This window comes from Notamacropus eugenii, chromosome 4 (assembly GCF_028372415.1).
Source record: "Notamacropus eugenii isolate mMacEug1 chromosome 4, mMacEug1.pri_v2, whole genome shotgun sequence".
Lineage (NCBI taxonomy): Eukaryota > Metazoa > Chordata > Mammalia > Diprotodontia > Macropodidae > Notamacropus > Notamacropus eugenii.
In genome coordinates, this window is record NC_092875.1 from 119,780,688 (window position 1) to 119,924,866 (window position 144,179).

At 38.1% G+C, this 144,179-nt stretch overlaps 1 protein-coding gene and 1 long non-coding RNA gene across 5 annotated transcripts; both read left to right on the forward strand.

Moving 5' to 3' along the window:
- Nucleotides 1–1,106: 1,106 nt before the first annotated feature.
- On the forward strand, nucleotides 1,107–5,465 carry LOC140500525 (uncharacterized). Its single transcript, XR_011965771.1, has 3 exons — nucleotides 1,107–1,286; nucleotides 3,377–3,474; nucleotides 5,117–5,465. It is a non-coding gene; the product is annotated as an uncharacterized lncRNA (long non-coding RNA).
- A 4,383-nt stretch (nucleotides 5,466–9,848) lies between these two features.
- On the forward strand, nucleotides 9,849–64,797 carry TMEM65 (transmembrane protein 65). 4 transcript variants are annotated; one of them, XM_072603140.1, is made up of 8 exons: nucleotides 9,849–10,146; nucleotides 16,142–16,210; nucleotides 44,023–44,067; nucleotides 48,860–48,927; nucleotides 52,394–52,448; nucleotides 56,258–56,300; nucleotides 61,604–61,709; nucleotides 62,730–64,797. In XM_072603140.1, exons 1-8 carry the CDS (start codon nucleotides 9,849–9,851, stop codon nucleotides 62,829–62,831), a joined length of 786 nt encoding a protein of 261 aa, XP_072459241.1. In that variant the 3' UTR covers nucleotides 62,832–64,797. The 4 variants fall into 4 exon arrangements, with proteins under 4 accessions (XP_072459241.1, XP_072459240.1, XP_072459242.1 ...); XM_072603139.1 differs by lacking the exon at nucleotides 16,142–16,210 and adding an exon at nucleotides 24,851–24,931; XM_072603141.1 differs by lacking the exon at nucleotides 16,142–16,210.
- The last annotated feature ends 79,382 nt before the right edge of the window (nucleotides 64,798–144,179 follow it).

The following is a 144,179-nucleotide window of genomic DNA, read 5'->3' on the forward strand; positions in this document are numbered from 1 at the left end:
CTTTTAAAAATTTTAATCTCCTTACTGATACCTTTTTTCATCATATTTATTTTTGAATACTTCTCTTCCCTGCTATTCTACCCAGCAAACCATCATTTGTGACAAAGAATAAAAAAAGGAAGAAGAAAAAAAGGTCATTAGGAGTAGCCAATCATGAGCCAAGTCTGATAGAATGTGACATATTTTCTTCTTGTCACTCCCTTTCTCTACTCGCCCTCATGTCTGCAATGAAGGGAGAGAGGTACATTTTCTCAGTTGCCAGGTTTGATCTCATCTTCCAAATTTCATTCTTGTGCTGGAATTCCCTATAATGTTTTAATCTATGAGATCCTACCTAGATTTCCTCTGAATCCTTTGGTCTTACCTTTCCCAAAATCTAGGGTGCATGTCAGACTACAACTGAATTTTCTCTCATTCTGTCCGCCCATGTGACAGTTTCCTCACTCCCTAATAAGTTTTTCCCAAGGGGCTTCTACTTTATTCCTCCTTCTCCAGGGAAGTATAGGAAACTATACCTATTTGTGTATGGGAGAATGGTTTTGCTATTTGGTTACCTAGTTTGTTATTTATATTGATAAACTATCTTAAATACTTTTTAAAAATGTATATATGTGTTTCTTTTACGATTTGATAATAATTTTATATTGGATGGGACTTTGGCCTTGATTTGTACGACTGACTACTCAAAACAGCCACAACAGTCCTAGGAAAGTAGCAAAGAATTCTTAATAGGTCTTAGAAATATGAGTACCAGTTGTTACAAAAGAATGAACCTTCTAAGATGAAGAAATGGGCTACTTTGAGGGGGAGGTAGTCAATTTCCCTTCACTGGAGGCATTTAAGGCAAGCTTATATCATAGAAGGGATTCATGCATTAGGCAGTGATTTGGATTAGATAACTGCCAAATTCCTTTCCCAATTCATTGTTTCTAAGTGTATCTTAGGTTGGATGCCAGAAGATAAATCACCCAGAAAACACAAAAGAGCTGTTGTACTACAAACCTCGCAGGGTTTTTGTAAGTGTATCTTCTTCCTGCCCACCCCTCTGGACAGTCTGTAACACTGTGTACATGTAGGGAGATGTGACTCTTGATCGGCTGAGAGACTTCTGGGAGACAGAAGCATGTGAGGAGAAATGGCAAGTCGAATGGCAAACAAGAGACCCAAGGAATTTCCAGTTTGTGGGGAAAAACTGCCATTACAACATGTCCTATGATTCCCAGCACCTGGATCCCTCCAGACACCATTAAGAGGGACCTCACTGAGTGAGATGCTCCTCTCCCAAGGTGAGTTGAGATTTCATCTCACTTGAGGGTCTCTGAGCTCCCTAACTCTTATGTATTCAATTGTCTAAACCAATCTATTTGGTTTTCCTGGTTGATCTGATAAATGTGTTTGCTTAATCTCTTTAATTATCTTTTGTGAATTAAAGGTATAGTGGGAGGAAAATTAGCTTTAGAATCTATTATGATTAGAACTATTTAGGCTTATTATGATGTGCTTTTTAATAGAACCAGTGTGGCCTAGTGTAAACACCACCAAATCTGGTGTCAAGGAACCTGTATTTTAATTCTGCTGCAGCCATCTACTACCAAAGTGACCATGGGTTAGAAATTTAACCTCTCTAGGACTCAGTTCTCATCAACCAAGGGAGGGGGGATTGGCCCAAACAATATCAAAGGTAACTGCCAGCTCTAAGTCTGTGATTCCACCATCCCAAGTGCTATGTTAGTTAGTACATGTCCAAATTTGTTCAATGAAGTGACTCATGAAAGACATAAGGGTGTAAGTTGTGAGCTGTGTTTGGAAAGTTAAAAGGAGAGAAATCATTCTAGTCATGGAGAATGACAAAGGTGAGAGATGGAAAATATTAGAAGTAAAAGTATGTTCAGGAGATGATAAGGCTCACATAGTAGATTTGGTTGGCTGGAGTAGAAACTGGATTAAGTATATAAGGTACAAGATGGTCTTTTGTGAATTTCAGAGGTCCTCTCCTGTGTTGAGTTGGATTATTCTACCTTTTGAGGTTTCCATGATCCCTGTTAGTACTGGCTTTTTTTCTTATTTGTCTTTGAATAGGAAGGGAAAATTGGCTAAACAATTACTAGGTAATATAGGTGGAACATGAACGTCTTGACTGAGAGTGAGTTTGCCTTTGGAAGAATGGACTAATGAGCTTGAGCTAGAGACCCAGTGTATGAATTCCTATCCTGTAAATTCTATGAAAGTGGGGATCCTGTTTTGTCTAAACTTGCTGTCCAGATAACTTTATCAGGTGAGAACACTTACATTGGATCAAGGAAAGGCATTAAGCTAGATAGGACAGGAAGGAATGAAAATGACTGAATAAATAATAATAGCTAGCATTTACATAATAGTGCTTTAAGGTTTCCATTATAACTTAACATATGTTATCTCACTTGATCCTCATAATTACCATGTGAGGTGTTATTATTAACTCCATATCATAGATGAGGAAACTGACGTTGAGACAGATTAGGTGACTTACCAAGGGTCACAAAATATAAAACAAGATTTGAATTCAGTTCTTTTTAACTCCAAGTCCAGCACTCTATCTGCTGTGCCATCTAATTGCCTTTATGAAATGAAGTGATGTTATGTGGGAAGTATTGAGATTTGCTCAATCATGCCCTGTGGGTTTTTGATAAAATAGCCACAAACCAGTTTAGAAGCCTACATTCCAGTGGCTGGCCAGACCAAAGAGAACAACTTCAGCCAAGTAAAGTTTCTGTCTCCTTCCTGCCCTCTTGATCAGAGCATGACCTTGTGACTTTAAGGGTCAGAAGATTATAGACTTCCCTTAGGCACCCTAGCAGTATCCCTAGAACTTCAGTGGCTGATGGCAACTAGACATACAAAGGAAAGTCAGTTTCAATACCCTAAAAAAAGCCCTGCAGAAAGTTAGACTATACAGAAGATTCCACAAAAGGAGACAAAAGAGTTCCATACACCCAGGAGCTATGAATCACCTCTTTGCCACACATGCTCTCTAAATTCAAGTGTACTTGTTTCTGGACTCTAGATATGTGCATGCATTTTACAGATGGGGAAATTTGGGTCCAAAAACATAAACTGATTTGCATGAGGTCATCTTACTTGACTTTCCCCCAAATGTTATCTTTTCCCAAGCCTAAAGAATGGTTTAAAGCAGCAGCAAGGAATAGCAATAGTTTTCCTTAGGTTACAGGCAGAACAATGGATTTGGGGTGGAGAAAGTTTTGAGTCTTGGGCTTTGGCATTTAATAGCTATGTGACTTGGTGCTTAATAGCTATGTTTGGCTCTCTAGACTTTAATCTCTCCAAGACGACATTTTCTCACCTGTAAAATAGGATTTTTCTATTTTTATTTTTTTAGGGCAGTTAGGTGGTGAAGTGGACAGAGTGCTGGTCCTGGAGTCAGGAAGGCTTGAGTTGAATTCCTGCCTCAGGCACTTACCAGCTGTATGACCCTAGGTGAGTCACTGACCCCTGTTTGTCTCAGTTTCCTCAACTGTAAAATGATCTGGAGAAGGAAATGGCAAACAGCTCCAGTATCTTTGCCAAGAAAACCCCAAATGGAGTCATGAAGAGTCCCACACAACTGAAATGACTAAGCAACAACAAAACAGAATTAATTCTTGGAAATGGTAGGCACTTAGGAAGCACCAAATAAAACACCACAAAAAAAAAATGAAACAGATTACATTTGGACAGGAAAAGACTTGCTGTTAATGTGAGATAGCTGAATCTGCTATCTGTGTATAGTTGTACCATTGATTTTTAAAGATAAGATCAGAACTAGTAAAAAAATTGTGAAAAAGATACGTGATACCATGGAAAAAACCTAAATTTTGCATTATTAAAAAAACTGACAATAAAAAAATGGGAAATGGACAAAAAAAATCACATTGGAAGCAATTATAATTTTATATAACGGTTTAACCAATTTACATAAATTAATTGCCACAACAAAGAGACTAAAAGAGCCCAGAAAGAGCCTTAGTCAGAAAACATCTGACTTGCTTACCAAATGGAGATGGTTGCCAAAGGCAACACCAGATTAGAAAATAAACTTGTATGCAAAATCTTATAAAGAAAGATGATGGATGATTATGAGCAATACTATCTCATAAGTAAAGAAAAAGGCAGCAGAAGCTAAAACCAGTTTAAATAAAACTTGGCAAGATAGTCATTTAAGCAAAATCATCCCAAGGGCATTTAAGGACAAAAGTGTAAGAAGGATAATGAACCGAAGAAAAAATGGGAAAGATTTGTAAAAATCTTCTCCATCAAAATCAGAGGAAGCACAGTTCCAGGACCCTGTTTTCACAATCTCTGATATGCTACCAGGTGAAGTAAAAACTCCACCAAAGCAAATTAAGATGGAAAAGAGTAGCTAGATTTGACCAAGTGTATGAAGAGGAGATATGGGCTGGGTGCAAGATAAATTTGGAGGAATTGTGAGGGACCAAAAAGCAAGGTATCTGAAGGTATACACACCAAGCAACATCAGACCTTATTAATATCAAAAACCTGACCAAGAGAATACCATTGACCTGTTCTCTCATCTATTATAAAATATTTACAAGAAGTATCTATATATCAATTGAAGGCATCCTTGAGGAGGGTATTAAGGTATTTATTAAGGAACAAGCACACTTTTACAAGAGATAGTCAACAATAGGTCACATCTTTGTCATTTCACAATTGACTGGAAGACACAGAGAATGTGTTCCACTATGTTTGTTGTTTGTTAATAATGAAAAATCAGAAGACAAATAAATCTGTTGCACAGTTAGTGTCCTGGGTAGGCCTCTGGTGCTTCAGCAGTGTCATTCTAAGTCTCAAATGTGGTAACCTGATCCATGCAAAGGGATACAATGGTTCAGTCCAGAAAAGTAAAACACTACAGGTTTTTTTTTTAAACAAGGCATCTCTTATCCCTTTAAGAAGAACATTCAAGAATTCTTGAAAGATATAACAACAGAAATAATCTTATTTGACAAATCTCTGATCAGAAATATCAGGTGATGCACAAAACAAGAAAATAGATGCTCCCCAAAGATGTTCTCCACTGTAATGGATCATGAGGTCTTACAGATGCTTTTGTTTACAGATGACACTGTGCTGACTGCACCAATCCCAGGAAAACTTCACAGGCTTCTGGAATAGATCTGTAATCACTCAACAGAATTTGGTTTGACCATTCACATAGGAGAAAACAAACCCAACAAGTGGACAAGGAACATCTTTCCCAGAATGTACTACTTCCTCCTATACAGCAAGCTGGCCTAGCTCAAGCAGTGGAACACTCTGAGGGAGTGACACAAGGCAGCATGTGCCAGTCAAGTCAAACCACTACCATCACCTTGACCACCATTTCAATCAGGACCTTAAGACCCTGAATCCAAGAGATTTGGGAACAGCAGCACACCCTAAACCCCCAGACCTGATTTTAGCCCAGCCCCTATAGTCATCATTGAGGGGGAGGAATCATTGTTTAGAAGGGGCCATCTTTCTCGGTAGCACCAGGGACAAGTGCTAACCAACCATTATCAGCAGGCAGATAAGCACAGGAGCCCTAATAGTGGAAATAACTGTATGATCTGGCTAATATGTTTTGCATGGAAGACTTCACATGTGTAATTACTATCAAGTTGCTTGCTTTCTCATGCAGCAGGGAAGGATGGGAGGGGAGGAGGGGGAGAAATTGGAACTCAAAATTTTAAAAAATCAATGTTAAATTTTTTAACATGTAATTAGGAAATATTTAATGAAATAAAGTATATCAAAAAAGAAAACCAACTGTATGATTAGAAAAGAAGATGGCTAAGCTGGTCTCATGGAGGAAGATGAGGGATGATAGGCAGACAGAGAAAGAGTTCCACTGGTATTCTTACAATGTAAAGAGAATGTGAGGAAGGCCTCCAGAATGTTGATGAACATTCTCTGGTGGACTGATGCATATGGAGGAGTCATACTAGATTGGCAGACATGAATTGATTCCAAGGTAAATCTTTGGAGGTTACTTCTAAACCAATGAGATTATATGTCTACTTGAGGGTTTAATCCTTGGACTATCTACTAAACATGCCTTTCCTGATTCCCCTGAGCTGTAAGTGCTCCCCTCCCCACTTAGAATTCAAGTACTCTGAGGACAAGTACTGTTTCATTCTTTTGTTTGGTTCTCCAGTACCCAGTATAGGGGCTGGCACATAGTAGGTGCTTAAAATTATCCCTGAACTGAATTCTTGTCAATAAAGTGCATTGCAAACCTTAAAGCACTTTAGGAATGTGAGCTATTTACATTTATCATTAATTATTATCCCCAAAGATCCAGTATTTGGTGGTGTGGTGAATAGAGTGCTGGGCATGGAATCAGGAGGAAAGACCTGAGTTCAGATTTGGCCACATATCCTTACTAGCTGAAAGTCACTTACAGCTGGGCAAATCACTTAACCTGTCTGCTTCAGTTTCTTCAACTATAAAATGGAGATAATAATAGCATCTAGTTCTCAAAGTTGTTGTGAGGATAAAATGAGATAACTTTGCACATAATAGGTACTTCATGAATGCTTGTTCCCTTCCCCTTATTAAAGGAGGCTTGGACTTATTAGCCTCAAGAAAAACCTGGGTTCAAATCTTGCCTCTGACAATGAGACCAGGGAAAGTCATCCAATCTCTTTGAGCCTGTTTCCTCAGCTGTAAAATGAGAATATTACTACTAATATTATTATTATAGTATCTATATAATAGTACCTATCTAATGGTGTTGTGAAAATCAAATGAGGTAAGAAAGTGCTTTGCAAATCTTAAAGTGCTATAAAATTTTCAAGGTTTTTATTGTTGTTATGGGGGTTGATCAAGTGAGTCTCTGAACCATCTGATGAATTCCCTTTTTTAGCCCTAAATTAAGAGAATGAGATTCAAAGGCAATATGGCCTTGGTAGGAAGGGGGCATTTCCCATGGGGTTAGATGTTTGCCCTAGGGGCAGCTAGGTGGTGCAGTGGATAGAATACCAGTGCAGGAGTCAGGAGGACCTGAGTTCAAATCTCACCTAAGACATTTGACACTCACTAGCTGTGTTACCTTGGGCAAGTCACTTAACCCCAATTGCCTCATCTTGGGTAATCTCCAGTCATCCTGATGAATATCTGGTCCCTGGATTCAGATGGCTCTGGAGGAGAAGTGAGGCTGGTGACCTGCACAGCCCTCCCTCACTCAAAACAAAGTCAAGTGCAAGTCATGTCATCATTTCTCTGGTGGCATGGTCTTCTTCTGCAACAAAGGATGAACATACAGATGTTTGCCCTAGATTCTGACTAAGAGACGTGAGCCCTAGCATGCTAAACGGGATATTTTTGGAGCATCTTAAAGGTTGGGAAGTGCTTTATATTTCAGTTCAGTGTTACAAATCCCCATAAATACTACTGGCATTATACATGCCACTCCCTCCACCCCAACACAGGTGAGGAAACTGGAGCTCAAAGAGGTTTACTTAATTTCCCCACTAGACTTGTACAAGGTCACACAATTCATTGTGGCAGAGACAACAGATTGGAATCTAGGTCTTCCTGACTGGATCCATATTGCTATGTTGACCCTAAGCATAAGTAAGGACAAGTATTAAAATGGCTAATGTATAATAGATTCAATGACACAACCCCAAACATAAGAACTCTGGGAAGCAAAATTGTAAAAGGTTAAAGGGAAAACAATAACTTGGTGCAGTTATCAAGAATGAGGCTGAAGCATGTCAATAGTCCTGCATTTGGGCCTAGGCTGATAAGCAGCTTATAAAAGGAATGACAGCTGAGTACCAGACTTTTTACTCACATATCCAGGACACAATGATCATTATCAGAAACACGATTTTAAACACATAGGGCTGTCAGGGTCGAAACTAGGCAAAACTATAGGATAAGCATTTTTGTTTAGGGCCCATTCAAAACTCTCTTTATGTATTCCTTCCCCTTTTCCTGGTGCTGTCTTTTCCCTTCAATCCCATGATGTTCAGGCTGTTCACTCCTAGGATTATAAATTTGGAGCTAGAAGGGTCCTCAGACACCATTTGTCTAAACTTCTCGTTTCACGGATGAAGAAACTGAAGACCAGGGAAGTTAAGAGACCTGTCCAAGGTCTCTGCCCAGAACTCTTACTTACCGGTTCTTCTTTAAGCCTATTTCCTTTCCCCAGAAAGAAGGGCTCCCAAATTATCCCCTTCTCCTGTCTCTACCCCCTTCCCAATATTGCCATTCCCACTGTACATCTCCTGAAGAAACTAATTTACATTAAAGTTCAAATATCTCAACCCTCCCAGGGGTATATGAAATTTTAAACCCCGGTTTGTTAACTGAAAGCAATCTATCTTGAACAGTGGAATTTCAGAGGGGATATTTTTGGACAAAGGAACTTCGACACTTGTCCTGTCCTCTGACCTATTAACAACTTTCAGGGAAATGTTAGAAAATATGTATTTCCCTTTTTCCTTAGCTTTGGAAAGTCGGAGTCATAAGGCTGACAGACAATTATCAGCCATAGGAAGAAAAAGCCTGTTTGTAAGAGTTTGCTTGTTTGTGGGCCCATCCTATGTCCTGCAGCGGTCTGTAGAGCAAAGCAAGGCTTTGGGGAGCTGAATGGAGGATTCCTGTTCCCAAACATTCCTCCCGGAAGGGGAGGGGGTTGTGTGGGCCGTGCCTCGCCCTCTTTTGGAAGCGTCCCGGGTGGCAGGGAATGGTTAGACCTGCCCAGCCTCGCCTTGCTGACTTTGCAACGAACCGGGCTGCCAAGCCGGGGTGGGTGTCCAGGATGGGGTTGGTGAGGCACCACAGGCTTGTCCAGGGCTCTACGGGTGCGGTGCAAATGCCACGATCCCCGGGACAGCGCCTGCACAGCCCGATCCTGCACTGAGGGGCTGGGGTGGTGGTGCGGGGCGGAGACCAGGCTGCACGCGGCCCCCCGGCAGGGGCACTTCAGGACGATCCCCATTTTTAGGCATCCTCCCCCTCATTACCCCCCCACCCCCCCGCCGAGCACGAGGTCAGCTGCTCAAGCCGGGTCGGGCAAAAGGCCCAAAGCCCTTTCTCCCCATTCCAGCCGCCCCAGGAGGGGAGGGCGTCCGTCCGCAGCCCAGTCTCCTTGAGCTCCCGGGGGCCAGACAGGCGCCTTGGGCCCCTTGGCCTGGGCCGCGCGCGTGCCCCTCCAGGGAGGGGGGGAAGGACGGAGAGAGGCAAAGAGCGTGCGCGACCGGCGAAGAGGGCGAGCGAAGCCCGGAGGAGACGGGGCTAGAGCGGCGGCGCGGCGCCTGCGCGGTAACGCCCTCCTCCGCTGCCCGCCCCTCTACTCCACCATCCCAGTCCGGCCGCGGAGGGCGGCGGCGGCGGAGGCCCGGCGGAGTCGGTGCGGGTCCCTGGAAGACGTGGAGCCGCGTTCCTGAACGCTGAAGTCCGGGAGGACGAAGAGGAGGAGCCGAGGCGGCGGGAGGGCGCTGTGCGGCTGACTCATCCCTCTCCGCGGCAGAGGAGACGGACAGACCGACAGACACGTATACACACAAAACCCGCCCGCCCGGCTCTTGCTCTGCCCGCGCGTGCCCGGGCTCCGGCTCCGCCAGGGTCTGCTCGCCGCTGCGCCCGCCCGCAGAGAAAGTTGAGCCCGCTGGAGGAGCCGCGGGGGGGACTAGGAGTGGGCAACCGCCGCCCGCCGGCCCCGGGGAGTGGATGGTGCCCGGCGCCCCGGCCGCCTGTCCGGAGGGCATCGGGGCGGGGTCGGGCTGAGCCCGGGTCGGAGTTCCTCCCCCGCGGCTCCCTCCCTCGGTCTCCCTCCTGACCCGCTCCCGTCCCCCAGCATGTCCCGGCTGCTGCTGCCCCTGCTGAGGAACCGGACTGCGCACAGCCTGCGGCCCCTGGCCGGCTGCCGCCCGCGCGGCGCTGCGGGGGCCCCGGCGCTGCTCCTCCGGCCGCCCCCCGCCTCGGCCGCCACGCTGCGCCCCTCCCGGGGGCTGGGCACCCACCCCAAGCGGGAGCCCATCGAGGCGCTCAACACGGCGCAGGGAGCCCGCGACTTCATCTACAGCCTGCACTCCACCGAGAGGAGCTGCCTGCTCAAGGAGCTGCACCGCTTCGAGTCCATAGCCATAGCCCAAGGTAAGGGGTCGAAGCCGAGGGTCGGGGCGGCGCGGGCCCCGCTTCGTCAGCTCGCCTTGGCCAGACGCTTCGCCTGCTTCGCGCAGCTCCGGGGGCCGCGGGCGCCCGGCGGTCAGGTGCCCCCTGCCCCTCCCAGGCGAGTTAGATAAGTGTGAAACCTGCCAGGCTGGGAGGGGCGTGACCATCGGGATGCTCCCAGCCCAGCCTCGGAAGCCTCTGCTTTCCGTAGCCCGGGGAAGGCTGGGGCTGCGACGTTTTTTGGGAGGGGGATACTTTTCCCTCTCACCTCCCCAAACTCTGAACTTCAACCCCTTCCTCTTATTAGTGTAGGGTGTGGCAAGTCAACCTCTTCCAGTTTGTGCTACTAAGTGCCTATACTTTTAGGATGACACTTAGCCCTTTTCGAGAAATAGGGCATTGACCTAGCATTTAGAGAGCCGCTTGTTTTCTTTCAATGAAACTTTGTATCCATTTAAGCGGCTCAAAGAAATGTTTCCTTTGAATGGATAGAAAGTAGCTGGTATGGGTTTGGTTATGCACACATTTAGCACCTATGTAAGAACCAGTTTTCGGAAAGGGAAAAAAAAGTCCGTAAATCGGAAGTTTCTTTTGGTGTTACTACTAGTGCCTAGAAAAACCAAAGCCGTCCACATAAATCAGTACATTGAAATAAATGACCCAAACTTGTGACTCAAGGTAATAATTTTCTTTAAAATGGTGGCAGCATGCAGCGTTTATTTCGTAGTTTGAACTTAGGAAAAAAAATGCCGGAAGCTGAAATGACAGTGATGGACAGCAGAGGCTGAGATGAATCTTTTTTTTTTTTTAATGTTACTTAAACAAGAGAGAAACAAGTGTTAATCCAAGACTATTAAATACTGATATCAACTAAAATGAAAGGTTTATCTTTTCCCTAGTAAAAATAGCTCGTTTTTATTTAAGTAGCTCATACTTTAAGACACATTGATTTGGGATGTGGACTTGGCTGAAAGCATTATAAAAAGTATGACCTTGGCTTATTTGCAAAATGTTGTCTACCTTAACCAGGTGATACTAAATTGTTTTTACATGGTTTATCTGTGCTGCTTCTCCCGGAATTCATTGTTGTGGTTTTTACCTGCTTTTTTAGAGCGGGAATTGATAGTGGCTTGGGATCCCAGATGCTGTTTTCATTCACCTGCATTGCACGATGGGTAACAACCTAAACTTAAATTATTAAACAATTAGAGCCACATAATGCTATGTGAGACCATTTAATTGTGTGAATGTGTGCATCTGGAATTTGCATATTACTATAGAGAGACGCACACAGACTGAGCATTTTCAGTCATCAGCACATCAAATGTTTACTATAAATCCCAATAGTTATGGTCACGCTGTGGAATGCTATTTTTGTGAATTTCCTCCATAAATTCACATGAGGCCATGGTTCCTTCCTGACTTATAAGCAGCCACTCTATAACATTTATTCTGTGTGTGGATAGATAGATAGATAGATAGATAGATAGATAGATAGATAGATAGATAGATAGATAGATAGATTTGCTTTGGAAATTAAGCCTGTTTTGAGATTGATGTAAGATTCTTTGGATATGATTATATGGCAAATCTTGAAAAACACTTTCTGCACAATTGAAAATTTTATTTCTGTATTAAGAGTTTGTAGGGAAACTTACACATTTGAATGTGAAGACAGAAAGTATTACATTCATCCCCCATGGTGCCTTGCTTGTAGTGATGCTCAGTAACTGTTTTAATAGGACTGAAAAGTATACATAATGTTATCAACTTTTAATAAATGAAGTTCTTTTGCATAAAGAGCCTAAAACTTGCAGAGAGTAAAGCGTTGAGTTAACATCTATTTTATATGACAGAAATGAATGCCATTCTGTGGATTTTTACTGAAATTAGTGATCAACATTGGACTTATGGAGAAATATTGGTAAGAATATATGAAATACGCTGTTAGACAATGAAGTGCAATAAACTTTTGAAGAATCTGAGCAACTAAATAGTGCTGTTTAATCATAAAACTTTGCAGATGTTTGTAATAAACAACTGAAGCACTACATCATCTATAAGTGCCATCTGAATTTTTAAAAATTCATTTATTATGTTTAGTATAGTTTGTTTGATATTTCTGTTGTATTTTAATCCAAATTTATAAAATGGTATAGCATATTTAAATAGGACATTCAGTTTATCATATTCCCTAACTTCTTATTGCAAGAGAGTTTATATCTAAAATATGTACAGCTTATCCTGAATTACCTAATTAACACTAAAAAATGTTCTCTTTTTCTTTTATTTTTGACTTAACAATCAGAACACTGAAAGGTTGATCCTGGTTCTAAATGTATAAATCCACACCCCTCCCCCAAGTATGCTAAATATTGTAAGCTTGACTCCTAAAGATATAGGTTCATGTTCAGGATGGGCCCTTCATGAGGTTAGAGATCCTCTATGCCCTTGAAAATGAGACTTATATAGCTAAATGATATACAGTAGAAGTGATGAAGAAGCATTATAGAAAATAGAAATCACCACTGGTCAAGCTTGGCTATATGGTCTTCTAGAGAAGTTTGATTGTTTCTACTTAGTTATTTCATCTGTGTATCAGGCATCCTATTGAGATTAATCTTAAGAATCAATTTTCTTGTAAAGCAAAATTTTTTTTTGTATTTTGTATTTCTTTATGTAGTTCAAATTTATTTACATGCTGTGACTTAAATAGTAAACAGTTTAAAAATCTGGGAATGTAATTTATTTATCCAAAATTTTTACAGTACTATTTAACATATATTTCCTCTTCAAGGAGATTTTCCCATTTTTTGCAATCTCATGAATATTGTGATATGTTAAGGCATATTACTTAGTATAATTTGGATATATGCCTATTTGGTTTTAGAGCATAATTTTGTAAATAGCTACTGCTTTTTTAGTCAAAAAGCAAGGAATTGTATCCAAGTGATAATTTGTAGTAAAAAGAAAATCTCTTCAAGTAAACATTTTTCCAAAAACTTTCATTTAATTCAGCATAATAGTTGAAGATCAAAACCAGTGAAAAATTATCAGAAAATATAAAGCATTCTTTAACGAGGTGAAGATAATAGGCAGTGATGTCTGTTGCACAACCACATGCTTTGTGATCATATGTGACACTAAATTACAGACTTTTGGATAGGTGCCAAATTGGGATCAGTGCTCTAGAACCAGTGTAGATAACATACTGAGGTACAAAAATGCCAGACTTTTGGACCCTCGGAAGAATAGAGAGTGGCCAAGAAGATATCAGGATGATTTGAAAATGATTTTCATCTTTCCTTTTGATACTTCTCCCTGTGGTCCTGAGGTAGATCCAGAAGGTAGTGTTTTTCCAAAAGCCAGTTTTGATTTGACCTTTTTTTGATTTGTCTTCCTGGCAGCATTGTAGTTTGCATTATATCATACCAGCCTCAGAAGACATCTAGTTCAATCTTTGCCTAAACATAAGCCTTCTCTACAGCATCCCTGATGTTATCATCTAGCGTTTTTCTTGAAGATCTCTAGTACTAGTTAGTTGATAGCAGTTACAATTTAAATGAGAGTTTTACAAGGTGATCTCTTCATTGCTTGATCATCCTGAGATATTCCTAATCTAAGCTTTATGATTTTAGTTACTAAGTTGACCCATTTCAGCCAGAAATAAACTATTTCTTTTCTGAGCTACACTGCTGGCTCTGTTTTTGGCAGTTTGAGGTTTTGATTGCACAGCTGACATTATTGGAATAGCATTTAGATATTTATCTGGTAGTATTCAAACTGTTGATAATATTCATACTGCTAATTAGAATTGTTTCTTTAGATGCTTCTGTAAATTTTATCAAGACTCAGGTATCATAGTATGGCAATTCATTTTTCCAGTTTATCCTTTGTATAGCTTGTTTGTATATAATTTTTTGCATGATGTCTCCCTGTGAGCTCCTTGAGAATAGGGACTCTCTTTTACCTTTCTTTGTATCCCTGCTGTTTGGCTCAGTTCCTGGCACATAGTAGATGGTTATAAATATTTATTGATTATTCATTTACAGTTTTTTGAAAAAATTCTAAAATGTTACACAGATTTGATTTACAGTTGTTCATAAATGGTTTTATTTATGAGTTTGTCAATCCAGTAAGAATGTCTTCATAGTTTTTTTTTCTATACAGGGCTTCTGTATAGGTGAATGGGCATGTTTGGCATTAGTTTTCTAATTTTCCCTTTCAACCCATACTTAAACATTTTTTTACTTAAATAGGGGTTTAGACAACTGATAACCTACAAAGAGATTACAAGCATAGGGGTACCATGATCGAGTTATGACAGTTTCTTGGTTGATAGGGTAACAAACTTTGGGGAGAGATCTAGGTGTGAGCATTTTTCAGACATTTCCATTGGGCATTTCTTCAAATGCTTTCCCATTCATTGTAATCTTTTATCCTCACAAAACGCTTATGAGATAGATAGGTCCCTGAGACCCAAAGTTAAATGACTTGCACAAATTATGTCTAGCCCCTGATATTATACCATAATGTCTTTTACTTTCTGCTGTTGTGTATGGAAGTATAGGAAAGAGTATGGTTCTACCAAGTAAGGTGACTGCTTCCTTGAAAAATGCCCCTGGCTCCCTGTATTTCTATCACCCAAGATCCTTTTTCATATTTAATTCTATGATCTGTTCTATTTTTATGGCCTTCTCAGATCCCATCTGACCACATAACAAGAATGTCTCTTTGGGCCTCTAAAACCAACCTCTATAGTCTCCTATCACTACTAATATCAGCCACTTTTCCTTGATACTAGTCACATAGGTACCCAGCTAAAGACTGGATATGTTAATGGAAAAAAGAGACAGTCTCTCCTCTCAAGGGACTCATACGGTATCTAGAACTAGGAGGCAGAGGTGAAGCTGAACCTTATATACTAGAGATACTTTGAAATAATTAACAAGGATGTATTAATTACCAGTTATGGTTCAGGCACCATGCTAGTTGCTGGGGACAAAAGTACAAAGAATGAAACAGTCATTACTTGCAAGAAGCTTACATTTTAATGGAAAGAGACAAGTATATATATATATATAAATATATAGAATACAAATATAAAGTTAATTCAAGTAGTTGAATACAAGGTAGTGTGGGAGGTAGGGCACTAGCTTTTGGGGTGGGGAGGGAGAGGATTTGGAAAAGTTTCACTTCATGCACAAGATGGTGCTTAAACTGCTTCTTAAACAAAGAGGTGGAGGTTAGGAACCAATGTACTCCAAACATGGGAGAAGGTCAGTGGTGCTTTTTTTTGGGAAGGGGAATGATAGAGGTGGGATTTTAGGTGTCACAGTGGCTTTTTCAAATATTGTCTCTACTGAAGGGGAAGGGTCCTAGAGTAATACATACTTCCATTTGCCAACTCAACTGTAGTCTTAGCTTGTCCTTTCTATTGTCCTATCTAGGATACTTTGGATACTAATTATTTACTACATATTAAAATAATTGACCTTATAAACCATAAAATACTTGATCTCATTTCATCTTTCATGAAAAGAAACTCCTGCTGAAAGGGTTAATTTACCCTGTAGGAGGAGGAGTAAAAAAAAGGGAGGCAAGGAGGAAGGGTGCCTTTAGTGGCAGTTTTTTCCTAAGGCCAGTGGTGAATTTGGGTCACTGGAAGGATGATGGGGCCTTATTATCTTATCCCATTCATCCCTATCCTTTCTTTGATTCTATCCTTAACCCCCCTTTTGGGTTAGTTTTCCTTGTCGACATTAGCGTATTCTGAGAGGCTTGAGTACCATGCTATGTTTTTGTGTTCACATTCCATTGCCTGCCTACTTTTACTGTTATTATTATTTGTCTCCAGGTGAAAGAATCTAGAGAAAAAATGATAGATTTTAGTTTGATATAAAGAAAAACTTCCTAACAATCAGTTTCCAAAAGTAAAATGATTTTTCAGGAAGTAATGACTTCTTCCTTGATGCAGGCCTTCAAGACAATGCTGGGATGATTGTTCTTCAGAGATATTGTAAAGAGGATTCCTGTTCAGATACAGGTTGGTCTAGAAGAACTCAGAGATCCTTTCCATCTTTGATTCTCTGAAATATCTGATAATTTGCCTTAATTTGCAAAGCAGAATCATTTTATATTACAAATCAACTTATCGCCAATCTTTGGAAAAAAACCAAACCTCATTATTATTTGATTAGAATGACTGCTTGAGAAAACTTGTTTTTAAAAATGAGTTTTAAAAATCAAACTACTTAGTCTGATGAAATTTTTCACTTTGCACAAACTAAATAAGAAAATTTTGTTCTTTGAATAGAACTATGTGTCTCCTGTGAATGTGTTTCCTCTTTTTCTTTCTCTTTATAAATATTTGGTTTGTATTATTCTTTGATGGCAAAACTTCTTAGCTAAAGTTTATTGATGGAATTAGTTAGGGTTATAAAGTGTTTTTAAATAAGTCGATAGGTAACTTCACAGAATTTTAAGGTTTCAAAGGGAACTTTTGAAATCACTGTCTTAACTATACTTGACTAGGAATCTTTACATCAATCCCTGACTAGTGGGTATCCAACTTTTGCTTGAAAGCAAAACTTAAGGGCATTTCACTACTTCCCAAAACAGCCTCTTCTACTTTTGAAACTTGGATACTCTTATTTTTAATCAGCTGCTCATGAATATACTTTAATATTCCAGGGATCTATAATTTTGTTGGCATGGCTACTCTTTCTATGTAGATTGTAAATATTTTCTGACTTAGTGAATTGCCTTTCAGTGTTAATTGTGTCTGAGAAATTATCACTCTAAAACCAACTTGGTAATGAGCCCTGAATTTACCTGGACTGATTCTTGGACAACAGACATACTAGTTATCTATTCAAAAGCTTTTCTGCCTGATTGATGCTGTGTATTGGTCTGACTAGCAAGCTGAATAGTGCTCAGGTTTGAATAATAAGATGCTGAAAATAACCAAAGGAGAAAGAGAGTTGTAAGACTAGAGATGTTTATTGAAGAAGACACAGGCCAGAATCAGTAGCCCTGAAATCCATTCCTGGTAGCTTTTAGTTGGCAACCCCATTTTTTAACATAATTGGCCTGGGACCTCACCTTCCTGTGCTCTGGGATATGCTGCCAGTTCCACAGATAACAAATATTCATGGTAATATGTGAGATACTGCCCAAACACTGAACTGGTCAATTCTCCCATTTTGTCCACCCTTTTTACAGTCTTACTGGGGAAAGAAGTATTCATAAGAATAGCATCAGCTAGTCCAGATCACTTATGATGGTTGATTGGTCAGTCTTCAAAGGGTTTTTAATCTGATTAGCAACCCATGCTGTCTCCATATTAAGTCTGGTTCTGGAATTTACAGATAGGGACAGACTGACTTAATGAGGTCAATGAGGAAAGGTGGGTATGTTCCCTTGTTTATTTTGCACACCTGTGTGGTAAGTTAAATCACAATATTCTGTTACTAATTAACAGAGCTTAGCCTCTTTCTAAGAAAGATAAATTTGCTATTATTATGCTGTTTATCGTCCCCCAACAAGAATCAACTGGGCATAAATACCAATGAATTTGTTCCCAGGTTGACTATGAGTTTTGAGTCTTTGTGCAGAATATCTTTGTGGTAAAGAATGAGGGTTGTGCATTTGGTGTGCAGTATCCTTCTCTCCAAGAAGGTGTGGTGGTGTAAGAGAGAGAAGCTAGTTCAGAGATTTGAACATAAAAGCAAGGCATGAACATGTGACTAATACAAGGTAACGGAGTTGCTAACGTTTGCTGTAATTAGAGAACTTGTGTTTCATTGACTTAAGAACCTTTAGGAACCCAGCTTCTCTTCTACCCAATGGATGAGGCATCAGAGTAGTATGTTTAGTGAAAATTAAACTCAAACATACACGTATGTAATGAATTCTTGCTAGCTAGCATTCATGTAGTTCTTTAAGATTTGTAAAAAAACTCTTTACTTATATTATCTCACTTGGTTTTCACAAAAGCCCTGTGAGGTAGGTACTGATGTTACCCCCATTTTACAGATATGGAAACTGAGGCTGAGAGGGAAGACGACATGTTCGGGGTTACACAACTAGTAAGGATCTGAGGTAACATTTGTACTCAGGCTTCCTTGAGTTCAACTCTAACACTATCCACAATATCACCTATTTGCCCAAGACCCTTTGAAGCAGATGAGCATAGTTGGACTCTTTTTCTAACTCACTTTTAAGCCTTATGGAAGTTTTTGGAGATGTGGTGGCACATTTCATTGTTTGACCTTTATACAGTGAATGTGAGAAGTCATTGTATTGTGCTGACTTCTACACCAATGTTTTTAAACAGCATTTCCTGCTTGTTAAGATGGCCTAGGGCCTTTTGCCATTTAATGGTATACCTATGGATATTTTTACCTGAAAAATAATAGTTTTTCATTGCTTAGGAAGGACTTTTGGAAATGTTTCCTTAGGGAAGCTGCATGAAATGGATGCCAAGATCATTTAACTATGCCATGGGGAGAAGGGATTATTTTGCATAGAAATTGATGAGAGCTAGTTGGAAATTACAGGGTAGTTTTTAATCTAAATCCGTAGTCCAGGAACTAGATTTAATGTCTATAGAATTTGAGTTCTGGCTTTCTATGACCTTATTATGTAGTATTCCAAACTCAGAGTAGATTTAGTTTTACGTTTAGATACACATACATTATTCATTTTAAAGCAGGGATCTGTTTTGATATGTTTTTAGATATATTTTGTAGCTGTATAATAAGAACTCAGGAGTACCTTTTGTATTTCATCTAGAATCAGCAAATTTGGTAGTGATACATTGGCTATAGCAGAAGGACACTGGACTAGGAATCGAGAACTTGATTTTAGTATCAACTGTGGCATTAACTGGTCATCTTGGATAAGTAATTTTACATCTCTGGGCCTTAATTTCCACTTCTGTAAAATTTAAGGTCAGATTAGATGATTTCTAAGGTCCTTCCAGATCTTTGATTTTTCTATGATGTTGTGAACAAAAATATTTGTACTTAATTTTTGGTGCAAATGGAATGATTTCTTTCACTATAGCTAAAGGGCATTCAGTAGGTGGCAGTTTGAGCAGGGGTTAGAGATGAAGGAGCCCTTATAAGAAACCTGCTGGTGCAGAGCGTGTGTGTGTGTGTGTGTGTGTGTGTGTGTGTGTGTTGTTTGTAAAATGGACATCTTGACTATACAATTTTTTAAAAATGGAATTTGATTACATTTGGCATGTAGAAGAATATGATGACATTATGAGAACTCTCTTTGTGCCTCTATCTAGGTTGAAGTTCCATAAATTTCTATGTATTTAAGCTAGGTTTTTTTTGTTCTTGGATTCAAAGTTGAACGTTTAGCCTAGACATTGGTCCTTTCAATTGTATCCCACTTTTGTGGTTCATTTAGGATAGAATAAATCAATTTATCTGGTGTTTTTAAGTGCTTACTATGTGTCAAGTACAGTGGGAAGTGCTGGGGATGCAAAGAAAGGCTAAAAGAGCCCCTCCTCTTACATTCCAATGGGCAGAAACAACATGCAAACACAACTGTGTACATACAAGATCTATATAGAGCAAATTGAAGACAGTCTCAGAGGGATGGTAGTAGCATTTGAAGAGAAACTAGAAAAACCCTTTTGTAGAAGGTTGAATTTGAGTGGATATTCCAGGAAGCCAGGAGGCTGAGATGAGGAGGGGTAGCTCTCTCGACTTGGAGGACTGCCAGGGAAAAGGAGGAAGTTGGGAAATGAAGGGTCTTATGCAGGGAACAGCAGGAAGATCAGTGTTGCTGGATTGTAGAGTGTGTGGAAAGGAGGAAATTATGAAAAGGCTAGACAGGTTGGCAAGGGTCAGATTATGTAGTGCTTTAAAAGCCAAACAGGGGATTGTATATTTGATCTTGGAGGTAATTGAGAGCAATTGAAGTTTATTGAATAGAGAAATGGCATGGTCAGACCCAGGGAAGATCCTCTTGTGAGCTGAGAGGCGGATGGAGGCAGGAGGACCAATCAGAAGGCTGCTGGCATAGTTTAGGCACGAGGTGAAGGTGGTCAGTGCTGTGTCAGAGGAGAGGATATGTATATGTGTATATGAATATGTATATGAGAGATGTTACAAAGGCAGAAATGACAGGACTTGGCAATAGATTGAATATGTATGTTGGATGAGAGTTGACCTGGGTGACTGGAGAATGGTGTTGTCCTCCACAGCAATGTGGAGGTTAGGAAGAGGGAAAAGTTTTTTCTTTTTGGAGGGAGTAATGAGTTTTTTGAGGAAATAATCAGTCTTGGATATGTGGAGTTTAGTTGCTTATGGATCATCCAATCTGAGATATCCACTATATGGGTTAGAGTCCAGCCCTTTCATTAAAAGAGTTTGTTCTGTAAAATGTGGATTCAGTCAAAAGGCTATACTTAAGCATTTAGATGGTCACATGTGACCTTAAGGCTGCAGGTTCCCCAGCCCTGGGCTAGACAGATAGATCTGAGAAGCATCTATGTAGAGTTGAGAATCCATAGGAACTGATGAGATCACCTAACCACAGTGTATAAGAGAAGAGAAGAGGGCTCAGGACAGAACTTTAGAGAATGCCCACAGTTAGGAATCTGAGGAAGAAGAAGAAGGGAGCCAGCCATACTGTTTGTTAGTCAACAAGTGTTATTTGAGGTCTTCTTTACTGGTTTTTCTGCCTCCTTTCACTTCTAGAAATGAATGTTTCTTAAACCTCTGTCTTTAGCCCTCATTTCTTTGTTCTTTTCCCTTGGCAGTCCTATGGCTTTAGTTATCATTTCTTTGTGGAGAATGTCTAGATTTTCCACATATACATATATTAAACCCCATTTCATCACCTAAGTTTCAGTGCTGCTGGACATATTGCCCTGCATTTCTAGCCAGTACCTCAGCCTTGGCTTTTGCCTAGACTTCATTGGAAGCAGGAAGGTCAAAGAAGAGATAGAAGCATTGTTTAGGAGAGTAGAAATGATAATAATAGATGATAAAAAGAAAGAATAATTACTTATGACCTGGCTCAGTTTTTTTGCCCAAGGAAAACAATCTTTGGATTGAGAAAGATAGTGAATGGTAATCGGAGAGCTAAAACCAAGGATAAATGTGGAGATGGTAAGAGAGTGCCTAGTGCTGTTAATGAACTAAAGGTTCCAGATCTCAGTACTGAAAGAATTGGTTGCTGTGATTGGTGATCTGCTGAGTGATTTATGAAAACTCATGGAGAATAACAGAAATCCTGCAGGATAGTACTTTACATCTAGCAGGTGCTTAATATGTGGTTTTGAGAAATGACCAGACACTGATAAATATTCCAATTTGAGCGAAAATGTTAAGGCTTTCATGCTGTAGACTGGTGAGCTTATCTTGCTTTGATTCCTGCAAACAGAATATATTATTGGAGGGATCATTTCTGGAGAAAGAGGGTGTGTGTGTGTTTTGCTTTGTTATAAATAATTTAACTCTTTGGTTCATATATTTTAGCATTGTTTAACTAGACAGCAAACTTATTCAAGGCAGGTACCCTTTGTTATATTTCTATATTTTTAGAACTCCACTGTGATTCTCAGTGTCTTTTGGTTATCTTTGTCTCTTTCCTTTTCTCTCATCAGTCATTTCCAAATCATTTAGTAAGTCTTGTTGATTCCACCTCCATGACATCTATTGCATCTTATTCCCTTCCTGTCTTTATTCACTGCTAGCACAATGGTATAGGCTGTCATTACCACTTCCTTGGACTGTTGTAATAGTCCTTACAGGTCCTCCCAACTCTCAACTTCTTTACCCCTTTTCTCTCACAGTCCATTTTTATACCACTGTCACAATAATTTTCCTTATTCATAGTCCTGTGGATCTAACTGGTCATGTCATTTTACCACATTGTCACCAAGAAAAGTTTAGACATTTCCCCCTGGCATTCAAGGTTCCTTAGAATCTGGTGCCAACCCACTTTTAAAAAAAGTTTTCCCACTTAATAATATTTTATTTTTTCCAATTACATGTATAATAATTTTCAGTATTCACTTTCATAAGATTTTGAGTTCCAGATTTTTTTTCCTCCCCTCAACATTTCTCAAGATAGCAAACAATCTTATATAGATTAATTGTGTGCAATGATATTAATCATATTTTCACATTAGGCATGTTGTGACAGGATAATCAGAACAAAAAGGAAAAACCACTAGAAAGAAAAAAAAAGTTGAAAATAGTATTCTTTGATCTGCATTCAGACTCTGTATTCTTTCTTTGGATGTAGAGAGCATCAACCCACTTTCCAGGTTTTTTTCAAATTATTCCTCTGAATGCCCTTTAATTGCAGTTCCACTGGACTATTCTTTACCCCCTGAGTACACATAAATGTACTTATTTGTGTCTCCATGCTTTTGTGCACTCTGTTACCTATACTTGGATTGCCCTCATTCCCACATTTTTACTTGTTGAATTCCTGGACAAAAAAACCTGTTACTTCTTTGATATCTTCCCATGTTTTCTCTGCCTGCCTGCCTCCCTCTTTCATTCCCTTCAATTCAAAAACCTTTATTACATTTCTGCTATGTGGAAAGCACTGTGTGTGCATTAGGTACAAAAATTTAAATAAAAATGAAATAGTCTTAGTTTTCAACTGAGAAGATACAATATATAAGCCAAAAAATAAGTATAAGATAATTTGAGTGAGGAAAGACTAATAACTGTAGGAACTAGGAATGTTTTCATGAGAGAGCTTGAACCTAAGATGAAACATAAAAAAAGATAAGAATTCGGAAAGTGGGAATAAGGAAAGAACATCTTCCAGGAATGCACAAAGAGAGGGGAGATGGAATGGTTATTACAAATCTCCTTCAAATTCTGCATAATTTAGGGCATATCTGATTTCACTGATATGGGTATTACTCATAATAGAGCTGTTGTCATGTCTGACTCTTAGTGATCTCTTTTGGGATGTTCTTGGAAAAGATAATGGAGTGGTTTGCCATTTCCTTCTCTAGCTCATTTTGCAGATGAAGAAATTGAGACTAACGGGATCAGGTGACTTGCCCAGGGTTGCACAGCTAGTAGGTGTCTGAGATCAGATTTGAACTCAGGTCTTCTTGACTCCAGACCTGGTGCTCTATCCACTGTACCATTGTGTCACTCACTGCTGCCCCTCATCTAGACATGCTGATACCTTATTTATTTATAATGCAGTAAAAGAATAGGAAAAAAATCCTGAATGGTATTATTATCTAGGAAAGGTGATAGAGGACATAACTAAGTTATACACACCAATTTCTCAGTCTTATGAAATCTGTAAAAGATACTGACCTATGTGAAATTATGGTAAGAGAAGAAAGAGGTTGGCATTTACAAATGACTGAACAGAAGCCTGCAGTGTCTCAGTTGCATGATTGACTGAAAGGTATAGAAAATATACAGTTCTGCTTGATTTTTTGTCATTTTACTCATTAAAAATATACAGCCTTAAAGCCTTTCTCAAATACAAGGAGTCTCTTCTGCATGTTAAGGTTATATATAAAATTCCTTAATAAATGCTGCCAGAGAAAGAACTGTGCAACTATTCCCAGATCATTTATATCGTGAGTTCTTACCCTGGGGCCTGTGAACATACTTTTTAAAAATAATTTTGCTAATTGTATTTCAGTCTACTTGGTTTCCTTTGTCATCCTGTGTATTTTATTTGATACATTTAAACATTTATTATGAGAAGGAATGCACAGACTCCACCAGATTGCCAAAGGGGTCCAAGGACACAGAAAAGTTAAGAACCCTTGGTTAAGGTGTTATGCACAAGTGATCACCACAGTTGTAGAGGATGCTTTGAACAGAATTCCAATGCAAGTCATATGCCCAATAAATGGTGAAGTCTGCCACATTTCTGTTTGCAGGTGACAATTTTCCTGATTGCGATGAGCCCCAGAACAGTATTGGGCTTTGTTAGTAAGACTGGGTCTCCTCAGTAGATCAGTATGTAACAACCCATACAGAAAAAAACCAAATGGATCACAAATCTCTTGTCTGCACTATGATGTACGCTTGGATGACTAGTCTATTGAATTAGTTCATAAGACTTCATTAGCACTTTTTTTTTTGCTTTACTTTTAGGGCATTTGTCATGTAATATTGCATATCATAGCTGTATTTGTCAGTTTCTTGCGTCCTGTTAGACTCTGATCTCCTTGAGGACAGAGGCTTTGTTGTATCTAAACTTTACGTCTGCCCCAAGGCCTGGATCACCTACGGGCATGGTGTAGTTGTGGGTTGTATCCCTGATGCTCCTCATATCATTGGTTGAAGAGGTATACAAACCAATTTAGCGGTACAAATTTAGCTGTTTAGCAGGATTTGATTCCTGAGCCTTGAGGGTGTTGTTACTTTTTGACAGCACTGTTTATCAGACACTTTGGTTTACTGAGCTGAATTTAGATGGAATTGATCTTTGTGTTAAGGGGGGGGAAGGACGGGAATTCCATTCCTTTTTTACCATTTCCCAAATATGAACGTTATGTGGACAAAAATATGCATACTGTCTTTTTTAAAAGGCAGTATTTCCTTTTCTGAGTGTATTTGGTGTATCACATTTGTTATTTTGCTGCTAACAAATGGCAGTTCAGAGTAAAGGCAAATATTATGCAACATACAAAAACTATTTGTTTTGAAAATGTTTTTAGCACACAGATATCCCAAGCTTGAGCTTGCTCTCATGAAGAAAGTGAAGCAGGCGACATCAACTGAGTCCCCTAATAGTTTTGGTATAGTAAATCTTTTGCTATTTAAGTTTGGCAAATGTTTGTGTATGGCAAAGCACAAGTCTAACAATTTTGTGCTTGTTTGGAAAAGAATGCTTTGGTAATGGTGAAAAAGTTTGCATTTTGGCTTGTTTCCATTTTTAGATGTTTGATATTTAAAATGTGTGTATATTGAGCTTTCTTCTCAATTATCTAACTCTTCTATTTTGTGGATGATTGAAAAGCATAGTGCTTTTGCTTTGCATGTTTCAGTAATCTAAAGAGTCTCCTTAGCTAAACAAATCCTCAAAACTACAAAAATTAGGTACACTTGCACTGTTAAAATAGCAAAAGTTTTCAGGAAGAGCAACATTCATAAAAGCAATATCAAGAAGTTGTTTATACACCTGTTATCAATGTAATGGGAAAAATAGAGACTGAAAGAATTATGTTAAGGGTATAATGAAAAATAATTAGTGTGGTTTCATGAACAAAAAGGGACAATTTAGCAGAGTAAACAAAATGCATAAAAAACTTTTAATAGTTCAAGGAGTTAAACATTCAGAAAACTAAACTAATGCAAATTTAAGAAGGACCTAGGGGCCTAAAGATAAAGCTGAGCCTTGAAGAAAAAAAATTGGCCAGGTAAAATTGAGATTAAAATGGAAAGTGCAACTTATAACTTCTTTGCTTAAGTATTTTTCTCTAATGGATAATTTTTTTTTTTTACAACAGATATATAATCTCTTGGAAACCTATTTGTATGATAAGGACTAATAAATATTTTTAATTTTTTTTTATTCCTTCCTAATCAATTCTCCCGCTCTTCACTCTAAACTTTTTCTTCTCAAACCTCTGTTACTATCTTCCCATTCTCTCAGCAAAAGACCTAGCCTCATACTGTAAGACTAGAGGCCATTTGCTTTGAGCCTTCTTTTCACCTAAAAACTCCTTTGTGTTCTCCATTTCCTCCTCCTTTATTGCATTCTCTGAGATTACTCTTCTCTTTCCATCTTCAGTACCTCTAAACCATTCCCTTCTCTTTCCTCTGCTAGACTGCTTCTTCGAAAATCACTTCCTCCAGGTAATCTTTTAGCTTTTCTTACTTACTACTTCTTCCAGGTTGCAGTCTGGAAACTGTACAGGTTTCCTTACTCTTAAATAAGGAAGTGAAAAATCCCCTTTCATTTGACCTCCTGCTAGTCCTTTCACAACCAGAATCTCTGGAGAAAGCTGTCTATACTCCTTGCCTTTCAGTTCTTCTCTTTTTCACTGAGCCCTTTGCATTCTGGCTGCTGACCTAATTTTTCAACTCAAATTGCTATCTTCAAAATTACCATTGATTTCTTAATTGCCAGATCTGAGGACTTCTTAAAATCTATATCCTTCTGAACTTCTTTGAAATAGTTGATGTTGTTTATCACCCTTATCTCCTGGATATGGTCTTCTCTCTGGATTTTTGTGATACCATTCTGTCTTGGTTCTCCTTCTGCCTATATGACCTCTCCACAGTTTCTTTGCTAGATCATTATACAGATACTGCCTCACAAAAATGGATGACCTCCCAACCTTTGTCTTGGGTCCTCTTTTCTCTCTTTAGGCTCTCTAGGTGATCTTATCAACAACACTCAGTGGTTCTTGCCCTAGTCTCTCTCCTGAGCTTTAGCCCTGCAATACCTTAACTGAATGTCCAATAGACATCTAAATCTCAGCAGTGCCCATTGTTCCCAACATAGTCCATCGTTATACTTCAAACCCTGCTCCCTTCTAAACTTCTTTATTTATATTGAGGGTTCCAACACCTTTTTAGTATTTAGGTTTGGAACTTTGGAGGCCTCTTTGACTCTTTACACTTCTTCATCCATATTTCTAAGAATGCCAAAGCTTGATAATTCTATTTCTACATCTCTAGCAAATGTTCCCTTTCTACTGATACCACAATCACCGTAGTTCAGACCCTTATTTCCTCTTTCCTGGACTTTGATCATGTCCTTTCTGCTTGGTCTCCCTATTTCAAGTCTCTTACCACTCAGTTCCACTCAACTCACAGGAACCAAAATGATATTTCTAAAAAACCATAGGTGTGACTAGTGGGCAGCTAGGTGGCACAGTGGATACAGTGCTGAACCTGCCATCAGGAAGACTCACCTTCCTGAGTTCAAATGTGGCCCTAGACACTTACTAGCTGTGTGACTCTGGGCAAGACACTTAACTCTGTTTGCCTCCATTTCCTCATCTGTAAAATGAGTTGGAGAAGGAAATAGCAAACCACGCCAGTATCTTTGCCAAGAAAATCCCAAAAGGGGTCAGAGAATCAGACACAACTAACCAACAGCATGACTATGACATTCCCTTCTCAGTGAATTCTATTGACTCTCTGTTATTTCTAAGATAAAATACAAACTACGTTGGCATTTAAAGCCTTTTTCAACCTAGCTTGTTGTTATTATGGTACTGTCGTTTACATACTTTGTGGTTCTGCCAGACCGACTCATTTCCCAGAGTTCCGATCTGGCCTAGCTGTGTGACCCTGGGCAAATCATTTCACCATTTGTCTCAGTTTCCTCATTCATAAAATGAACTGGAGAAGGAAATGGCAGACCACTGCAATGTCTTTGCCAAGAAAACCCCAAGTGGGGCCATGAAGAGTTGGACATGTTTGAAATGACAGAACCACAACAAAACTGGCCTAATTGATTTTTTTCACAGATAACATTCCCTCTCCTGTGTTTGTCTTTGTACAAATTATCCATCCTGTGTGCCTGAATTTACCCCCTCATTCATCTCCATCTTTTAGATTCTCCAAGCTCTTGCTTTCAAACTCAGCTCAGTTGTCACCTCCTTCATGGGCCCTTGCCTGACTTCTCCCCATCTTGTGTTGTTAGTTTCTCCCCTGTAAAAGAAAAAAAAATACAACTTTTCTGTTCATTTTGTGTTTGTGTTGTTTCCCTGATAGAATGTAAGCTCTGTGAGGACAGGGACTGTTTTGTTTTTATCTTTGTATCTCAGATGCCTCACACTACCTAATAAATTTTTTTTTTTTTGATTGATTGTAGGCCAGTAGAAGTTTGTAGGCCTTGGTTAAAAAACAAAGTAGAAACTATCTACAGGCTTTTTTTTTTAAAGAATCTTTCTTAAGTGAAAAGGTAAAGTCTATTTGCAAAACTAGAGATACATAAAGTATAGTAGATTTCTTAATATTCTGTTTAATTTTTGCATGTAACACACTGTAGTTTTTCTAGTACCAATGTAAATACTAAATAATTTTTGCAATCATATATAAATTAAGTAGGAAGTAGGAGTTGTATTTAGGTGCTAATGACTCCTTTTTAAGGCATTTGAATTGTTTTGTGATGAATTAGACGTCATATTTCTGTGGAGTCAGAATGTAGGAATCTTCATTGTTTACAGTTTTACCTTATTCAGTTTACCTTATTCAGATGATTAAATTGTAGCAAAGTCTTTGCAATAGATAAAATAGATTTTTTTTTCAAAAAAACCTTTGAATAAATCTACACTTATAATATCAGGTGTTGAGATCCTTTATTTTATAATTTAAGCAAAACAAAATATGCTTATGTTAGAAATATTTAAAGGAAACGAATTCATTGATCACAAAGTTTTGAACTCTGATTCTTCCTGCTTATGTAGCAGTTTCCATCCATTACTTTGTATCTTCATTAAACTTTATATCTAGACAGTGTTGTTTTGGGATGTACGTTGTCCAGTCTGTCCAGTACAACGCAACAAATACTTATTAAGGGCCTGGCACTGTGATAAATGCTAGAGATACAATAATCAGAAGACAGTTCCTGCCCTCAAGGAGCTCACAGTCTGGGGGAGACAACCCAGAAGAGTGGAGGATACAGGGGAGAGGGCCAGAAGTAGCTGGAGAGGGGGCAGCAGAAGCATCTTATGTGGTGGAGTTGGACCCAGGCAGAGCAGCAGGTACAGAGAAGAGAGAGACTTTTATCACTTAAGACATTATATCAATGAATTACAAATTTTCATCTTTTGGACCAGTTACTTGTACTTAAGGAAGCTTCCCAGTTACCATAGGATGTGTAGCTATTAATTCTTTTTTTTGGAAAGAGAGGATAAACTCCAAAATTAGTCCACTATTAGTATAATGTGATGTTTGTATATTTCTTAAAAAATTGAACTATCGCTATTTTAGTTTCCTAGCTTTGTTCTTGAGACGAAAATATTAAAAGAGCAGTGATAGAGTTTTTCTCTTCGTCTGTCTCACCTCTAATTCCTCTATTTTAATCAAGCTGTGTGATTCTTTCTCATTCTTAATCGTATACTGTTCTCATGCACCTGGAACAGCCAGATATCCTCATTCTTCCATCCCAAGAACTGCAAAGATATTTTGCTTAAATTATTCCTGACTTAATTTAGAAAGAGTATTGTAAAAAGTATGACTGTTTCTTCCTGTTTTAGAATTGAACATAATATCCTCAGCCCTGCCCCCATTATTTAATTTTGATAATTTTTGTTTAATATATTCTTAATGAATAGAGTGGGAGTTTGAATAATTTGAATAATCAAGATGGTAATTTATTGAGCTCTGTGACCTCCATTAATGCCACTTAATTAAAGTCTATCTCTTTTCCATATCTCATGCCGCACCTTTTCCCAACCAGGCATAGAACAATGGTCTGACAAGTATATTGGTTGTTCTCAGAGTCCCTAGAACTGTGTCTGATACAGAAAAACGGTAGTGTGGTGAATTGGGCTCATGAGGGTAGGAATGCATAGTGCTGTCAAACCACCCCCTCAAAAGCTTTGGAGGAGATTAGGTGCAGTAGCAAACAATGCTGTTGTGGCTCCTTCTCTCAGCTACCCCTTACACTTTATTAAACATCTTTTATGAGCTAACCCCTGGGGGCACCATGTGCAATTCCCTTCTCCACCCCCTGCCAGATTCATTAACATGTTGGTGATTGGGAGTAGACCAATGGTTGTTGCCCTTTTTCGAAGAGGGCCAAAATGATATCACCATGATAAAGTGAAGTTTCAGTGTGTCCTGCTTGTGGCCGATCAGACCAATACGAGCTCCAAATGCTCTACCACAGGTTGGGCACAGATAATCTGTATGAATTTTAGGGGTAGGTACTCCAAATTTACACATCCTACATTTTCTTTCCGCTGTCTTAGTTCTGCCTTGCTCATAGAGCACAGCATCCTTTCTGATGTGGGCATGCTATGCTGAGCAGTGCTGTGCCAGTGTCTCCCATGTTGCACAGTCAAATCCAAAGTTCTTGAGACATACCTTGAGAGTGGCCTTATATCGTTTCTTCTGACCACCATGTGATTGCCTGCCCCATGTGAGTTCTCCTATAGTCTCTGGCAAGCATGCATTTTGCATTTGAACAACGTGGCCAGCCCATCAGAGTTGTGCTCTCTGAGATGAATATTTCCTTTTTGTTAAAATAGGAGTAGAGATTTGAAATGGTATGAAATAGATGTGAATCTTTTAGTCACTAATTTAGGTACCTAGGTTATAACTCAAAGTCCCATTAGGTTGCCTCCTGTTCTGAACTCTGCTTCTGCACATAGATCTCTAGTTCTAATTAAACTTTTTTGAATTTTGGCACCCCAGGGAAACCTAAGTCCCTGACTTCCTGATCTGTCTAGCCTTTGATTTGTAATTCCTTGGCTTCTTCAGTTTTTTTCCAGGAGGGTAGGGATTGTTTTGCCTCTGTTCACTACCTGCCTGTCTAAGCCACCTGCGAGGAATTCAGTATTTGCCAACGTAGGTGGTGAGGAAGTCTCTGCAGTATGAAGTTGCTTGCTCATTTACTGTAAGGTTAAAGTGAACGTGGATAATGAGGTGCCAGAATATTTGTTTAAAAATTACTAAAACAGACTTGGAGAAGTATTTTCACTAGCATTTCTTATATTTGTAATGCATTTTTGAGAGAGGTTTTTATTTTTATTATTTTTCTGCCTTTTAAAATTTCTCACTTCGTTTATGCATGTTTTCTTGCCATTTTAATTTTTATTTGTTAAAGCTTGGTTGTATAAGCTATTTCTGCATGTCCATATTTTTACTTGGAAGCCCATTCAATTTTATAGCTCTTGATTTGTGTTTTACATAATGTGTAACATGCTTTTTCATTTTACCCTTTAAGATCCTTTTGTTATTGTGGCTTAGATGGGTCAAAGAATATACACAGTTTGGTAACTTTCTGGAGTCCCTAACAGCTCCCTAAAATGAGCTGGAGAAGGAAATGGCAAATTACTCTAGTATCTTTCCAAGAAAACCTCAAAAGGGGTCATGAAGAGTTGTGCACAACTGAAAAGTGACTAAACAATTGCCTCACTACATCCCACTTACCACAATGGCTCTTCCTAACCTTTTCATCCCTGCTCAATTCTCCTATTGCCCCCCCAGCCACCTCAATTTCATCTTGAGAACTTTGCTTCTTCATACTTCTCTGAAAAGAAACTGAGATCATTTGCTGTGAACTTACCCTTTTCCCTTCCTCATCTCACATCATTTAGATACTTTGTGCCAAATTTTCTCCTTCACCCTATCTCCATTCCGAGGTTGCCCTTCCCTTTGACAAGACAAACCTTTCTACCTACGTAAGTGATCCCATTCCATCCTGTCTCTTCCAGTAGATTGCCTCCTATCATCCCTACTCTCACTTATCTTCAATCTCTCCCTGGGTCTTCTCTACTGGGTGCTTCTCTACCAACTACAAACTTGCCCTCTACCAACTACAAACCTTCAAGAAACCCTTACCTCATCACTGCTAGCTGTCATCCTATGTCTCTTCTCCCTTCTCTGGCTAAATTTCTAGAAAAGGCTGTCAATAATTGATGTTTCTACTTCCTTTCCTCTTATTCCTCTCATTAACTCTCTGCAGTCTGATTTCTAACCTCATCACTCAACTGAAACAACTCTCTCCAAAGTTACCAGTGAGCTCTTAATCAACAAATCTAATGACCTTTTCTCAGTGCCCATCCTTCTTAACTTCTCTGCAGTCACTGACACTTTCAGTTACCCTCTTCTTCTTAATTCTCTCCTCTCTAGGTTTTCTTGAAACTATTCTCTCTTTGTTCTGTCTTTACTTGTATGAGTGTTCTTTCCCAGTTTTTTTTTTTCTGGATCTTCATCCAGACCACACCTATTAACTGTGAATGTTTTCCCCAAAGCTTTGTCCTGTGCACACTCATCTCTTCTCCCTCTATACCATTTCACTTCATTATCTCTTCAGCTCCAACAGTTTTAGTTTTCATCTCTGTGCACATGATCCTCAGACATATTTGTCTAGCCCTGACTTCTCTGCTGATCTCCAGTCTCCCATCCACCTGCTTTTTGGACATTTTAATCTGGATATCTCAGAGACGTCTTCAATTGAGCATCTCCAAAACTGAACTTATTTCTTCGCTTGAACCTTCCCTTATTCTGAATTTCTCCATTACTAAAGAGGATACTACTGCCATGTTCACAGTCACCTTGGTTTGTTACCCAAATTTTAACCTTGACTCCTCACTCTTGCCCTCTTTATTCAATCAGTTGCCAAGTTCTGTCATTTCTATCTTGAAAATATCTTTCCTGTGTCTTCCCTTCTCTTATCTGATATTTCCACTACTCTGGTATAGGCCCTTATCACCTTGTACCTGAACTATTGAAATAGTTCACTGATTGGTCTCCTTGCCTCAAGTCTTTCCCTACTACAATCCATCCTCCATTGAGCTATCAAAATTGATCTTTCTAAAATCCAAGTTTGACTATGTCACCACCCTATTTAATTAACTGCAGTGACTTCCTATTGCCTCTAAGATCAAGTATAACATCCTCTGCTTGGCTTTTAAAGCCTGACACCTTCCCATTTTTCCACTTTTCTTATCTTTTATACCTCTCTATCTACTCTGTGATCCACTGGCCTCTTGGCTGTGCCTTGTACTAGATACTCCTGTCTCCTGAATGAACAAGAATTTTCACTGGCTGTTTACTGTGCCTAGACTTTTCTCCCTCATCTTCATCTCCTAATTTTTCAGACTTCCTTCACATCTCAGTTAAAATCCCACCTCTGCAAGAAGCCTTTCCTAGTTCCCCTTAATGTTAGTGCCTTTTCATTGTTGTTTCTTATTTATTCTGTGTAAATATCTTGTTTATAGTTATTTACTTGTCATCTCCCTTGTTAGCCTGTGAGCTCCTTGAGAGCAGGTGTGTCTTTACATTTCTTTGAGTGTATGGCATAGTGCCTTGTACATAGGAGGTGTGCTTAATGAATGTTGACTGACTACTGAGGGATTTGTTTTTCACATTTAGTTTTTTTTTAATTTGCCCAGTTATGTTGGGGACAGTGAAGGGTACAGATTAATAAAAATATTTATTTGAAAATTTTTAAAATCGATAAAAAAGGGAAACTTCCAAGGTGTATACTGGGTTCATTATTCATTTAACCTAGCCCAGTCTCTTGAACTGGTGAAACCTTTATGCTTGGTGTTAGCTCAGTCTTTTTTAATTTGATTGTATTTGGCCTTCAGGGAGATTATTTTAGTAACCAGAGAATATTTCAGTTTGCTTTGGTGTAGCACCAATGCAATATTCATAGCGCCTATGGCAGCCCTGAATGTCCTGGTGCAATTCTGAATCGCGAAATACCACAGACACTCCACATGGAAGACAGAACCAAAACATTTATTCAGACACCAGAAAACCAAGTCCATCATAGTAACAAAGAAATCTGTACACAGTAACAACAGAGAGGACAACACTAGCCCCAAGCCTTCCCCCTGCTAGGCCTCCCACAAACCAGCTCCATTAAACAAATCACAAACAAGCTTTCTAGCCAGCAGCCTGTATCCTTCCTAATTCTGATTGCTGTCATGACTTAACTTCCTCTCAGCTCTGCTGTAACTCCTTCTCTTATAGTTGCATGTTCACCAAACTCCTCCCACCACAGGCTCCATGTGACTCCAGCAGGCCATGTGGACCTATTAATGGATGTGAAAGATTTCCCTGTTTAAATTACCATTACATTTGGCTATCCCATTCAAAGTAGAACCACTAAATTTGATGGATTAGATCACTTTTATGTTGTTAAACCAGCTAATTAACATCTCACCAGGCAGTGGATGTTAATAGCAAAATCTCTGGCCACAGCATGGCAAGGAACCATGGCACCTCTTGTTGTCTCCTCAAAACTTGAATTGCTTTGTATTTTTCTATCATTCTCTTTCCTTTTCTTGTCTGTAAGAGTATATATATGTATGTATACACACACACACAAACATATATATATATGTTATAGCCTATTGGGGGGAGGAAGGGAAAAAGGAGCAAAGTAAAAAGGGAGAGAACAGCAACAGAGAACAAAAGAAAACTTACAAGGAAGCTAAGATGGACAGCTCCCCACTCAATGCACAGTAGTTATTACATAGGCTTTCTTGAAGTGTGTTGCTGTATATTTTGAATTCTCTTACATTCTGCTGTGCACGTCATTGCTTTTTTTTCTTATTTTGTATTTGTTTCAATATTTAAGTTTAGAGTATGTTTCTTTTTCTTTTCTTATTATGTATTTCATTTTTAGTATTTAAATCTAAAATTAAAAAAAAATTTTTTTAAAGATATATTTGAATTTTAAGTTTTTTTCCTCCATATCTCTTTAGGACTGGTGATAGAAATCTTAAAATAGTTGATTGTAGGAACAGGTACTGCAAAGCATGTCCGGAAGAATTCTAATGTTCCGAATAATGTGAATAAAGGTTCTTTGAGAATTTTTATTCTCATAACATAATATCACATAGCTTAGAGGATCAGACCTCTTTGTTGAGAAAGTTCCCATTACCAATGCTAGTTAATATCTTCTCTTTAATTTAGAGTCTTAAAGAGCTGTCCTCTGAGTGATTAAAGTGACTTGCCCAGAGTCACATTGCCACTGTGTCTCAGCAGCATGATTTAATCTGTATATCCTTAGTTCTAATGAGAGCTTTTCTACTATATCACAATAATAACCTCATTAACAAAACACTTAATGATAGCTAATATTTCAGCTTAAACACTTGCAAACTGATTTCTTCACATGAACCCTGTAGGTGGGTTATGAAATTCTAATCTTTATTTTATAGATGGAGAAACTAAGTTCCTAAGTATGTGAATTGCCTCCTGTAATAGCTAGTCTGCTACCAAAGTCTCTGAACTTTGTTCAGTTTTCTTTCTGTTAGTTTACTGTTATATAATCAAAAACATTTCAGCATTAAAACCACTACATTTTCTTCATTATGCACCAAAATTTCATTATTACTTTTACTACTTCCTTATTTCTCTAGAGTATTCTACTCATCTTGGACCTGGAGACCAGTATTTACGGATTGTCCTTAATATTTCAAAACCCCAAATATGTGACCATATTAGTTGGGGAATACTTCTCAATATAATGAAATATTTTGAAATTCAGTATTTTTGAATGCTGAATAAAAATAAACTTTTAGAGTTTGAAGGGCACTCTGGGGTCATCTTATCCAATCTATATCTAACCAGGAATCCTTTCTGAAACACAAAAATGGTCATTCATTGACTGCTTAGAGATCTCCATGTGTGATCTAGGTTGGGGTGGAAGCCCATTCTACTTTAAGATGACTATAAGAATTAGGAAGTTTTTCCTTAAATTGAGCTTAAATTGCTTTCACTGAATTATCCCTTCTTTGCTCCTTGTTCTGCCCACCCTGGTCATTCAACATTTGTGTTCTGAATTCGCTACATTTTGCTGTCTCACATCCCTCTTTTTTGTCCACAAGAATAGCATGAAGAAGTTTACCAAATGCTTTCCTGAAATCCAGTGTGGACATAGTGAAATATAATATTTCATTCTATCCATTGATCTACTAAATAACCTCGGTATAACATTATTTATTTTGATGAGTCCATGCAGGTTTTTAGTCATTACAACTTCTCTGAGTGTTCACAAACTATTCCCTTTATTAATGTATTCTAGAATTTTGAATTGAATATTCTAGAATTTAGAATTAAAGTAAAATTTCCTGGTTTTCAGTTTGAAGACTACTTGTCTTTTTTTTGTACTGAATATGGTGACTTTATTGATGGTACACAATCTAGGCTTCTCTCCCCTACTTCAGAGGTACTTTGGGGCAAAGATGTGAATGGGACAAAGGATCCCCAGTATAGGAACATAGATTAGTGATGTGGGCTCCCCAGTGGTGGAACTTCTTTTTTTGGCTAGGGGTGAAGATCTATAGCTTTTCACTTTATTCCTTGGAGGCTACGTAGACCATGAGGTTCAGTACACAGTTGCTATAACCGTACTCATTGTCATATCAGGAAATGAGTTTGACAAAATGACAAAATTGTAATATATTTCCTTTTCTAGTACTGAAGCATTTTTACTGTTCCCCTGAGTATTTGAAGAACCATACATAGAGGCCCAGCAATCACATCTACAGGTTATTTTAGTTCTCCAGGATATACTGTACCTGTTTTATTGTCTCCTTTTTAATCTTTGTCTTTTATTCCCTTTTAACCATTCTCTTCCCTCTCTGTCTCCTTCCCCATCCTGTTCCAAATATTTCCTCAGCAGGAAAATAAAAAAAACAACAACAATCCAGTAACAATATAAGAGTTGAATAGTTTAACCTTCTCACTCTCCTACCCCTGTAATTCTATCCACTTTGGGTACTGGTCCTATGACTTTGATCTTCTTCTTGACCATAATGTGCCTAAAACAAACAAATAAACGAAACCAAATCATCTTCTTTATTGACTTTGGCATTTGTTTCCCCCATTGGATCATCCTGGGTTTTAGTGCTCTTGGGCTTTTTTATATGACTGTGCTGTTCTTGTATATGTGACTTCAGTTACTTGCCCTTGCTTCTGTGTTGTATACATGTCTTTTTAAAAGTTGAGTTGGTTAATAAGTTTCCAGTGAAGTTACAGGTCTCTTTAAGTAGCTTCCTTTTTTCTTCCTCATTGAAATAGCTTTTTCTTGTATAGGATTTTATTCTTGAGTAACTCTCCTGAATAGCCACTCACTCTAAAATATATATGTCCTTTGGCTCCTACCTACCCTTTTTGTGGGTCTTTTTGAAATCTGATTTCTAGTATGTCAGATTTTGCACAGATTCTCTTCTCACAAACTCAGTAGTGGAGTAGTGACTTGCCTCCCAGGTTCCTATTATTTCTAGTTCATCAGTCAATTTCTTTTTGTTAATCAGAATCATGTTCAGAATAGTAGTTTCTTGTCTTTTCTTCTGTCTTTTTAGGAATGAAGTTATAATTAAGTCAAATTCAGAATTTCTTAGCCCATCTTCTTTTAGGGATGGAAAAGGAAGGTGAACAAGCATTTTAAAGCATCTCCCATGTTGCCAGGCTTTGTCTTTTCACTTTACAAGTATCTCATTTGATCCTCACAACAACCCTGGGAGGTAGTTTCTTTTATTATCCTCATTTTACAGTTGAGGAAACTGATGCAGACAGACTTTAAGTGACTTGCCCAGGGTCACATAGCTGGTGAGTGTCTAAGGCTAGATTCTAACTCAGTTCTTCTGGACTTGAGTCCTAGTACTCTACTATGCCACCTTGCTGCCTAAGTAGAGAGAGAAAAATGCTTCGGCAGATCTCTAGATAATTGAAGTTTTCTAGCACTGCCATTTCTTGCTTCCCTGCTGTGTTTATTTTGTTTTCCAAACTTCTCATTGATTTCTTCTCTCCAGAGGAGAGGAGATGAGGATATTCAATTCAAAAATACTATACAAAGTCCTGGGGATGCAAAAATGAAATTTGTTCCCTGCTCTCAGGTTGCTTACATCCTACTTTTGGGCATTGGGAGGAGATTGTTTGGTACATGGAGATAAGCATGATACCAGATAGTATGTGATAGAGGCAAAGGAAGAGATCTTGGCAAAATGCTTTAAATTTAAGAATGAGTAGAACATATTTAGCTGTGGGATCAGGATAGATTTTCTATTCAAGGCAATCCCTTTAAACCTGAGCCTTTAAGACTAGCTGAGCCTTTAAGAGAAAGTGAGCCTTTAAATGATAATCTGAAAGGGAAAAATGAGGAAGGAGTACTTTTTTGTTATAGGGACATGGAATATATGAAGGAGATGATGTGAATTTTGAAAACACCTATAACTTCAATTTGGAAAGAGTATGAAATACAAAAAGAAGAATAATGTGAAGTAAAATTGGAAAGTTAGGCTGGCATTTCTAGTCCAATTCCCTCATTTTCTCTATTCATTGTTGAAGTCTTTAAATGCCAGGATAAAGAGTTTGCCTATTGGAACTATTTCCTGGTGTGCTGACAAAGGCTTTTGAACAGGTTGTCTTTTAGGAAGATTATTTTGGCTGGTACAAAAAAAAATGATGTGGATATGGGGAAAGGTTGAAGACAGGAAATAGGATGCTATTGTAGTAGTCTGAAGAGTAATAATGAAGGCCAGAACTGGAGTGATGACAGTATGAGTAGGGAGAAAGGAATGGATGTAGAGTGATTGTGGAAAGACAGTCAGGATTTAGCATCAGTAGGATGTGGGGGATGAGAGGAAAGGAAGAGTCAGTAATAATGGCAAGGTGACCTTATGGCATCAACCCAGCTAGAGGAATACACAGCTAGAGGTGGGAATGCCAGACTGAAGGGCAGAGAGAGAATAGAAGTGGACATGTAGATTTAAGATATCTTTTTTCCTTCCTTGTGTGTGGTTCTGTTTGCTACATAATTACTTTTCAAATGTAGCTACATTACTGCTTTAAAGTATTTATTTAGAAGTGATACAGAAATGTGTAAAAGTGATTGCACTGAAAATTAGATGATGAGGAATACACAGTCTTGGGTGGAAGAAAGATGATTGTAAAGGACCGATTAAGTGGACTGGAGGATAATCAGGATGATGAAGCTATAGAAGCCCAGGGTAGTGAAGTTATAGAAGCCCAGTTATAGGTTTACTGGCTTGGGATTGTTGTGTTTGTCCTTCATTCTCAAAGAGGACCATGGCATCAAGATGATGAAGTGACTTGATTTGAGTGAGGGAGGGCTGTGCAAGGTCACACTTTCTTATTACCACTTTCTTCTCCTGAGCCGCTGACTTGAGGTGACTTAACTTGTGAGTGGTAGAGCTAAGTCTTTTGTCTCTAAGTCCTTTGCTCTTTCCACTCTATCTTAGAAATGGTAATGTACACTATTATTTAAAGAGTTGCAATCTAGAAAAGATAATTAAATTATTTTGTGTATCTCCAAAGGGTAAAACTAGGACAAATGGGGAGAAATTAGAGAGGGGAAGGTTTTGACAGCTAATTGCTTATATTTTACATGGTGATACCCAGTTACAAAGTATTTTGCCTAAAATAGCCCCATGAGATGGTAAATAATAGTTAATAATCTTGTTTTAGAGAGAAGGGAATTGAGGCTCTGACATGTAGTCATTCTTAAGCAAGCCTCTGAGCTGGTAAAATTGTAGAGCTAGCAATCAAATCTAGGTATTCTTATTTATTACCATGACCACCACGACCACCACTACCACCTCCACCTCTACCACCTCCACTAACACTACAGCTAGCCAGCATTTATATAGCTCTTTAAAGGTTTGCAGAGTATATTGTTAGCTCATTTTCTCCTCATAACAACCTTTGGAGATAGGTGCCATTATTATTACCATTTTGTGGAAGTGGAAACTAAGGTCCAAAAAAGGTTAGTGATTTGCCCGGGATCACATAGTTAAGGAGTGGCTGAGGCAAGATTTCAATTTGGGTTTTCTTGATTCCAAGTTCAGCACTCCAGGCAGGGTTCCATCTAGTGGCCTAAGCAAAGGTTGTCTGAATATGTCAGGGATATTGCTGAAGACAATGCAGCATAGGAAGGAACTTCAGGCTAGCTGACCCCTGAAGTTCTGTTCAATCCCAAAAGTTGAAAAGGAATTTAGAGGTCATTTAGTTCAATGCCTTCATTTTACAGATAATAAAACTGAGGCTCAAGTGATTTGGCCAGAGTCACATAGTTGGCAGTAAACAGCTGAGCCAAGATTCTGTAATTCCAAATCTAGCGTTCTTTTTCAATATCTCACTACTTCTCTCTATTGAATACAAAGCATTATTTAATAAAGTGTGTCTTTTAAGTAGATTATCAGCTCTCTAATTTCAAATGCTAATTTCTGCATCTGTAGAGGGAGTTTCCACATCTGGTATTCTCTACACTAATGAAACCACAAATCTGGCCCCCAAAAGTTTCTCTTTGAATATAATATAGTTCTAATGTGACATTGTTACTGAATTACCTGCATATTTTTCTCTGTACCTCCTTATTTGGAAAAGTAAATTAAGAAATATATTTTTTATTAAATCTTTTGTCCTCCACCCCTTCCTCTTCTTTCCTTTAACACATGGTTCCTTTTCTGCTTTGAAACAGCAACTGAACTGCCAGCAAAAAGGCTTATTTAAGCAGAATTTTTTTTCTGGGACATGGAGGAACTTAAATTGAAGCCACATGCCTTTGAAGAAAGTTGGGGTAGAAAGTTGTAAATATTTGTTCCCCTAACCTGGCCTGGCAGCTTCTCACCTTATCTTGTTCTTTTTCTCACCTTCTGTGGACGTTTGCCCTTCCTCCCTACCTCATTTCTTTCCTGTGTCCTCCCTGTCCCTCTCCTTCCCCTAACCTTCTTCATGCTGTAGGGTGAATGTAAGCTTCTTCAGGGCTGGGGTTGTTTTGTTTTCACTTTAGTATCTCTAGTGTGTAACACCTTGGGGCAGCTAGGTGGTGCAATGGATAGAGCACCAGTGCAGGAGTCAGGAGGACCTGAGTTCAAATCTCACCTCAGACACTTGACACTCACTAGCTGTGTGACCTTGGGCAAGTCACTTAACCCCAGTTGCCTCATCCTGGGCTGTCTCCAGTCATCCTGATGAATATCTGGTCACTGGATCCAGATGGCTCTGGAGGAGAAGTGAGGCTGGTGCCAGCACAGCCCTCCCTCACTCAAAACAAAGTCAAGTGCAAGGCATGTCATTATTTCTCTGATGGCGTGGTCTTTTTTGGCAATGAAGGATGAGCACAGTGTAGCACCTTACCTGGCCTATAGTAGGCACTCTACCAGGGCTTCTTAAATTGAATGAATAGGAAGCTTAAATACTATTCTCATGGGATTGCCTGAGTCTTCTTCCCTGAGACCAAAGGCTCTTGAAACTTGAAAGAAAAGAAATCATTACCTTTCAATCACTTACATATCATATTTCTCGTTTGTTTCTTTTTGTTGTTGTTGAAGTTCTGCCACTGATTACCATAGATAAACCTACTCTTTAGAAAACAGAGGAGAGAGTTCATGAATGTTCTTCAGGGTAGAGGTGGACCAGGATCCCTATTCACATACAACTTATTTCCTTATATCTGGTCCTCTCTTCCCCTCCCCCCACAGTAGAAATACCAAGGAGAAATTATGTAAGTATAGTATTAGTATTAGTATAAAAAGATTATAGACAGGAAATATAAAGAAGTGCTAGATCCAAAATCCTCAATATATAATATTTTTTAGAATTTAATGCCTCTAAATTTAGTATTTGTTTATTATCTTCTTTACTCCTATTTTTAAAAAATCACCCTAGTTTTTCTTGGATCCATTTCAGTGTAGATCCTGTCTGTGATTGGTATATCTTTAGACATAGTATAAAATTCTAGTACATGTTTAATCTCTAAGTAACACTTATTTCTGTTATGAGTTATATGTTTTCCAGTTTTTGAAATGGAAAATAAAATCAGTTAGGGTTGGTTATCAACTAGGAATTAAGTCAAATATTCTGAAGGTTTTCTCTCTCTTTTGTTAAGATAAACAAAACATTCAATATACACAGGATGGTTTATAGCATTCAGATCTTCAAAACTTACCATGTAAATTGTTATTTTAAATAATTATATTTGTGCATTCATCCCTAATATCTTGCTTTGAATGCCTCATTAGGCCTGTAGATAAGTTCTTGAAGGCTGTGCTATAAACTCTGGTAGATTCTGTCAAACAAAAAGGCTTCTGGAATATATCAGTGACAGGTCTACATGGTTTGTAGAGGCTTTGCACCTGATTGACTGCAGGGTGTTGAAATTTTTGGTCTCAAAGACTGTTTACCAAGTTATAGCAGTTTTGCAATTGATAGGACCCACACTGATGAAATCACAAATCCTTGAAATATCTATGCATTTATTCTAACTAAATTTCTTCCACTTACTAGAACTCATCATTCTACTTGCTTACTATTTTTCAGCAAGTCCTTTAGACAAGAGACAGAATCCATTCTAAATCATGACTTTGTTTCATCTGTATGCCAGTTCACCTTTGCTCTATCTACCTTCCTTGCAGTATTTATTTTCTCCCCCCATCTCCATCTTTGGTTTTCCCTTTGCCTTTATTTTTCAGATCCTTATGTGTAGTGGGAAGAAAGAACAATTATTAGAGTGACATCCTCTCTTTGCTAGTGCACATTTATTCATAAACCTGTCCTTTACACCTTCATTTCACACAGTCTAGCACACATGAATGTGTTTGTTCACAATTCAGGCAGTTTGAAGAGATGGAACCCCCGGGCTCCGCGTAGTCTCATTCCATTGGGCAGGCCGTGCTTATTGAATTTTAGGTATTCCAAGAAGTTCCAGTCAACTGACAAGGACCTCTCCTCACAGTGTCAGAACTGTGGTGATGATGAGAGTAATGCAACTAAGAGATAGTGCTGGTATGTAACCACTTATTTTGCATGTTTCTTTCACCAGAAAGCTATGTGGACTGCAGGGATAAATTATATTTTGAAAAACATATCAGAAGAAATGTTTGCATGTCTTAAAAAGAAGTAAGTTGTGGTGAACTGGTAAAAGATAGCATGTGGGGAATAAAACGTCGTTTAATTCCAAGTTCTGTGACGTCCAATGCATTTCTAACATTAAAAATTATATTTCTAGTTTGGTTTCCCACTAATTTGGTAGCAAGTTGACTATTGATGAATTTCTTTGTACCTTCCTTTGCATAGTGATATTTTTATCATTCTTAGTGAGGCATGAAGCCATAATGTTATATTGCTGCCTTATTGTCTTGTAATATGGGTCTATCCTATTTATTTAATTTTTACTTGAATCTTTAAAACCTGTCCTTATCTGAAATTAAATGACTCCATTAGAAAAATATCAATCCAACTAGTGTTTCTCTGTTTATGATTTTTTTTATTACATTGTAATAGATCTGCTTTAAAGCAGAGTTAAATCTTGAAAAGAAAATCATCATTTTAATACAGTTCTCTCATGTTTGGTTGAAGCTCATTCTTCTTGTTGTTGGTAGATGGATCGTATGGTTTTTCTCTACCGTTTTGTAACAGTTTCTTTTGATCTTATAGCTGGTGAGATCATTAATTCTTTCAGAGCAGACAGGTTGCTGTTTTTGCTCATTAAACATTTGTTCCAGCTTTTATCAGAAGGAATTTTGTATAATTTTCAAATATGTTGTTATAATATTTGTGCCGTTACTATGTTATATTGGCTCATCTTAATTAGCATTTACAACTTTTTTAGCTCTTTGAATAAAACTATTTTATTCTTTATTGTCCATAAACTAATTCTTTTGATTTTATCAAGGTAAAAAAAAAATAAGACATAGGGCACAGATCTAGGAATATTACTGCTAGTTATAAATTATTTTAAAATGTATTCCATGGTTGTTTTTAAGGTTACCTCAAAGATAGGTTTTCTTTTTTCATACTGTAATTTTTTAGAAATGTATGAAAAATTGCAGGATAGCTTTTAATGTACACATATATTTTGTAAATCATTAATATCTCCACATCTGATGTAAGTGTGAATAATTTGTGGTGTGTCTAACACTGATTTATAAACATAGTTTTTTTATATTGTAGGTAGCCTCAATAATTAACCAGAAGTCATAGAGCAAGGTAGATCTAGGATTATTTTTATTTATTAGCCCTGTGAATTATCAGTGTCATTCTGTTAATAATAATTATAATAATATTTGCAACTGACCAAGTGAAATGAAGCATAAAAGTATTCAAATTTTTCCTCTTTTGAAAATTCCAGTATTAAAAAGAAAGTGTTTCATACAACATTGAAATCAGAAATGTATGAAATAGTAACTAATTGCATCATGTGCTTTTTCCCCCATAGAAAAGTTGGAGGCTCCACCACCTACCCAGGCACAGCTGAAATATGGTAATAGTTCTATAAATGTTAAATATGTATCTTTTAGATTTTAATGGTTTTATTCTTCAGTCATAGAAGAGATTTTAGTAAATTAAATATATGCTATGTATATCACAGCAGGATATATAGTTATTGTACTGATATACAAGGTTTGTAATCCTTGTTAAGAAATATCACAATACTATGGAGCATTTTATTGATACAGCTTGAGTTTAAAATACTGTAAGTATAATAACTATCTCTTAGAGGGGAAAAAATTGCTTTGGTGGTAGAGAGTTTTTTAGTTCCCTAGGAAAAGCATTTACTTGTTCTTTTGGTTAACACATCCACCTTTTAATGAGTTAGGAATCATAGGACTTGAGCATTTGAACTATAATTATAGGCAGACTGTTCTTTGATAGGAAGTGCTTTCCCCAAGCACTAGTAAAGAGAATGTTGAAGTGAGCTTGGAGCCCTAGGGAAAGCCTCCTTGTACAAGCTTCTCTCACAGCTGTGACTAATATAGAAATACTTTTACATGGTAGCACATGTATAAACTTTATCAAACTGCCTACTATTTTCAGAAGAGGGAGGAAGAGGGAGGGAGGGAGAAAAATTTGTAACTCAAAATCTTGTAAAAATGAATGCTAAAAATTTTTGACATGTATCTGGGGAAAAAAAAGAAAATACTATTAAAAAAGAAGGCGGAATTTTATTTAGGATTTGAAGGAAAGCAGGATGAGGGAGAACATGGTAGGTGTTGGGGACAGCCAGAAAAAAAGTGCCTGGAGCCAAGAGATGGAATATCTTGTTTGTGGAATAGAAAGGAAGCCAATGTCATTGGATTAAAGAGTATGTGTGGGAAAGTAAGATGTAAGAAGACTGAAAAGCTGGGAGGGGCCAAGTTATGGAGAGCTCTTATTGCCAAAAAGAAGATTTTGTATTTGGGAGCCTCTAGAGTTTATTAGGAGGACGATATGGCTGGACCTGCACTTTAGGAAAATTACTTTGGCAGCTGAATGGAGAATGGATTGGAGTAGGGAGACAGAGAAACTTTTGGCAGGTGTACACACCAGTAGGCTATTACAGTATTGTAATCCAAGTATGAGGTGATGAGGGCCTGCATGAGGGTGATGGCAGTAGCAGAGGAGAGAACGGGATGTATTTGAGAAATATTGCAAAGGTGAAATCAACAGGCCTTTGGCAACAGATTGGATGGGAGTGGGGTGAGAGATAGTAAGGAGTCGAGGATGACTCCCACACTACAAGATGGGAGTCTGGGAGGATTGTGGTACTCCTGACAGTAGTAGGAAAGTTTAGCAGTAGAGAGGGTTTAGGGGGGAAAGATAAGAACTTCAGTTGGACATGTTGAGTTTAAGATACCTACTGGACATCTAGTTTGAGATGTCTGAAAGGCAGTTGGAGACGGAAGATTGGAGGTCAGTAGCAAGTTTGGGGCAGGATGGGTAGATTTAAGAATCATCAGCATAGAGGTGGTTATTAAATTCATGGGAGATGATGAGATCACAAAGTGAAGCAGTCTAGAGGGAGAAGAGAAGAAGGTTCGGGATAGAACCTATGGCGAGATAACATTGTCTGGATGATGACCCAGCAAAGGAAGCTGAGAAGGAGCAGTCAGATAGGTAGCAGGAGAACTAGGAGAGAGATCCCTTGTTGCCAGAGGCCTTTTTGGGTAACCCCCGCTCCCCTTGGTGTTATTGCTCTCTGCTTCCCACCCCAGTACTTTATATTTATTCTTTTCTGTATTTTGTATATGCTTATTGGTATACAAGTTGTCTTCACACCCTCTTCCTTCCTTCCCTTCCCTTCCATGCTTGAAGATAGGTTTTTTGTTTTTGTTTTTTGTTTTCTGTCTTCAGGGTCTAATACTGTTCTAACACATGATAGATGCTCAACAAATGATAATTGCATTGAGATACGGTGTGGCAACCCTAATTCTTTTCCCCCCTTTCCTTATCTCTCTCCTTCCTGTTCTTCAATAAAGTATTTTTACCAAAATGAGTAACTACCTTATTTTTGAAAGTAATTAGGAAATACTTTTCCCAAACATTTTGTACTTTATCCTGTTTGTTATCATTAATAAAACTTAAACTTCTGTTAAAAGGCAACCATCTTGATTAGTAAATATAAAGATATTGTATAGTTAAGATTTCAAAGCCACGCTTTGCTGTTTTTCTGGAGGGTAGTAGTTCAATTACATTTTAAAATAAATCTGAACTTACTGATCCTTTCTTAAAAATTTAAAATATTGTTATTATTGTTAAATATCTATTAAAATAGGTATTTATTATTTTTATTTGGCTATATTGGTATCTTTTTATAACACATTGATTTTTTTCCTATCTACCCTTCTCACCTCTCCCAGAAAGACATCCTTTATACCAAAAAATTTTAATTAAATGTTAATATATGTATTTGTAACTATTATAACTCTGTCTTGGAGATTCCTATATAAGGCTGTTTCACCTAGCTCCATAAATTTCATTGTTACCTCATGTGGGCCTCATCTCTCTACATAATAAAAAGATATTTTTCATGATATTTTGGGGATTTTAGTACTTGCTTTGGCACTGCTGATATAATTAGTACAGTGTATTGGTGCTTAATTGTCAGTGACTAGATTAATTTATTTTGTTATTTTTATAAGAGCTGTAGTTGTCTTTATTGTCCTGACTTAAGTTGATGTCAGTCTCTTTTTCTGCTCCCCGTCCCTAACCTGTCACTCAAATCTAGCCCAGCTCATTTACTTCTTCTCAACCCTTACTCCCCTCTCCAGTAAGATTCACTTGAAGAAACTGTAGAAATAGGAAATATGGATTTAAGTTTCAAAGTAGCAAACTTAGATTTGAAGTAAAGAAAATCTTCTAAGCATTAGAGCTGGCCCCAAAGTGGAAAGGGAATGAATGAATGAATGGCTTCCTTCTTGTTGGAGATTTCAAACGGAGGTTGGCTGATCACTTTTCTAGGCTGTTATATGTTATATACTTTTTTGGATAATAGTTTGGACTAGGTGGATTCTGAGTTTTCTTCTAGCTTTTAATTCAGTGATTTTGAATATTCCCATTTATAACATTATGAATTCCTTAAAATGCTAATACTGAAGTATTGAGTCTAGTTAAGGAAGGCAAATAATTAATGGACCAAAGCTGAATTAATTTATATTTCTGTAATTGAAAGTCATTTCCACTGCTTTGGAAGTTTGCTAAGTTGTTTATTAAATTTTTATCATCTCTGTCAGCTTTTAGAATAATTAAATATGCCGCTTAACTAAAGTATATTTTCCTGTAATTTCTACCATAAGCAGATCATGAGAAGTAGAACATGAAAAGAAATTATAATTAGTTTATGATTCACTATTTTTTTCTTGTCCTTAAAGTCCTTGGTAGTGGCCATGAGTAAGAAGTTCTTGTTACCATTTTCATTTAGCCAAAAAAGATTTTCTTTTTTTGGTACAAAGCTTACCACAGTGAAAGCTGGCATACAGATCCTATTAACCTGGAGTTAACAGAAGTTAACAATAATCCAAAGAACACTAAAAAATACCACAGAACTTCTTTGACTATCTTTTGGCTTTGCTTTGTAATTAAGGGTTTTTAGCAGTAATTTTATGTAATATCATATACCAACTTCTCCTTGACATATACTGTCATGTCAAATTTATTTCATGGGGTATTCTTGACAATTGTCCCTTGATGCTAATCTTTAGGAAAAACAGCAAATTAAGACATTGTGAAGGTAAAAGCTTTTTTTTCCTTTATTGATCAGAGACTATAACCCCTGTTATAATTTTTGTGAGTTGAATAATACAAACTTCTGTAGAATGTTAGAAAGATGGGTATGGCGCAGTGGAAAGAATACACTGTCAGATGTTTAAAATCCTGTCCCTGACATATATTAGCTCTATGATCTTGGACAAGTCACTTCATTTCCCTACACCTCAGTTTCCTCATTTGCAGAATGAATGGGTTTAGAATAGATGACTTCTAAGGCCACTTCTTGATGAGTGATTTTATGATCACCTTCTAAGTGGGTGTTTGTTCCCATTGGATAGACCTTCAAACTAGCTTCAGATGAAGGTGGAAGCTGTGTTGTCGCTGCCTTTGGCAGGGATCTCATTGCTTTCCCTTTAAATAGATTAGTACTTGCCATTATTCCATGAAGTAAGTTTCTAGGAATTGATAATAAACTGAGAGAAAAATTACATATTTGGTTTGTGACTTATGTGAAGTTATCAGTTTCTCTTGGTATTTTGAATATTATTCTTTGTCTATCAGCATCACTTTACTTGGGTTTATTGATTTGATGGGTTACCATTAATTAATAAAGCTTATATTTTCTTCTAATTTTGAAATCATTTAACTGTATCTTTATACACAAGAGAGAAACAGGTTAGTTCTACTAGCATTATGACCAGGTAAAAAATGGAAAAGTTATTTGTCTATTTGTTATTTTTATTTCTTCCTCTACAAGTGTGTACCTGTTATGTTTATATCAATATAAAACACATGATCGTAGTAAATTTTTTTTTTTACATATTATATGCAATGTTTAGAAGAGTTTGGAGCTTTAGTATTGTTTGTGCCTATTAGGCACTGTGACTGTAAATATTTATTAACTACTGTTTCATTCTGGGATTGATAGAAGTGTTGTATTAAACATAAGCTCCATGAGTTTCAAGAACTTTTGGAAGACTTGACCATATGTTTTTCTTTTCTTTTTTCCTTTTTTTGTGCTAAAGTTGTGGCAGCCTTAAACTATATAAGGTATTTATTGCTTTTCTGTTTTTTTTGATGTTTTTCAGTATTCATCCACAATGCATTACCTTTCGTAGGGTTTGGCTTTTTGGATAATGCAATTATGATTGTTGCAGTAAGTTCCTTTTCTTCCCCCCCACTTCTTATTTAGTAAAGGCATTAATATGATCTTAAACATTTTCTTGTTTATTCATATAATGAAGTTTTAATTTATGCATTGAAAATAGATGATTTTGTTTATAATATTTCTTAGAAACTGTTACCTTAGTTAAATTTTAAGAAATGATTCTGAGGAAATATTTCACAATGTAATGTGCAGCATTGATTGTATTATCAATTTGGATGAATCAGGTTTATATTTTCAATTGCTTACTGTTATTCAGATTTATTTTGAATAGAGAAAACAGCTCTACAAATGTATATGTGTATATACTATGCACATATATACGTACGGATGTATAAATATGCATAAATATGCACATATATTTTCTGATGTTCTTTAGAGATATATACAGATAATTCCTAGTTTACAAACAGGTTTGTATTTCAAAAATTTTTTCATTTTCCCTTAAAGCATTTTACATGACCTTACTTGACCTCATTTGATTGAACAATTCTTGAGGTACTACAAATATCATCCCCATTTATGCTTTTGAGAAGGAAAAAATTAAATCAGTTCCCCAAGGTATAATGAAACATATTAAACAGCATTAAATAGTGCATTTTAGCTGTAGTGTTTTGTGCTTGCAATCCTCTTTATCTTAAGAGATTAATATGTTTCATAATTGTGACTTCTCAGTGTTAATAGTAACCCAAAGAAGAAATTGAGGGTTTACCAGAAAAAATCTAGACAAACTGGAGACCTAAAAATTGGAGTAATACACATGAGGTGTAGCAATGTATTTGATCCCTAAAGCATAATTTTTAACAGTCTAGTCATTTGAAAATAATCCCTATTTGATATTTATATGCATTTATATAAATTAGATATATATTAGAACAGAATTTATTATGTAGTGTTGATTGCTCATATGTCTGAATATGACTTGTTATATTATGTAGTTAATTCCTTCTAGTACTGAAATAGTTAATAGATCATATATAATTACAAAAAATATATCCATGATGAATAGGTCATTGCAAAATTAATTTAATATACTTGTATATAGCAGATCATGTGCATTTATGCTTTTTTGTGGCAAATCACATCATAACTTCATTATTTTATTTTAAATAAATTTCTGTAAATTTATTTATATATTAAACATATTAGATACATTTAAATGAATTCCCTGATTAAACGTTTATGAAAAATACACTCTGAAGCCAGAGATGATTTTTTTGAATATTTAACATTTCAGATCATCCATTACATTGTTTCTATAAATATGAGAATTGACTGAATTTTTAAGCCCCAGACAAATTTCCTATAATAATACTTAATTGAATTATGTTTACATATTTAATACTGTGATGTTTGTCTCCAATTCTTATTTATATAATACCATAGTGAAAAATTAAAGAAACACCTTATTATTTTGCATAGTCCTAGGAGGATAATTAGAGGGTAACTAACTTGAAAGAAAATTCATCTCCTAACAGTTAACAGCTAGAACTAATACAGAATGTCCTGCATAGTTTCTCCTCAAACCAAAAAAGAAAAGCCATTATTGGGGAATGTCTTGCAGCAATAAACAAAAAGGAGGTGGTCTTGCTTTATCTTACTGCTACCTTGTAGTGCTGTCGGACATTGAATGTTAATTTTTTGGATTAAGTGTGCTATAGAAGTAGAAGAATTTACAAGATTCCTAATTTTCTCCTCTCTTGTTTCACTGGGCACTTTGAGGTTCCTTAGCTCCCTGGGGTGAATTCCTTACTATTTACTTCCTCAGCAGTGTTCATGGCAGAATTCCTGGTCAGAAGTCTGCAAATGTCACTGAACTTGAATCTGACCTGTGTGGGGTAAAGCTTTGGCTTATACAAAGATTTCCTCATATGACTCCCTATCCCATCTTCTTTTTATCCAATAGCCTCTTTCTTGCATCATTTTTTATATATATTTAGTATTGGATCATATTTCATCCAGTTTTGTTATGGTGGATATTAGCAAAACTTCGAAATACTTGAATAAAATTGAAGTTGGATTTAAGCAGTTACCTAGCAACTACATTTAAATTGTCCCCAAAATTGTGTTTTGCTTTATCTTAGAATTTTCCACTTCTGTTTATTCAGAAAACCATAAGTCTCTTATGTGAAACATTTCCCCCTCCGATTTCTCTAATGTTATACCTGCCCTTTCATTGCTAGCAAAGAAACAGTAAATATTTTTTTATATTCCTGAAGCTGCTAGTCATTTCTCTTCTATATTAATACCCAAGTTACTTTTCATTTCTAGCAGATTAAGATACGTAGCATCATTTGTTTTTTTGTTTGTATTTTCCTTTTTTTTTTTCTGAATTTATTTCTTTGAAAATTCACTTTGGTTACAACTTTGTAATTAAAAGTGCCTGGTAGACTTTTTAACGTATCAGCTTGTTTGGGACACGTACACCAAGTATTAAATATTATGGTGATAAAACAAAGATGTCCTACAGGAAAAGAACAAAACAAAACAAACTGAAGTAAAGTGATTTAAATCTTCTTCCTTCAATTGTGTGAAAAATTCCTGACAGCTCAGTATTATTTTTCAGTAACAGGATTAGAGGTTTCCCAATATTCTATACCTTCTCAGACAAGAGTGAATGTGAAAGACTGTGAGATCAGTCATCTTGACTGAGGTATATAGCCCAATGATTAGATTGGAAAATGAGAACCTGGAATTTGCTTTCCATTTCTATATAAGCAATCCCAGTTGAATAATTTAATATATTGTTGCCCTGGGTCCCTCATCTCTAAAATGGAGGTAGTAATATCTAAGCCCTTTTTTCCTGAGAGGAATAATGAAAATTCTGTGAAATACCTTTGATTTCCTTGGATTAACGTGTTGTAGAGATAAAAGAGGTCTTTGTCTTATATAGATTTATTGGCCCAAATATTGTTAATTTTCTTTGTAAATGAGTTATCTAACCTCAAATTGTCTGAAGTTTTATAAATATTAAAATTATTAATATTAAAGAATAATTTAGAACCTGTAATTATAGGGGTCCCTAGGAAATGAATGTCTTCTCTTTTAGTAGAAAGCAAATTCACAAAGGGTCACCATTCAGTATTAAAATTATATATGAGGAAGTATTCCCTTAGTTCAAGAGTTTTCTAAAATATCTTTCTCTGTAAGATGTGCCTGATTTTGTTTAATATCCATAGTAGTGTATATTCTGTTCCCCCCGCAAAGAATAAAATCTAACTTTAACTAAAATATCTTCTGAGGTCACCTTTGCTATATGCTTTATGTAATATGAAACGATGTCTAGAAGTCTCTAATATAGGAATTTTTTTGATGTTATTGTACAATATGTAATACTCTAATAATAAGATAATTAGTATATATATTTTCAGTATAAAGCTTTATGGGTTTCTGTGTTTTATTTTTAAACTTCATTTTGAAATATTAAAAGTGTCTTTTTCCTATTTTTCATTTTTAGGGAACCCAAATAGAGATGTCTATTGGAATTATTTTGGGGATTTCAACTATGGCAGGCAAGTAATATAAATAAAAGGTCCTTATCTTATTGTTTATGCACTGAAAGTTTTTTCCCTTAGAATTCTTATTGAGGAAGATAATTTGTTCTAATAGATTTTGTATTTGAAGTATCTTTTAAAATAGAAATTTTTTATTCTTTGCCACTTGCTGTTCATGTAGCACCTTTCTCAGGAGCTCAAAACATTTTAATATTTTTTACTCCTGGGCAATATATTTATTCCCATTGAGCATCCCCTTTGACTTGCATAGATTGCACCTTTCTCTCATTTATCTCTTCTTCACCTTCTCTGCAACACAATTTGTCTTTAATAAAGGCTTACATTTTATAACAATTTTGGTTACAAAGGTCTTTTATGTATATTCTTACATGTGAAGCCCTATGAAATAGGTAGTGAGCCTCCATTCTGAGGCCCATAAGTTGATTTGCCCAAAATAATACAACTAAGTGGTGGAGCCATGATTTAAATGGAAGTCTTCTGACTACATGTCTATAATCTTTCTGCTATTTCACTCTTAATTTGCAACTAAGTAGAAAATTAGAGAGAGAAAAGGGAAAAAGTACCATAAAATATAATTTTTTCCCCTTACCACAACGTTTCCATTTTTGATAGTGAGATTTATGGTTGCTGTGTTTATTACATTGAAGGCAAATGATGAACAAAATCAGTTCCTTTTATGTGTGAGACCAGCCTTACAGTTTGGAAGACTGGCTTTCAATTTATCTCTGATCCATACTGGCTGTGTAATCATGGGAAAGTCATTTAAATTTTCAGTGCCCTAGAAAACTCTTGAAGAATATGTTATGACTCGGTTGCCAGTCTTCATTAGTGGAGTTTCTAGAATTTTTCTATACAAGTCTGGACCAAAAAAAAAGTACAAGATACTCTGCTAGGTGATTGGAATACAAAAATAAATACAATACAACACTATTCTTAAAGTGATTAACATCCAATTTAGGGAAAAAAACATACAAGTTTTCATTTGGGAGAATATAATCAGGGTAGAGAAGAGGTTCAGGCAGTATACTATGAGAGGATTTTATTCAGTAAGTAATAGAGAACTACTGAAGGACTTTGATTAAGGGGAATGACTGGAATGGCCCACTAAGAAGATTACTTTGGAAGTGGTATGAAGAAATAAATTGGAGAAAGGGTAGATTGGAACTAGGAAAATTATTTAATAGTCTACTGAGTAGGCAGTAAGGGATAAAGACTTGAATCAAGATGGTTGCAGTGATAATAGAAAGAAAGGGATGATAATGGAAAGAAAGGGATAATAATGGAAAGATATTAAAAAAATTTGACAGAACATGACAGTTGACTAGTTAAATGGGGCAAAGGAGAAGGAAGAATTAAAAATGTCTGAGGTTTTGATCTTGGATGATTGGAAGAGTGGTATGCAGAGAATCTCATTTATACATGAGAAAACTGAGGCCCAAGGATGCTAAATGACTTTACTAAGGTCACCTAGATAATAATATATCAGAGGCAAGGTTTGAACCCATATCCTCAGATTTTAGAGTTGGTCCCTTTCTTACTATATTATGGTAATACTGACCAAAGTTGAGTGGAATGAAGTATTTGGGGAGAGATGGAGTTCAGTTTTGGACATTATGAACATACCATGATATAGAATATGTAGAAAGTAGTTAGAAACACAGCACTGGAAGGCTAGACAGAGATTGAGGATAGAGAATTTTAATTTAAGAGTCATTTTTCTAGAGATGATACATTGCAGCCATGGTAGTAAATGAGGTCAGCAAATGAAAGAGAAGTGAGAGGGAAGAAAGAGCTAAGGACAATGTACAGCTTCAGGTGTGGAAGGCAGCTACCTCAGAGGCAGTCTGGACCTGTACTCCTCCAAGAGTACTATCTAACATAGTGACGCAGTGCGCTCCAGCCTCTCAAAGGCTTCAGTCTGGGATACAAAGAAAAACATAACATACTTTTCTCGAGTTACTTAAAGTCTAACTGGGGGAGAAACACGTATCCAAATGATTCTGACATGGGGGAGAATGTGATTGGTGCAGTGGAGAAGTTCATGCATGTACTATGAGAAGCATCTATTCCGTTATTAATAGGGAATCACTTAAACTGTGCACTCTTGTACAAAGAAAGAAGCTTTTCCTCTGGAGTCTGAAGATGAGGCTTCAAACTTTACCTTTGATGTTTGCCTTTTGCGTGACCTTGGTTGAATTGTTAACCTTCCCTGGTCCTCAGTTTGCTTCTCTGTGTAACGAGGAAGTTGAAGTAGATGGTTTCTGAGGTCCCTTTTCGCTGTAGATCTAGGATCCTTTGTATACTACCACTCTACCAGTAATTTAGGTTCAAAACCTGAGTCATTTTCAACTCTTCCTGTTCCTTGCCTAAGCAGAAATATAAGGAATATGGGGAAAGAGACACCTCTTGAGCTTATATATCCCACTTTTGTATGGCTGTGCATAGGAAGTTTTTTTTTTTTTAACCAACACCAAGCTTAACCTGCTTCTCTGTAACTTCTGTCCATTGCTCCTACTTTTACCTTCTGGGGCCAGACAAAAAAAGTCTAATCTCTTTTACATGTGACTAGCCTTCTACATGAAGACAGCTATCATGATGTATGCAAATTTTCTCTTCTTCAGGCTCAATATCCCTAGTTTCTTCAGCTGACACTTGCATGACATGGTCTCCAGTCTTTGCTCTAGCTTACAAATCCTTCCTAAAATATGACACCCAGAAATAGACTATATAACACAAATGGACTGGCCAGGGAAGAGTATGACAGAACCACCAATTCCTTCATTCTGGGATCATAAGATCATAGATTTAGAATTGGAAAGGACCTTAGGATCATCAATTCAACTTCCTTATTTAACAGATGAGGAACTGAGGGAGACCAAGTAACTTGCCCAGGACCATGCAAACTAGTGAGTGGTTCAGGGGGGGATGAGAACTTAGATCTTACTAACTCCAAGTCCAGCACTCAATTCACTGCATCATTTTACCTCTGTGTAATGATTTAAGGTTTGCAAAGTGTTTTACATGTGATAATCAAATGGGATAATATAATACACTCATTAGGTAAGTACTGCAATTATCATTATCCTTTTTAAAGATGAGATTGAAACTCAAAAAATGTTGTGATTTAAACAAATATAGTATTCCTCTCAAGGCATACTTGCATGGCATTCAAAAAACTGATTGATGTTTTTTGGGTGTCTTGTCACACACTATTGACTCCTTGAACTTGTGCTCTGGTACCATCCCTGAGGCCCCTATCTTCTTTAGGCCAACGGCAGCCCATCTATCTCTTCTAAATCCCTTAAGTTGGTTTTGTTCTTAACCAGACTATCGAACTTCGTATTTATCCCTATTTGGTTTCTTTTTAGTTTTGCCCAGTCATTGTAACCTGTAATATTTTTAGATCTTGTTAGTGCTGCCTCCCAGCTTCTTGTCATCTGCAGATTTGATAAGTATGCTGTCTTTGTTTTTATTACAGTTTTAGACATGTCATATAGCACACGATCACAGAAATATCCCCCAGGATTTCCACTAGAACCTCTCTCCAAGTTGACGTTGGTTTCTAGAACTAAAGAAAAAAATACTAATTTTTTGGAGGTGGAACAATATTTCTTCTGTGAAATTGTTTTTGCTTTTTAATTTGGAGGGGTGGGGTTCAGTTTCTATCTTGGTAAGTTATTCTGTGGCCATAAGTTCACAGAGTTTGGGAAATGTATTAAATCAACATTGGAGTTTCTGAGTTAAGATCTTTAGGTAAGCATTTTTCTAATTTTACTTTTCAAATAATTTTTTTTCCAATCTTTTAGCTGCTGCTTTGGGAAATCTTGTTTCAGATTTAGCTGGACTTGGGTAAGTTTTGTGTTTTTAAAACTTGAAACATTTGAGGGAATGTAAAAGTTTTATTTTTCAGTGAGATTTTCAGAACTAAGGCTTTATGATTATCTAAAAACTTCATAATATGCATAATAATGTAGCTGTCATTCACTGAATACGTTAAGGTTTGCAAGGCACTTATACACATTCTCCTCTGATACTCAAAACCACCATGTGAGGTGTAAGTGCTGTAGATGAGGTCATTGAGGTTTTAGGGAGTTAAGTGACTTGTGTGTAGTTGTACAGCTAATAAATGTCAGGACAAAATTAGAAAAGTCATTTTGTTATTCCCGAGCTGCTGGTAAAGAGACATTTGCAGACTAGCTCTTGAAGGAGTAAAAGCTAGATGAGACCTTAGAGACCACTGCCCATCACAGGTGGCTTGTACAAGGTCTTACAGGTAATAAATAAATGGCAGAGCCAGGGTTTAAACCCAGTCTCCTTTGCTCAAATCCCTGTACTCTGCTAGTTTGGACTAAGGTTCATCTTAGGTATTATATTCTGTGATGATATGATAAGCGATTTTATAGTTTCCTATCTAACTTAATCTATCCCTGCTGTTGATGCTTTCTGATATGAGTAAAGTCAGTCAAACAAGAGAACTTCTTGAACTAATTTAATTCACTCATCTTTTATTAAATGCCACTATGTGCTGACCACTGCATTAGGTGCTGGGGGAGAAACAAAGCTTACATAAGAAATGCTCTCTCCCTGCATTGATCTTATAATCTAATAGTATTTAATTCTCTTTTCCATGTATAAAATCATCTGTGAATTAGAATTCAGCATGACATGAATTTGATATCAGATTTCAGAATCTTTGGTTTCCTTTTCTGATTCCTTTAGGCACTATCAAATCATGAGTGCCTCGGTTTTCTTTAAATGTTCTTTTATGTATTCTTAATGCCTTCCATGTGCCAAGTGATGAAGATGTTTTATATCACTATCATATATATTTTAAATATAAAACACTACAAAACCTGTTTAAAAATACATTTGGAATCAATGAATTTTTGTGAAGATAGTAGAAAGTCGCATATATAAATTCTACTGATTTTGCAAGATTAAAAAAAATTTACAAGGTATAATTTTAAAGTTTTAGCAAATACTTTAAAACCATTTTAAAAAGTGTGTCTTAAAATTGTAAAATTATTTTCATCTCATCTCCTGTTTTCTTGGGGAACTTGCCCCTTTTATAGCTTGTTTTTTCCTGGTCGACTGACTACTTCTCCAACGTTTAAAAAGGCATCTAGATCTCCTGTATCTCTAAAAAAACCCTTTACTTGGGGCTGCCTTCCTCTTTTCTCTTTCCTTTCACATCCAAACCCTTAGAAGAAGCTGTTTGTGTTCATTAAAAAACAAAACACTTTGCACTCAATTCTTGGTTCCTTGCTTTGGCCTCACTGCTCAATCAGTTACAAACCAGGACACAGACATCTTTCATCTACTTGTTCTTTCCTTGTGATGAGCAGGCTCACCTTTGAATGCTGACAAGACTTTTCTTGCATCCCTCTCATTTCTCTTCCCAATTTTTCTTCTGCTTCTCTTACTTGATTTTCAAAATCCTTTTTGAGCTCTTCCAGGGGTCTGTGACCAATTCATATTTTTCTTGGAGGCTTTGGATGTCGGAGCTTTGATTTTGTTGTCTTCTTCTGGTTGTATGTTTTCATCATCTTTGTCACCAAAGTAAGATTCTGTAGCCTGAGTCTTTTACTCTGCTCATTTTCCCAGTCAAATGATTGACTTTCTAACTGCTTCCAGTGTGTAGGGTGCCCTGTCCTAAATTTCAGGGGTTTTGTGCAGCTATTTTCAGAAATACTTCTAGGGACCTGTAAATTTTCAGTTCTTCCAAGGTTGTATGATCAAAGGAGAGGTGTTTGCTCCTTTCCTGGCCTGTGCTCTGGTCTGTGAGTAAACATATGTGCTTTTTTCTGCCTTGGAACTTTGAAAAGGATTCTCTCTCCATTGCAGCCGCAAGCTCCACCTCACCAGCACTACTCCTCACCCTGTGACTGCCACCCAGGACTGAGACCCTGATCCAAGTGGGACAAAGCAAGAGAATCCTTCCTTAGCACCAGCAAAGAGATCCCTGCTATCCCCCTCTGATCAGCCACTTGATCCCCATACTATCTGTGGGCCTGGAGCTCTGGAAGCAGCGGCTACTACCTCCACTGCCCCAGGGCTGGGGCTAGACTGCGCTCTTCTCTCATCCAGGTCTGACAGAGTTTTCCCACTGAATTTCTATGCTGTCTTCGGCATTTGTGGGCAGAAAAGTCCGGAAACTGCTACAGCTGCCAGTGATTCAGTCCCCTGAGACCTGCTCTGGCCCCATCTATGCTGGCACGGCCCATGCTGGATTGCGCACCATTCCCAGAACAATGCAATAGATCCTTCCTTTAGACTTTCCAGGGTGTCTTTGTTTCACTCCATCATTTTGTGGGTTCTCCAGTTCTAGAATTTGTTTAGAGTTATTTTTTACAGGGATTTGGAGAGGTTTGGGGGAAGGCTCAGCAAGTCCCTGATTTTACTCCACCATCTTGGCTCCCCCCAAAGTCATTTCTTCCTGACAAGACTTTTCTGAGGGATCTGCAGCACTCTGAAGTTTTCCATGAAAAGTATAGGGCCATCCACAAACATCCTGACCTCCCCAGGACATCCCTCTTCACTCTGTACTGTGCAGTGGATCTTTTCCATCACATTGTCATACGCCTTTGGCAAGGATTCATCTCTGTTCATATGTCTTATCTCATCAGTGAATCAAGCCACAATTATTTATCAAGCACCTACTGTGTGCCAGACACATGATATGAAATAATACCAACTTGAAAGGAGCTTTCACTCTAAGGGTGGTTGAGCCAGGATCTTTTAAGGGATCTTGAACAATTTTGATGTGTGGATGGGAGAAGCCTTGTAAAACAGAATATACCATAGTGTTGTGTTCTGCCTAATTTTCTGCTTTTTCATCATCAACAAAGAAGTACCCTTGTGAAATTGCAAAGCCATTTTAATGACCTCAAGCTCCCCAGGAAAGTAAAGGTGTCTTTCATTGTCAGCTTCTGTTGATGTTGCTATGTGGCAGCAAAACAAAGAATCAACCAAGTATTTATTAAGCATCTGTTATGAACCAAGACACTGCGCTAAGTGCTGAGGATGCAATGACAAAAGTGAACCATGCAGTCCTTGCTCTCAAGGAGCTTATATTGTAATGGAATACAGTAGCTTCCAAAAAATATCATGGAGAGGGCAATGGATGGGAATGTGGTGGAGATGGTTAGGCCACAACACATAATCAATGATTGATGTCAATGAACATCATTAAAGAAGGTTGCAAGAATATAGACTGGTCTTGTGGTGAGGGCAAGTGATGACAGGTGGACATCCAGAAGAATTTTTCTCCTGTATTTAACTTGCCTGTCTCCCCGTTAGATTAGGAGCTTCTTGAAGGCAAGGAGTATCTTTTACCTTTCTTTGTATTTTTAGTGCTTAGTGCAGTGACTGGTACAGAGTAGGCACTTAATTTTTAGTTTTTGTTGAAGTCTTTTGTTTCTCCATTGCTTTCATTCCTGAATATGTTTCTTTCCATCCCTTACCCAGCAAACTATTCCTTATAACAGAGAATAGAGGGGGACAAAAGATACCTTAGCTAAGCCAACAAATGAGTGAATGAATAAAGGTACCTCATGTAACAAATGTTTATTGAAGGACTGACTCTACTGTCGAAATGGCAAGAGAAAGTAAGAACAATTCCAGCTTATGTGGTTGGCCCCCTTTGGCAAACTTATGGAAGGATGTGGGCAGGAATGGATAGGTTTTGCTCTTTGTGGTTGGAGGCAGTGTCTAAATTTATGTGATCATAAATTGATTTGAATTTTTGATATGTGTCAGCTAGAATTAGGGATGCATGGAGAGAAATTATATTGCTTGCTCACAAGGCACTTCATATTCTCTCTATAAAGAGAAAGTGTCAATGAAACTGTTCTTTCCACATTTACCAGTGATCTGTTAATTGTTAGAATTGATGACCTTTTTTTTAGTCCTTGTTTATCCTTCACTGCTCTGAAGGATTTAGCTTTATTGCCCATCTCCTCCTTCAGACACTCTGGATTTCCATGACACTGCTCTCCTGTGGATCTCTTCCCACCTGTCTGGTTATTCTTTCTCAGTATCCTTTGGAGGCCCATCTATGTAGGTGTGTCTCAGAACTCTGTCCTGGGTCTTCTCTTCTTTTTCCATATTTCTCTTTTGGGATTTCATCAGCTCCAGTGGGGTTAGTTGTCAACTCTGTGCAGACTTTACAGGTCCACATATTCACCCTCAGTCTTGCCTGAACCATCAGCCCTTTGCTTCCACCTGTCTGTTAGATATGTCCAATTAATTATCCTGTAGGCATCTGAAATGAAACATGTTGAAAACAGAATTTAGTCTCTTCCTTCACCCCCACCCCCAGTCTTCTCCATTTTTTCTGAGTTACCTAGGTCTGTTGAGTGTACCACCATCCTTTTAATCATTCAGGTTCACAGCCTTGGGGTCTTCTTTACCACACATTTCCTTCTCCCTCGTTCAGGCCATCATTATCTTTTGCCTCTTCTAGTGCAATGGCCCACCTAATTGGTCTCCCTTTCTTCAGCCTTTCCCTTCTTCAGTCTATCCTTCACATAACTGCAAAAGGATATTTGGATATTTCTAAAGCACAAGCCTGACTACATACGTCCTTTCTGCAGGAAGCTCCAGGTGTACCTGCTTACCTCAAGATAAAAATGCAGACTCCTCTGCTTGATCCTTTACAGTATGGCTGTAGACTTTCTTTTCAAGACTTTTAAGATATTACTTCCTTCATGTACTTTGTATTACAACTAAACTGGCCTCCTTGTTGTTCCTTGTATCCACAGTCTGTCTATCATCTTCCTGCTTTGGCACAGGCTACCTAAATCTGGTAAAAAAGCCCTCTCTCCTCACCTCTACTTCATAGAATCATAATATTTCTTCAAAGCTCAGCTGAAGTGCTGGAAGCCTAAATTCCTTTTGCTTAGAGTGTTCTTCCTCCCCCTCCCTAATTTCTCTGTAAATATTTTGTATTTTTTTTTTCAGTGTATAGTAAGTGCTGTTTCCTTTCAAGAGATTATAATAAGCTCCTTGAAAGAAGAGATTGGTATATAGCAGATGCTGAATAAATGCTTGTCCAGTTTTATTATTTTGAATGGTTTCATGCCTAAGAAAATTAATCTTTGTATTAAAAAAAGTTTCATTATGTCTACTTAATGTCTTTGTTTGTTTTTAAGTCTTGCAGGCTATGTTGAAGCTTTAGCTTCCAGGTTAGGCCTATCAATTCCTGATCTCACACCCAAGCAAGTTGATATGTGGCAGACACGTGTTAGTGCACACTCGGTAAGCATTTCTGTAAGCACTTGGTAAGATTGTAATAACATTGTAATTTATAATTTGTACCTTGATTCAAGCATTTTAGCACTTTCAGAAGACAGATTTGATTTTTAGCCGTATTCTAAACTTTCTGTGGGGAAAACTCAGTAAATGACTCAAGTAACAAGAAAAATAATGATTTTATATTCTTAATTTCTTTCATCTTTGAGATTTTCCTCAAAGCATAGTAAATATTGATTTTTTAAATCATTTTTAGTTTTTATTGATATCTTTTGTTTTTATATCACTTTTTGCTCTTAAATATGTTTCTCCCTATCCCTTACCCAGCAAACTATTCCTTACAACAAAGAGTAGAGAGGGAGAAAAGGTACCCCAGCAAAGTGCATTATATAAATAAATATATGTATGTGTGTGTGTGTAAATATATATGTATGTATATATATGTAAATATATAAAATCAAGTCTGATAATATGTGCAGTGTTCCACGCTCCTGCTTCCCCTTGCCTTGAGTAAAGGAGGGGTCAGCCTTGGTAATCCTAATTATTCATTGTGCAGTTTCATTTTATGGTTCTTGCCATTTAACATTGTTGTGGTCATTGTAATACATTAACTTTAAAGCATTACAGATTTTAATGAAATTTAGTGAAGAAAATATTAAGCTTAATTTAATAACAGGTTGATAGGAAGGAACCAAATGTGAACATAAGAAAACTCCAATAGGCATTGATGTTCCCATTTAGGCATGAGCTCATCAATTTTCTTTTCACAGACATTAAATACCGTGTGTACTTGAGCAGGATTTCTGCGGGACAGAGGAGGGTGTCACCTCTCTTAGGAGGACTTAGGGGGAAGTAGGACTGTCAGAAGAGAGAAGGGGGCTTCTGTCAGCCTGAATTTATAATCTATTTCAATCCCTTTTCTGATTATAAAGATAGTGGGCTAAGCAAATCTCTTTCAGGAGTAAAGTAGCTTTTAAAAAAAGTGATATTACATATTCTATTTTTTGTTCTCCTTTGTTTTCTTAGGGCAAAGCTGTTGGAGTGACTATTGGTTGCATTTTAGGAATGTTTCCTTTGCTGTTCTTTAGAGGAGAAGAAGAAGAAAAAAAACTGGAAGAAAAAAATTAACTGTTTGAGAATCTCTATAGAAAGATGTAAAATAATGTACCTCACTTATTAAGTACGCTGTCACAACATTTAGAAATTAAGACAGTAACTATGTATAGATATGGGAACAAGCAATTAAGCATGTTTTATTAAAACACTAACTTATTGTGGCTTGGTGTTCTTAGTACATCTTTTTATAAAAAAAATAGCTTCTTAATTTCATAAAAATTATTGAAATGCCTTTTCCCTAGTGGCAATCAACATTTTCATTTTCCGCTTTTATTTTTCATATGTTATGACAAGGCTGTTATGTTGCTCCAAGTCATTGATGTGCTGTATAGATTTGGGATTTGCTTATTTGTTATTAACCACATGTACTTGCACGAAAACATCCTCTCTTTTTCATGGCTGTTGGAAATCAGCTTTGGACTTTCCCCATATACAGAAACCATTGGTTATTTTGTTAAAGGTTTTTAATTCCCTCATTATTCTTACCCCCTGGTATCAGTTTTGGCCTGATTTGAGATAATGAATTTCCATTCATGCACAGTGCTTCTCTTTCCTTGTTGACTCATTCAGTCAGTGTGGAATTGAACTGTTTAAGTGTTACTGGATATTTTTTTTTGTTTTCTTTGCTCTGATATTTTTGAGTCTTAAGAGCCAGAAGTTAATGAGCATATCCTCCCACTTACGTAAAATATCCCATATTATAAAATGCACTTTCTACTTCATTTTTTCTACTTTCTTTTTGCCTTAAACTCCCAATTTTGAGTAATTGTGTTCTGTTTTTGGTTCATAGAAAAGAAATGCTAATACTTTTTGGTATGTTTTATGGGGGAAATTATCACAGAATGAAACATGCTATTCTGTTTTTATAGTTAAGGGAATAGAGAGGGAGACAAAATGTAAATTGCATGTGAGAGTTGAAAATTAAGAGTACCAGAATTCCGTAGGTAAAAAGAAATTAGGAGAAAAAATTAGAACCTAAGAAGGCTTGTGGTACAAATAGTGAAGCTGAGAAAAACTGGAAAGGTTCTTGTGCTCTTCTGAGAAAGAGGGTTTTTCAGATATTTCATCTTCATCAATAAGATTTCCATTGCTGAAATATCTAAATTATGCTAATACTTGAGATCTCAACATACGTCTTTTTTATTGATGGACTTGCTTTCTGGAAAAAAATATTTTGTGGGCAAAACTAGCGTGTGTGTGTGTGTGTGTGTGTGTGTGTGTGTGTGTGTGTGTGTGTGGTTTTTTTTTAACTGCAAAACTGATGAGGAAACTTTTTTGCCTTGTTTTTCTGTTATTCAAAATATGTTCTAAGTATGAGTTGCTCATTTTTATTCTTTTATATCTCATCGAAATTTAATCATGAATGAGATATAATTTTCTCAATCTTTATAGCTTTTCAAAATTATTAATTACCACAATTATAAATTGGTATTAGTTAAGCCAATTTCTTACCTCATATGGTGTTTTAAAAATGTTATGGGGAGAATTATCAAATAGGAATTTTATTTTGGCTATTCAAGGTCGTTATGCTGCTGCTTTGGCTTTTAAAACTTATAGAATGACTGTAATATTTACAGTCATAATATTTTTAAAGTTATATTTGCATTTGGAATCTGTTTACTTATAATAGCCCATTTTAAAAATGAAGAGGTAAACTATCACACAAAAATAAGTTATAAATTCTCTCAACTACTTCTACATATTTCGTGCCATTCTTTAATTATAGTTGAAGAGAGGAAAAGAAATAGTAGCCTAAAAAATTATAGAACGCAAAAATAGGGAAATATAGAGAACACTCATTTACCTTGTACAGAAGTATAGGACTTGAGGCCCTTCCAAAAATTGTGGTTTATATTGTTTCCCCATTCAGGAATTACCAGGCCAATTCAAAATTATGCTGGACTGTTTGATATTTGAGTATTGCGGTGTGTTATTTTAAATGAAGACTTATTTAAATAAATGTTTTAAATGCTTTTGACGCTGTTGTGTATAACCAGTCCCATCTATTTTCATACAAATATTTCAGCGTGGTGCTTGCATTTTTTTAAACTTATTATCTCAAAATGCCTATCGTTGTCCCGAAAAGGCTTTGTGATATTTTTTCCCTCCTCAATAACGCAATCTTTACAAAATCTGATCTTGACATTAATTTCTTTCCTATGAGAACTTGAATGCAACATTCTTGACATAATTTATCATCTCAGAATGTGAAATAAATAAATTCCTAATTTGAGATTTTTAACAATTGGGTAATTCAGATAATGAACTCTTGCTAAAGTAAATGAAATGCCTGTACCCCTACCAAAGGTTTTAGTTGCCCATAATCATAATTTTAAGTGTGGTGCTTTGTACAAAGTAGGTTCTCGGTTTGATTTCCCAAGGTGATTCATATAAGCTTTTTTAATTCTTGGAGTTTTCTGTGATAGTATTTTTTTACCATTAAAAATGGAGCCTTCATTTCTCATGCTTATTATTTATTAAGGTTTGAACTTCGAGATGATCATGGAGCCAAGAATAGTATTACCTGCTATAAGCAGTATTCATTTAATTCATAACATGTCCACGTATTAGTTTTTGTTTGACTTGTGGATGCATGTAAGTTGAGTGTATTCTGTTGCTACTGTATGCTTAACTACAACCAGTGTTTTTTTAACTAAGATAAACTGAACTAAAAATATTTTAAGAAGTTGTAAATGTAATTTTGATTTTGAAATTTTAAGTGGACACTATTATCTCCAGTTAGTGAAAATCTTTAGACTTATAGGAAATTTAAGGTAATACATGCTTATTGCAGAAAGGTAACCATCTCTGTGGAATCTGTTTTGTGTTGTGGCATAGCTTAAGGGAGAAATAATCCTACTCTGGCTATCTTGGTCTTAATTAGGAAAAAATCAAGGATACAAAGGTACTGGAAAATGATCGGAGTCCCAGATGATTTTTAAAAACTCACTTAAGTAATGAACACTCTGCCACTATTTTTGCTGCACATCTCTAAAATGAGCTCAGTTTCTCTTCCCAAGAGTATAATGAGCAGAATTTAGCTTTTTTTTTTTTTTTAATGCTTCAGATTTTCCTTTCAGAACACTCATCATCATTATATTGTGTTAAAAGGAATGATGCTCTTAAGGTTTATGGAGATTTGTGGGGCTATTTGACACTACAATAAATGTCCCCAGACAGCTGTGCTTTTTGAATTCTTCTTGTTTGCTTTTTATGGTTTCTCCTATTTATTCTCTAACAATTAAACTGTAAGCTATCATAAAATTTTTTAATGTCTGAACCTGATTCCATTTGTTGGAGAATGCCAGTGAGAAAATTCCTTTTACTCATATACATTGGCAACTGTTCTGGAATTTATAGTCCTAAGTGAGTTGTCTCAAATGCTAAAAGTTTAAGTGAGTTGCCCAGAGTCACAGACAGTATTTGTCAGAGACAAGGGGTTGAGTCCAGGTCTTCTTGACTGAGGCTAATTTTCTGTTTACTGTATAGAACAATGCTTTGCTTATAGAATGTAGAATGATTGAAACTAAAAGTTGGAAGGAACCTTAGGGGTCATTCAGGGGTGGGGAATCTGGAGCCTCAGGGCCACATTTGGCCTTCTAGTTCCTTGGGTGTGGCCTTTTGACTGAGTCCAAGTTTTACAGAACAAATCCTTTTATTAAAGGGATTTGTTCTGTGAAGTTTGGATTCAGTCAAAGGGCCACATTTGAGGACCTAGAGGGCCATATGTGGGTCTCAGGGTCGCAAGTTCCCCACTGCTAATAGTCCAACCCTTAACATTAATCTGTTATGTTATTAGCATCCTGGATAAATGAAATGACTATCTAGCTTCTTCTTAAAGATAGAGAACTTAATATTTCTTAAGATGGCCCATTGTATTTTTAGGTTATGAATGAAGTTATGTTGAGGCAAAATCTATACCACTCTGTTTCTACCTATTCTACCTAGTACTCTAATCAAAGAAAACCAGGCAGAAAAAGCATTATCTTTTCATATGGCAATTTGACAGGTATTTGAAGACTGCAATTTTGTCTTCCCCAAGTTTTATTTTATAGGTTAGACATCTCTAGTTCCTTAAACTGATACTCTTCCTGACTTGACTTTGAGTTATCTTTGATATCCTGGTCATAATCATCTGGATATGTTCTAGTACGTCAGTGTCCTTCCTGTATCTGTAACCTTCAGATGTGAACATATTATTCTCTATGTGGTCTGACCAGGGGTTATCACATCCCTTGTTTGGGACCCACTATTAATGGTTCATGGAATTTTGTGTATCTACCTCTATTAATTCCTGGCCCATCTTTTCATGCACACCTCACTTGCAGTTCATCATGAGCTGTGGGCCTAGAAACTAGATAACCAAGACTATAATTAATTATCTGTAAGTGTTCAATGGGTTTTGAGTGAGAGGCCTCGAGATTCTTGTATGAATGTTTTAGTGCATGGATTATTAAGCAGCCAAAACTTATGTCCCAGAATTCTACCCCACCTTTTTTTTTTTTTTAAACATTGCTTGTTTCATTTTGTCTCAGTTTTCTCATCTGTGAAATAAGGGAATGACTAAGGTCATAAAATTTAGAACTGTGAAGAACATGTAAAGAACAATTGTCTATAATACTTAGAATTATTTTTTTAGCCTTTACCACACTGGTGATTTCTGAACAAGATTATAAAATGACTGAATCTCTGCTTTAGGAATATACCTTGAAGTAAAAAAAAAAGTTGACATGATAATTTTTAGAGCCCTCACTCCCAGGCAAACTACCCCCCCCCCCCTGCCTCTCCCCCCCTTTTCCCCTTGGCTTCATTAATTTGTGGAAGATTAAGGAACTTGATAACATGGATGGCATATGTACCAAATTTGCTGATGATACAAAACTAGGAAGGATTGGTAACAGGGACGAGTGAGCAAGGATCCAAAAAGTTCTTGGCAGGCTACATGGTTGGGCTATGTCCAATAAAGTGAAATTTATTGAAAATAACTGTATTGTCTTACATGTGAAGGTTAAAAAAATATTCACAGGTACAGACTGGAAGCATGTGACTAGCATTTAATGTGAAAAGGATAAGAGAATTTTTAATGCATTACAAACTCGATGAGCTTATGGTAAGGCAGTCAAAAGTTAATGAAAAAGCCCAAGTTAATGAGATCTAAGGCTGCATAGAGAGGCATGGTGTGTCTGATTAGGGAGGTTATTACATTATTGAATTTTGCTTGAGTCAGACCACATCCGAAATGTTTTATTTCTGTTGTAGACATCCCATTAAGAAGGGCATTCATTGATAAACTAGAAAACATCCAGATGATGGAAACCAGAATGGGGAAGTACCTTGAGATCATGCCATATGGAAATTAGATGAATGGGGCATCTTAGACTTAAGGGCCTGTGAGAGGACCTTTCATCTGTCTGAAGGCTTGTCACTTGGAAGACAGATTAGATTTGTTCTGCTTGCCATCAGAGGGAAGTAGGAGCAAAGAAGGCTCAAAAGTTAACAGAAATAGAGATTCTGGCCTAATGTAGTAGTCTTCTAACAAGTAAAGCTATTAGAGAAGGGGCAGCTTGAGGAGGAGGAGGTATTCAAGAAATGGCTGAGTATTCTCTTGCCAGGTATGAGATGAAGGGATTCTTGTCCAGATAGAGGTTGAACTAGATGGCTCCCTAGATACTTTCCAACTTGGAGATTCATTGAAAAAATAGATATGTTAGAATGAAGTATTGTGGATGGAAAATAATGTCAGTGATATGATTCGAGAAAAGCACCTTGTCATCTTGTGTCTTTTGAGGCAGTTTGACAAAACGGTCCTGCTCCCTTGCAATTTACATTCTACTAACTACTAGCTGAAGAAATTTACATAGAAAGGAGGCAAAACAAACAAAAAACCCAACCTCTATTAAATCTTTCAAACAAGCTTAAAAAAAAAGAAGCCTAATACCTTTCAGAATTCATATAAAGCATATAAATTCCAGGAAAAAAAAATTTGTAAGGATGAAATAAAAACTGAAAGTTATAAAAAATGTTTCCTTTGTCTCAAAACTAATATTTTCCATAAAAATTGGCCCTGTTTAATGGATGTCAAATAAACTTGTGGGGTGAGAATGGTAAGTATGGCATTGTGGTAATCTAACATGCTCACTTGGTCACCATTTCTAAAATGCAACCCTTTTAAAGGAGGTTATTTACATTGGAGGTTATTTACCATGGAATCTTTTAAATGGGGTACTTTGTATTACAATTTAAGCATAAGTTATAATTTATTGTTCTAAAAAAGTTTGTTTAAATAAATGTTTTTAAATAAACATGTCAGAACTTATTTATTTAAGTGACTGTTCTTTAAAATAACTACTTTAGGAGGTTTTCTACTTAATTCTATTTTGTCATTATTTAAAACACTTTGGGAATATCCCTTTTGGAAGTGCTTTCAGAACCAGTTTTCCAAATAATAAAAGAGAACTAGTTTCTTTATAGCATGTACCTTTTTGATCCAAAGTTTGGCCACATATTTTATTTAGCACTGTAACTTGTAGCTCAGAACTAAAGCATGGTTTGATTCAGGCTGACTTCAGTTTTGGGGCTTCTCAATAAATATTTGTGTTTGTATCATGCCCAGTCTTAAAATTGTCTCATATAATCACATTCTCTTTTGGCTTGTGCTTCCAACCTAGGATTTCTCCAGAAGCATCAAAATTTAACATAACAGCATCTCTCCACAAATGAAACATTTTGCAAAATGAATTTCTCCCACATATAGGTTCACTTTGACTTTGGATTTGACTGTGTCTTGCTCAGTGGACCCCACAGACATAAAAAGGTTACTGTGCCAATCTAGACTCTTCAGGAGAGCAGGACAGTCTGAAATTCTGTAGCCCTGCTTTCTACAATAATCACATTTAAGGATAACCATCAGCCTAGAGCCCTAGACAATTCCCTCTACCCTACTTAAAGCAAGGGATAAGATATTATGCCCAGATATATTGGGTGAGAACACTTTTCATCTTTTTCTCTGTGAACAAGGTGAACACATTTCCTTAAATGTGACCAGAATTCTATTGAGATTGGTTGAGACTCTTGGTCATGCCCTCTGGGACCGGTAACAAAATAGGAAACTTTTTAGAATCTGAGATTCAAACTTCTGGTAGCAGAGAGAAGTGGGGGGGTCCAAGTAAGCTGCTGGAAAAGTGGGAAAGGTTGTGGGGCAAGGGTAGAAACAGATACCTAGGCTTGCCTCTGTCTTGGTGTCCTTCCTTCTTCACCCTCCTTGGCCAGAGAAGCTTTGTGAACTTTGAAGCATCTGGGTGATTTGGACTCTCCTCAGTATACTACTCATAGTGTCAGCATTAAGAACCAAGGACAGACTAGACAGATCCAGAGCTCTACAAAGACCCCAGTAGAAAAGCCATGTCATATCTCAGTGGACTATCTTGAGGATTTCAGCAAAAGAAAGTATAGGGGATGTAAAGTACTCCTTTGTCACATGTGCTTTTTGAGCTTTAATATGTAGAAATGCACATACGTGTGTATATGTATATATACATATATGCATATATATAAAATTAAATGTCCATTCTTATCCTCCATCTAACCCCTCTCTCACCCTTTAACAAAGCAATTAATATGATATCAGTTATACCGTAAAATGATGCAAAATATAGCTTCCTAAGCTTGCGTACGCTTTCCTCTGGGCTTGAGGAATTGTGGGGCCATGTGTCAGACTTTTGGGGAGATGTTTTGTACTAATTGTTCTTACTACATCACCTTGGTAAATACCCCTTTCTAAAGGCTAATTAAGTCAACCTGACTAATTGGTATCAACTGATAATTGTAGTGAAAAGCAGACCAATGAGAGCTTGTGAGTTTTAGCAATATAATGGACATGCCCTCTTCGCCCTCCCATTCTCTCACCCTCCCACTCTCCCCATCTCCCCCCACACATGCACTGAGGTCCTCAAGACTAGTCTAGTGACTTGAGGAGAAATGTAGTAGCCAATGCTCTGAGGACTAAATTTGTCAGTGCATGGAAGATGAAGAAGTCACCTTAGAGAATATGCTACAAACAGAGTCACAGAATTTAAGAGAAGGGTTCCATCAGCTGATCTAGTTCAACCCATACATGAAAGGAATCTCTACTATAACCTCTCAAATAAGTGGTCATCTAGGGGGGTGGAGCCAAGATGGCGGACTAGGAAGACATACTTATGCAGGGTCCTCCCCACAGCCCATAAAATACCTGTAGAGAGGGACTCAACAAATTCTGGAGCAGCAGAAGTGGAGAACAACAGAGTGGAGGAGACTTCCAGCCCACGATGACCTGAAAGGCCCACACAAACATTGGTTGTGCCAGAGGCAGACCCGAGTGCAGAGCCCAGCCCAGCCTTGGCCATCGGCACAGTGCAACAAGACTCTGGGAGGAGGACACCTCTGGGGGACGGAATCTCCAGTTGCAGCAGCGGATCCTCAGATCCCTCGGCCCACAGGCGCCAAAGGTCAGTGACAGGGTTTAATCAGCAGGACAGGAAGAGAGAAAGGCTTTCCCATAGCTCTAGCAGCAGGCAGCAGTCACAGAGCCTGCACAGCAGCCAGTACAGAAGCTCCATTGTTGGAGCATAAAGACCCCTGGGGGCATTTAAGAGCTGAGTCTTGCCTCCACCCTAGGTGGAGGCCCTGCCCGAGCTGGTCTTTGTCTCACACTGAATGGCGGCCCTTCCCATCCAGCTTATCTAAAAATCAGCTCCCAGTGCTGACTTGGGAACTGGAGGCCAAGTGTCTGTGGAGAGGTATCTGCTAAGATTCTAGGCATAAAAATCCCTCTCTGTGTCCAGACCAGTACACGCTTGATCGTGCCACTTTGGAGGAACTGAGATCTCACAGATTCCCAGAGTATACCCTACTCTTGACAAAGGACCCAAAAGTCAAGTAACTCATTGGGAAAATGCCCAAAAAAGGGGAAAAAAATAAGACTATAGAAGGTTACTTTCTTGGTGAACAAATATCTCCTCCCATCCTTTCGGATGAGGAAGAACAATGCTTACCATCAGGGAAAGACATAAATGTCAGGGCTTCTGTATCCCAAACATCCAAAATAAATATTCAGTGGGCTCAGGCCATGGAAGAGCTCAAAAAGGATTTTCAAAATGAAGTTAGAAAGGTGGAGGAAAAACTGGGAAGAGAAATGAGGGAGATGCAAGAAAAGCATGAAAAGCAGATCAACACCTTGCTAAAGGAGACCCAAAAAAATGCTGAAGAAAATAACACCTTGAAAAATAGGCTAACTCAATTGGCAAAAGAGGTTCAAAAAGCCAGTGAGGAGAAGAATACTTTAAAAAGCAGAATTAGCCAAATGGAAAAGGAGGTCCAAAAGCTCACTGAAGAAAATAGTTCTTTAAAAATTAGAATGGAATAGATGGAGGCTAATGACTTTATGAGAAATCAAGAAATCACAAAACAAAACCAAAAGAATGAAAAAATGGAAGATAATGTGAAATATCTCATTGGAAAAACAACTGACCTGGAAAATAGATCAAGGAGAGACAATTTAAAAATTATGGGATTTCCTGGAAGCCATGATAAAAAAAAAGAGCCTAGACATCATCTTTCATGAAATTATCAAGGAAAACTGCCCTGATATTCTAGAACCAGAGGGCAAAATAAATATCGAAAGAATCCACCTATCCCCTCCTGAAAGAGATCCAGAAAGAGAAACTCCTAGGAATATTGTGGCCAAATTTCAGAGTTCCCAGTTCAAGGAGAAAATATTACAAGCAGCTAGAAAGAAACAATTCAAGTATTGTGGAAATACTATCAGGATAACACAAGATCTGGCAGCTTCTACATTAAGGGATCGAAGGGCATGGAATATGATATTCCAGAAGTCAAAGAAAACCAAGAATCACCTACCCATCAAAACTGAGTATAATACTTCAGGGGAAAAAATGGTCTTTCAATGAAATCGAGGACTTTCAAGCATTCTTGATGAAAAGACCAGAGCTGAAAAGAAAATTTGACTTTCAAACACAAGAATGAAGAGAAGCAAGAAAAGGTAAACAGCAAAGAGAAGTCATAAGGGATTTACTAAAGTAGAACTGTTTACATTCCTATGTGGAAAGACAATATTTGTAACTCTTGAAACTTTTCAGTATCTGGGTAGTTGGTGGGATTACACACACACACACACACACACTCACACACACACACACACAGAGCACAGAGTGAATTGAATAGATGGGGTCATATCTTAAAAAAAAAAATTAAGCAGTGAGAGAGAAATATATTGGGAGGAGGAAGGGAGAAATGGAATGGGGCAAATTATCTCTCATAAAAGAGGCAAGCAAAAGACTTTTCAATGGAGGGAAAAAGAGGGGAGGTGAGAGAAAAACATGAAGCTTGCTCTCATCACAGTCCACTAAAGGAAGGAATAAAATACACACTCATTTTGGTACGAAAACCTATCTTACAATACAGGAAAGTGGGGGAGAAGGGGATAAGCAGGGTGGGGGGGGATGATGGAAGGGAGGGCAGAGGGAGGAGGGAGCAATTTGAAGTCAACACTCTTGGGGAGGGACAGGATCCAAAGAGAGAACAGAAGCAATGGGGGGCAGGATAGGATGGAAGGAAATATAGTTAGTCTTACACAACATGACTACCATGGAAGTCATTTGCAAAACTACACAGATATGGCCTATATTGAATTGCTTGCTTCCCAAAGGGAATGGGTGAGGAGGGAGGGAGGAGGAGAAGTTGGAAATCAAAGTTTTAGGAACAACTGTCAAGTACTGTTCTTGCTACTAGGAAATAAGAAATACAGGTAATGGGGTATAGAAAGTTATCTGGCCCTACAGGACAAAAGAGAAGATAGGGACAAGGGAAGGGAGGGATGTTAGAAGAGAGGGCAGATCAGTGATAGGGGCAATTAGAATGCTCCGTGTTTTGAGGTGGGAGGAGGGGAGAAATGGGGAGAAAATTTGGAACCCAAAATTTTGTGAAAATGAATGCTAAAAGTTAAATAAATAAATTAAAAGAAAAAAGAAAAAAAAATAAGTGGTCATCTAGCCCCTTCTTGGCTATTGTACTACCTTTTCATGAAATTCCATTTATAAAGCATTCAGCCTTTATTACTATTATTATATTGGGGCTATCTATCATTTTTCATTCTTGTGATATGACTAACTCATTGTCAGCTTGAAGACTTCTAAGGAGAACTCATCACCTCTTGAGGCAGACTTTTCTACTTATGGACTTCTCTGTAATTGTAAGGAACTTTTTTCTGACATTAAGCCTAAACTTGCCTCCTTACAACTTCTACCCATTGCTTCTGGTTCTGCTTTCCCTCTGAGGACAAAGAGAATGTCTTACCACCCCACCCCCCTTTTTTTGCATGATAGTCTATCAAATATTCCAAGATGGTACCCTTCTTTTCTCCAGATTAAACATGCCAGTTCCGTCAACTGGCTTTTCTATGTCCATAAGACCCTTCATCATCCTGGTTATCCTCTGGACAGTCCCCAGCTTATCAATACCTTCTTAAACTCTGGGGCTAAGAATGAAACACACTCCTCCAGAAGAGGCCTGATGAAGTCAGAGGCCAGTGACATTATCACCTTTCTATTTTCATGCCCTTAACTCAGCCCAAATTTACAATAAGCTTTTTTGGTAGTCATATCACATTGTTGTCTTATATTCAATTTTCATTTCACCAAATATATTTGATCTTTCAAAATATCTATTGTCTGTTACTCCAAACCATTTTGTATTTCTGGCATGCAACAGTTTACGTTTCCCTGTTGAATTTCGTCTTATTACATTTAGCCCTTCTCTATCTATTGAAATTGTTTTGGAGCCTGGCTGACATCCAGTAGGTTCCTAGCTTTGTATCATTTGAAAATTTGAAGAGCATACCATCTGTGCCTTTATCCAAGCCATTGAAAAATGTTAAATAGCATAGGACCAAGCACAATTCCCTGGGATACTCTTCTGGAGATCACCTGATGTGTTGACCATGAATCTTTAATAACTACTCTTCGAGTCTAGTCATTCAATCAGTTTGGCATTCATCAGAGTATATTTTAGTCTAATCTGTATCTCTCTACTTTTCTCAAAAGAATAGTATCAGATACTTTATCAAAAATTTTGTTAACATCTAGGTAAACTATTTCCACAGCATTTCCCTTCTCTACTGGTTCAGTAATCTTGTTCAAAAAGTGAAATCTGCTCTTGACAAAGCCAGTCTATCTGTCTCTTTGCAATCACTGCTTCCTTTTCTAGATGTCACTGAATGGGCATTGTCTTAGCTGAGACTTGGAAAAAGACCTTAACTTAAAAAAGGCAAGGTCTCCCACTGCATCTGGGGCCATCTCCAGTCGTCTTGATCTATATCTTGCTGCTGGACCCAGATGACTCTAGAGGAGAGAGTGAGGCTGGTAATTTTGCCATCTTCTGCCTTACTTAAATCCAATTCACTTGCAAGTCATGATATCACCTTTCTGATGTCATGGTCTTCTTTGAAAACAAAGGACAGAGTGACAACAGTAACCATCATTTATTGATTTTGTCAAGAACTGAAGTCAAGCCCACTCCACAAGTCTTCAGAGTCCTTTCTTCCCCACTCTCCCTCCCTCCCTCCCTCCCTCCCTCCCTCCCTCCCTCCCTCCCTCCCTCCCTTCCTTCCTTCCTTCCTTCCTTCCTTCCTTCCTTCCTTCCTTCCTTCCTTCCTTCCTTCCTTCCTTCCTTCCTTCCTTCCTTCCTTCCTTCCTTCCTTCCTCCCCTCTGTCTTTGTCTCTCTGTCTCTCTTCCCTCCCTTTATTGCTTCCTTGTTTCCTTCCAAAATTGAGACCACGTTTACCCTTCTCCAATCTTGTGGTACCTTTGCCAATTTCTGTGATCACTCAGATATTTACCTTAGTAATAACATACATTGTATTTTTTTCTTTCTATTCTTATTCCTTCTTGATGATAATTTTTTTTAAAGCATCTACCATTTTTGCTCATATTTCCTGACTGGTTTTTTGTTGTTGTTGCTGTCATCCAACCTATGGACCAGCAGTGAGTTATACCATCCACATCTTGCCCCCTTACTATATCTCCTATCTTGCCTGCCAGACCTCAGCCCTGAACTGTTTCTGAACAGCCCTTCCAGATCTCAGCCCTGAACAGTATCTGCTGTCACTGATCATAATTACATACCGTTGAAACTCAAGAAACCATGCTGACTAGATCAACTGCAATTTTTTTGTTACATAATCTCAACTGCATCCTCCTTATAGCAAAGCAGTCCTTTTACACTTCCTTAATTGAATCATTATCTCACTCACTCACTCCACAGTAGCTCTTCCAAACATTTTCATTTCTCCTTAAACCTGCCATAACTTCCTTTCCCTCATGCTCTCAGCTGAGAGCCTTGCCATTGAGCCAATTTTACCCTCCTCAAATCACATCACTTCTGTCACTATCTCTACTTTTCCCCTTATTTCACATGATGATATAGCCCTTTTCCTTGATCCTCTACATACACAAATGATCCCATTTCATCCCGGTCTTCTCAAACAGACTTTCCTCTCTATCATTTCCACTTTCTTACTTAGCTTCAATCTCTGCTTTACTGATTGCTTCACTGATGCTTGCAAACATGCCCATTTCTCCCCCATCCTCAAAAAAGCATAAGCAACAACAAAAATCTCTCACTGGATCCACCTGTTTCTTCTAGCTGTAATCTTTCTCCTTTTTGTGGTGAAACTCCTCTCTAAGGCCATTTGTAATAGGTTCCTTCACTTCCTTTTCTCTCAATCTCTTTTTAACTCTCTACAGTCTGTCTTCTGACTACATTCAACCAAAACTTCTCCCTCCAGTATTACTAATGATCACCTAAATGCCAAATCTAATACCCAGAAGATGTCCAGAGATGGGAGATGGAATGTATTTTATGAGGAACGAGTCCAGTGTCATTAGATAAATGAGAATATGGAAGATGTAAGAAGATTGGAGAGATGGAGACAGGGTTAGATTATGAAGGACTTTGAATGTCAAACAGAAGATTTAAAATGTGATCCTGGAGGTGATAGGTAGCCAGTGGATTTTACTGAGTAGCAATTTGGCATTACTGGACCTTCACTGTAGAAAAATTACTTTGGAGAATGACTGGAGGATAGACTGAACTGGAAAGAGACTTAGAGTAGACAGACCAACAATCAGGCTATTGCATTGGGACAAAGGTGAGGAAATAAGGACCTGTACCAGGGTGATAATGGTATCAGAGGTGAGATACAGGTGTATTCAAGGAAAAAATGATAGATTGGGTATGGGGGGAGGAGAAGGGTGAGATTGGATGAGGTCAAAGATAGCATTTTGGTTGTAAATGGTGGGGTAAGGACCCTGGTGTTGCCCTTGACAGTAATAGGGAATTTTGGAAGAGAGGAAGGTTGGAGTCGAAATATAATTTAGTTTTGGGCTTGTTGCATTCAAAATGTCTGCAGGAAAGGTAGTGCTTAGTCAGTTGGAAATTCAAGACTGGAGATCATCAGAGAGGTTAACATTAGAAAGGTAGATCTGAGAATCATCAGCATAGAGACAGTGATTAATAGCAAATGATATCACCAAATAGTATAAAGAGAGAAGAGGGTCCAGAACAGAGCCCTGTGTGATGCTTATGGTAAGTGGCTATGACCTGGATGAAGATCCAGCAAAGGAGACTGAGAAAGCATGATCAGACTGGTAGGAAAAGAAATAGACCCTGAAAACCTGGAGGGGAGAAGAGGGTGGTCTACCACATCAAAGGCTGCAGAGAGGTCAAGAAGGATAAACATTGATAAAAGAACACTGGATTTAGCATTTAAGAGAACACCAGTAAGTTTTTTAGTTGAATGATGAGATCAGAAGCCAAACTGTAGAGAGTTAAGAAGAGAGTGAGAGGCAAGCAGGTGGGGGCCTTCTCAAGGACTTAACCACCAAAGGCAGGAGAGATATGGAATGATAGTTAATAGAGATGGAAAGATCAAATGAGGTTTTTAGGGTTTTTTTGAGGATGGAGGAGACATGGGCAAATTTGTAGGCTAGGGAGCAGTAGCCAGTGGACAGGAAGAGATTGAAGATAAGTGAGAAAATGGGGACAATAGAGGGGGCAGTCTGCTGGAAGAGATGGGATGGAATGATATCATTCATGCACGTAGTGTTTGGCTTTGACAAGAAGTGCCACCTCATCATATTATTTCATTTGATCCTCACGACAACCCTGGAAGGTAGGTGCTATTATTATCTCCATTTTACAGTTGAGGAAGCTGAGGCAAACAGACATTAAGTGACTTGCTCAGAATCACAAAGCTAGTAAGTGCCTAAAGTCAGATTTGAACCCAGGTCTCTCTGATTCTAGACCCAGCACTCTACTCAATGTGTCCCCATCTGCTCCATCACTCAAGGGGCAAGGAGAAGATAGTGGTAGAAAATAACTGGGTGATGTGAGATAAGGAAGAGAGGAGAAAAGGGAGCTCCTCTTGGGATTAGGGCAAAGTTAGTGAATGCTCTCAGTGAATAGCTGTAATTTTTTCAGTAAAATATGAGGCAAGGTTCTCAGTTGAGAGAGTGGATGGAGAAAAAGGCATGGCACATTTGAGGATGGATGAAAAGGTTTAGAAAACCTCTGTAGAGAGTGCAATAGTAAGTTAATTATAGATGCATAGAAGGATTGCTTAGTAGCAGGTGAGGGTCCATTTATGGTTGTATTAACATAAATTTGCAGTGGACTCAGACAAGGTAATTGTGTGATTTTTTTTTCTACCTTCAATCAGCAGCAAATGTTTAGGAGCAAAAGCCACAGATGGTGAGAGTGATCTAAAGCTGAAGATTGGTGGGACACAATCTGTGATCTGATAAGAGAGCAAGGGTCTCAAGAGAAGATGACAATATAGGGTGCAACTGGTTCACTAGAGGGTCAAGATGGGGAAAGGAAGAGAGGATGTTTAAGGCAGAAAAATAGAAAGAACAGAGGAGTTGAGGGATTGGAAATCAGTGTGGATGAAGAGTAAGGTTTGGTATTGGAAGGCATAGGGAGAGGCAAAAATCTAGTAACTTGTGGTCAGATAAGGGAATTTCAACATTCATGAAGGTGATGGTGCATTTATGGCTGTTAGGTTATGGCCATCTTTATGTGTGGCTGAGGTGGGGTTGAGGAATAAGTCATGGGAAATGAATGAAGTGATGAACTGGGAGGTTAGAATTTTTGAGAAAGCATCAGTATGTATGTTGAAGTCCCCTAGTATGAGGGAAGTTGTGAAGTAGAGAGAGGTTGTGAGCCAGTTACTGAATTTACTGATCAAGGAAGAAGAATATCTTGGAGGTCTGTGGACAATATTGACCAGCATTTTTATTAGGTGGTAGATGTGGTTTGAGTGAGCCTCAAAGGAGAAGTTGACTGAGTGATGGTGACAGGGAGAGAGCCTAGAGGAGGCAATAGGGATCAAGGAGTGTTATAACTCTCCCACCTTGACTGGTGAGTTGGTGGGGATGAATGAAAGTCTAAGTCAATTGCTGGAAAGGGTGGCCGAGGAGATTGTGTCCCTAGGAGGGAGCCAGGTCTCTGTGAGAGGCAGAAGATAAAAGGGAATAGAAAAAGAAAAGGCTTAAGATTTAGGCAAGTTTCTGTGGAGCAAATATTCCAGATGGAACATTGGAAGGAGGTGAGTTGTTTTTATTTGGGACTTTGATGGGGAGGGAATGGATTAAAAGGAATGGGAATAAAGAATCAGGCAGTGCAGGATGGGAAATGAGATTTGGATGATGATTTATGATATTTCTGAATCACTGGGATGGAGAGGGTATGGAGTTTGTTACTCATTAATGAAAAACTGAGAGATTTTCCAAGTCAGTGATGTTATGTGTTCCTTTCAGAATGCTGAGCCTGGCTCAGCCAAGGGAACAAGAACTTGGAGGAGCATATCAAACATCTTCAGGCTATATATTTGGAATACCATTTGTAATATCCTGAACAGGAAAGATACTATCAGACCACTCCTTTTTAGTCTCATTGGTTAGATCTTTGTTCAGGTCACACCCACTAACAGGTGTGTGTGTGTGTGTGTGTGTGTGTGTGTGTGTGTGTGTGTGTGTCCCATGAAGCTCTGCCCTGAGTCCTCTTCTACCTCTATACAATTTCACTTGGTGATCTCATCAGCTCCCATAGATTTAATTACTATCTCTATGCTAGCTATTCTCAGATCTGTCTATCTTGCCCTAACTTCCCTGCTGACCTCCAATCTCACATCTCCAATTGCCTTTCAGACATCTTCAACTGGATATTCAGTAGACATTTAAATTCACCATGTCCCAAACTGAATTTATTATTTTTCTGCCCAAAACCTTCTCTTGTTTTAACTTCCCATTCCTATCAAGGGCATCACTATTCTTCCACTTACCCAGACTCACAACCTAATTGTCATCTGTGATTTCTAACTCCCCCTCGCCCCCAAATCCAATCAATTGAGAAGACCTGTCAATTCTGCCTTCATCTCTTGTATATGCCCCCTTCTTTTCTTTGACACTGCTACTACCTCATGTCTGAACTATGGTATTAGCCTGCTGGTTGGTCTCCCTCTTTCCAATCTCTCCCTGTATAATCCATCCTCCAATAAGCGATCAAATGGCTTTTCCTGAATCCCAGGTCTGACTATGTCACTTCCCCATTCAGTAAATTCATTTTTACTCCCTATTATCCCTAGGATCAAATATAAGCTCCTCTGTTTGGCTTTTCAATCCCTTTATAACCTGGCGCCTTCCTACCTTTCCAGTCTTATTCCTTTTCCCCCACAGGTACTCTGCAATACAGTGACACTGATCTTTTTGCTGTTGCTTGAACAAGACTCTCTATGTCCTGACTGAGCAATTTCACCAGCTGTCCTTCCATGCCTGGACTGCTCTTTCTTCTCTTCTCCTCCTCCTGCTTTCCCCAGCTTCCTTCAGGTCCCAACTAAAATCTTACCTTTTGTAAGAATTCTTTTCCAATCCCTCTTAATACCAGAGCCTTCCTTCTAAGATTTATTCTCATTTTATCTTGTATACATCTTATTATAGGTGTTTTCATGTTGTCTCCCCCACTAGACTCAAGTGCCTTGAGAGTAGGCACTGGTTTGTTTGTTTGTTTTATATCCCTGGGACTTAACAAAATGTCTGGCATATAGTAGGTGCTTAATAAATGCTTGTTGACTCACTGAGGATACATTCATTTACAAAATAAATACATGGTAATTTTGAAGGTGGAGGGTAGACAATAGTAGATGAGGAATCAGGAAAGGCTTCATATAGAAGCTATAACATGAAACTAAGGATTCTAAGGTAAGGAGGGATCATCTTCCTAGCATGCAGAGCAGCCTTTCCAGAGGCAAAGATAGATGGAGAATGTTACATATGAGGAACAGCAAAATAGCTAGTTTGGCTGGATCAAAGAGCCAGGGAAGGGAAATAATGTGTAATAAATAAATCTGGAAATACAGATTGGGGACGCTACCACCCCACTCAGCCAGCCACTCAGATGCACAATCTCAAATTCTTAGTGTTTTGTCCTCCCTCAGTCCATCCATCACCATGTCAAATTAGTCCCCAAGTCATTTCACTTCAACCTCCACATCCTCTCCCATCCATTCACTTATCTCCATTCACACTTTAATTCAGCCCCTCCTCCACTTCTTACTTGGACTATTGGTTTCCCTAGAGGCCTCCAGTTTCTCTAATCTATTTTCCACAAAGATGCTAAACTGATATTTTTGTTTTGTATTAGAGGGTGGAGGTGAGGCAATCAAGATAGAGTGACTTGCCCAAAGTCACACAACTAATAAGCATTAAATGTCTGAGGCCAGATTTGAACTCCGGTCCTCCTGACTCCAGAACCAGTGCTCTATTCACTGTGCCACCTAACTGCCCCTCAAACTGATATTTTTAAAGGATAAACCTGATTCTCTTGCTACCTGGTTCAAGAAATTCCAGTGGCCCTAAACTGTTTCTAGGACAGAACAGAACACCTTTTTTTCTTCTTTTTCTGGCAGTTCAAAGCCTTCGCAATCCAGCTGTACTCTTTCCAGGTTTATTGCAACTCCTCTTCTTCCCACACTATTTTACAGTCAAATTTTCCTACTTGCTGTTCACTGTATGTGTTATTCCATTGCCTTCTTCTATGACTTCGTACAGTACATTCTCTGTGCCCGGAAGGCACTCCCTCATTTCCATCTTGCAGAATCTCTAGCTCCTTTCAAGTTTCAGCCTGACTATTGCCACCTGCTTGAGGTTTTTCCTGATTTCTCCAACTGCTAGTATCCTAGCCAAGAAATTTGCTTGTATTTACTTTTTACATAGTTTGACATGTGTTCAGGCTATACCCTTTCCTCCTCATGGCATGGTAACTCCTCGAGGTGAGGGACGATTCCATTTTTGTCTTTGTATCCTCAATGCCTATCCCAATGTCTGGCTCATCATCATCATCATCATCATCATCATCATCATCATCATCTTCATCATCATCATCATCATCTTCATCATCATCATCATCTTCTTCATCATCATCATCATCATCATCATCACTAGCATTTATATAGCACTCTAATTCTTACAAAATGCTTTATATATGTTCTCATTTGATCCTCACAAGAACCTTATGAGGTAGGTGCTATTGTTATCCTCCTTAGATAGATTAGAAAACTGAGGCTGAGAGAGGTCTGAGGTCATATGGTAAGTAAACATGTAAAGCAGAATTCAAACTCATTTCTCCATAGTCATTCCAAGTCCTGTGCTCTATCCTCCGTGCCACCCATTTGCTTCAATAATAAATGCTTATTGGAGCCAAGATGGCAGAGTAGAAAGACGCACATACACATAGCTCCAAACCCACAACCCACAGATCGGCTACAGGGGAGCAACTCATGGTGAATTCTTCACCCAGAGGCCACGGTGAATTCTTCACCCAGAGGCCAGGGAGGGAGATTTCTGTTCTGGAGAGACCTGCAAACCTCTCGCGGGGGGTCCTTCGCGCTGTGGACTGGGCGCCGGGACTGGGAGCTGAGTACAGCCCTGCAGCGGCCGCGACACCGTGAGGAAAAGATCCGAGCGGACTTCAGAGACGGGATCTCCAGCGGCGGCACAAGCCCCTCCACCCACAGGTGACGAGAGTCGGTGAGAGAGTCTCTTTGGAGGGTCGAGAGGGGAGTGGGGTGCCCCCATGGCTCGGGCCCCCCTGGGAGATAGAAGCTGAGAGGCTGCTGCAGACAGGGGCTCCCCAAGTGGGCGGGAGCCTGGATCCATTGTGGAAGGTCTGTGCATAAACCCCCTGAGGGAACTGAGCCTGAGAGGCAGCCCTGCCCCGACCTGACCACCTAAACTTAATTCTCACACTGAATAGCAGCCCTGCCCCCGCCAAAAGCCCTAAGGCGGGAAGCAGCATTTGAATCTCAGTCCCCAAATGCTGGCTGGGAGGACCAGGAGGCGAGGTGGGTGGGAGGAGAATATTCAGAGGTCAAGTCACTGGCTGGGGAAAATGCCCAGAAAAGGGAAAAGAAATAAGACTATTGAAGGCTACTTTCTTGGAGAACAGACATTTCCTCCCTTCCTTTCTGATGAGGAAGAACAATGCTTACCATCAGGCAAAGACACAGAAATCAAGGCTTCTGTGTCCCAGCCCACCCAATGGTCTCAGGCCATGGAAGAGCTCAAAAAGAATTTTGAAAATCAAGTTAGAGAGGTGGAGGAAAAACTGGGAAGAGAAATGAGAGGGATGAAAGAAAAGCATGAAAAGCAGATCAGCTCCCTGCTAAAGGAGAACCAAAAAAATATTGAAGAAATTAACACCTTGAAAACTAGCCTAACTCAATTGGCAAAAGAGGTTCAAAAAGCCAATGAGGAGAAGAATGCTTTCAAAAGCAGAATTAGCCAAATGGAAAAGGAGATTCAAAAGCTCACTGAAGAAAATAGTTCTTTCAAAACTAGAATGGCACAGATGGACGCTAAGGACTTTGTGAGAAAGCAAGATATCACAGAACATAGCGAGAAGATTGGAAAAATGGAAGATAATGTGAAATATCTCATTGGAAAAACAACTGACCTGGAAAATAGATTCAGGAGAGACAATGTAAAAATTTTGGGACTACCTGAAAACCATGATCAAAAGAAGAGCCTAGACATCATCTTCCATGAAATTATCAAGGAAAACTGCCCTGAGATTCTAGAACCAGAGGGCAAAATAAATATTCAAGGAATCCACAGAACACCACCTGAAAGAGATCCAAAAAGAGAAACTCCTAGGAACATTGTGGCCAAATTCCAGAATTCCCAGGTGAAAGAGAAAATATTGCAAGCAGCTAGAAAGAAACAATTCAAGTATTGTGGAAATACAATCAGGATAACACAAGATCTAGCACCCTCTACATTAAGGGATCGAAGGGCATGGAATAGGATATTCCAGAAGTCAAAGGAACTAGGACTAAAACCAAGAATCACCTACCCAGCAAAACTGAGTATAATACTTCAGGAGAAAAAATGGTCTTTCAATGAAATAGAGGATTTTCAAACTTTCTTGATGAAAAGACCAGAGCTGAAAAGAAAATTTGACTTTCAAACACAAGAATGAAGAGAACCAAGAAAAGGTGAACATCAAAGAGAAGTCATAAGGGACTTACTAAAGTGGAACTGTTTACATTCCTACATGGAAAGACAATATTTGTAACTCTTGAAACATTTCAGTATCTGGGTACTGGGTGGGAGTACACACACACACATGCACACATGCACACATACATAGAGACAGAGTGCACAGAGTGAATTGAAGAGGATGGGATCATATCTTAAAAAAAAAATGAAATCAAGCAATGAGAGAGAAATATTGGGAGGAGAAAGGGAGAAATTGAATGGGGCAAATTATCTCTCATAAAAGAGGCAAGCAAAAGACTCATTAGTGGAGGGATAAAGAGGGGAGGCGAGAGAAAAACATGAGGTCTACTCTCATCACATTCCACTAAAGGAAAGACTAAAATGCACATTCATTTTGATAGGAAAACCTATCTCACAATACAGGAGAGTGGGGGACAAGGGCACAAGCAGGGTGGGAGGGATGATAGAGGGGAGGGCATGGGGAGGAGAATGCAATCCGAGGTCGACACTCATGGGGAGGGAAAGGATCATAAGAGAATAGAAGTAATGGGGAACAGGATAGGATGGAGGGAAATATAGTTAGTCCTATACAACACAACTATTATGGAAATCATTTGCAAAACTGCACAGATTTGGCCTATATTGAATTGCTTGCTTTCCAAAGGGAAGGGGTGGAGAGGGAGGGAGCTAAAGAAGTTGGAACTCAAAGTGTTAGGATCAACTGTAATGTTCTTACCACTAGGAAATAAGAAATACAGGTTAAGGGGTAAAGAAAGCTATCTGGTTCTACAGGACAAAAGAGAAGACGGAGACAAGGGCAGAGAGGGAGGATAGAAGAGAGAGCAGATTGGTCACAGGGGCAATTAGAATGCTTGGGTCTGGGGGGGGGGAGGGTATAAAAGGGGAGAAAATTTGTAACCCCAAATGTTGTGAAAATAAATGTTAAAAGTTAAATAAAAAAAATAATAAATGCTTATTGAATGAATGAATAAATGGCATCTCAACTCTATGGACTCTCTCCTTATGTTATATATAAGTGTTCATAGTCCTCTGTTTTGTGTGACATGATCAATGCAAAACCTACAGGATATAAAATGTTACTTAGAATTGGAAAAATGTTAGGCATCACCAAGTAGACCTAAAAAGATCACAAACTATTTAAATCTTACTCACTCTGACCCTCCCCAGTTTTTGCATATTGTAGTAAGAAGTGTAGAAAATACACAGTATTAAAATTATGCCTTATTGATATCAAATAGAATGAACAGGTTGGTTCTTACCTTTTGTAAGAATGTCTATTGGGCATTCTATTAATTCCTTGCTAACTAATGCATTTCTTACAGAAGTTACACTATAAAAACTGATATATCAAAATTATAAAGTATCATTTCATTTACACTGAACTAGAGGCACATAATGGACAATGGATTGATTTTTCTTTTTGAATCCCATAACTAATATGGGTACGTACACATAGTATAAAATCACCAAGGTCTATTATACAGAAAGATGTGTAGTTTTTTTTAACATTAATCCTAAATGTTAATGTATTCCAGATTTTATAAACCTAGGTTTACTATATATCAGCATTGGTATTGATTGAGCCCTTTAGCTAACTGCTTTGTTGCTTTTGCAAGGTGTCAGTTTTTAACGTGTCAGGCATTTTGAGTACCTTTTTTTAAAACTGTTCTGTATATCTGTATGCATTACAATTTTTTCAAAATGTTATTAACAGGCTAGATATGCATCTAGCAGCCAAACTGCATGGAAATGGGCTATGCATGTAAAATATTCCATCTTGCCTTTAGGTTTTGACATTAATGTACAATTATATCTCCCAAGCTGAGTTTTTTGTTGTACTGGAAAAATACTTTTCCATTATAAAATGTGCTGATTTATGTTAACATCCAAAATATAACATCTGTGTACAAGCTGACAAAAAAAGAAACCAAGTCTAGAGGATTTTGACCTAGCATCAGTGAACTTATTAAAATATTTTGATAACTTTCTTTAAAAATATATATATTTCAGTTCCAAAGTCTTTCCCTCTCTTTATCCCTCCCCATCCATTAGAAGGCAAGACATACAATTTCCATCATACATGTTAAGTCATACAAGGCATTTCCACATTAGCCATGTTATGGGGTGGGGGAGAAGCAAGAAAAATAAAGAAAAAAATGTTTCAGTCTCCACCCAGAGTCCAACAGTTTCCTCCCTGGCTGTGGATAGCATTTTTCATCATGAGTCCTTTACAATTATCATGCATCTTTGTATTGATCAGAATAGCTAAGTCTTTTCACAATTGATTCCTGTTACAATATTAGTGTTACATTTACAATGTTCTCCTAGTTCTCTTCACTTTTATTTGTATCAGTTCAACTAAGTCTTCCTGCGTAATTCTGAAACTATCCTGCTCATCATTTTAAAATATCACAATAATATTCTTTCACAATCATTTGTTCAGCCAGTCTTCAGATGAGGGGCATCTCCCCCTCCCCAATTTTCAATTCTTTGCTACCACAAAAAGAGCTGTAATAAATTTTTGTACATATGGACCCTTTGCTTTTTTCTTTGATCTCTTTGGGATACAGGCACAATTGCCATAGTACTGGGTTAAAGAGTATGCACAATTTTATAGTTCCTAATCATTCTCCAGAATGGTTGGACCAGTTCACAACTCCACCAACATTGCATCAATATACCTATTTTTCCACGTCCCCTACAGAATTTGTCATTTTCCTTTTCTAACATGTTAGTCAGTCTGATACGTGTGAGGTGGTACTTCAGAGTTGTTTTAACTTAAATTTCTTTAATTATTAGGTCTTTAGAGAATTTTTCCCCTATGACTATTGATGACTTTGATTTCTTCTTCTGAAAACTACTTGCTTATATCTACTGACCATTTATCAATTGAGGAATGGTTCTCATTTTTATCAATTTGGTTCAGTTCTCTATATTTATTATAGCTAGTATTGTTATCAGTTATGATTAATTCAGATAAAATCTGAACCCAAGTCTCCCTAGCTCTGAATCTGACATTTTTGTCTCAATATAATTCATTTCCTTTGTAATTCTTTATATTTTATTTTATTCATTTAAATACATTATTTTGAGGAATCCGTGAGCTTCACTGGATTGTCTTAGAGATCTATGACACAAAGATGGTTAAGAATCCCTAATCCCTAATTTAATTTTACAGATAAGAAACTAAGCACAGAGAAATAAAGCCATACAATAAGAGGATGGCAGATCCATGATATGTACCTAGGAATCTCCTGCTTTTGAGAATTTTTCCACCTTAAATTAAAATTGTAGGTTTGATACATACTTCCAAATGATGTGACTGTTGGATAAAAATAAATCCCTGGATTGCGCCTGAGTTATTCTTACTTGTCTGAGTATTTTTGCAAACAAAGTGAAGGCAAATCTTTGTCTGTCAAACAAATTTAGTTAACTCTTTTTCAACTACAAAGACCTTACTTTTTTGCAGTTATGAAGAACCTTTGTCTTTTTTTTAACTTCCATTGTTCCTAGATAGGAGAGGGACAGAGGGAGAGAGAGAGACAGACAGACAGACAGAGAGAGAGAGACAGAGAGAGAGACAGAGAGAGAGAGAGACAGAGACAGAGACAGAGAGAGAGAGAGAAAGAGAGACAGAGAGAGACAGAGACAGAGAGAGAGACAGAGACAGAGAGAGACAGAGAGAGACAGAGAGAGAGACAGAGACAGAGAGACAGAGAGAGAGAGAGACAGAGACAGAGAGAGACAGAGAGAGACAGAGAGAGACAGAGACAGAGAGAGACAGAGAGGGAGAGAGACAAACGGAGAGATAAGAGAAGAGAAGAGAAAATTGAATAGGGTTGGAGTTCCTCCATTGGAATAGGAGGACGTATAGGATACTCTAGCATTTTCTATCATGAGTCTTTTGGACTTCTCTTATATCATTGTATTCCTGAGAAGAGGTAAATCTATCAAAATTGATCATTGCGCAATGCTTCTGTTACTGTGCCAATGTTCTCCCAGTTCTGCTCACTTCATTCATCATCAGTTCATGTAAGTATTTCTAGGTTTTTCTGAAATCTACCTGTTCACTATTTCTTATAGCACAATAGTATTCCATTATATTCATATACCACTACTTGTTTAGCCATTCCCCAGTGGATGGACACCCCTCAATTTCCAATTCTCTGCCACCACAAAAAGAGATGCTATAAATACTTTTGTCCATACAGGTCCTTTTTCTTTCTTTTTGATCTCTTTGGGATACAGACCTAGTAGTGGTATTGCTGTGTCAAAGGGTATGTACAGTTTTATAGCCCTTTGGGCATAGTTCCAAATTATTCTCCAAAATGGTTGGATTAGTCCTGAATTGTTCATTAGTGTCCCTATTTCTCCACATCCCCTCCAGAATGTCATTTTCCTTTTCTGTCACATTGGCTGAACTGAGGTAGTGTGACATGTTACTTCAAAGTTGTTCTCATTTCTCCAATTGATAGTGACAAGTATACTTTTTCATTATTATTAATCACTTTGATTTATTCATTGAAAATTCTGTTTATATTCCTTCACCATAATGGGAATCTTATTCATCTTTTTATATGTATCACTAATAAGATAACAAGGCATTTGGCAACCACGAGAAGGTCATAGTTAATCCTGTTGTTTACCTGGACTTCAGTTCAGAGCACAGGGCAGAAATCATATTACATTAACATCTACCACAGGCCCTTGCGATAATTTGTTTTAATTAAGGTGATGCCAAATCTCTATGGTCCACAGTGGCTATCCAAATGCAAAGGAGCAGAAGCAGCACTAGCAACATCAGGAGCGCAGTTCAGATTATGGAGCACCATCAACAGACTCAGGCTCATCTCATGGCCAAGAGGTCATCCCAAAATATTTTGCATGCATTTGCCTAGAGATCAAAGATAGTATGAAGGATCTCACAATACCACCATCCAATCAGTAACCTCTGCCTCAGCCATCATAAACTCTTGCTCCCTGAAGGTCCATGGGAGAATAACACTAAATCTTTGTCCCTTTACAGACTTCTACAGAGGGGAGGGATGTCTCCATGGTGCCTAAATAAGGAATCTCTGCACTGCATCTAGGGACACAGAATCACAGTTATCTAGGGGAATCTTCCCACATTCTTTACAATCATGAAGAATCACTCTAGTATGAATTCTATGATGGACATAAAGTGGTGTTGTTAGTCTAAAGGCCTTCCCAAACTCAAAGGTTTCTCTCCAGAATTAATTCTTTGATGTTGAGCAAATGTGTCTTCAGGCTGAAGGCCTTCCCACATTCAATGCATTCAAAAAATCTCTCTCCAGTATGAATACTCTGATGTTGAGTAAGAGATACATTTATATGGAAGGCATTCCCTTGTGCATTCATTTAGAAGCTATGAATTATTTGAAGTTGAGAAAGATTTGACCTGGAATGGAAGGCCTTCCCACATTACTCACATCCATAAAGAATTTCTCCAGTATGAATCCTCTGATACACAGTAAAGATCTGGTTTCTTCCTGAAGACTTTCCATGGGATAATTTTTTAAAAATTTCAAACTTTGCAAACTTTAAAGCACTAGGTAAATGCTATCATTATCATGATTATGATAATTTATTATGAGTACTATTTTTAATCTCATTTTACAGATGAGGAAACCAAGACAACAAAGAGGTTAAATGACATACTCAGTGTATAGTGAATAGAGCACTGGATCTAGTGGTAAGAGGACCTGAAAGTAAACATAGCCTCAGACACTTACTAGCTATGTGACCTTGGGCAAGTCACTTAATTTCTGTTTGCCTCAGTTTTCCCTTGTGTAATAATATCATCTAATTCCCAGGGTTGTTGTGAAGATAAAATGACATGATATTTATAAAGCACTTTGCAAACTTTTAAGTGCTATAAAAGTGACAGGACTATTATTTTTAGCATTTGTTAACTATAATTAATTTGAGTTCGGGTCAAATCTTAATTTGTTTCCCTAGATCTGAGCCTGACATTCTATGTACTATACCTTACAGGTAGATACAGTATATATACTACTGTGGTGATTAAAAAGTTTGGAGAGACATAGTTTCTGGGTAATTTGATTATTTTACTAATAATGCCAGCAGGTTATTAATAAAAGGATGGTCATTTGTCAGTCTCTCTCAGACCCAAAACCCCTAATGGTGATGGGATCACAGTTTATATGCCCTTTGAAGAGGAAGTGTTCCTGAAGGATGCCTAATAGTCTCTGATTGGTTAACAAAATGGGAGGTGGCCTATCTTGGATTACATTACTTAGGTCACTCACATAACGGTCAAAGAGACATCAGTTTAAATATTACCTTATCTATCTTGATAAAAGGGAGAATCAGCATTTTCCTAGGATCTATCTGAGCAAGCGCAATGAGTAGGGATGCACCCATTAGCCTAAACTTAGAATTTCTTTTACTGTCTGATTAGCTCTTGACCTGGATAAATCTCTAAGAGAGATTTCCCCCAATGGTTGGTTTCTGGATGAGGAAGTAGAAAAGGGGGGAAAACCTTGGTCCTAATACAGTAATTAGTCATTAAATATAGGAGCAGCTAGATGGTGCAGGGGATAGAGTGCAGATCACAGAGTCAGGAAGATTCACTTTCTTGAGTCAAAAATTCTGCCTCAGACACTTACTACCTGTGTGACCCTGGACAAGTCAATTAATCTTGTTTGCCTCAGTTTCCTCATCTGTCAAATGAGCTGGAGAAGAAAATGGTAAACCACTCCACTATCTTTGCCAAGAAAACCCCAAATGGGGTCACGAAGAGTTGGACATGACTGAACAACAACAATATTAAATATGAGAGTGACATTCATTTCTCACACTACAATATAATTGGCAAGGGTTCATTCATTCTTCATTTCGACAACCTCAGAGATCGGAAAACCCATAACTTCCTGAGGCAGCCCATTATATACTTTTGGACAGCTCTAATCGTTAGAAAGTTTCTCCTTATTTTGAGCCATTTTCCATCCATTGCTCCTAATTCTGTCTTCTATACCCAAACAGAATAAATTTAGCCCTTCTTTCTATAGTTATCTTCAGGTGTCTAAAAGACTGTCAACATATTCCCCTAGACCTTCCATTCTTCGGATTATATATCACTTGTTTCCTGTATAGAGCATTATATGACATGGTTTCCTATTGTCTCACCATCCTTGTCACTCTCCTCTGGACTTAGTTTTGCTTGTCAATGTGCTTCCTAAAAAATAACATCCAGAACTGAATTTAAAAGTTCAGATATCATCTGATTTAGGCAGAGAACAGTGAGAATGACACCTCCACCATTCTGGGCATCAAGGCTTTATTAATTCAGGGTAAAGGTTGCATTAGCATTTCTGACTGCCATATCACACTGTTGACTTCCAGTACACAAAACTCCCAGATATTTTAGAAATAATTTTTATTGATACCTTCCATTTTTAAGTCATTTACATTTCTAAAAGTATTCTCCCCACCCCAGCCTTATCCTAATCCCAGAGAGCAATCCTTTATGACTAAGAATAACAAAAGAGAGAGAGAGGGAGGGATGGAGGGAAGAGGAGAGAGAGAGACAGAGAGAGACAGAGACAGATAGAGAGAGACAGAGAGACAGAGGGATGGAGGGAAGGGGGAGAGAGAGAGGGATGGAGGGAAGAGGAGAGAGAGAGAGGGATGGAGGGAAGAGGAGAGAGACAGAGAGAGAGGGATGGGGGGAAGAGGAGAGAGAGAGAGGGATGGAGGGAAGAGGAGAGAGAGACAGAGAGAGGGATGGAGGGAAGAGGAGAGAGAGAGGGATGGAGGGAAGAGGAGAGAGAGTGAGAGAGAGGGATGGAGGGAAGAGGAGAGAGACAGAGAGAGAGAGGGATGGGGGGAAGAGGAGAGAGAGAGAGGGATGGAGGGAAGAGGAGAGAGAGACAGACAGAGAGAGGGATGGAGGGAAGAGGAGAGAGAGAGGGATGGAGGGAAGAGGAGAGAGAGTGAGAGAGAGGGATGGAGGGAAGAGGAGAGAGAGACAGAGAGAGAGAGGGATGGAGGGAAGAGGAGAGAGAGAGGGATGGAGGGAAGAGGAGAGAGAGAGGGATGGAGGGAAAAGGAGAGAGAGACAGAGAGAGAGGGATGGAGGGAAGAGGAGAGAGAGAGAGGGATGGAGGGAAGAGGAGAGAGAGAGACAGACAGAGAGAGGGATGGAGGGAAGAGGAGAGAGAGGGATGGAGGGAAGAGGAGAGAGCGAGAGAGACAGAGAGAGCGAGAGAGAGAGAGAGAGAGAGAGAGAGAGAGAGAGAGAGAGAGAGAGAGAGAATGAGAGAGAAGAAAAAAACAGTTCAGAAAAACTAATCAGCATGCTGTGAAAGTTTGAAATTATATGCAGCACTCCATATCCACAGCCTCCACTTCCGCAGAGAAGCAGGGAATGCCTTCTTATATCTCTCCTTTGGGACCATGCTTGGTCATTACAATTCTGCATCAATCATTCTGATGATTTTGTGTTGCTGTTTCCATTTACATTGCTGGACTGATTGGGTAGATTGTTTTCCTGGTTGTATTTCATTTTCTGTCAGTTCATATAAGTTTTTCTTTGCTTTTATGTATTAATCATATTAATTATTTCTTACAACACAGTAATATTCCATTACCTTTATACACCAAAACTTACTTAGCTATTCCCTAAACAATGACTGTATGTTTTTTCAGTTTTTTTCTTTTTACAAGAAAATGTTACTATAAATTTGTTGTTGTTTAGTTGCGTCCAATTCATCATGACTCCATTTGGGGTTTTCTTAGCAAAGACTTTGGAGTGGTTTACCATTTCCTTCTCCAGCTCATTTTGCAGATGAGGAAACTGAGGCAAATAGGGTTAAGTGACTTACCTGGGATAGCACAACTAGTGAGAGTCTGAGGCTGGATTTGAATTAAGGTCTTCCTGACTCCAAGTCCAGTGCTTTCTCTACTGGACCACCTAGCTCTCTGCTTTTTGGTATATGTAAGGTCTTTTTATGGTCATTGAATAGTATCTCTTCCCCCCCCCACCACCCCCATTCTTGTTTAATGAGCCCTAATTCCATATTTGTATGGGATTTTGCATTTATTCCTATTGATTTTTTTTCCTTAGGCAGCAATAACATAGTGAATACCTAAGAGTCAGAAAGACCTGGGTTCAAGTCCCATTTCTGACATATATTGAACCTGGGCAAGTCACTTAATCTCTCATTGCTACCAGGTAGGCAACTTTCTGAGTCTTCAAGTGAACAAATAGCTGATCTGCATTTGTGAGGAAATGTTCACTTATGAAATCACAAGTCTAGACCAAAAAACAATTTTGTTTGGCATATTCTAGCCCATTTAGGCTCTTTTAGGAGAAGAGTCCTGTTTTCCATTGTGTTATTTCATCCTCTCAGTTAAGTCGTCTGCTAGTGTGATGAACATAACATCTATGCCCTTATTGAACAGAATAGGACCAAGGCCAGATCCTTATATATTTCCTTCCAAGTCAGCATTAATTCATTCATCATTATTCTTTCATTCTGATTTTCCATCTAATTTTGAATCTAAGACAACCCGAATTACTAGATTAAACATCTTTCCATTTTTCCCACAAGGATAGCATGAGAAACTTTAAGTGTCTTGCTAAAATCTAAATATATTATGTCTATTAGGCCCCTAACTTACCAATTTAGGATTCCAACTAAACAAAAAACTGTAATTAATCTATCGTGTCACATTCTTGATGAGACCTCACTGACTGTTTGTGACCACTTCTTTCCTCTCAAAGTATTCACAAACCATGGTCTAATCAGTTTGAGAATTTTTCCAGCAATTAAAATCAAGCTCCCAAACTATAGTTTGACTCTAAGGTTTTTTCTTGTTCTGAGAGTTTATAATTCTAAGAATAGCAACTTGCAACTATTGATGAACTATGATGATAATGACAATAGTTATAAAATGTTCTACATTTAACAAAAAGAATGATAATGGTAACAAGTTTTTATATAACACTTTAATGTTTACAGCACTTTATAAATATTTTATCTGATCCTCACAACAACCCTAGGAGACAGGTGCTATGATTATCCCTATTTTACATATGAATAAACTGAAGCAGACAGACCTTAAGTGACTTACTCAGGGTCATATAGCTAGTAAATACCTGAGGTCAAATTTGAACTCAGGTCTTTCATAATACAAATCCAGTCACCTATCCAATACACTACCAGTAACAATACTCCTAAAGAACTCATCTTTAATGAAGTATTTTGTACTTTTCAAAGTGTCCCACAACAATCTTATAATGTAGATTGTGCAAGTATTAGTTTCACTATTTTACAGATGAGGAAACTGATTCTCAAAGATGTTAAGTGACTTGCCTGTGATCACATGGCTAGTATATGGTAAAACCAGAACTGAACCTGTGTCTCCTAGTATCCAAGTCTAGCACTTTCCCACTTTTACACATATTAACTGACCTTCACAACAACTTAGAAGGAAACATAATGAGGAAGTGCTAGAACACATAAGAGTAATAAATACACATTAGCATTTACTTTTTTTATATCTGAAAAGAAAACAGATTTTAAAATAAAAGTGCTTACAATTTGTGTTCATCAAATTGATCTCTCTCCCCTGATTCAAATCAACACTAGTTAATTCAATGTTTCAGGGATTCAAGATTCACTCCTTCCATGCCTTTGTATATAATGTCGTTGAGGCTAAAAAAAAAATCCATTACATAGTGGGTACTTTTCTGGTGATGAGTTTCTTGAGGTTGATCATAGACCCAGTCACTTGGACCATTCTCAAAGTCTTCCTAGCATGTTTCAGAGCTGCTATTTGCTACCATAGCCTCTAAGAACTGAGCATCACTTTCCAATCTAAGCAGAGACATCAGAATAGGACCTTAGTGGAGACTGTTGAAGACCTTCTTCAAAGGATGAGAGTGTTTCAGTAATATCTCCCAAAAGCATTTTATAAATTCCTTAGTTTTACCTCCAGAAGAATGTCATTTGATCATTTGTTTTCAGTCATGTAACCCCATTTGGGGTTTGTTGGCAAAGATACTAGAGTAGTTTGCCATTTTCTTCTCCAGCTCATTTAATAGATGAGGAAACTGAGGCAAACAGGGTTAAGTGATTCACCCAGGATCACACAGCTAGAAAATGATGGAGGCTGGAATTGAACTCACAAAACTCAGTATTCCTAATTCTCATACTGGTATTCTATACATTGGGCTACCTAGCTGCTGCTCTTAATGGCCCATCATCTAATGAGCATACCATTCGATGGCTGGCTTATTTTACAGTTAGGCCATATGCTCTGGATTGGATCCTAGTTAAGTGCATATTTGATAAATGAATTCCAATTTCTGAAATGGCTTTTTCCACTGGGTTCAGCTAACATATAGCAAATGTGGTTAATGTGAGTTTTCCTTCTAGTAAAATCCCCATCAGAGATATTTACTGAGTGGTCTTTGGTGGACCCAGCAATGGACTAGATGTTGTGTGGGTGGGGAAGCAAAAGAAGTAGAAAGCTCTGCCTTGAAAGAGCTTTCTATCTGTAAGTAAAGTGAATTTTAATGTGTGGAAGGTAGATTTTTGTTATTTTTTCATATACTTTCATTCCCAAGATCCATTGTCACAACAATCTCTTGTTCTCAGGTGTTTGATATGAGTTCTCATCATCACTGTTCAAAACATCTCTACCAAGCTTGTGCAGCATTATATAATGATAAATAATATAAACATTTGTGCTTAAAATTATAAATATCTGCTGCATCTGTGCAGTGAGATATAACAGTGAGATAATGTAAACTTATGAGGCTATTGTTGGCAAGATGCCTTCTTTGTCTGTTGCCTTATAAAGCAAGTGAGCGTTGGTCAACGAGTGGGGAACCCTTAGGGTTGAACGCACAAGCTGGAATGCTGTATGTTTCTTGAATAGCCCCCATCAAGGCTTGGAGGAATCTGTGTGTTTGCCTCAACTGGCACCTATTGAGGGTTGAGGGAATTTAAGGGAGTGTACAAGCTGTGCCTATCTTGATTGACCCCATCAAGATGTAGGGGTAGTTGCCCTCCCTTCTTGTTGGCCCCTGCAAGAAGGGTGATTAGGGAATGTTGTTGGAGTTGGTGCTTTCATTATCAACAACCCCTTTGAGAAGACTAAACTAGAATAAAGTAAGATTATTAATCCCTCTAAAATTGTCTTCCTATCCTTCCTATTTGACTAGATCAAAAGCAAACCTATGCTAGCAGCCCTCCAGTGTCTCTATCTGTCTTACTGTAATGTTAAGGGAATTTGAAGATCTTCTCTACCCCTTAATAGGCTAATGTGACCTGCTGTGGGTTTTGACACAGCCCATAGCTTGAGTCACATGGAATCTGCATGGTGGGAGGAGCTTGCTGAATGGGTGGAGCAGGAAGGATGGAGCTGGGAGAGAGTGAGACAGACCTGAGACAGCAGCTAGCTTGAGTGAGAGAGGGAGGAATTTTCCCTAAGGGAGCTCGTTTGTGGGGAGGTCTAATGGAGGGAAGGCTTGGGGATGACAGTGATTCCTGCATTGATAATGTATATAGATTTCTTTGTTACTATGATGGATTTGGTTTTCTGGTGTTTGAATAAATGTCTTGGTTTCATCTTTGAGGAAGAGAGTTTATATTTTGTGAATTTACCATGGAAATACACATGCATATTCTTAGGGGTTGCTGTGGGTATTGCATTGGTGCTACACTTACGGGAAGGTCAAGAGAAAGAAATGACCTGAAGTGCTTACAGTGTGGCTAATTATGCTGTCACAATGTCAGAACTGAAAGAAAACTTTCACAATATCTAAGCTAGATCTCTTTAACAAAAGAATTTGTTCTGTGAAGTTTGGATTCAGTCAAAGGTCTACACTTGAGCACCTAGAGGACCACATATGGCCTCGAGGCCACAGGTTCCCCACCCCTATTTTAGATGATCCCTTAGATCCCTTTCAACTGAGTTAGATACTCAAGGAATTCATGCAATCTGAGGGATTCATTAGTCACAGCACATTCTAAAGTTAAATACTAATGATTATTTAGGTTTTCTGGAATATTATTAGGGAATAATCAACATATTAGCTTTATTAAGGACAACTAGGTGATAAAGTAGATAGAACACTGGCCGTGAGTTCAAATGTGGCCTCAGATACTTACTAGTTGTGTGACCATGGGTAAGTCACTTACCCCTGATTGGCTCCAAAAAAAAAAGGTTACTGTTATTGTGTCCTTTGGCTCTTCTTTAAATGGCACATCTGAACAGCTACCCTCAAGTTTTGAAGAAAATTATTTCCTTGGGTCAAAGAAAGAAGTGAAATTATTCAGTTTAGATCCCCGAGTTTATAGACTCTCCAGTGCTGCTGCTTTTAATGGTTCTTTGTGTTGGCTCCAACTCTCAGGAATCACTTAAGAAAGATTCTTTGTTACTGAGTGGTGCATTGAATTTTTCATTTGCTAAAATCTTTTTTCCTGCTCATCTGCATCAATGTTTGGAATTGATTTTACTCCTTAAAAAAGTAGCTAGAGATTATTCCCATTTGTTCTCCAGGGCTTGAAGTAAGCACTGAAACATGATTTTGTTGCTGATGAAAAAATAATAGATGGACATTAAAATTCAGGCCATTTGGGAGTACTACAGGAAGGGCATGTCAATGAAAAGGAAGAAAAATTCTGATATAAGATGGCTTTGGAAAAGTAGGTGACTTCTATATTTTGTGTGTAAGGGAAGAACTGGAGACTACAGAGGGATAGGTTGGCAGAGTATAAAATAAAGCACTTGGAGATATGATAAAACCAGTCTGCATGAGGTGGGAAGCTTTTTTCCCCAGAATTCCTAGGTTTTGAGAGTGACCTTTGATAGCAATTTCCAGGACTCCCCTTCTTATGAGATTGTATGCTTGTGGTGATGGTTGGTTGTATCATTAGACATTCTCATGTTTACTTCTGGAACTCTGAGGGACCTGAGACACTCATCTACTAATGTGAGAGTTCAGAAGAGAATCCTCAGAGTTTATGTGGAATATATATACATGTATGTATGTATTAAAGAATATTAGAAGAGAGGAAGTGTAGCCACTGACTTTAGATATCTTTTTCAGGGATTTTTCTTAACAAAGTGTTGGGGGAAGATACATTGGATGAAAGCTATCACAAATCTAGTTAGTAGCAACTAGTGAGAGATTTTTTTTTAAAAGATGGTAAAGGGGGGCGGAGCCAAGATGGTGGAGTAAAAAGACGCACATACACATAGCTCCGAACCCACAACCCACAGAACGGCTAGAGGGGACCAACCCACAGTGAATTCTACACCCAGATGCCACGGAATATTGGAGCGAGGGAGATTTCTGTTCCGGAGAGACCTGCGGACCTCTCGCGGGGGGTCCTTCACGCTGTGGACTGGGCGCCGGGACTGGGAGCCGGGACTGGGAGCTGGGTGCAGCCCTGCAGTGGCCCCGACACCATGAGGAAAAGATCCGAACAGGCTACGGGGACGAGATATCCTGTGGCCACGAGGGTCCCTCCACCCACAGAGGGACCTGCAAACCTCTCGCAAAAGGTCCGTCGCGCTGCAGACGCGGAGCCCAGCCCAGACCTGCGGCGGCCGCGGCTCCGAGAGGTACAGATCCGAGCAGGCTTTGGGGACGGGATCTCCAGCGGCGGCACAAGCCCCCCCCCCACAGGTGACGAGGGTCGGTGAGAGAGTCTCTTTGGTGGGTCGAGAGGGGAGTGGGGTGCCCCCATGGCTTGGGTCCCCCCGGGAGATAGAAGCTGAGAGGCAGCTGCAGACAGGGGCTCCCCAAGTGGGCGGGAGCCTGGATCCATTGTGGAAGGTCTGTGCATAGACCCCCTGAGGGAACTGGGCCTGAGACGCGGCCCTGTCCCGACCTGACCATCTGAACTTAATTCTCACACTGAATAGCAGCCCTGCCCCCGCCAAAAGCCCTAAGGCGGGAAGCAGCATTTGAATCTCAGTCCCCAAACGCTGGCTGGGAGGACCAGGAGGCGAGGTGGGTGTGAGGAGAATATTCAGAGGTCAAGCCACTGGCTGGGGAGAATGCCCAGAAAAGGGAAAAGAAATAAAACTATTGAAGGCTACTTTCTCGGAGAAAAGACACCTCCTCCCTTCCTTTCTGACGAGGAAGAACAATGCTTACCATCAGGCAAAGACACAGAAATCAAGGCTTCTGTGTCCCAGCCCACCCAATGGGCTCAGGCCATGGAAGAACTCAAAAAGAATTTTGAAAGTCAAGTTGGAGAGGTGGAGGAAAAACTGGGAAGAGAAATGAGAGGGATGAAAGAGAAGCATGAAAGGCAGATCAGCTCCCTGCTAAAGGAGAACCAAAAAAATATTGAAGAAATTAACATCTTGAAAACTAGCCTAACTCAATTGGCAAAAGAGGTTCAAAAGGCCAATGAGGAGAAGAATGCTTTCAAAAGCAGAATTAGCCAAATGGAAAAGGAGATTCAAAAGCTCACTGAAGAAAATAGATCTTTCAAAACTAGAATGGTACAGATGGACGCTAAGGACTTTTCGAGAAAGACAGATATCACAGAACATAGCGTGAAGATTCGAAAAATGGAAGATAATGTGAAATATCTTATTGGAAAAGCAACTGACCTGGAAAATAGAATCAGGAGAGACAATGTAAAAATTCTGGGACTACCTGAAAACCATGATCAAGAGAAGAGCCTAGACATCATCTTCCATGAAATTATCAAGGAAAACTGCCCTGAGATTCTAGAACCAGAGGGCAAAATAAATATTCAAGGAATCCACAGAACACCGCATGAAAGAGATCCAAAAAGAGAAACTCCTAGGAACATTGTGGCCAAATTCCAGAATTCCCAGGTGAAAGAGAAAATATTGCAAGCAGCTAGAAAGAAACAATTCAAGTATTGTGGAAATACAATCAGGATAACACAAGATCTAGCACCCTCTACATTAAGGGATCGAAGGGCATGGAATAGGATATTCCAGAAGTCAAAGGAACTAGGACTAAAACCAAGAATCACCTACCCAGCAAAACTGAGTATAATACTTCAGGAGAAAAAATGGTCTTTCAATGAAATAGAGGATTTTCAAACTTTCTTGATGAAAAGACCAGAGCTGAAAAGAAAATTTGACTTTCTAACACAAGAATGAAGAGAACCATGAAAAAGTGAACAGCAAAGAGAAGTCATAAGGGACTTACTAAAGTGGAACTGTTTACATTCCTACATGGAAAGACAATATTTGTAACTCTTGAAACATTTCAGTATCTGGGTACTGGGTGGGAGTACACACACACACATGCACACACACATACATAGAGACAGAGTGCACAGAGTGAATTGAAGAGGATGAGATCATATCTTAAAAAAAAATGAAATCAAGCAGTGAGAGAGAAATATTGGGAGGAGAAAGGGAGAAGTTGAATGGGGCAAATTATCTCTCATAAAAGAGGCAAGCAAAAGACTTATTAGCAGAGGGATAAAGAGGGAAGGCAAGAGAAAAACATGAGGTCTACTCTCATCACATTCCACTAAAGGAAAGAATAAAATGCACACTCATTTTGATAGGAAAACCTATCTCATAATACAGGAGAGTGGGGGACAGGGGCACAAGCAGGGTGGGGGGGAGGATGGAGAGGAGGGCATGGGGAGGAGAATGCAATCTGAGGTCGACACTCATGGGGAGGGAAAGGATCATAAGAGAATAGAAGTAATGGGGGTCAGGATAGGATGGAGGGAAATATAATTAGTCCTATACAACACAACTAGTATGGAAATCTTTTGCAAAACTACACAGATTTGGCCTATATTGAATTGCTTGCCTTCCAAAGGGAAGGGGTGGGGAGGGAGGGAGCTAAAAAAGTTGGAACTCAAAGTGTTAGGATCAAATGTAATGTTCTTACCACTGGGAAATAAGAAATACAGGTTAAGGGGTCAAGAAAGCTATCTGGCCCTACAGGACAAAAGAGAAGACGGAGACAAGGGCAGAGAGGGAGGATAGAAGAGAGAGCAGATTGGTCACAGGGGCAATTAGAATGCTTGGGTCTGGGGGGGGAGGGGATAAAAGGGGAGAAAATTTGTAACCCAAAATGTTGTGAAAATAAATGTTAAAAGTTAAATAAAAAAAAAATAATAATAAAATAAAAAAAAATTAAAAGATACTCAATGTTACAAAATAAAAAAAAATAAAAAAATAAAAAAAATAAAAAGATGGTAAAAACTTACCCGGAAGAACTAGGGCCAACAAATAAGGGAAAACTGAAAATCAGAGTGAAGAGGAATCATAATGGAAACAAATCTGCTAGAACAAATTGGGGGCATGGGATCAAGGATAAACAGGAAGCAACTGGCCTTGGTGAGAAGGGCTACCTCTTCATCAGAGAATAAAGTAATTGAGGAAATTATGAGAAATGAAGGAGCAGAGAAGAGGAAGTGAATAGGTGAATGGTCTCAATTTTCTCCACTAAAAATGAGACAAGGTCCTCAGTGTATAGATGTCATCATGTTAATCCGTTGATTAAAATCTTTCATTGACTTGTATTGCTATCAAGTATAGTTTGAACTCTTCACCTGCCATTGCAGGCCCTCTACAATCTGGTGCCAGTCAACCTTTCCAGTCTTAAATGATGCTACTTCCCTTTATGTGAGCGTTTAGTCAAACTATGCCTCTTGCCATCTATCGCTTTCCTGGCTAATGTCATTGCTTATGGTATTTCTCATGTGTAGAATACTTCCTTCACCTACTCCAAGAAATTCTTTTCTGTCCTCTATTCCCACTTCTCAACTAACACTCCACCTCTATGAAGCCTTTTCTGATTCCCCATCAGTAATTCAATTCAATTCTTTTCATTTGGTGGGTATTTACTAAGTGCCTACTATGTGCAGGGCACTGAAATGGTCTTACCACCTCTGACCATGAAACTTTAATTATACCTCTCATACATAAAGGTGTGTATGTAGGCATATATATATATATATATATGTGTGTGTATATATTTATATATATGATACACACGTATAGATAGCATATATACATGCAAACATGTGATATGCATTTATATTTATGAATTATATTTACATAATATAATAATATATAATATATGATCAATAAAATGTGCTTGTGCATATATTATTTTGTGTGTGCCATTTCCCCATGAGATTGCAAGATAGAAGCTTACTTATTTTTCTTGACCTTTCTGCAGCATTTAACAATATTGACCAACCTCTGTCTTAGATTGTCTCTTTTCTATGGATTTTTCAGGCACTGCTTTCTTTTGGTTCTCCTTTTCAGTTTCCTTTATTGTATTATTATCCATGTTCTGTCTCCTAACTCTTGGGGTTACCACAAGGCTCAGTTCTGGGCCCTTCTCTGTCTGTCTGTTTCTGCCCCTCTGTCTCTTACTCTCTCTCTTTGAAATCATAATCTCCCAAGGATTCAATTATCATCTCTAGGCAGATGACCCCCAAGATCCATATATCCAATCATACTTTATGCTGTTTTGATCCTCTATCACTAGCTGCCTATCAGATATTTCTGACTGCATGTCCTGTAGGCATTATAGATGTGCTTAGTATATCCAAATATGTATCCAAGTATATATGCCTTAGTATATCCAAAACAGAACTCATCATCTCTCCCCTAAAATGCATTATGCTTCCTAACATTTTTATTTCTATTATTTATCTATACCACCATGTTTTCAGTCACTGAGGTCCACCATCTTGGAGTTGTCTTTCAATTGTCTATAGAAATAAAATACAAATTTCTCTGTGTGTTTGGCATTTGGAGTCTTTTATAATCTGTTTCCAGACTATCTTTTTCTGAATATTATAATTTACTTCCCTTTATATATTTCACATTCCAACTCATTAGGCCCACTTGTTCTTTCTTGCAACTCCCATCTTTGTGCCTTTGCAAAGATTGTCTCCCATCCTTGGAATGTTCTGGCCAGGAGACTCCTCACCTCTTGAGGAAAGCAAACAGTGGGTTGCATTTCCTGTAGTAGTGAATTATGCAAGAGATTTCTTGCTTTGTTTTAAAAGTTAAAGATTCCTTGTGTAAAAACAGCAGCACCAAAACATCTCTACCACTAAATAAAGAAAAAAAGTCCTCCATTGCATCAAAAAGGGGCTCCATCTTGAAAATTTAAGTCATTCATGGTTCATGAACAAATTTAAATTTTTATCTTCATTTCTTAGTATCGTGAAAGGAATGGATATTACTAAGGAAAATGTTAGGTTGACTATAATTACATAATATGACTTCATCATAAGTACAAATTACAATTAAAATGATGGAGCTGACAAAGTAAATGGAAAGCATCTCTCAATGAGCAAATGAGTTGACACATATGCCATATTGATCTGGAAATAGCCTGAGTTTCCCCTCAAATTTGACATGTATGATGTCTGAGCCCAAACCTATCTTCTTAGGGAAACAATGACAATTGGAATCAGAACAATGAAAAGAACCTTGATAATAAAAAATGAATAAAACATTACTTTTTACAAAATATATTATTTATTTATTTTTAATGTTCTTTTCTTTTTAAATTTTGAGTTCCAATTTATCTCCCTTCCTCCCACCCTTCCCCCACTCATTGAGAAGGCAATCAATATGATATCAAGTACGTGTTTGAAATCATGTAAAACCTATTTCCATATTAGCCAAATCACCAAAAAAAAAACAAAAACAAAACCCAACCAAAAAAATGAAAGCGAGAAAATTATACTTCAATTTGTACTCAGATTTCATCATTTCTCTCTCTGGAGGTAGATAGCATTTTTCTATCATGAGTCCTTTAGATATGTCTCAGGTTATTGATTAGAGTAGCCAAGTCTTTCACAGTTCATCCTCTTTACAACATTTCTATTACTATGCATTGATTTTCTTGTTCTCATTTCACTTTGCATCAGTTCATATATGTCTTCCCATAAAACATTTATTTTAAAGGAAAAAAAACTTTAGTAGACCCATGAGAGTACATGTTTAGCATGAGAATTTTGTGTAAATATTTTAGCATATAGCTATATATGCACATATAAGATATATACACATATGTGTATATACAGCACATGTGTGTAGATATATGTGTACATATATTTAAAGTGATCCCATTTTGTGAGCCTATTCTATATTTAGGGTAGATTCTACATAGGACAATAAGATATTTAAGGAGCAGAGTAGGTGTCTGTGTTAAACACAGATATGGAGAAAGATCTGAATTTAAAGAGGACCACATAAACAGCTCAATGGAACTTCTTCTGAAAGTGACTGAATATTTTAAATTCTGAATCTTAAAGTCAATCATTCAGCAAATCCAGAAACAACTTACTAAGTGTCTACTATGAGTCAGGAACTATGCTAAGCATCAGGAATACAAAGATGAAAGCCACAGAGTCCTTGATGAAGTGTGTGTGTGTGTGTGTGTGTGTGTGTGTGTGTGTGTGTGTGCAGAAAAAGAGACAGAGACACAGAAAGACAGAGACACTGTGAGACAGAGAGAGAGAGAAATAGGCGAGACAAAGAGAGTCAAAGAGGAGAGACAGAAAGAATATATTCAGAGTAGATACATGGGGGTTTGCAGATGTAGGACTCTAGCAGCTGGAGGATAAGGAAAAGCTTCATAAGCTGCATTTTGAAGGAAAGCAGGGATTCTAAGTAGTGATTAGGAAGGAATACATTCCAGGCATAAGTACAGTTAGTGTAAAGACAGCATGATGGGAAATGGAATCATATTTAGGAGAAATAGTAAGAGTCCAATTTTACTGGATTATTAATTTCATAGAGGAGAATAAGCCTGGAAATATAGGAAAAGACCAGATAGTAAAGAGATTTAAATGCCAAATAGAAGTTTATGTTTGATCCCAGAGGTATAAGAGCCACTTATGGCTCCAAGAAGCTATAGCATGTGTACCAGCTGCACCTTAGTAGAACCATTTTGGCACAAACAGTGAGCAATAGACCTCAAAGCCATCAGTGAGTTAGAGGGATGTCTACTCCAAGTATATAAAGGTTTCCCCTGGTAAAATGGATAGATCAGAACAATTTGTTCCAATAATCTCTAAAGGCAGCTAAAGAAGGCACTATGGAATGCTTAAAGCTTGTTCAGACTTCAAAGATGCCAAGGTCATCCACAGCATCTTGGGCCATCTCCGGTTGACTTGACTTTTATCTTGCCACTGGACTTCAATGACTCTAGAAGACCGAGTCTTCTGGTTGACAGACTTTGTACAACTTAAATCCAATTCATCCAAGAGTCAAGGCATCCCCTGATAATGTCATAGGTCCTCTTCCAAAATAAAGGATGACTAAAATCAATAACAAGAATGGAGAGCCCATGAAATTTATTGAGCAGAGGTACAGTCATATCTGCTGTTGTGTGTGCTTCCAAAACTTGAATTTGTTCCAATACATTGAAGCTCTGTGGTTTTTACTGTGGGATTTTGCATAGCTTTTGTGGAACAGAGATGTATCATTTTAGCAAAACTTAATCAGGCCTTTGCTTTAGGAAAAAATCACATTGGGAGCTGTATCTACAAAGGATCAGAATCAGAAACTTGGTCCAGGGTAACCAGTTAGGAGGCTGTAGTAATATTCCAGGTAAGAAGTGTTGAGGCAGACTTTGGAGTCAAATAACCAGTAATATGGTAGAGTAGATACTTTCCCATTTCCCATAAACTTAAAAAAAAAGAGGTTTATGTAGATGTAGAACAATTACAGTTAAATACACAGGACAAAAATAGAGACTCTCAGATAAGGGTAATTAGGAATGTGGAGCTGAATGTTGACAGTGTGAGTAGGAGAAGGGAATGCTTTCCAAGGAATTTTGTGGAGACATATTCATGTGAGACTATACACTATCCCAATAAAACAGAGCCATTAGGAAACTTCTCAGAGCATAGGTGCACTCTTGAAGGAACATGGTATCCTGGAAAGAGTTCTATATTCAAGTCAGGAATGAGCTGGGTTGGAATCCTGCCTCTGACATTTACTAACTAGCCTTGTGACCTTAGTAAAGTCACTTAACTCCTCTGAGCTTCTGTCTCATTTGCAAAATGACAATAATAGCCTTACCTGTTTCGTAGGATTATGAAAATGAGATAATGTACATGAGACACTTGGTAAGTACTATTGTAATGTGAACTACAAGACATTAAGCTGATTAATTATCCTTAAACCAGAGGATTTTATTTAAAATTTTTATGTTAACTAATTTTGTTTTAGCTTTCTTATTTAAAAACAACCCCATAATGTGGAGAGTTCAGGAATACCCATTAGTGCTTACCATGGCTTGACATACTAAGTGTTTAATAAATGTTTGTCAACTGATTGACTCAGAATCACAGACCCAATCTGAACAGGGTTTTTTGTTTTTTGTTTTTTTTTACCACATACGGGATAATTGATCTTGTAGTCTCTGCTCAGAGAGACTAAACTTCTCCCTTTCTCTCAATCCTTCCACTAAGCTCCTTCAGGCTTAAAATCCCTGGTTTCTTCAGCCAATTCTCCTATGTCCTGGTTTCAAGGTCTTTCACTCTCTTCTAGACAAACAATAATTCTGTTGACAAGAATTTATTGAGTGGAGGTGGGAATATAAATACAAACAAAAAAAGAAAGAAAGAAAGACCGTCTCTGCCCTCAAGGAGTTCACATTCTAGCAGGGAAGACAGCACATCACAGGAAGCTGAAAGGGAGTGGGGAGAAGGTGCCCCATGTAGGGCATGATGGAGAAGTTGCCCTCTTTAATTGGAGGTTCTGGGAGGAGCCATCCAGTCTGAGGTGGGAAGAAGAATTCAAGAGCCTCCTTTGTATCAGGCACAGGGCTAAGCACTTTACCATTATTATCTCATTTGAACCTCACAATAATCCTTCAATGTAGGTACTATCATTTCAATTTTATTGAGGGAACTGAGGCAGACAGAGGTTAGGCACCTTGCCTAGAGTAAGTATCCAAGGTCAGACTTGAACTCAGATCTTCCTAACTCCAGACCCATAGTTCACTAGCCAGTTGAGAGCAGGAAAGTGTAACTTTGGGGGTGTGGGTGAGAATTCCAGGGCTGAAAGTGATCTTCCATGATGAAAAGGTTATAGGAATATGGTGGAGAAGTCTAATAGAATACAGCTTATAGCCAGTGGTACAGGCTATAACCATGGTGGGGGGTGAGAGGGAACAGGTTTGACCTCCTGGGAGAGATGGAAGGCAGAGGTTGCCCTGTGATCTCAGTCAAGGCAGAGTGCAATGGATCCTGTTTGCTTCATCTCTTGAAGTATGGCCTTGGGTCATATATTATCTCCTCAGTGTTCTTCCTAATATGACACTCAGAACAGAAGAAACTACTCCAGAGGTGTTCTAACCAAGGAGGGCTTTAGTGAGGCTATCACAGAGCACGCTAAGATGACATTAGCATTTCCCTTGGCTTCATATAATACCATTCAGATGGTAAAATAACAATTCTTAGTTTAATTCCCATTTGCTTGGGCATACATTTATGGTCTGTGGGCACAGCACGTTGCTATGTTTAGAGAAGGGATTGTTTCATTCTTTGCACTTGTATCCTCAGACTCTCAAATTGTTCCTGGTAATTAAGAAGTGCTTGATAAGTGTTTGTTGATTGACTGACTGTCCTGATTGAGTTTACAGTCAAGCAGGGACAAAAGAGAGGTGGAAGACAGACTTCTGTTTAGACAGGGAAGTCTGGGGGTTGAGTGAACTGACTCCATCTTGTGACTCAATTCTGGATTTAGCTCAGCTCCCTTTCTATTCAATTGCAAGTCTAGTTCAATTTCTGTTTTGGGAGAAAACTTTATTGTATTGTTTGAACCTAGCCCTAAATGAATGGGAAGCTGGACCACCTCTACCTGATGCTTAGAGACCCTTAACTAAGGACCTAGCATATGTTGACCATAAGCCCAGTCAGATCTGAAGATTGATGCAAGGAGTTTTCTTACAATTATACAAGCATACCATTTGTCTTATCTGAAAACTAGTCCCATACTGATAAGTTATTGTCTCCACGTTTCTTTAATTGAATACAGACACTCAGGGGAGTGGGATACCTCTTTTTTCCAATTTCAGGCAATTTCACCTGTTTGCTCTTCCCTTATCTTTCTTCCAATTAGAAATCAAGTCATCTAATTTTGTATCCTGATTAAGTATTTTCTTTTAATTAGTTGGTCTTATTTAATTGTTTTTAGTACATAAAAATGTCTTACTCTCAGAGTCTTTGGACTGACTGGGGAATCTATTGGTCATTTATTATTTCTGCTTTTCTAATCAATCGTATATCTCAGATTGTTTCCTCAGTTATTATCCGCCACAGAAGAAAGAGAGAGTAGAGGAACTTCTGACTGAGAAGAGTTGAACCTTGTTGATGGTAGGTATGGAGAGCCTTTATGATAATGATGATCTTAACAGCTAACATTTATATAATGCTTAGTACGTTCTAAGCACCTTAAAATTGTTATCTCATTTGATCCTCACAACAGCCCTGGGAAATAGGTGGTGTTATTGTTCCCATCTTACAGATGAGGAAACTAAGGCAAATAGAGGTCAAGTGACTTGCTCAGTGTCACACAACTAGTATGCTTCTGAGGTTAGATTTTAATTCAGGTCTTCCTGACTCCAACCCTGGCACTCTAACAACTGTGCCACCTAGCTGCCATAAGCTTGGAAAATGCAAAGTCATTGAAACCCAGTAAAGTTTGTGGAGTAGAGTGGACTATTCACATGTACACTGATTTCCAAAACTTCAGCATTTGTTAGATAAATGTAAAATGCTAGAGTGAGCTAGAGCTTTTAGTTCAGAGTGGTAAATATGACCACACATAAGGCATCAGCATAAATCAGTGGGATGTGACATTTCTTCAATATGGCAGTAAGCTCTGTTCATCATATTTAAAAGTCACATATAATGTAGAAGAACCATAGATGTAGTATTATTTGTATATCAGAGCGATATTCCCCTGAGTGGGAATCCATAAACATAAAAGGGAAATATGGTGGGAAAGTAATTGGTTGAGAACCAGTGAAGGAAAACAGGTGATGATATGGTATGTGTGACCAAGCTGGTGGACCACTTTGAAGAGTTTGATGACGTTTCTGTGACACAGATCATAAAGCAGGCAGAAAAGCAGCCTCCATATAATTGGAATGGGTAGCTTTTAAAATACCTTACTTGCTTTAAAGGGCAGCTAGGTGGTGAAGTGGATAGAGTGCCAGGCCTGTAGACTGTATCCCTGACTTCAGTTTAGGCCTCAGACACTTACTAGCTTTGTGACCCTGAGCAAATCATTTAACTCTGTTTGCCTCAGTTTCCTCATTTGCAAAATAAGCTGGAGAAGAAGACCATTGTAGTATCTTTTCCAAGAAAATCCCAAATGGGGTCACAAAGAATTGGACACAACTGAACAATAACACATACGAGTATGTTGAAAGCTAAGCTGCTTAAAAGAAGAGGCAGATAAATCCTTAGTTTGCCTTGCTCATAGTTTTGATCTTTATTGGCAGGAATAACAAGGGAAACTTTTTCTGTGCCTGATTCTTATTGATCAGAAAGAAAAGTTTGGTGGTGCAGAGTTGAACCTTGGAAGACAAGAAACTTACTTTCATCGAGTTTGGGATAAGTAAGAAGGGGAATACCTGACAAATCTTACATAGGATCGTAGTTGGAGAGAAGGAAAAGACCTCAGGACCCATCTGATCCAATTTCCTCATTTTATACATGTATAAACTGAGGCCCTGGGAATTTAAGTGACTTGTCTGAAGCCACACATGTACCCAGTCTTGACGTGTGAATTTCAAAGAGTTCATAGATAAAGATAAGTTGGATCCCATGGCCTAAGGGAGATCCTAAGTTGTCTCAAGAAGACAGAGAATTCTTAAGAATGTAATTCTAACTATAGGACAACAATTTTTTCAATAAGAAATAAATAAAGAAGAGAAGAGAAAGGGTCTAAGAAGATCAAAGTGGCTAACTACACAGGGAAGTCAGTAATGACTTCAGAATATGAAAAGATGTGTACAGAAGATGAAAAGTATGGAAGGTAAGCAACGACAGCTACTAAAAACATTACAGAGATTCTGTAAGAACGGTGTCAAGAATGTGAATTGGTGACAAATACTCAAGGAAATTTAAAAAGAACTTTTAAAAAGCCTTATTAAGAGCAAAGAGATCAAGGAAGGGATAGAAACCTTACTTATTGTGATGGGAAGATGATAATACATGAAGGAGAGAATGCAGATCTACCCAACTAGTGTTTTACTTTTTTTCTCCACCGAGGAGAATGATCTTCACAATGGGAAGGAAAGAACAAAAGTGGTTAATAGAGAGTTGGAACTGAAATAAGCAAGAGTACCTAGTTTCTCACAATGAATTGAAGACATCCGTCCTAGATAGACTAGCCCAGCTGTCAGGGTTTTTTGAGGAATCTGGCAAATCAAAGAGGTATTATGGGACTGGAGATAGACAAGGATTGTCCTGATTTTGAAGGGAGAATTATTCTTCATACTAGAGGCCACTAACAAGCTGGAATAATTTCAGAGAAAGGAAACCAGGATAATGAAGGGACTGAAAATGAAGCAGTAGGATCATTAGAAGAAATTGGGGATGATTAGACTAGAAAAAGAAAGTCGTATATGACACATAATAGCTGTTTTTAAGGGCTATTATATGGAAAAATGACTAGACTCTTGCTTAGCCCCAAAGCAAAGAATTAAGGTAGAAATTAGAGGGAAATAGTTTTTGATTCAATACAAAACCCAAATGGGTGACCTCAAGGGTTAATGACTTAGTTTCCTTTCACTGTTTTGATGCAGAGAAGCTAATTAGGAGGCTATTGCAAGTCCATGAAAGAGGTGATGAGAACCTGAACTAGCATAAAAGCTGTGTGAGTAATGAGAAAAGGATAAATGAGAGAGATGTTCTGGAGGCCTGGAGTAAAGAGGAAAGTAGGGAATGATAAGATGAAGGTGTTTTGAGATGAAGAAAGGGGGACAAGAGGGAGCTCCTGGCAAATGTAGAAGCATTGCTTTGCAGTAGTGAGGGCACAGTTGAGATTAGCTACTATATAGATTTGTAGTATATCCAGTCAGCTTGGTTAAATGACTTTGGTCAACTCTTTTCAGCAGGATGTGTGTAGAAGAAGAGGAGGCAGATGGTGGGAGTGATCCAGGCTGAGGTTTAGCAAGAGATGTGTGATGATAGGATAAAGATGTAAGGGATTTGAGAATGGAAGATTGTTGTTGTGTTTGTCCTTTGTTTTTGAAGAAGACCATGCCATCAGAGAAATGATGACATGACTTGCACTTGACTTTGATGAGGAAGGGCTGTGCAAGGTCACTAGCCTCACTTCTCCAGAGCCATCTGAATCCAGTGACCAGATATTCATCAGGATGACTGGAAATAACCCAGGATGCAATGGGAGACCCTGGCCCTTTTAGGATAAGGCTTTTTCAGATACTTAGAGTGAGATAATGCCCATTCAGTGAATAGGTCTCTTTAAGAAGTAGTCAAGGGATGAACCCTTTAATTAGAAAAAGAAAAGGATCAAGGTGGGAGGGCAATTCTCTCAGGGTTGCAGCTCCAAAGAGAATGGAAGAGAGTGTAGACTTGAAGTGACAGAGGCTAGGAAAAGAGGAAAGTGAAGTCAAAGTAGTAGTGGTGGGGTGAGGGTCCTAAAGGGGTGGAGAAATGGAGTCATGGTGAAGTCAAAGGCTAAGTTTAGGAAATAGTGAGAAATGGAGTAAGAGGACATATAGAGGGGTTCTTAACCAGGGATCCACAGACTCCTTGGAAATTTCATGGGATCTGTGAACTTTAATGAGAAAGAATTACATCTTTATTTTCACCAACCTCTAACAGAAACTTAGAATTTACTCCAATTATTTAACAACATTATTCTGAGAAAGGGCTCAAAGACTTCCCACTGTCAAAGAGGGCCAGGACATATAAAAGGTCAAGAACCTCCGGTGTAGAGGAATGGGATATCAAAGTTTTGATCATGAAAGTGGAACATGTGAGTGATAGGGGAAGGAGAAGGGAATACGTATTTATTCTCTACTTTGTGCCAGGCACTATGGTAAATTCTTTATAAATATTATCTCATGTGATTCTTACAACAATTCTAGGATGTAGGTGCTACTTTTAATCTCCATTTTACAGCCCAGGTTCATATAATTAATAATTGTCTGAGGATGGATTTGAACTCATGTCTTCTTGATTTAAGGTAGCACTCTTTCCACTGTAATTTTGAGCCAACAGAGAGATCTAAGACAAGACTGTCTCTGTGCAAGGCTGCCATAGAGGTCATGGGACTTGAAGAGACTGAGGAACTGGGAAATTAAGATGTTTGATGAAGCATCAACATATGGGTAGAAATCACTCCTAATAAAAATACCAGGCACAGTACAGAGTATTAAGAGAGAGGTGAGCAGCTATATCCCATTGAAGGATTAGGGAAGTTGTCCTGAGAGATAACCTTTGAGTCTGACCTTGAAGAGTGAATAGGATTTTAACAGTAATGTAAATAACTATATTACTTACGTATTAATTATCTGATTGTAAATTTTCTAATCTAGGGGTGAAATATATTGAATCCTGCAAGTGGAATAGACCTTAGTGGTGTGATGATCAACAAGCCCCAGCTGATTTTTAGTAGGAAAAAAAATAGCAAAGTAGACCTAAAAATGGAAAAGAAAACAACTTGAGTCCATTTCTTTATGTATAAAATGGGATAATTACATTTGTATTACCTACGGTGAAAGGTGGTTGTGGGGAAATTGTTTTGGAATCTTCAGTTGCTATGTAAGTGTTTACTGTTATTATTATGTTTACCTAGTCAAGTCCCCAATTCCACCATGAAGGTACAAGACTAGAGAGGTGAAGAGTCCTCTCAATGGTCACACAGTTCTTTAGTATGGCAGAGACAGTATTAGCACTATACTTGATTAGGCTTTTTTCTTTATTTCTTTTTGCTTCTGCTTTTCTCTTGTGTTTGTGGATCATTCAGGCAAAGGCTCAAAGCACTGAAATAATTATGATTTTGACCATCTGTGCTGTGGTTGCCTGGCAATGGCTAAATAAAGCTGTAGCGATAATGACCATTGCAGAGCTTCTCTGGGATCAAGTGCCTGTCCATTAAGATCCATCTGGTACCCTTACCTCAAGTCACTTAGTCATTCCTTTGTAGGGATCCTTTTGGAAGCTGGTGAAATTGCTGGAGGCAGCCCTGAACCAGTACTTTTCAACCCTATGTTGACTTTACAGCCTGAGAGTATGCAGGTACTTTATAAGAGTTGGGTTCCCAGTGGCTTTAATAGATGCTGAAATTTTAGAAAAGATGCTAAAATTAAGGCAGAAATGGCATATATATTGTCAGTGGACATCTGGGAAAGTGAGTGAATGTGAATGTAGCTGCAAAATGGATTTCAGAGTTAGATGACCTGGTTTAGAGAGTGGTTCCTTCCACTGATTTGTTTTGTGATTGCATCTATAAACACTATATATATAGAATCAAATGAAATAATAGATATCAAGTCCTTTGATAAGCCTTTCCTAATCTCCCTCTTGGTAATGAATGATCTCCTTTAGTTTTTACATAGCATTTTGCTAACATTTCTCTTACAGAGGAATGATGTAGTGTGTATTTTACTGACCTGTGTTTGTATCTTGCCCCCTTGCCGGGTAGCGAGCTCCATGAGAGCATTGGTTATGTCTAATTTTTAAAAATTTTTATTTAAATCTTCTGATTTAAACCACCTACATTTCACAATATATCCTTCTTTCCCCTTCCCAAAGAGTGGTAACCAAGAATAAAAATTAGAATGCAAAAAATTTCAGTAGAACTCTCACACACGAAAAAGTCTGATGTTTTATATATAGTGTATATTGGCACATCTGTAGTCTCTTACCGCTGCAAAAAAGGTAAGGTGGTACCTTTAAATAATTCATCTTTGGCTCAACCTTGGTCCTGTGGCATTCATTTTCTATTTTTAGCATTGCTTTTTACTTGTCCATCTTTATTGTGGTGGTCATTGTTTATATTGTTTTCCTAGTTCAACTTACTCTACTTTGTATCTCTGTATTCATCATATTGAATTTTTCTTACTGTGCAATAATATTTAGAATCATATATCACAACTTGTTTATATTCTTGTACTATGTACCTGGCTATTCTCCATTTCATAGGCATATGTTTTGTTTACGTACTTTGCTACTGCAAAAATTTGTATTTTTTGCCACTACAAAAAATACAAATATTTGGGTGAATGTGAGGCTTTCTCCCCATTATTATTGACCTTCTTTGGGGCATATTTATATATCTAGCAGTAGGCCTTCTGGATCAAAAGGTATGGACATTTTAGTCACTTTCCTTGTATGATTCCAAATTGCTTTCTAAAACAATGGATGTTCCATAAGGACTACATGAATTCCTAGAAGACATTAAGTGAGAGACAAAAAATTGGAAGAGTAAATAGAAGAGAAAGTAGTAAATCTCACCCAAGTAAAAGACACCCTGAAAACTAGAATAGACAAAGCAGTAATCAATGCCTTCATGAGACATCAGGAAATAGCAGAACAAAATCAAAAGATTGAAAAAAGAAGAAAGTGTGTGGTATTTGATACAAAAAAATTGACTGACCTGGAAAACATGTCCTTCTTTTTGAATTTAAGGAGAGACAATTTAAGAATCATTGTACACCTTGTAAATAATAAAATACTTTTTAAAAGCCCAGATACTATGTTTCAAGAAATCATAAATGAAAACTAGAATTAGCAGGCAAAGCAAAAGTAGAAAGAATACACCAATTACCTCCTGAAAGAAAATCCAAAAGGTAAAGTCCTCGTAATGTCATAGGCAAATTCCAGCTCTTTCATGTCAAAGGGAAATATTATAAGCATTCAGAAAGAAGTAGTTCAGGTACCAAGGAACCCAAGCATCACCTAAGACCTAGCAGTTCTCCTACGAACAGAAGATCTTAGAATGCAATATTCCAAGAGGTAAGGTATAGGTTTACATCTAAGAATAACTTACCCTTTAAAGCTGAGTGTAACACTATAGAGAAAAACTGACTTTTAATGGCAGAGGACTTCAAGCATTTCTGATGAAAAAGTCAGAGTTAAGTAGGAACTTTGAAATATATGAGTCAAGAGAAAACCTAGAAAGGCAAATGTATCTGAGTAATTGAAAGGGAGGGACTGTATAATGGTGCAGTGCTAACATTCCAATAGGATTAGAGGGAAATTGTTCCTTCAAAAATCTTAATGTCTTCAAACAATCTTGAAGGAGGTAAATAAGAAAGACAGATCACCTGGGAGTAGATTGATTCTTTTCTGGTGGTTTCAGTGTGTGTTCGTCCTTTGTTGTCAAAGAAGGTCATGCCATCAGAGAAATGATGACATGACTTGCACTTGACTTTGTACTGAGTGAGGGAGGGCTGTGCAGGTCACCAGCCTCACTTCTCCTCCAGAGCCATCTGAATCCAGTGACCAGATATTCATCAGGATGACTGGAGATGACCCAGGATGAGGCAACTGGGGTTAAGTGACTTGCCCAAGGTCACACAGTTAGTGAGTGTCAAGTGTCTGAGGTGAGATTTGAACTCAGGTCCTCCTGACTCCTGCACTGGTGCTCTATCCACTGCACCACCTAGCTGCCCCAGTGGTTTTAAGAGGGAAAAGGGGAGAGGATAAACAGACTACATTAGTGTAGGAAGGAGAAAGAAGTAGGTGGAGCTTGCTATTTCTTATAATTAGGATGTATGAATAGAGTATACAAACATGGGGGAAGGGGTGGAGGAAATGGGCATTGCATGAACCCCTTTCTCATCTGAAATTTACCAAGAAAGGTTGAACACACACACAAAGAGTTTGGTGTAGAAATACATCAAATTAAATAGAGAAACAAGTAGGGAGGTGGGTAGGGTTTTGAGGGAAGACAATTTCAAGGAGGGAGTAGTCTCAAGCAAAACAGATTTCCTCATCCTGAAGGAGGGGGGAAGTGGGAATTAAAATGAAATAAAAAAAGAGCTATATTTCAATAGGGTGCCAAATGGAGAGTTACTGAACAACATATGTATGTAAATGTAATAGAATGTTAGTATACCTTAAGAAATGAGTCCTGGGCAGTATTAATTGACACAAAGTGAAGTGAGCAGAACCAGATGAACAATTTATATTATGACAAGAAAATGAAATATGAAAGACTTCAAAACTCTAATTAATACAATGATCAACCATGTCTCTAGCATTCCTGTGGTAAAGCACAATACCTACTGCCTGACGGAGAGGTGTTAGATTCAAGATACATAAAGAAATATATATATATTGGACATGATCACTATGTGGATTCATTTGGCTTAGCTATGCTTATTTGTTACAATGGTTGTTTTTCTTTCAATTTTTAATTGGAATGATGGTTAAGGGGAAGGGGGTATTTAGCAATGATAATGTCCAGAAAAGAGAGGCATTGAAACATTTCCTTCCTTTGTAGAAAGAAGGAAAAAATGAAATAAACATTTATTAAGTACCTACTTTCAGGAATGACGCTAAGTACTTTACAAATATTATTTTATTTAATCCTCACAATAACCCTGGGAGGAAGGTGCTAAAGAAAGACTGTTTTGAAAGTAATATGTGGAATTTATTTTATATTTATGATTTTAAAGCAAGTGATATCAAATGGAGATTCATGTTATCATAAGCAATACTCCTTTTGTATTCTTTTGTGTATACAGAAAGGCTTTTTGTGCATGTAAGTTCAGAATAAAAAAAATAAACAAACAAATAGATAAATTGAGATTGGTTTTTGATTGTTAGACCAATTCATAGCTCCAGTAATTACACTTTTCTATTTTTCCACAACACCTCCAACATTGACTATTTAAATTGTGTAATCTTTTGCCAACTCTCTGAGTAAAGGTGAAACCTCAGAGTTGTTTTGACCTGAATTTCTAGTTATTTAGAAATTTCTAATTATTTTAGTTATTTAGAGCAATATGATGAGGGCCTCAACTAGGGTAGTTGTTGTGTATGTGAGTAGAGAGAAGGGTATCAATCCAAGAGAGGTGGTGGAGGTGGAAACAGTTAGTGATGTCTTTGAGGTTGACCAAGTCTAGGGGCATCTAGGTGGCACAGAGGATAGAGGACTAGGCTTAGAGTTAGGAAGACCTAAATTGAAATCCAGTCTCAGGTACCTACTAGCTCTGTGACTCTGGGCAAGTCCCTTAATCTCTTCCTGCCTCAGTTTCATCAGCTGTAAAATGGGGTTAATAATAGCATCTACCTCTTAGAGATTGTGAGAATCAAATGAGATAAATTATTTTTAGATGCTGCTGCCAAATTAGTTTAAACTTTTCTTGCTTTCCTTTACTACAATTTATTGTAGTATAATATATAGTATAATACATAATATAATAAATATAATATATAGTATAATAATATATTATTATTATCTAGTGATATTTCTAGAGCACTTAGCTCAGTGCTTAATATATAATAGGTGCTTAATAAATTCTTATTCCCTTCCTCTTCCTTTCTCTAATTTTTTTGTTAATGAACGGTGAAGTGACCCATGGGAAATTCAGTTCAACAAAGCAATAATTTATTAAATGTCTACTGTGCATTGTGTCACTGTGGGAATTGAAAAGATTCATAATGAATACAGAAAGAACTTATAACAGATATCTAATAAATGCTTGTTGAATAGAATAGATTATTGCCAATGATTACTTTTGTGTAGTAATGTAAAACAAAGACTAGGAAGATTGTAAGCCCGTTGTGTAGTGAGACAAACAATGGATAGTAAAAGCATCAGAGGAAAGCCTCTCGTATGTTGGAAAGTACTTTATGTATGATCTGGGGAAAGATATGGACAAGAATTGCAAAGGATGAAAGATTGCAGAAAGGTAATTTCTGAATTTGTGGAGGAAATGTCCGTGCGAACGAAATCACAGACCCATTGAAATAAATGAGTCACATGAGGTGCTGGGGAGGATAGATTAGTAAGACTGAGTCTCTGCAGTTTAGGAGCTTACAACCAAGTCAGAGAGATTAGGCAGCAGACAAATATTCAAAAGAGCACAGAGATGCATAGGAAGAAATATAAACCCAGTGGTAGGGGAAAGATTCTGGGGGAAATGGGAAAAGTATTACGTCAGAGATGGCATCTGAGCTGAACTTTGAAGGACAGGGAAAATGTCAACAGCAGGGATAAAAAAAGAACAGGAAAATTAAATCCAGGAATAGGAGAAAGTGTGAGCAAATACAGCGAGACTGGAAAAGTTGGTCTGAATTTGAGTAACATTGAACAGTACAGTTTGCAGAATGCTGTGTAGGAGAGTGATATGCCTCAACAGAGTTTGGAACTAGATTGGAGAGGCCTTGAATATCAATGCTAAGGATTTTATGCAGTGAACTGTGAAAGACTTTGACTAATTAAAGTATAAATTAGGATGATTAAGAAAGCAGCAGAAGGGAGAAAAATAGAATCAAGGATGTGGATAATTAAGGAACTGCATAATGAACACCTGAAAAATCAGGAGAAGATTGTTTCTGAGAATCAGAGAATTTTAATGGTGAAGTGTTCCTAGACTCCATCTAGTCCCATCCCCTAAATTTTGCAAAAGAAACTGCTGAGTTTTGCCCAAGGCCACATAGATAATTCATAGCACAATTCATTCTTCCTAATATGTTTATGTATCTTAGATACCAAGCTTTTATCTGAGAAATTTGATGCAAGTATTGGTTTCCAGGTTACCATTTCCCTCCTTATTCTAGATGCATTCATTTTGTTTGGGCAGAAGTTTTTAAATTTACTGTCTATTCCACACTGTTAGGCAGGTCTAGAGTCTCTCACTTTCCATATCTGCTTCCCTTAAAATGATACATTTGTGAAAAGCTTCTTAACAATGACTGAATTCTCAATCAGCTACCATTTTTATTGCCTACTCATCATTGATAATACATTGATAATACAGCCAGGAGAAGGGATGTGGTTTTCTAAAGCATTGTTTGCTAAAGAATTTCTTAAAGACATTTCCCCTAGTCAGTTTACTATGGGAAGACAGATGACAATGGATTAGCTAAATAAAATTTTTAAAAATATTTTGAATTATAAATGCAGGCAAAATGTTCAGATCAAGAGTTTCATACAATACTTTGACAGGGAGACCAATGACATGTCATGCTCCTTTAGTTTAAAGCTGGGAAAGTCTCTGCCACTGACAACCTAGTGATGTGCTGATATCAAAAATGGGGTGCCTTAATGTGAATAAAAAGAATTTTCTGTCTGTGAAACTTGAAGTCAAACCACACTGAGCCCACGAACTAAGATCTGAACATTGACCCAGAGCCAGATGTCAATTTTGCTTCAACGGCAACTGTCCCCTCCTTTCCACTCTCGTTACAATCACCCCAATTTTGGCTCACATTTCCTTTTGCCTGGGCTACCATGATAGGGTCCTAAGTAGTCCCCCTGATTCTGTTCTATTCCTCTCCAATCTAGCCTATGCTAGATCTTAGCACATCATTTCTATACTAAACAGATAAAGAAAAAACACCAGGGCTTCCCTATTATCTACTGCACGAAATATAAAATCTGGATTCTGACATTCAAGGTCTACTTAATATCTCCTCAATTTACCTTTCCAGGCTTATTTCATATTGCTCCCTTCCATATGTGTGGTTTTCTATTTTTTTTCCTGGGGATGGAAAGAACACAAAGACAAGTAAATAGAAAGCATTTGCAAAATAAAACATGTATCTGTTTATAAAAATATGTGTGTATATATGTATATACACATATATATACATATATATACATACATACATGTATACATACACACATTAGAGAAAGAGAGAGATGGAGACACAGAAAGACAAGAGACAGAGAAACAGAGATAGAGAGAGTTAGTAACTAGGCGGCAAGGGTCTCATGCAGGTCTGAGGTGTGCCTGGAAAGAAGTTAGGGATTCAGGCTGAGGTGAAGGAGGAGGGCACTCCACATGTAGGACAACATTTGTGCAAAGGCAAAGAGGAGATAAAATTCCATGTATTAGGAATAGATAGCTAGGTCAATATTCCTGGAACCAATAATGTAGAATATCATTTGACTAGAAAAGTAAGTGGGAGCTGTAATTAGGTAGGTTTTAAATGCTAGGCTGAGAAGTCTATATTTTAATCCTAGAGGCAATAGTGAGCCACTAAAGAGTTTTGAGAGAAGGTGGAGGGGAGTTGGCATGGTCACAGCATTAATTTAGAAATATTGATCTGTCAACTGTCTTAGGGAGCTGCCTAGAGCACTGAGCTTAAGTGAATTGTCCAGGGTCACACAGATGATATGTGCCAGAGGTGGTGTTTGAATCCGGGTCTTAATAGATCTAAGACTAGCTGCTTATACACCACACAATTTACTAATACCCTTTCTGCTGTTACTACCACTGCGACTGTTACTACAACTAGTATTACTACTACTGTTACTGCAATCACTACCCCACCACTTCTGTTATTACTACTACCACTACCACCACCACCACCACCATGGCGGAGGTCATCACTATCACTGCCACCATTACTACTGCTACTACCACCATCATCACTATCACCACCATCATTACTACTACTACTACCACCACTACCATCACTATCACCACCACCACCACTACTACCATGACCATGATTATGACCCACACCATCACCACCATCACCATCAATAATAGCAGCTCATTTCAACTTTATTGGCAAAATACATGAGTTACAACAACACTTGTGAAGTAGGTAGAATAAGTATTATTATCGTCATTTAATAGATGAAGAAACTGAGAGTCTGAGAGGTAAAGTGATTTGCGGGTGGTCATGGAAGTAGAAAGTTTCAGAGCTAGGGTTCAAATCCAATTCTCCTAATTTCAGATTCAGGGCTTCATTAAATTATGCTACTTCACTAAAAAAAAAATCCATGTAAGTATTTATTTAGTGGTGTAGCAGAAAGAGCAATCAATGCCTTTTTCCCCTTTCAGGTGACATTTTGATCCAGCAGATCAAGTGACTTTTTTTTAAAGGAAATAATAAACACAAAGAGGTCTTGTGTTCTGTATACCTTTCAGGAAAATGATGCAGCTATAATTTGTTGTGGGATATTATTTTTGGAAGCCTTATTCTGAAAACCTGTTCCCTGCTCATACCTTCATCAAGTGTGGCTTACACTCATAAAGATTTCATGTGCAGGTCTTTTGAGGACTTTGAGCTTCCCTTGAAACAAAAGCCCATCTGTTGAATATAAATATTTTCCCAGTGATGCTTTAGGGCTGTGAGTCACAAAACACCATAGTCTCTAAAGAATTAAAATTGTGAGTTACTGTGAGGGCAACGGAGATGCATATGGCGGAGAGTCAGGTTGGTGTCATGGGCTTGGAGTCAGGATGACTTGGGGTCAAATCTAGCTTCTGAAACTTTCTGGCTGTATGACCCTAGAAAAAGTAATTTAATCTTTTTAGTGCCCAGGCTACTCATTAAGTCTATTTCTTCCAATTAGTTGGATTAGTTTTTTTCACTTTTAAAAATGTCTTTTATTTATTTATTTAATGTTCTTCAATTAGACAAATTAAATTCAAATTAAACAAAAAGCTTAGATTTTAACCGCCCCCCTCACCTACCCCCTTTACTCCTTCCTTCCCGAAGATGCCATACAATTCTATATGGGATCTACACATACTTTCCGATTGAATATGTTTTCGCTATAGTCATGCTGTATAGACGAACTAAAATAAATGGACTAAATCATATAACAAATCAAAACATGATACACACACACGTATACAAACATGATCTGCTACATTCTGCGAATGAATTCCATAGTTCTGTCTCTGAGCGTGGAAGGCATTTTGCCTTAGAAAACCATTGGGAATTATTGTTATTATTATTATTTTTTAAGTTCTTGTGTTATTACGAAATCCCAAGTCTACCAGAAAAAACTCTTGCACACTGTGGTTGTTGCTGTGCACAAATTTTTCCTGGTTGTGCTCCTTTCACTCAGCATCAGGTCATATAAGTCCTTCCAGGCCTCTCTGAAGTCTTCTTGTTCATCATTTCTTATGGCACAATAGTACTCTATTACATTCATATACCACAACTTATTCAGCCATTCCCCAATTGATGGGCATCCCCTTGATTTCCAGTTTTTGGCCACTACAAAGAGTGCTGCTATAAATATTTTTGTACATGTGGGACCTTCTCCCATTTTTGTGATCTCTTGGGGATACAGTCCTAGAAGTACCATTGTTGGGTCAAAGGGTATGCACATTTTTGTAGCCCTTTGGGCATAGTTCCAAACTGCTCTCCAGAATGGTTGGATGAGCTCACAGCTCCACCAACAATGAATTAGTGTTCCAACTCTCCCACATCCTCTCCAGCATTTATCATTTTCCTGTTCTGTCATGTTTGTGATGTGGTACCTCAGAGTTGTTTTGATTTGCATCTCTCTAATCAAAAGTGATTTAGAGCATTTTTTCACATGATTGTAGATATCTTTAATTTCTTCCTCTGAAAATTTGCCTTTTCTTATCCTTTGACCATTTATCAATTGGGGAATTCTCTTTTTTTTTTTTAACATTCTTTTCTTTTTAAGTTTTGAGTTCCAAATTCCCTTCATCCCTTTCATTGCTAACCCACCCACTGAAAAGGTAACCAATATGTTATCAATTATACATTTGAAATCATGCAAAATATATTTCCATATTAGCCATATTGAAAAAAAGCAAAAATAAAATAAAGTGAGAAAATTATCCTTCAATTTGCACTCAGAGTTTAACAGTTTTCTCTCTGGAGGTGCATAGCATTTTTTCATCAAGAGTCCTTTGGAACTGTCTTGAATCATTGTATTGATCAGAGTAGCCAAGTCTTTCACAGTTAATCATGATTACAGCATTGATGCTACTGTGCACGGAGATCTCCCAGTTCTTCTCACTTCACTTTGCATCAGTTTATATAGGTCTTGTCATGTTTTTCTGAAACTACTTCCCTCATCATTTCTTATAGTATAATAATACTCAGTCACAATCATATACTACAACTTGTCGAGCCATTCCCCAATTGATGAACATCCCCTTGATTTCCAGTTCTTTGCCACCACAAAAAGAGCTAATATAAATATTTTTGTACACATAGTTTTTTTTTCCTTTTCTTTTGATTGCTTTCGGATATAGACCTAGTATTGACATTGCTGGGTCAAAGAATATGCGCACTTCTATAGCCCTTTGGGCACAGTTCCAAATTGTTTTCCAGAATGGTTGACCTTTACAACTCCACCAACAATTCGTTAGTGCATCTGTTTTTCCTTATATGAGTCAGCATTTGTATTTTCTGATAGGTGTGAAGTGTTATTTCAGAGTTGTTTTAATTTGCATTCCTCTAATCAATGGAAATTTAGAGCTTTCTTCTGAAAATTGCCTGTTATATCCTTTGATCATTTGTCAATTGGGGAATATCTCTTATTGTTTTAAATTTGACTCAGTTCTCTATATATTTGAGAAATGAGGCCTTTATCAAAGAAACTTGCTGTATACTTAAAAAAAAATCTTACTTTATTGTCTATAATACCTTTTAGCAACATGTAGTTTCCCTGATTATCTCTTACAGTTAGGTCTATTTTTGCATTTTCTTTGTCTCAGGTCTGCCTTTTTTATTTTATCGGGAAAAGGCAGCAGAGAGGGCAAGAAGAATGATAATTGAGAAAAGGTAATTAGGTTTGACAGTTTGGGAAATTGGACAGCACTTTCGATGATACCAAACTTACCACCTACCACAAAAGTACATCCTTTTCATACCAATATTCTTCCACTCATGCTGTATGGTTATGGGTCATGGGTGAGTGATCATGACATCATGGAAAATTTAAAATTAGAAGTGATCCTGTCTCCTCCATCCTCAAAAAAGTCATTTGTCCACAAACATTAGCTATTCATCTTATGTCTCTTTCCTTTTGTGGCTAAATTCCTTAAGAAGGCCATCTAATCTACTTTCCTTCCTCTATTCTCTTTTTAATTCTTTGCAGTCTGGCATTCAACCACATGATTCCACCAAAATGGCTTTCTCTAAAGTTACTAATGATCTCTGAATTGCCAACCCTAAGTACTGGGAATCAGATATAAGCAGAAAGATAGACCATCCCTGTCTGCAAGGATCTTACATTGTAATGGGGGGGCCACAACACATAAAAGGAAGATGAAAAGGTGAGGGAGGGGAAGAGTAGAAATTACTTGATACTCTGACATTGTAGAGAAAGTCCAGGAAAGTCAGGAATGCAGTCAGGAGAAAACTGAAGACAAAGTTAGCCTGGATGTCCTCCTTCAAATGGATAAGATCTTATGATTCTGAGCAACTTCTTTTTCCTTAGGGGAGTGTTACTTATCTTTCCAAATTAGATCATTCTAGGACACGTACCTTTGGATGACTCAATCAGTCCTATTTCAGATCTTTTATTAGGCAGGTCTGCACCACGGTTAAGGTAAGTAGGTATCACAGTGGATAGAGCTCTGGCTCTGGAGTTAGAAAGATCTAAGTTCAAATCTGGCCTCAGACACTTACTAGATGTGTGACCCTGGGCAAGTCACTTAACCATATTTGCCTCAGTTCCTCATGTGTAAAATAAACTGGAGAAGGAAAAAATCATTCCAGTATATTTTCCTAGAAAATCCCAAATAAGATCATGGAGAGATGAATATGACTGAAACAACTCATCACCACCCTTGACTGATACACAGAATAATCATTCAGGAAAGCTTTCAGGACCTTTTATATTTATCTCCACTATAGAAAAGTTTCCTGTCATCACTTGTAACTGAATTCAAGGTGGGAGAATTACTTTCACTTCTTTCCCATTCCACTGCCCCACAACAATATTGTCTATACCTTCTTATAAGTTTTTATGAAGAAGTGGATAGACATTCACACCCCTTCTTATTTTCCCTTTCAACTCTTGTCATATTCCTGACCATGCCCATTGCCTTTTCATTAAACTTCTAGGAGTGATCAAGTGATACTACAGGGAAAGGAGCAGAACTGGTGACCTTTTCCATGACATCCCCACAAAAATCCCTGCACCCTTGAAGAAATATTAGGGAACTGAGGCTAGCGTTATCTAATGGTCATTCAGCAGTGTCTGAATGGAAAGGCTTAGAGTCTGCTGATTAATCTAAGAAGCTGGTGGTATTTTAACTAATATTCATCAAAAGTAGTTTTCCTCTTAGAAACTTTGAATATTTTCTCCTTTGGAAGGGAGGGGGAGATTCTTTAGCTACAAAAAAGTCAACTAATCAACAAATATTTGTTGAGTACCTCCAATCCACCCTTCTCCCCATTTTAGCTTCTTTTGTGTTTATCTTCCTTCCTCCTTGAGCACAATGACTGTTTTTTCTTTTTGAAACTTACATTTATATCCTTAATACTTGGCATAATTTCTGGCACATAATAGGTGCTTAATGAATTTTTATTGACTGAGTACTTATTTTATGTTTGGGATGTGTTAAGTCCTGTGGTGGATATATGTGACCTCTGACTTCAAGGAGCTTATGGTATAGGATTGACTTTTACTGCTACTGCTGAATTGGTTGGGCGGGGAATCTATCACAGAATTGCAAAGGTATTTTTAAAATATACCTACCTATAATACACCCATATAATACATCCATTGAAACCATCCTCTGTTGTCTCATCATGTCATGATGGTGATTCTGGTCCCCAAAGTGTATGTAAGCCTTCAAGTATAGGTTCCATGATGAAATGTGGCTGTCATCTAAAGACTCGTCTAGGTAATTTTGGAGAGGCTCATCACTTAACTAGGAGTAGGATAAGAATTAAGTCCTAGCAATGATTGAAGATCACTAACAGAGGGGAGTAATTTGCATTGATGAAATGAGTAGTCACATTAATGAAATCACAGATAACTTGAAATATTAAAGTACTAAGTATAATTTTAAAAAAAGGCCTTGTGGAATTGGGTGAGTCTCTCTACCTCCCTGGGCTTCAGTTTTCTCATTTGCAAAATGAATGGGATGGATTTTAGAGATTCTTTGCAACTCTGGATCTATAAGCCTATGATCCTTTTTGAAGCATGGTGGAAGGTTGGGGTTACAAAGAAAGACACAATATAGTTCCTATCCTCAAGGAGCTAGAAATCTAATGGAGAAGATTATATGCAAGCAACTACGTACAAATAAGTTATATACAGGACAAACTAGAGATAATCAACAGAGGGAAGGCACTAGAAGTAAAAGAGAGCAGGAAAGGCTTCCTGTGGAACTTGGGATTTTAGCTGGGACTTGAAGGAAGCAGGGACTTTTCCAAAGTCATGTAGATAGTAAGTTTTAGAGGTGGGATTTAAAAGCATATGCTTTCATTTGAGAGCTAGACACCACAATGGCTCTTCTTTTAAGCTCTGTTTTGTTTATTCTCTGAGTTGTTGATTGGTTAATAGTAACAGATTCCAAGCAAAAATTACCTGAAGCCTACAAAGAAAAGTGTCAGCATGGTCTAGTGGAAAGGCTTGATTAAGAATTCATTTCAATGAACAAGTCAGTTAGTCCTTATTGTCTCCTTAGTTCATCCATCTGTAAAATGGTCACGTTAATACTTTTCAAACATTTTGCTGTCGTTGAGTCATTTCAGTCATGTCCAACTCTTCATGACCCTCATTTGGAGTTTTCTTGGCAAAGTTACTAGAGTGGGTTTCCATTTCCTTCTCCATACGTACCTCACACCTTTTCACACATACTTCATGGGAAATCTATGAGAATAAAATGAAATAACTCATGTAAAATGGCACTGAAAATAAAATAAAAATGTTATAACTAATCTTCCTTGCATTAATTCAATACTTACAATAGGCTTTATGAATTTGTTGTTGTGTCTACTTCCTCCATTAATGCAACCTCAACATATCTTAGGTATCATGACTTTTTGTGGTAAAGAAAAAGTCATTACTTGGTGACCAGGACTCTGTTAACGAGCCTTTCTGAACATAGATTTGCTATTCCAAGGTCAACAGACAAATATTCCACTAGCTAGCTCTTCCTCAAAGCCTTTCTACCCTGGTAGGATACACTGCAGCATATGTTAACCTGGAATAGCATCTGAGAACTTAAGGTTACCTCTTAGTAATGAGGAAGCATAAGAGGAAGTGTTTGTGGAGGTTTGCTTGCATTCCTGATAAAATAATAGTGGTCTATAATCTATGAGCATTACTTGATTATAAGAATTGCATGGCACAAATGGCTTACTGAGGAAGGTCACTCAACTTTCTCTAGAGACAGCTAAAAAGAGAACATTATTGAGGACATGATCACCTAATTGATAGCCCAGCTTCTAGTTCTATATTCTGTTCCATTGGATGATTTAAGAGGCTGGTAATGAGAAGACTGATAATGAGGTTAAAAGAGTTGGATGATAGAATGCAAGAATGTTTTCAGTCCTAGCAAATGATTAAATCCTTCTCTTGTTGACAGTGACAGATTGCTGAAGGGAAATGAACTTCAATCCTGCTTACCATTGGACAGTTGTTCACAATTCTAAACTAATCCTTAATGTTATCACAAGTGGAACTTGATCCTCCCCTTCCCCCATTCCCATCCATCCACTCTGGCCTCTATGTGGCTGAAATCTCTGCCAAGAGACTGAATATCAATTGATCTGCGCAGACTGAGTAATACTCTGATCACCTGGAGATTTAAATGCATTGGCAAGGCACAGTATAGAGAGACAACATAATTATACATGATAGAAGATGTTTATCTGCAGGACAACTGGGTTTAAGCTGCATATGTACTCTGAAATCTAGAACAAAAGCACCATGGTTATTCCCAAGGAGGGAGTTGTCCAAAGTCTTCAGTGCTTTACTACCTTTGATGGTCAAACTAGTCAGTTCTTAACTCATCTTTCCTATTGCCACCTGAATAACCTTTGTTGCTATAAATCAAATCATCTTACCCTGCTCCAAAGTCTCTAGTATTGCTCTATTGTATACAGAGTATAGTTCAGATTCTGCTTCCTGGAATCCCAAGGTCATCCACAATCTGGCTATCATTTACGTACATTTCCAAGTGTGTTTCTTATCATGCCCTTTCACGCCCTCTCTGCCAAATTGACTCTAGTTTCTTGGATGGGATTTTAGTTGAGATCTACTTGACTCTAAAATCAGCTATTTATACATCTACACATACTCAGGTTCTTATGGATTCTTTAAAGTTTGTCAAAATTCTTCCTAAAACGTGGAACCCAGCACACGATGCTATGGAGGGGTCAATGTAATATGGCTAATTGACTCCTTTGTTTGTTTATTACAGCTTTATTAATTCAGTCCAAGATTTTACTGACTTTTCTGGCTTTTGTGTTGCATTGCTATAAAAGGGAATGGGTAGATTCTCAGTCCCAAGAGATTTGAACATGGACAGAGATCAGGAACTAAAGACTGGAGAATGGTCTTGGGTCCCTGGGTGAGGAACTTCCTACTCATCTAAAGAACCCTATGTGCCAAGTATTGTACTAAGTGCTTTACAGATATTGTCTCATTTTATTCTCACAATAACTGTGTGAGATAGGTAACATTATCATCCTGTTTTAACAGTTAAAGAAACTGGCAGACAAATATTAAGTGTCACACTTAACATACTTAACACTTAACTTAGCACAAGGTCACACAGCTAGTAAGTCTGAGGCCAGATGTGAACTCGGATTCTTCTGACTCCAGGCATAGTGCACAATATATTATGCCACCTAGATACCTTAAATTTAATAACCTACTTCAGGAAACTATCTCAGAAAAATTTAAGTGTTTGTCCTGTTGTCAGATGTTGCTGTTGTCTCTATATAGCTTTTAGCCTCTAGGAATGTCCAAAGCAAAGAGCTGCATGAATAAAGAACATGAAATTGCTAATGATCCTCCAGGCTATTTAGATAGTACTGATAATGATACGGTAGAATATTTGACCATTGGTCATTTCTGGTTGAGTAGCATGTAGAATGCATTGGTGAGTGAATGGGATAGGTGGATCAGAACATTTTGCTCCAATGGCCATGAAGATGGCTAAAGCAGGGGCTGTGGAGTGCTTAGAGTTTGATTAGCCATCTGAGATGCCAAAGTCATGCACTGTATCCAAGGCCATCACTGGTCATCTTGACTTTTGTCTTGCCACCGGACTTTGATGACTCTGAAGGAGAGTGAGGCTGACTTTGTACAACTCTGCCACACTTAAATCCATTTCTCTTGCAAGTCAAGACATCATCCTGTGATGACATTGCTCCTCTTCGAAAATGAAGGAGGAACGACAAGTTAGACAATGTGGTAAGTAAACAACATAGTGTGCATGAGTGAGAAAGTTGGCTTGGTGAATAAGGAAGTGAATGTAAGTGAAGGTTGTGAATGTGAAGTTGCTGTGGGTGAGTCATAGTTATGTTCAGGTAAAGAGGACCGGATATGAATCTAGGACATGTGGGGAGTGCCATTAGCTTTTGAATGACTTTTAATTTGTATAATTTCTTTGGATGGCAGTGATTTTAGGAGAAAAGAGTTATCTCTTTAGCAAACCCCAGGTTATTCCTTTTCTGAGAAAATCCAAACCAAAGTGTAGTTATGAGTTTTGAAAATTATACAGGTCCTTGCAAGAAAGCTGGATTTACTGGAGAAGGAAGTCATTATATAAGAGTATATTGACTATTTATGGCGTACTGGGAGTCATTTATATTTTGTGTTTTTGAAGAGATGAAGCAAAGGGTATCCTTTAGCTGATATGCCTCGTTACCTTCAAAGTTTGCAGTGGAACTGGAGCTGTATTCTGAAGTTTTCTAGAGGAAACCCTAGATGGAGTCAGAGCAAGACAAAGATATAGATTTCATGAAAGTAGCCCTCTAAGACTGACCTTGGTCCATAAAAACACAGGAATAAATGTCCACATTCAACTCTCAGTCATAGTGTATATGTCATCTAGGATAGCATTCCTCAAAATCACAGAATCTTACAATTGGAAAGTATTTCAGAAATCACCCATCTCCACCTGTTCCCTAACCCAATTTCCACTTCAGGATGTCTAGGGATGTGTCTAATTCTGGAAAACATATTTTAGAAGGGCCATTTATTATAGTCGTTCACATTCATATAGCCCATGAAGATTTATGATCCTGCATGAGAAGTCTGGAAAATTTGTGTTTTGTTCTCAGCTCTGCCTCCAACTGCTAGGTTACTATAAGCTAGTCACTTAGATTCCTATATTCCTCCATTTATTTCTGAAATGAGGATAAACTTCAGCAGTCAATCTTTGAGTAATTCTCCTGGAATACTTTGAAATCCACTAATGCACTAAAAGAAACGAGAAAAAACGTCTCAGCCAGCCAATTTGGGAAAGTTATGGAGGAGCAAATTTGGGCTTAAGAGAAGGAAATAATTCTCAATAATTAGAGCAATATCCAAAAAGTACAGCGAGTACTTTTTGCAGTAGTGCAGTAGTGTGGATGGATATTAGACTATAAGCCACTTGAGGACAAGGACTACTTTTGTCTTTCTTTGTAGCCCTTGTATTAGCCCAATAACTGGCCTATAGCAGCCACTTAACAAATGCTTAACAACTGTTGACTGACTAGATTGGGGGGAACAGTATTTCCCATCTATGGAGCTCTACAATCATAGATTTTACCATTTGTTGGGAATATGTTAGGAGGGATTTTTCTCAGATAACCTTGTACATGAATCATTCCCTGTTTTCCCCAATTGCTGGTATGCCCTCTCTCTAACCATCTTATGTTTATTTTCTGTTTATTCTGTACATATATGTTGCTTTTGCTTATATGACTACATGATATCTCCCTCAAGAGAAGTAAGCTCCTTGAGAGCAGAGATTTGTCTATATATTTTCATTATTAAATGTATATATTTATATGTTATCATATTTGTTTTTATAATAAAGTTCTTTCTTAGAGATTGCTTTAATGGACCGAAATTCAGAGATTAAAAAGAACCCACCAAAGGACACATAGAAAGTTTAGGCAAATGTAAAAGCCCCATCACTCAGCTGTTACCCAGCAGAGTCTTAAAGATCACAGCCATCCAAGCTCCCTTTGCTATGAAATAGGCAGTGGTGAAAAGTTTATCACCCAGCAAAACATCTGAAGCTTAATAGGATGTTCAGTCTACTTAGAAGTCTACTATTTTAAAAAGTAGTACTAAGCTGTGCACATCCTGGCCATTCTGGGAAAGGGGGAGGGACTAAATCCTCATGGCCCATTTACTGACCTGTGTGTCCTCCAGGATAATAGAAGGGACAAGTGTCCAGGAGCAGTGGGTTTTCTCACTTGTCAAGGCAAGAAACATCAATTAGTAGTGGGAGAGGGATGAAAACATAGTCAATTGTCCAAATTTTGCTAAAGAGCAACTACTGGATGAAGTGAGAACTGGAGAGAAGCTAAATTCTTATTAAAAATTCCTCTTTCATGACCAAGTTCTTTTCAGCAACAGCTTTCAAGAGGAATTATTTTAGGACCTAGTTTTCTTTGATGGGGTTTGGAAACCCACTTCCTCTTCAAAAAAGGAAGGGGAGAAGTTTATAATTCACTATTAACTAGGAGCCTTATGCTGTGATCAATTGGAGAGAATGAAGCCATATGGGAAAGGGGAGAAGCAGCCCAACCAAAAAAAGTGTGTGGAGTGGGGCACACCATGGATAAGTCATTTCCCTCCACTCTTCTCTTGTTCTTTGATCAAAATATGTGAATATTTACCAAAAGAGATTCATACCTTTACTTCTGAACAATTGTTCACATTTATAAAGTGCTTTTAGGATTTGGACCTCACAAGAACTCTATGAAGTAGGTGTTATTATCATTGTCAATATATAGCTAACAAAACTGAGTCTAAGAGAGGCTCTGACCTGCCCAGTATTGTATAAGTAACATGTTATTAAGGTGAGATCCAGACCCATGTCTTTCTGATACCATTCTAGGACTTTTCTCTGGAATATCATGCTGCCCTTCATATTGTGTTTAACTAAGAATTTTTCTAAGCCGTCCTGGCATCCAGACTAAGACTCAATTTACTTTTATGTGAATTGATTTAACAACCTTGCTTTGGATCATACAATAGAGTCCTCTTATTCATTTTCCCAACAGGATCATAGAATCACAAAAGCTTAGAACTGAAAGGGACCTCAAAGGTCTGGTCTAAAATATAGCTGATCTGAGTCAGGCACTTATGGGTATTTATGTTCTCAAGGTAGCCAACAAGAGGACAGCTCTGTTTTCTGTGGCTTGATTTTACTCCTCATTTCTTTCCTCTTCCTGATCCTATTTACCCTTCAGTGGTCCTTAGCACATAGGCTAGCAGCTATTTCATTTCTTCTACTCAAATGAGTATATACGTATATCAAGTGGTGTCAAGTTAGATATTTGTAAATATAGTTAATAAAGTGCTTAGCACACAGTAGGCACTACATAAATGTTTATTGTTATTGTTGCTCTAACTAGGGTAGACTGACTGGAGCTTTGTTCCAGGGCAGCTAATTGTCTAAGGGTAGGAAATTGGTGCCTATAGGAGATTATAGGGTTTCTGTTAAACTCTTTTTTTCTAAGGAAGAATACAGGGGTAAAGCCTGGTATTATGATTAAGTAGAGTGGCTAGAGCTGGGACAAGGAGAAACCCTTAATAGGATAGTGAGAATAGATAGGGGTACTTTTGAAGGGAGGGGTGTGTGGCAGATTGATTATCTCCTATGTACGAATATCCACCCTGGCCTAAGGGTGGAGAGGAAGCCCTGGGTCCTAGTCCCAAAAGCCCTACACTATCCTTTGAGTGGCCAAAGCTATGATATAAGGGCCACCTAGAAAGAAATGACAGCCTGGGAATTGGGGGACAGATGGAGAAATACCTGCTCCTCCCCCCCCACAATGATGAGTTTGAGACCATGAGTCAGGGACATACAGGAAAGGAATACACTATTGTCATTTCTACTAGAGAACTATATCATCCTGGGGGCACCTTAGGTTCTTTGATCCCTTGGACCTTATTTATTCTTGAAATTATATCTGTATTTCAAGCTTCCTGAGACCTGGAACTTGGGGGAATAGGGAGGAAGGCCAGGGCTCTTGGACTCCTGTAGGGACAGTGTTACCCCACAGATGGAGGAAATGCTTCCCCATTCCTTAAAGTTCCCTTCAACCTCTTAGTCCTATTTGCCCCAGAGATGAGTTGGAGAGGGGTATTAAGGAATGGCAGAGAAGAGTGCTGAGCTTGAAATTGTAGACTCTTTATGGAGAGCAAGGCAACTAAGTAATGCAGCAAATAGTGTTCTAGGCCTGGATTCAGGAAGACTCAACTTTCTGAGTTCAAATCTGGTCTCAGACACTTACTAGCTGTGTGACTCTGTGTGTTACCATTTAGTCTGTTCTGTTTCTTAACATGTTATTTTCGTCAATATTTTTGTGTTTCCTTTACCAAGTTATTGACTCTTTTTTCATGATTTTTTTGCATCACTCTCATATATTTTTCCATTTTACCCCCTACCCCCTACCTCTCATATTTAATTATCAAAATCTTTTTTGAGCTCTTCCAGAGCCTGAGACCAATTCACATTTTTCTTTGAGGCTTTCCATGTAGCTGCTTTGATTTCATTGCCTTCTTCTGAGTTGCTATTTTGATTTTCACCGTTGCACATAGTAACTTTCTATGGCCATTTTTTAAGGGGGGTTGGTCGCTTATTTTTCCAGACAACGATCAGAGCTCAGAATTAGATAGAAGGAGATGGGAGAAATTAGAGTCTCTTCAATTATTTCAGCCAACTTCCTGCTACAGAAGTTGTAACAGCAAGCAAAGTAGGATCTTTGTTATTTTTCCAAATTGAGTTTTGACCAATCAGATACGTGCATGTGCTCTCTAACCAATCAGATACTGAGTACAATTGTATATAAAGAGAGAGCTGATGTTGAGAAAGCAGATGTGAAGAGAGCCAGAATTGAAGGGATGAGCCAACATTGAGAAGAAGAGAGCTGAGAGCTGGGAGGAGACCTCCGAGAGCTGGGGGAGGAGACCTCTGAGAGTGAAGACACATCCATGAGAGGGAGGCTTAGCCCTTTTTGAGAGCTATTAAAGTGAACTGAGCTGTTAACACAGAGCTTCTAGACTTTGGAGGTGAATTGAGATGATGGTGCTGATGTGTGTTAGCACTGTGGTTGACCTGTTGAGGCAGAAGCTGTAGAGTGGAGGCTGAGACATGGAAAAGGAGGGAAGAGCTGCTCGCATGTGAATCCAGGTGAGAGCCAGGAGTGGTCAGTCCACAGAGGAAGAGCCATGGCACTTGGAAGTCAGCCTCGAGTTGAGATGAAAGAGGGCTTTATTTGGACACTTGGTATCAATTAAGGAAATTCTTCTTACTGTGACCCAGGGGTAGTGTGGTATTTTGAAAAAGGACTTTACTTGGATACTTGGTATTGATTAAGAATGTTGCTCTTGTTACATTTATCTCTCTCTTTATACATATTATATGCATATATATGAATGTTATGCTTTACTTTATTGAACAATGTTTAGTTTATTGTTGAATAGAGAGTTCATTATACTATGCAATTAAACCCTTGAAATTATTCACAGCAGAAGTCCTCAGGAGTGCTGCCATAGCTGACATTACAGAAGTCCATTTAAAAATTGTTCTCTGGATTTTTTATGGTTGGAAATCATGAGCACCCTAACCTCTGAGGAATCATGATTGAAAGTGACCTGTAGAGAAATAATAAGGTATATGGTGTACACAGATAGCCAGAATACATTCCCAATAATTACTTCCATGAACTAAGTGAAATAAGAGTCCTCAAGGTTGCATAACGGAAAAAGCAGGAGGGAGTCAGGAGGTAGTAAGAGTGAAGGATGATGAATGCATGGTGTTATACTGTGTCCATAAAGTATTAATAGAACCAGTTGTAGATCTGCAGTGCCCTGACAGATAGGGCATTGTAGCTTAGGTAGAACACTGATAAACTGAAAAACTTATTAACTGGAGAGATTGTGATCAGGATGATGAAAGCCTTGATGTCATCTCATATGATCAGTTGAATCATATGGATCAGTTGAATGAATGAATAAATGAATGTAAAAGCAAGATTAAAAACAAATAAGAAACCCTCTGCTTCCTTTTATTTTTATTTTATTTTCAGTTTCAAATTCCCTCTTTCTTCTCCACCCCTCCTCCATTAAGAAGGCAAGAAGAACAAAACCCATTACATATAGAAATGTGTATATATGTGTGTATATGTAGATATGTTTTGTATGACTATGCTTTTCATGACTACATATGTTTATGTGTATATAATATATAATATACATATGTCCATATAGTCATACACAGCAAATTCCCTCATTAGTCTTATCCAAAATAATAATAAAAGAGAAGAAGACAGGAAGAAAGCAAACTATTCTTCATTCTGTACTCTGAGTCCATCAGCTCTCTATTTGGAGGTAGATAACATGTTTTATCATGAATCCTTTGGAATTGTGGTTGATCATTATGTTGATCAGAACTCCCAAATGAATGGTTATTGTTAATTAATTAAATTATTGATTATGTCATTAATATCCTTCATTAATATTATTAGCTATTATAGCTAACTATTTTATTATAGAATTACTAATTCTATAATAAGTGATTAACATTATTAAACATCAACAAATTATTTGTTCTCAACAAAATTGATTATCCTTACAATATATTTGATATTGTATAAATTATATCCCCATTTCTTCTCACTTCACTTTGCATCATTTCATATAAGCCTTTTCAGGTTTTTCTGAAACCACTCCCCTTTAATTTCTTACAACACGAAATGTTCCTGCTTTTAAGCTTAAATTCTAATGAGAGAAGGCAATATAAAAAGAGGAGCTAGAAAGATGGCGTGGTTTAGAAATGGTTAGGAGGTGATGTGGAGGCTTGGTTCTGGGTGAGATAAGGTGAGTCTCTCTACCCAAGCTCAAGGTCTTACTCAGAGCATAGGTTGCCTGGAGAGGGGGATGCGTAGCATTGAAAAGAGAGATATGGGTCAGGGGAGAGCAGGAAGGATATAAACACTGATCTCAAGTGTTTGAAGGGCTGTCATGGAGAAAAGGGGCTATACTTGTTCTCTTTCCCTCCACAGGGGAGAACAAAGAGTAGTGATTAGAAGTTATAAAGAGGTATTGATGTCAAGAAATACTTCTAATAATTAGAGTTATCTACAATTAGAATGGTCTGCTTGGGTAGGAGTGATGTCTGCTTACCCTTCCCCTCCAAAGAAAGGCTTCATGTAGAATCTGAATGATACATGTTGGATGTATTATAATGGGGATTCTGTTTTGGGACATATATTGGACTTTATCACTGCTGAAGTCTCTTCCAGCTCTCAAATTCTATGATCCTGAGGTTCCCCATGTGAACAGAATCACAGATAGTTTAAAGTTTCACAGAACAAATCCCCTTAATAAAAGGATTTGTTCTGTAAAACTTGAACTCAGTCAAAAGACCATACCCAAGGACCTAGAAGACCATATGTGGCCTCAAGGCTGCAGGTTCTCTACCCCTGGTTTAGGTATTCATGTACAAAAAGACATGGAGAAGACTCATCAATGATGAGAAGAGCTAGAATGTTAGAATTGTTTTGTTTTGTTTTTTTACTAACAAAGAGTGTCTCTCTATCCATGAGAACCTATCCACCCAAATATCAGCATATGTCCATTTTGTTCTCCATACTTCTTTCATTCTGGACCAGAAACCTCATGGGATAGCATTTCTTTCTCTTCTAGTACATTTCATATTGTTGTGTATGGGAAATGATCCCTCTCATGGTGTCATTTAAATAAAAAATAAAGCCTATCTCTGCACATTTTTCTTAAAGCCTTTGCTGGAAAAAAGAGAGCCATTCCCTTAGACTTGTTTACTGCCCATGCCTGACTACTAGCACTTGTGAGGCTTGATTTAAAATGAGTCATTGTGTATCCTTACAGGTGATACAGTACCATGGTAAACTTTGTTTGTTTTCATCCATGCCTCATGGATGGAGATCACATCAGCAGAGCTGCCCTCCATATGCAATTAGTGAGAGGCAGACAAGGATAATGGACTTCCTCAGCATCTTCAGATTTTACCTCAGATCCTCAGCACTTAGGTTGCTAGGGAACTGAGCAAACAATGCATATATCAGGGAAAAGGGCTTCCTGAGGTCAGAAAATGCACTGTTTTTGTTAATAACCTCAAAAAGCAGTGGTTTCCAGGGAGACAGAAAGCACCCAGACTGCCTGCCCAGGGTCAGGCAAAGAGTCTGAATCTGTTTTGTACTCTAAGCATATATGGGTGGTTTGTGTGGATGCTTACTTTGATTTGTTCCAGATTTCCTACCTTTCTTTCCTATCTCCATTTACTTAAAGGAAAGGGATAGGGTCATTCACAAACTTTCTGGGAGAATAATGAAATCTTATTAATTTAGAATCTCCTAATTCAGTTTGGTATCGTGCAAAGAGTGTTTGGTTGGGAGTCAGAAATCTCTATTGCTAATCATGGAATCTTAACATTGGAGCCCATTTACTCCAATACCTGCCTGAGTGAGAATTTTCTTTACAGTATAATCAACAAGAGGCCAGTCTTTGTTTGGCTCCTTCCAGTTATGGGAACCTATTCCATTCTTGGATAGTTCTATTTGATTGAAAGGTTTTCCTACATAAAGCTTAAATTTGTCACTCTGCAATGTCTCCTCATTATTCTGCATATCAGGCAACTTCAGATCTAGGCCACCTACTTGTGGCCTCTGTCTTTTCTCCATGGCTTTTTCCAGTGCTCCAGAGACTTTTCTCAAATCAAACTTGTCTTGAGTTGCCTGCTCCTGCCCCCAGTGTGGACTTTCCCAGGCCAAATCTTCTCTTGCCCCTTCCTGCTGTGAATTAGGCCTCCTGAGCCACACAGTACATAATATTACTACTTGTCGCAAGGTTGGATCTTTAGAAGGGGACTTGAACAGGCTAATTCCTTCCTCAAGTGACTTCTTTCTAGTCAAACGGATATTCTATCTGAACTCATTTAACATACTCCTTTACCTCATATTCTCCCTATCCCAGTGATTCTGAACCTCTGTTGCCATACAAACCCCATTTCACAATCATAGCTACTCATTCTCTTACTCTCATTCCCTTAATCCTATTACCCAAATGTCCTACTTCAGATCTATCCATCTCTTCCACTGTGCTCTCTGGAAATTAACTCTAATTAACAAACTTGCTGTCATCTTCAACTTTGTCCAGTCTCACTCTTTTCATCTTCTAGCTCTTACTGAGTTCCCTTCTAAAGACATGGCATCCATGATTGCTCTTTCCAATGTGTCACACTTTCCTTCATATTCTTTTTTTAAAATTTTAAATTAATTTATTTATTTTCAACAATCACTTCCATAGTTTTAAATTTTCTCCCCCTTCTTCCCCAAGATGGCATCCAATCTCATATGTGTCCTACACGCTGGTTTCAATGGGTCAGTCAGAATACTCTTTTCTCATCATTGATACTTCCAAATTCTCCTTCAGACTAACCACTCAGTGACCTCTCCTATTTTGATATTTATTCAATTCAAATTTGTCACTCAATAAAGACTCTATTAGCTCTTATCCAGTAAACCCCAGGTTATTCTCCTTTCTCCCTCAATGTGTTTAACACCTGGCTCACAGTCTTTCTATCACAATGCCTATCCTCATGCTAGGGGACTTCAACATACATACAAAAACACTTTAACTTCCCAGTTTTCAATCTACTTATCTCCCAAGGCCCTCTCCAATACTGTACCTCAGCTATCTACAGATATGATCAGACACTTGATTTTGCCCTCAGTAACCTTTTTCTCCCATTGGAACTTTCAGAATTGTGAACTTTAAAATTCCTTTACCAGATCATAATCTCTTATTCCATCATTCCCACTACCTCTTAATCTCTTAACCCTTAATCTCTTAACCCTGTTCATCATCACAGTGATCTCCAATCCCCCCACTCCTCAGTTCTTTCCCATATTATTACCCCTACACTCTCTTTCTTTCTAAACCTGGACCGCTTGGTAAACCAGTTTGATTTCACACTGTCATTTATGCTTGTTCCTGGGACAAGACATTCCATCTCTTGACTGTTCCTCATTCTTTGATTGCTCTCCCTCCTTACCTCCACACCCTGGTTTCTCTCCAAATTTAGCTCAAATTTCACCTTCTGCAAGAGGCCTTTTTTTGGGGGGTGGCCTCCATGTCCCACTGTTTCCCTTTGAGATTACCTCCCATTTCTGTTGTCTCCCCCAATTGTGAGCTCGTTGAGGGAAAGGGTGATGCTGCTGCCCTTCTTTGTAGTCCTATGGCTTAGCACTGTGCCTGGCATAGAGTAAGCATTTAATGAATACTTATTGACTCACTGTTTCTAGTTCTGGCCTCTGGGGTCGAGCAGATCAGGACCAATCCCTTATGCACAGGAAAGCCCTTCAATACACTTAAAGACAAATATCTGTGTGATCTTGGAGAAGTCATTTCTCCTTCCCATGCAAAATGGCTTAACTGAACTGTCCTCTAAGGTCACTTAGAGTTCTAATATTCTCAGAATCTGTTTATTAGCCACTTACTATATGCCTAATACTATAATAAACATTTGGAGAACAGAAGAAGAAAAAGAAGAAGAAAAAGGAGTCAGTATAGATGAAGTTCACTTGTCATTGTCTACACTAACTAGACTAGACACACAGCCTGCTTCTGAAAGGAAGAGGGAATGAATCACCATATTATAACACCTTCTATGAAACCAGGGAGAGTATAATAGAAAGAAGGTAGAATTTGAGTTAGAAGACCTGGTTTTGAATTTTACTTCTGCCAATTTACTAACTTTGTGATATAGGATAAATTCTCTCTGTTGTTAGGATGTCAGTCTGTTTCTGTGTAAAATTAAGGAGATATTACCTATCTTTGTTTACCACATAGGTTGTCTTTGATGATCAAATGAGACAATATTTTTAAAAATGTCCCATAGGCATCTGACTGGGGCAGTGGTTAGAGTGTAGGACTTGGAGTTAGAAAGTCCTAAGTTCAAATCTAGCCTCAGACACTAGTTGGGTGACTCTGGGAAAATCACTTAGACTCTTTATGCCTCAGTTTCCCCATCTGTAAAATGGGAATAACAATAGCACCCACCTCTCAGGGCTGTTGCAAGGCTAAGATGAAATAATATCTATAAAGAACTTTGCAACCCTAAAATATCATGGAAATAAATTATTATTAAATGTGAGCTATTCTCCTTGGTTGGTTTCCAAAGGGGCAGGTCATTTGAAGCCCTCTAGGATCCTAGACTTAGAACCAGAAGACACCTTGGAAGTATCTAGTCAAAACTCTTTGTTTTGTAGATGACACCAATGTCAAGAAAGCTTGAACAATTTGTTCAAATTCTCAGAGATAGTAAGCAACAGAGTTGGAATTTGCATTCAGGGCTTGTGACTCCAGGTTCAGTGCTTTCTCAACTGAACTCTTTCCCATATCCTATACTGCCTCCCTTGAGAAAGGATGATATCTGTAAAGTACCTTCTTTGAATAAAGACACATCTTCTTGTCAGGTAATCTGATGATCTTTGCCAGTCCTGCAAGGAAAAGAAAGTTCCCACGTTGGTTACAGAGGAGTGACACTGGAAGTCTCCTTCTGTTCCAATATTAATCTGATGAATGGAAGGGAGCATTTTTATAAATGTAGATTCTAAATGCTAACTCTCCCTTGGTTGGAGAGCTACCAAGCAAGACAAGAGGAGGTGACTGTGGGTTCTGGGTTGACCATCCATTTTAACCATTAACAGCTTTCTGTTCAATAACTCTATGTACCTCCAAGTGTTGCCCAGGCTGAGCTTTTGACAAATGTGTTCCAGGATACAAGAACAATGAGATCTTGATGTAAAGTGGTTAGAGGATGCTATGGTCCCAGGATGGCATGGGGCCGGAGTTCAGTGGTTTAGAATCTAAATAGTTTTCTTCCTTGGTTTTCTGGGTATTAGAGCAAGTCACATTTAGCCTTGCGTTCTGCATCTAGCAAAATGGGCCACAATCCTAGTAAGACTGAAAAAAGTTTGTTAAATGCCCTATTAACTGGAATGATATCTCAGGGAGAACTACTAAAGACTACAAATATGATCTCATTTGATCCTTACAACAACCCTGGTAGGAAGATGCTATTATTATCCCCATTTTGTAGATGAGGAAACAAAGGCAAACAAAGGTCAAGTGATTTGTCCAAGGTCATACAGTAGTAAGTGTCTGAAGCTGGATTTGAACTTGAGTGTTCTGACTCCAGGCCCAGTGTTCTATGTACTGTGCCATGTAGCTTCCCTATATCAGTAATTAGTAACTCACTTTCTAATTAGTCCATTAGCATGACTTAGTTGAGCAGAGAAAAATATTCTTTGGACACAAGTAGAGATCTGGTTAAATTCATAATAGAGAAGAAGAAAAACCAATAAGCAGTTCATAAGAGCAAGGAAAACCAAGTGAATGAAGAATGCTCATTGCCTAGGCTACGCATATGTGCAGTTGAATGGTCAACCTATTGAACTCACTCACCATGATATGTTGGCAAGACCCGCAAAGGGGCAATGAACTTGTCCTAGAATTAAAGAGGAATTGACTGGTTCATTTCTTGAAAACTGCAGCATTCTTTTAATGATCCTCAAACTTTTTCTCAAAATAAAAGTCTGCCATTTTAAATGCCACATTCTTCTGGTAACAGTGTGATTGTGAATGATAGTACACTAGGAGTGTTTGAAGAACTGAAATTGATTATGAACTAAAGAGCCATACTCCAAGAAATGGGGTTTCACCAAGTTCAATGCTGATCAGTTTGAGGATATGATGTTTGATAATTGCTTCTTTCATAATGGATACGGGGTTAAGGACATCCCAAACCAGGGCCCATTGGACAAATGATGGCAACTCCACTCATGACAGATGTCTGCCCTTCACAGGCATAAATAAAATGATATGCTGCTAAAAAAAGAGGGGCAGAACAGGCTGCAACACATTAGGTTCTTTTTCAACATCTGCACTGAGAAGGGAGGTTGAGGTTGAAGACTTTTGTGTCTTATAGGGAAATTAGTCTTGAGCCTGGGAAAATCTGAGCTATGACGAATAGTTTCGTTTCCTGTTATCTTTAGTCAAAAAGTAAGAGACTATCTTGAGCAAAAAGGAAAAAATTTCAGGTTTGAATCTTAGAAGAGAAGCATCTTCTTTCTGGCCCAGCAGCTATAGAAGGCCAGAAACCTCTGCCCATATCAAGGATCTGACAGAAACACAAAGGGTATTTGAAACAAAGTGATATAACCAGAGAGCAGTGTAATCACTGGTTAACTGACTGACTCACTGGTCAACTTTGACATTGCAAAGGGAGGAACAAGGGAGACAGAGGTATTAATGATTTTCTTTGAGGGAGAGTTGAGGTCAGCTCATTGGAAACTGTTCTCTGTAAAGTGAGGGGAATGGATTGGATGATCACTAAGGTTCTTCGTGGCTCTAAAATTCTAAGGCAGAATCTCTAGGATGGGGGAAAGAAAAACAAAGAAATTTAAATGATAATTTTATTGTATATTTGAAAGAAATGACAAGTTGTACATAATAGGTTGACAGTTTCATGTGCAATCATCTTTTTTATTATAGGATGTTATGGAAATGCTTGTTTTAGTCCATAAATTTAAAATTAAATACATTTTAAAAATTCTAAGGCAGAGAATGTAATTCATGTTCCACTGAGGCATCACCTTTCTAACACACCCAAGAGTACACCATACATACTATGTACCTATAAATCCATAAGGCTGGATATCTAGACCATGGTTATGAATTTAGAAAGATCTTTTAAAATTATAAGTATGATCATATGAATGATTTAATTGTATGGGTCCCACTTTCCTACTTGTTCTGACAGCAAGAATTTGTCTTCCTTCCCCTTTTCTTCTTTCTCATGATTATAAAAAGGTATTGAGTCTTGGCCTGGTGGTTTAGAATAGTGCCTGCTGGTCCATGGTAAGTGACAGTTGATTGACACAGCTTTCTGGTTAAGCTTCTGCTGCCTAGACAGATTACTCTGAAATCCTGAATAAATGGGTCCATTTCTAACCATCTCCAGGCATAGGAGCTATATTTCAGTCTTGCTTTGAAAGCTACAAACAAATAAGCTATTAATTGCATTGTCATCTTCAGAGAATTCAACAATTCCACAATATGGTCTTCAGTTAGCCCATACAGGAGATATTTCAGAAAGCCCCCAAACGCAACTAAATTTCTCACCATTAATCTGTCTCCTGAAAAGAGTTTAAGATGATCTTCTAAAGTCTGAAAGTCAGTGATACTTCTGAGGGAATATTGGAAAGGGACCCTGGAAAGAAATTACCCCAGGCCAAAAGAGAACCAGGGTTCACAGTTAATAAAAAAATATCTAACCACCTGGGTAGGTGTCCTTTTGAGGATTTTCTCACTTTCTGGGTCTATCCAGGAAAATAGGGGAAAATTTACATATGTTGCTTCCTTGGTATCCTCAGAATGATTCACCATATGTGAGGACACACTTTGCAAACTTAGAGAAAAAAACAGTTTCATAATGGAGGGACTGCCAATGTGAACCCAGACTTTAGAACACAAGCAATATTCTCGGCCTGCTTCAATTCACTACCTGGAGGCTTAGTGATCCTGTTTCCAGGCATGAGT

What these genes read in the sequence shown, in the direction of transcription:
- TMEM65 (XM_072603139.1), top strand. Translation starts at nt 9,849, where the DNA reads ATGTCCCGGCTGCTGCTGCCCCTGCTGAGGAACCGGACTGCGCACAGC. An exon ending in TGAGTCCCCTAATAGTTTTG is followed by an intron (nt 24,932 to 44,022) that starts GTATAGTAAATC and finishes TTTCCCCCATAG; the next exon opens with AAAAGTTGGAGGCTCCACCA. An exon ending in CCAGGCACAGCTGAAATATG is followed by an intron (nt 44,068 to 48,859) that starts GTAATAGTTCTA and finishes GATGTTTTTCAG; the next exon opens with TATTCATCCACAATGCATTA.